Source organism: Tamandua tetradactyla, chromosome 2 (genome assembly GCF_023851605.1).
Source record: "Tamandua tetradactyla isolate mTamTet1 chromosome 2, mTamTet1.pri, whole genome shotgun sequence".
Classification (NCBI taxonomy): Eukaryota; Metazoa; Chordata; class Mammalia; order Pilosa; family Myrmecophagidae; genus Tamandua; species Tamandua tetradactyla.
In genome coordinates, this window is record NC_135328.1 from 175,798,126 (window position 1) to 175,927,948 (window position 129,823).

General features: G+C 40.6%; 1 protein-coding gene and 1 pseudogene across 1 annotated transcript; both read right to left on the minus strand.

Moving 5' to 3' along the window:
* Positions 1 to 27,911: 27,911 nt before the first annotated feature.
* On the minus strand, positions 27,912 to 78,043 carry CYP4X1 (cytochrome P450 family 4 subfamily X member 1). Its single transcript, XM_077149754.1, has 12 exons — positions 77,792 to 78,043; positions 50,182 to 50,323; positions 49,258 to 49,302; positions 46,583 to 46,710; positions 43,785 to 43,912; positions 43,544 to 43,698; positions 41,064 to 41,170; positions 40,345 to 40,535; positions 33,583 to 33,716; positions 30,927 to 30,991; positions 29,372 to 29,454; positions 27,912 to 28,825 (listed from the first exon to the last, which is right to left on the minus strand). Exons 1-12 carry the CDS (start codon positions 77,966 to 77,968, stop codon positions 28,657 to 28,659), a joined length of 1,524 nt encoding a protein of 507 aa, XP_077005869.1. The 5' UTR covers positions 77,969 to 78,043; the 3' UTR covers positions 27,912 to 28,656.
* Positions 37,537 to 38,388, minus strand: LOC143654474 (high mobility group protein B2 pseudogene; annotated as a pseudogene).
* Positions 78,044 to 129,823: the final 51,780 nt, after the last annotated feature.

Here is a 129,823-nt window from a genome sequence, read left to right on the forward strand (position 1 = left end):
GTGCCCTTTGGATGATTGTTTGGTATGCGAACATATAACATATATCAATAAAATTGCATTAAAAAAAGTGAAGCTCTGATATATGATACCACATGGGAGAACCTTAAAGACTCAGTTTGAGTGTAATAAATCAATGAAAAGAAAGAAACATACATTTCCAATTCTATGAAGTAGTTTGGATATACAACAGAAAGTAGAGCACAGTTACCGGGGGTCAGGGGAAGGAAGAAAGGGAGAAAGTTGTAGGGTTTATATTTGGGGTGATAAGGAAGTTCTGGCAATGGATAGTGGTGATTGTACCACAACATTGTGAATGGAATTAATTCCACTGAATGATATGCTTGGGAGTGGTTTATATTGTATATGTGTTTCCACATTTTTTTTTAAAAAAGAGACAATGACAATCAAATGCAATACACAGTTCCAGGACTGGATTTAATAATGGAGGGGAAAGGCTCAAAAGGGCATTTTTGGAGGGTATGGAAATATTGAATATAGACTGTGAGCCTTACAGCAATGTTAAATTTCTTAAACTTGATAACTGTACTTAAGGTGGTTCATAAGTGAAGATCCTTGTTCTTAAGACATGCACATGGAAGTATTATATTTTCAAGGAGCATGATGTATATAGCTTATTCTTAAGTGTTTAGAAAATATATAAACAGACAGATGGTTGATGGATAGATAGATAGATAGGTGCAACGAATGCTCACTCCAGAACTTCAGTGACAAGACAAGGATGACCTCCTTAGCTACCTCTACTCCACATTTTACAAGAGATTCTAGATTGTGCATTAAGGCTAGGAAAGAAATGAAAGAGATCCATATTGGAAAGAAGAAGTAAAATGTCTTTACTTACAGAAAATATGGTCATTTACGTAGAAAATCTACTGAAAAGCTACTGGCGTTGATAATTAAATTTAGCAAATTTTCAAGATTAAAGATCAATGTAAAAATCAACCACAGTTCTATATATCAGAAATTGACATTTTAAAAATAGTACCATTTATAAAAGCATCAAAATATATTGAATATTTTGGGATAAGTCTGACAAAGAAATGCAAGGCGTGCACTGAAAACTGCAAGATATTACTAAGAGGAATTTAAAAGACTTAAATAAATGGGGAGATCTATCATGTTCATTAGTCATAAGTCTCAAGATTGTTAAGATAGCAGTTCTTTCCCAATTAAACTATTGAGTAATTATAGTTCCCTATGATCAGCTGACTGAGGAATAGAAAATGGGGGCCTGTTTTACAGGTGGTTTTCATGATATGTAAGTTCCACCAAAAAATGAACAGCAACACCACGGTCCCTGAAGGACAGTGGTGAAGAAAAGTCCACTTAGAAGGCAACATTTAAAAAAAAAATTTTTATTAATTAAAGAAAGAAACACAAACATTCCCAACACATACACTCAGCAATTCACAATATCATCACATAGTTGCATATTCATCATCATGATCATTTCCCACAACATTTGCAGCAATTCAGAAAAAGAAATAAAAAGACAACAGAAAAATAAAACAAAAACAGAAAAACAAATTTTTTACATACCATACCCTTTACCCCTCCCTTTCATCGATCACTAGCGTTTCAAACTAAATTTATTTTAACATTTGTTCCCCCTATTATTTATTTTTATTCCATATGTTCCTCTCATCTGTTGACAAGGTAGATAAAAGGAGCATCAGACACAAGGTTTTCACAATCACACAGTCACATTGTGAAAGCTATATCATCATACAATCATCATCTAGAAACATGGCTACCGAAACACAACTCTACATTTTCAGGCAGTTCCCTCCAGCCTCTCCATTACATCTTGGATAACAAGGTGATATCTACTTAATGCATAAGAGTAACCTCCAGGATAACCTCTCGACTCTGTTTGGAATCTCTCAGCCATGGACACTTTGTCTCATTTCACTCTTCCCCCTTTTGGTTGAGAAGGTTTTCTCAATCCCTTGATGCTGAGTCTCAGCTCATTCTAGAGTTTTTCTCAATCCCTTGATGCTGAATCTCAGCTCATTCTGGGATTTCTGTCCCACATTGCCAGGAAGATCCACACCCCTGGGAGTCATGTCCCACGTAGATAGGGGGAGGGTGGTGAGTTTGCTTGCTGTGTTGGCTGGAGAGAGAGGCCACATCTGAGCAACAAAAGGGGTTCTCTTGGGGGGTGACTGTTAGGCCTAATTTTAAGTAGGCTTTACCTATTCCCTGTGGGGTTAAGTTTCATATGAACAGTCCCCAAGACTGGGGGCTCAGCCTATAGCTCTGGTTGCCCACAATGCTTGTGAGAATATCAAGAATTCAACTTGGGGAAGTTGAGTTTTCCCCCGTTCTCACCATTCCCTGAAGGGGACTTTGCAAATACTTTTCCACTCACTGATCAAATCAGTCTGGGATTCATCAGGGTATCACCTGGACAAACCAACAAAATCTCATGTCCTATACAAAGTTCCATGTACTTAAGGTGTTCAACCAACTATCTACATAAGTTATATTAGGAGATGCACTAGTCAAAGTATAAATTTGTACCAAATAAACATTTTTTGCTTTAGTCTCAAACATAAGTTGAAATTTTAAAATATTAATTACCATCTATTTTCAGCACAGTGCAGTAATAACATTCTTTTGTTCTTCCTCATGTAAAAACATTTTTTTAATTTGTACATTTAGTCACTATCATTATATGCTCTAGGCATTCCTAGATTATACCATCTCAATCTTTATCGTCTATCTTTCTTGGTGATTTCATTTATGCCCCAGCCCTCCTCCCTCTATCATTCTCATATGCAGCTTCATTCAGTGTTTTAACATAATTGTATTACAGTTAGGTAATATTGTGCTGTCCATTTCTGAGTTTTTATATTAAATCCTGTTGCACAATCTGTATCCCTTCAGCTCCAATTACCCAATATCTTACCCTATTTCTATCTCCTGATGGTCTGTGTTACCAAGGAAATATTCCAAATTTATTCACTAATGTCAGTTCATATCAGTGAGACCACACAGTATTTGTCCTTTTGTTTCTGGCTAATCACACTCAGCATAATGTCCTTAAGATCCATTCATGTTGTTACATACTTCATAACTTTATTCTGTCTTACAGCTGCATAATATTCCATCTTATGTAAATGCCACAGTTTGTTTAGCCAACCGTCTGTTGATGGACATTTTGGCTGCTTCCATCTCTTGGTAATTGTAAATAATTCTGCTATAAACATTGGTGTGTAAATGTCCATTTGTGTCCTTGCCCTCATGTCCTTTGAGTAGAGACAGCATATAGATGGTGTCATGGTTAGGGACAGGTGTCAACTTGGCCAAGTTGTGGTACCTGTTCATCTGATTGGGCAAGCGCTGGCCTGTCTGTTGCAATGATGACATTTCATAGGATTAGGTCATGATCACGTCAGCTACATCCACAGCTGATTCCATTTGTAATCAGCCAAAGGGGAGTGTCTTCTGCAATTAGTGATGCTAAATGCAATCATGGGAAGCCTTTTAAGGAGGACTCAGAGGAGACAGGTTCCATTCCTGCTTTGGCTGGTGAGCCTCTCTTGTGGAGTTCATCCAGGCCATCCATCGGAGTCATCGGCTTCGCAGCCTGCCCTGTGGATTTTGGACTCTGCATTCCTACGGTCATGTGGACTCTGCATTCCTACGGTCACGTGACACACTTTCATAAATTTTATATTTGCAAGTGTTCCCTGTTGATTCTGTTTCTCTAGAGAACCCTAACTAATACAGGTGGGTCCTGTTTTTTAATCCATTCTGCCAGACTATGTCTTTTGATTGGAGAGTTTAATCCATTAACATTCAGTGTTATTACTGCATGGGTAGTACTTTCTTCTACTATTTTGCCTTCTGGATTTTATATGTCATATCTAATTTTCCTCCTTTTTACCTTTAGTCATAGTCTTCCTTTCTACACTCTCTCCACACCTCTCTCTTCCCTCTTCGTATCTGTCTCTAGTGTTCCCTTTAGTATTTCTTGCAGAGCTGATCTCTTGGTCACAAATCCTTTCAGTGATTTTTTGTCTGAAAATGTTTTAATTTCTCCCTCATTTTTGAAGGACAATTTTTCTGGATATAGAATTCTTGGTTGGCAGTTTTTCTCTTTTAATAGTTTAAATATATCATCCCACTGTCTTCTTGCCTCCATGGTTTCTGCTGAGAGATCTGCGCATAGTCTTATTGGGCTTCCCTTGTATGTGATGGATTGGTTTTCTCTTGCTGCTTTCCAGATTCTCCCTTTCTCTTTGACCTCTTGACCTCTGACATTCTGATTCGTAAGTGTCTTGGAGTATGTCTATTTGGATCTATTATCTTTGGGGTACACTGTACTTCTTGGATCTGTAATTTTAAGTCTTTCATAAGAGTTGGGAAATTTTCAGTGATAATTTCCTCCATTAGTTTTTCCTCCTCCTTTTCCCTTCTCTTCTCCTTCTGGGATACCCACAATACGTATATTCATGCACTTCATATTGTTTTTCAATTCCCTGAGTCCCTGCTCATATTTTTACATTTTTTCCCTATGTTTTCTTTTTCTTGCTGGATTTCAGATGTTCCATCCTCAAGTTCACTAATCCTATGTTCTGTCTCTTGAAATCTACCATTGTAGGTTTCCATTGTTTTTTTTCCATCTCTTCTACCTTGCCTTTCATTCCCATAAGTTCTGTGATTTGTTTTTTCAGACTTTTAATTTCTTCTTTTTGTTCATTCCTTGCCTTCTTTATATCCTCCCTCAATTCATTGATTTGGCTTTTCATGAGGTTTTCCATGTCTGTTAGTACATTCTGAAATAATTGTTTCATCTCCTGTAGCTCATTTGAATTGTTGGTTTGTTCCTTTGACTGGGCCATATCTTCAATTTTCCTAGTGTGATTTGTTATATTTTGCTGGTGTCTAGGCATTTAATTACCTTAATTAGTTTATTCTGGAGATTGCTTTCACTTCTTTTACCTAGGGTTTTCTTGCTGGATGAATTTGTTGTCTATCTGTTGACATTCAGTTCAGCTTTATCTGGACCTCTAACTTAAGTTTTGTTTAACAGAGGAGACTTTTTTGGTTCTTGTTTTCTTGTTTCTTGCCCTGCTTGTATGGTGCCTTCCCCCACCCCCCCACCCTTAGGAGTGTCTACTTTGATATTATAGACCCCAGCTGGATTTTCCAAGACCAAACTGACCTTCTATCAGGAGGAAAGAGTCACCTGTGTCAGTTTTCCCTGAGGGTGAGACCCAGCAAGTTGAAAGAATTTCCTGTGAAGTCTCTGGACTCTGTTTTTCTTATCCTTCCCAGTATGTGGCACTTGTCTGCCTGCAGGTCCCACCAGCATAAGATGATGCGATACCTTTAACTTTGGCAGACTCTCCCTGCTGGAGGCATGGTGGAGACAGAGGAGAGGTTGTAGGCTGGTTTTAATGGCTTCAAATTACTAAGCCCTGGTGTCTGAATTCCTTGAGGGAGGGATTCCACCTGAGTTGGGTTTCACCCTGGGGAGGGCACAGGCTCCAGACAAGCCCCCCAAAGAGCTCACTTCTGCCTATGCCTTGGGCAATTGCAGCCTGAGAAGTCCTGCCACTATATCCAAAGGCAGTCAAGCCTTTGTAGAAACAGCCACAAAACCTTTGTTTCTTTCTTTTTTTCCCCCCGTTTTTCTGTCAGCCCTGCCCCCCTTGGCACCAGGGCAAAAATGAGCTACCTCTGCTTTGACCAGGTTCACTTAAGCTGGGGGCATATTTTCAGTAGTCAGAAGTTGTTAATTAATGCCACAATTGGTGTTTGGTTGGACTCAGCCCCTGCTGCTGTTAAAGTCTCTTTCCTTTACCCCCGGGAAGCAGCCTGTGGGGGAGGGGTGCTGGCCACCGTGGCTTGGGGAACTCACGGAGGAGTTGGTCCAGACTGGGGTATGCTGTGTGTCCGGTCACTAACGTGGCCCCAGGAGCTGTTCTGTACTGTTTCTGGTTATTTAGTAGTTGTTCTGGAGGACGAACTAAAATGCGCCCATTGTTAAGTCGCCATCTTGACCCGGCGAGGGCAAAATTTTGAACAATGCACCTAGTTGTTAATTTTACTTGGAAGAAGAAATGGCCAGAGGTGCATTTGTGTACTGATTCATGGGCTGTGTTAGAGTCCTTGGTGGCCAGGGACTTGGAAAAGAAGATGATTGTAAAATCAGTGACAAAAAGGTCTTGGGAAAGCTTTGTGGGTAAACCTTTCTGAATTGGGAAAAAACATGAAGCTATTTATGTCGCATGTGAATGCTCACCAGAGGGTGACTTAACAGAGGAGGATTTAATAATCAAGTGAATAGGATGGCCCAACCAACCTCTTTCCTTAGCCACTGCTTTTGTTTCCAATGAGCTCATGAACAAAGCAGCATGATGGAAGAGATGAAGGTTATTCATGGGCTCAGTAAAATGGACTTCCACTCACCAAGGCTGACCTGGTCATAGCTACTGCTGAGGGCCCAATCTGCCAGCTGCAGAGACCAGCACTCAGTCCCTGATATAGCACCATTTTCTGAGGAGATAAGCCTGCTACCTGGTGGCAGATTACATTGGACCACCTCCATCATGGAAGGGGTAGTGTTTTATTCTTCCTGTAATAGACACTCACTCTGGATTCCAAGTCCATTTACCTTTCCTGCTTGCAGTGCTTCTTCTAAGACTACCAACTATGGACTTAAAGAAGGCTTAATCACCATCGTAATTATTCTCCACAGCATTGCTTTTGATCAAGGAACTCATTCGTAGCCAAGCTGTGATGGGCCCATGCTTATGGAATTCACTGGTCTTACTACATTCCCCAACACCCTAAAGCAATTGGGTTGATAGATAGGCAGAATGGCCTTTTGAAGACTCAATTACAGTGCCAACTGGGTTGCAATATCTTGCATGTCAGAGGAAATGTTCTCCAGGAAGCTGTATATGCTCTCAATCAGCATCAAATCTATGGTGGTGTTTTCCCCAAAGCCAGGATTCATGGGCCCAGGAATCAAATGTGGAAATGAAAGTGGCACCATTCACTATCTCCTAGAAAAATTTTTGCTTCCTGTTCTCATGACCTCTCTGCTGGTCTAGAAGCCATAGTTTCAAAAGGAAGAGTGCATTCAACAGGAGACACAACAATAATTCCATTGAATTGGAAGTTAAGTCTGCCACCTAAACAATTTGGGTTTATTATGCCTCAGAATTGACAGTTTTTATACAGCCTGGGATGGTTTATTCTGATTATCATGGGGGAAGTAGGACTGCTACCAAACAATGGATGTAAAAAAGAATATTCCTGGAATATAGGAGATCCCTTACGGTATCTCATAGTATGACCATGTCTTTGATTAAACTCAGTGGAAAACTAACAACTCAATCCAGGCAAGACTAAGAATGGCTCAGACTCTTCAGGAATGAAGGTTTGGGTCACCCCACTAGTCAAAGAACCACTGGGATGCTTGCAGAGGTGAAGGGAACATGGAATGGGTAGTGGAAGAAGGTAGTGATAAATATGAGCCACAACCGTGTGACCAGTTACAGAAATGAGGACTGTGATGGTTACGAGAATTTCTTCCTCATTTTGTTATGAATATGTTTGTGTTTGTATATAAATATCTTTGTTTTCTTCTCTATCTTATCCTCTTATCAAATAACATAAGTTGTAATAACTTTATATCACAGTATTTAAATTAATGGACATCTAGAATAAGAGTGAACATTACTAAAGAACTTGCATTTCCTACTGGGGAAAGGGTTAGCATGTTGCTGGTTGTACCCAGGACAGTTGAATTATATTAGGTAAAAGTATGACTATGCTATTATCTTTATTTAGAGGTCAGGTGTGGTTTAAAGTCATGTGTATGGATACCATGTTGACAAAGGTTGAATTGTGATGGTTAATTTCATGTGTCAACTTGGCTAGGTAAAGTTGTCAAGTTGTTTGATCAAACAAACACTGGCCTGATTGTTAGTTACTGTGAGGGTATTGCATAGATGAATTTGAACATCAGTCAGTTGAGTGCATCTATTGCTGATTGCATCTACAATCAACAAAGAAGACTGTCTTTAACAATGAGAGGAGCTTCCTCACTCAATTAGTTAGAAGCCTTAGAGAAAGAAATGAAGATTTCAGCAGTCAGAAAAGAAAAACTTTTATCTCTACTTTAGCCAGCCAACTTCTCCATGAGAATAAATAGTCACCATCATCATATATTTTGACTTGGCTTTTCCTGGGGAATTCGATTTCATCTTCATCTAGTTTCCAACTTGCAGCCTGCCCAATGGAATTTCAACTTGCCAATCCCCACATCCATGTGAGCCAATTCCTATGTACATCTCTTAATATTTACAAATATCTCAATAAATTTAAAAATATTGAAATATATCTTCTCTGGCCACAAAGGAATGAAGCTAGAAGTAAATAACAGGTGAAATGAAAAATTCACAAATATGTGGAAGTTAAACAAAGCACTGTTAAACAACCCAATTAATTAAAGAAGAAATCACAAGGGCAATTAGGAAATATTGAGGTGAGTAAAAACAAAAACACAACATACCAAAAATTATGGGATGCAGCAAAAGTTTAAACATTATGGAATGTAAAATAACATTTAGAAAAAGAAGATCTCAGATCTGAGACCTAACCTCACAACTAGAGGATCTAGAAAACAAAGAGCAGATTAAACCCGAAGTGAGCGGAAGGAAGGAAATAACAAAGATTAGAATAGAGATAAATGAAATAGCAATGAAAAAACAAAGAAGGAATCAAATATCAATATCCAAAATATCAAAGGTTGGTTATTTGAAAAGAGCAATAAAATCAACAAAATTCTAGCTAAACTGACAACGAAGACGAGAGGATACAAATAGTTAAAATGAGAAATGAGAAGGGTGACATTACTCCCAATCCCACAGAAATGAAAAGGGTTACAAGAGGATACTACGAACTCCTGTACACCAACAAATTTAAAAATCTAGATGAACTGGACAAATTCCGAGAAACACATGAACAGCTACACTGACTCAAGAAGAAATAAAATATCTCCTAAGAGACCAATAAGAAGTAAAGATACTGAATCTGTCATCAAAAACCTTCTAACAGGATAGCACAATACTACCTAACTATAATACAATAATATTAGAACACTGAATGAAGCTGAATGTGAGAATGATATAAGGAGGAGGGCTGGGGGCGCAAATGAAATCAGAAGGAAAGATGATAAAGACTGAGATGGTATAATCTGGGAATGCCTAGAGTATATAATGATAGTGGCTAAATGTACAAATTTAAAAATGTTTTTGCATGAGAAGAACAAAAGAATGTCAATACTGCAGGGTGTTGAAAATAGATGGCAATTAATATTTTAAAACTTAAACTTATGTGTGAGACTAAAGCGAAATTGTTTATTTGGTACAAAATTTATATTTTGACCAGTGCATTTCCTAATATAACTTATGTGGACAGTTTAACTGAACACCATAGTAGTTAGAACCTTGAGTAGGGCTGAGACTTTGTAGGTTTGTCCAGAGTGATGCCCTGGTAAATCCCAGAGTGATTTGAACAGTGAATAAAAAAGTATTTGCAAAGTCCCTTTGGGGGAATGGTGAGAAAGGGGGAAATTTCAACTTCCCCAAGTGGAGAATTCTTGATATTCTCACAAGCAGTGGGAGCAACCAAAGCAATAGGCTGAGCCCCCAATTTTGGGGTTTGTTCATATGAAACTTAACCCCACAAAGAATAGGCTAAGCCTACTTAAAATTAGGCCTAAGAGTCACCCCCAAGAGAACCTGTTCTGTTGCTCAGATGCGGCCTCTCTCTCTCAGCCAACTTGACAAGCAAACTCACTGCCCTCCCCCTCTCTACGTGGGACATGACTCCCAGGAGTGTGGACCTTCTTGGCAACGTGGGACAGAAATCCTAGAATAAGCTGGAACTCAGTATCAAGGGATTGAGAAAACCTTCTTGACCAAAAGGGGGAAGAGTGAACAAGACAAAATAAAGTGTCAATGGCTGAGAGATTCCAAACAGAGTCCAGAGGTTATCCTGGAGGTTATTCTTATGCATTAAATAGATATCACCTGTTTAGTTAAGGTGTAATGACGAGGCTGGAGGGAACTGCCTGAAAATGTAGAGCTGTGTTCCAGTAGCCATGTTTCTTGAAGATGATTGCATAATGATATAGCTTTCATTGTGACTGTGATTGTGAAAACCTTGTGTCTGATGTTCCTTTTATGTACCTTATTGACAGACGAGTAAAACGTATGGATTAAAAATAAATAAATAATAGGGGAAACAAATCAATGAAAGGGAAGGGTAAGGGGTATGGTATGTCTGAATTTTTTTCTGTTGTCTTTTTATTTCTTTTTCTGAATTGATGAAATGTTCTAAGAAATGATCATGATAATGAATATGCAACTATGTGAGGATATTGTGAGTTATTGATTATATTATAAGAATGGAATGATCATATGTTAAGAATGTTTGTGTTTGTATGTGGTTATGTTTCATAAAAAAATAAAAAATAAATAAAAAAATCTAAAAACAAGACAAAAACCCTTCCAACAAAGAAAAGCCCAGACCAGATGTCTTCCCTGGTGAATTTTATCAAATATTCCAAGAAGAGTTAACACCCATCCTGCTCAAATGCTTCCAAAAAATTGAAGAGGAGGGAAAGCCTTCTAACTTATTCTATGAGGCCAACATCACCTTCATACCAAAGCCAGATAAAGATACCACAGGAAAATAAAATTATGGACCAATATCCCTCATGAATATAAATGCAAAATTCCTTAAAAAGATACCAGCAAACTGAATCCAAAAGCACGTTAAAAGAAATATACACCATGATCAAGTCAGATTTATCCCAGGTATGCAAGCGTGATTCAAATTAAGAAAATCAATTAATGTAATACACCACATTAATAAAATGAAGGAAAAAAACCCACAGAATCATCTCAATTGATGTAGAAAAGGCATTTAATAAAATCCAGCAATGCTTTTTTTTCCAAAATATTTTTATTGAGAGATCTTCACACATCATGCAGTCTATCCAAAGTATACATTGTGGCTCACAATATCATCACATAGTTGTGTATTCATCACATGACACTTTTTAGTACATTTGTATCATTCCAGAAAAAGAAATAGAAAGAAGAAACCCATACATCCCATTACCCCTCCGTCTTATTGACCATTAGTATTGCAACCTACCCCAATTTATTTCTACCCTTTATCCACCTATTATTTATTTATTTTTTATCCTTATTGTTTTACTCATCTGTCCATACCCTGGATAAAGGGAGTGTCTGTCACAAGGTTTTCACAATCATAGGTCACATTGTAAAAGCTATATCGTTATTCAATCATCTTTAAGAACCAAGGCTATTGGAATACAGTTCAACAGTTGTAGGTACTTTCCTCTAGCCTGTCCAATATACCATAAACTAAAAAGGTGATATCTATATAATGCATAAGAATAACCTCCAGGATAACCTCTTGACTCTGTTTAAAGTCTCTCAGTTACTAAAACCTTATTTTCTCTCATTTCTCTCTTCCCCCTTTTGGTCAAGAAACCTTTCCTAATCCTACAATGCTAGTCCCAGCTCATCCCTGGGAGTTGTGTCCCATGTTGCCAGGGAGATTTACACCCCTCAGAGTCATGTTCCATGTAGGGTGGTGGACGGTGAGTTCACCTGATGAATTGGCTTAGAGATAGAGGACACAAATGAGCAACAAAAGAGGTTCTCTGGAGGTGACTCTTAGGCATAATTATAAGTAGGCTGAGCTTTTCCTTTGCAGGAATAAGTTTCATAGGGGCGAGCCCCAAGATTGAGGGCTTATCCTTTTAATTGGTTGTCCCTGCTGCTTGTGAGAATATCAGGTATTCCCCAGATGGGGAAGCTTAATATTTCCCTTCCTACTTTCTCCCCAGTCCCCCAAGCGTACTGTGCTGGTCTGAAAGGATTTATGTACCCTAGAAAGGCCATGTTTTAATCTTAAGCAGTCTTGTGGGAGCAACAGTTTTTCTAATCCTTATTCAGTACTATAGGTTGGAAACTTGATTAGGCTATCTCCACGGAGATGTGACTCAATCAATTGTGGGTTTTAAGCTTGATTAGATGGAGATGTGTCTCCATCCATTCTAGGTGAATCTTGATTAGTTTACTGGGATCCTATAAAAGAGGAGACATTTTTTGGAGAGAATGCCTTTTGGGAATGATGATAAAGCCACAGAAGAGCCGGGCAGAGTCATGTGGCTGAGAGAACCACAGGGCCCACCAGCCAGCGACCTTTGGAGATGAAGAAGGAAAACGCCTCCCAGGCAGCTTCATGAAGCAGGAAGCCTGGAGAGAAAGCTAGCAGATGATGCCATGTTCACCACGTGCCCTTCCAGCCGAAAGAGAAATCATGAACCTCATTGGCCTTCTTAAACCCAGGTATCTTTCCCTGGATGCCTTAGATTGGACATTTCTATAGACTTGCCTTAATTGGGACATTTCCACAGCCTAGGAACTATAAACTAGCAACTTATTAAACTCCCCGTTTTAAAAGCCATTTCATTTCTGGTATATTGCATTCTGGCAGCTAGCAAACTAGAATGGGGACTATACAAATACTTTTTTATTCTCTGCCCAAATTACTCTGGGTGTATCAGGGCATCACACTAATCTGTACAAACCAATAAGATCGCACTCCCTGGGTGGGCCATGGTGGCTCAGCAGGCAAGAATGTTTGCCTGCCATGCCAGAGGACCTGGGTTCAATTCCTGGAGCCTGCCCATTTTAAAAAAAAAAAAAAAAAAAAAAAAGATCTCACTCCCTAGTCAGTAGTTCATGTAATTATGGTGTTCGAATAAACTGACCATACAAGTTAAATTAGATAATTGCTACCAAAAATATAAAATTTGCACCAAATAAACATCTCTTCCTTTAGTTTCACACAGAATTCAAAGTTTTAAAATATAACCATATTATCCTTTACCCTGTATTCTGATTTACCTTAGTCCTATCCACATCAGCTTCATTCGTATCTCTAGTTGAAGTCTGATCACTTTTTTAACTTTTTAAAACAGTCCCAGCACAGCTTCTTTTTTTTCCACGATCAATGACATTTAAAAAATGTAAGCTTAAACTCCTCAAACAACTTTCAGAGCATGCTTTTTTTTTAAATATTTTTTTTTGTCAAACCGTAACAAATGTACAAACATTCTTGACATACAAACATTCTATACATGGTGTACAATTAATGGCTCACAATATCATCACATAGTTGTGTATTCATCACCATGATCATTTTTTTCATATTCATCATCATGATCATTTCTTAGGACATTTGCATCAATTCGGAAAAAGAAATAAAGACAAAAGAAAAAGAAATAAAACGAAAACAGACAAAAAATTATGCATACCATACTCCTTACCCTGCTCTCTCACTGATCACTAGCATTTTAAACTAAATTTATTTTAACATTTGTTCCCCCATTATTTATTTTTATTCCGTATGTTCTACACATCTGTTGACAAGGTAGATAAAAGGAGCATCAGATACAAGGTTTTCACAATCACACAGTTACATTGTGAAAGCTCTATCATTATACAATCATCTTCAAGAAACATGGCTACTGGAACACAGCTCTACATTTTCAGGCAGTTCCCTTCAGCCTTTCCATCACATCTTGACTAACAAGGTGATATCTACTTAATGCGTAAGAATAACCTCCAGGATAACCTCTCGACTCTGGAATCTCTCAGCCACTGACACTTTGTCTCATTTCTCTCTTCTGCCTTTTGCTCGAGAAGGTTTTCTCAATCCCTTGATGCTGAGTCTCAGCTCATTATAGGTTTTTTCTCAATCCCTTGATGCCGAGTCTCAGCTCATTATAGGGTTTTTCTCAATCCCTTGATGCTGAGTCTCAGCTCATTCTAGGAATTCTGTCCCACGTTGCCAGGAAGGTCCACACCCCTAGGAGTCATGTCCCACGTAGACAGGGGGAGGGTGATGAGTTTGCTTATTGTGTTGCCTGGAGAGAGAGGCCACATCTGAGCAACAAAAGAGGCTCTCTTGGGGGTGACTCTTAGGCCTAATTTTAAGTAGGCTTGACCTATCCTTTGTGGGGTTACGTGTCATATGAACAAACCCCACGACTGGGGGCTCAGCCATTAGCTTTGGTTGTTCACACTGCTTGTGAGAATATCAAGAATTCAACTTGGGGAAGTTGAATTTTCCCCCATTCTCACCATTCCCCGAAGGGGACTTTGTAAATACTTTTTTATTCACTGATTAAATCACTCTGGGATTTATTGGGGCATCACTCTGGACAAACCAACAAAATCTCCTGTCCTACTCAAGGTTCCATGTACTTATGGTGTTCAACTAAGCTATTACATAAGTTATATTAGGAAATGCACTAGTCAAAATATAAATCTTGTACCAAATAAGCATTTTTGCTTTACTCTCACACATAAGTTGAAATTTTAAAATATTAATTACCATCTATTTTCAGCACTCTGCAGTAATGGCATTCCTTTGTTCTTCCTCATGCAAAAACATTTTTAAAATTTGTACGTTTAGTCACTATCATTATACACTCTAGGCATTCCTAGATTATACCATCTCAATCTTTATCATCTATCTTTCTTTCTGATTTCCCAGCAATGCTTCTTGATAAAAACCCTTAGAAAACCAGGAATAGAAGGAAACTTCCTCAACATGATAAAAGATGTTGTACTAGCTAGGATTCTCTAGACAAACAGAATCAGCAGGAAATGTCTGTAGATATAAAATTTATAAAAGTTCCCATGTAACCATGGGAATGTAGAGTCCAAAATCCTTAGGGCAGGCTGTGAAACTTATGACTCTGATGAAGCGTCTGGACAAACTGCACAGGGGAGGCTCACCGGCCAAAGCATGAAGAGAAAACGGTCTCTTCTGAATTCTCTTTAAAAACCTTCCAGTGATCAGATTAAATGTCACTCATTGTGGAAGACACTCCCCTTGGCTGATTACAAATGCAATCAGCTGACAAGATCCTAATTTAATTCTATGAAATAGCAACAGACAAGCCCGCACTTGCCCAACCAGACAAATGGGCACCACCACCTGGCCAAGGTGACACATAAACCTGACCATGACAGGTGTATATGAAAAGCTCAAAATTAACACCATATTCAATGGTGAAAGACAGGTCAGGAAGAAGACAAGGATGCTCATTGTTTCCACTGTCTTTCAACATTTTACTGGAAGTTCTAGGCAGAGCAATTAGGTAAGAAAAAAAAAGAAAGGCATCCACAGTGGTAAAGAAGTAAAAACTTTCCTATTGAAAAATGACATCATCCTTTATGTAGAAAATCCTTACAAATCCACAACAAAGCTATTAGAGCTAATTAAATAAATTTAGCAAAGGTGGGGTACAAAATCAACATGCAAAAATCAGTGGTGTCTTCGATTCCTGGTGCCTGCCCATGCAAAAAATAAATCAGTAGTGTCTGTACACTTGCAATGAACAATCTGAAGAGGAAATCAAGAAAACAATTCTATTTACAATTAAAAGGATCAAATACCCAGGAATAAATTTAAGCCAGGATGAAAAGGACTTATAAACTAAGAAACATTGCTGAAAGAAATCAAGGACCTAAATAAGTGGGAGGACATTCCATGCTCAGGATCAGAAGATTAAATATTAAGATGTCAACTCTATCTGAAGTGATTTATAGATCGAATGCAACTGCAATCAAAATTCTAACAGCCTTATTTGCAGAAATGGAAAAAGCAATCATCAAATTCATATGGAAGGGTATGGGGCCCAGCATAGGCAAAGCCTTCTTAAAAAAGAAAGATGATATTTGAGGACTCATTATTACAAAATTATGGTAATCAAGACAGCATGTTACTGGCACAAGGACAGACATAGACCAATGGACTCTTGAGAGTTCAGAAATAATTTCTTCCATCTATGGTCAATTGATTTCTGACAAGGGCGCCAATTCCATATGCAAAAAATGAAGCTGGACTCATACCATAATACAAAAATTATCTCAAAATGGATTAGAGACCTAAATATAAGAATCCAAATGATAAAATTCCTAGAAGAAAATGCAGAGAAGAATGTTCAGGACCTTGTGTTAGGTAATGGTTTCTTAGACTCTACACCAAAAGCATGATCAACAACAACAACAAAATAGCTAATTGGGGGGTCATTAAATTTAAAAACATTTGTGCATCAAAGGACTTCATCATGAAATTAAAAAGACAACCTATGCAATGGGAAAACATTTGGAAACTACGTATCCAATAAGAGCTTAACATCCAAAATATATACAGAAATCCTACAATTCAACAACGAAAAGCCAACCCAATTAAAAATGGGCAAAAGACTTGAACAAATATTTCTCCAGTGAAGATATGCAAATGGCCAATAAGCACATGAAAAGGTGATCAACATCATTAGCCATTAGGGAAATGCAAACCCAAACAACCATGAGATATTTCACAATTGCCAGAATGGTTACTATTAAAATATGGAAAATGAAAAGTGTTGGAGAGGATGTGGAGAAATAGTCACATTTGTTCATTCTTGGTGGGAATGTAAAGTGGTGCAGCTGCTGTGGAAGACAGTTTGGCAGTTCCTCAGAAAGTATATAATGCCATAAAACCCAATAAACCCACTTCTAGGTATGTACCCCAAAGAATTGAAAGCAGGGACTTGAACAGATATTTGCACACTGATGTTCATAGCAGTATTATTCATAATTGCTAAAAGATGGAAGCAATCGAACTGTCAACAGATGAATGGATAAACAAAATGTGGTATACACACATAATGGAATATTATTCAGCCATAAAAAGGAGTGAAGTTCTGATATATGTGACAACATGGACGAACTTTGGAGACAGTATTTTGAGTTAAATAAGTTAGATATAGAGTCAGAAATCATAGACAGATTACTGGGGGGGTGGGGGTGGGAATGGGGAATTAATGGTTAATTGGTGTGATGTTTCTATTGGGGTGATGGAAAATTGTGGTAATAAATGGTGGTGATAGTAGCATATTGTGGATGTAATTAATGCCACTGTATTACATATTTGAACCTGGTTAAAAGGGGGAAATTTTAGATTATAAATAAGTTACTAGAACAAACATTAAAAAACAAAAAACTATAGGACTGTACAACACAAACAGCAACCCATAATGGAAACTGTAGATAGTATAATTATAATATTCTTTTATCAAATTTTTACAAAGCACACTAATGCAAAATGTTAATAATAGTGAAAATATGTGTGAGGTGGTATATTGAAACCCTATTATCTGCATGGTTTTTCTGTAAACTTTCAACTTCTCTAATAAAAATAAAATTTAAAAATTCTCTTGAAGTCAGTCACATGGGGGAGCTTGTTTGAAGTAAGATGGAAAGTGAGTGGAAAAGAACAGGATCAAGATTACAGACAATTCTTTAAAGAGTTTATCTGTGAAAGGGTGAAGGAGGCAGGAAGGCAGCTGGAAGTGAATGAGGGCTAAAATCAAACTTGTTTTTAATGTGAAAGACTTGAGGGTGTTTAAATGCCAGTGAGAAAGTTCCAATTTTGAAGCAGAAGAGAGATGTTCAAGCTCTGAAAAGAACTCAAGAAGCAGGTTTCTAGGGGGCGCAGAGATCAGGAGCTAAAGTACCTCTGAAGCCTAATTTGCTGAAACCAGGCTCTACCAAACTGCAGGCTGCAGGGTAGGAGGACTCAAAATGAGATTAGGGGCCCCAGATCACGAGGCGCATAAGGCTTGCTGAGATTCAAGCTACCTGGACCAGACATTATGACAAACTAAGGGCTTATGGAAGCGAGGGAGAGTCTAGTTAGCATACATTGCAATACGGATATTTTGACACTCAGACCAGCCTGCTTCCTCTGTTTCATCTCCTAACCGTTCACCCCCACCTCCATTGTTAAATGTGGATGAAAAAAAAATTCTTCCTACCAATTGTTGGTCTTCTCATCCCACCCAGTTGGAGAAGGTAATAGAGCCTGGGCCCCCAGAGGAGCTCCCTATGTTGCTAAACCCTTAAGGAAGGAAGGGTTACAGAGAGAAGAGGGCTATTTCTTGGTTGTGGCCACACACTGGGTTCTATCAAAGGGTAGTGACGTAGACAGTAGTCAAGATTTAGAGAAGAGAAATGGAGGTTCAGATGCCAGTGTTATATGGTGGTAAAGACTCCTAAGATGCCCTCCTAGAGATCTGGAGGACTCTTTTCTCCCCCATTTCTCCCGTATTAACGTATTGCCTTGTTGTTCTCCTGGAAGGGATCTTACATTCTTAATCTCCACTCTCTTCTACACCAAATAATGGTAAGCATTGCTGACTCACCCATGGACTTCTTTGTTTCCAGAGAGCCAGATCTGATCTAAGGCAGAGAAATCAGGCAGCTCCAGGCCTGGCTTCCTGCCTCCAAGCCCACCTACTCAATTAATTGTAATTTCATCTGTGCATCGTTTCATCTAGCTGGATGCTGAGCTTTTCACAAAACCAGTAATGAATCTCTTTTTCTAAATCCCTCGTGGTGCCTAGAATAACGGTAGCTCTTTTTAAATGCTTGTTCATCTAACAACCTGATTGGATTGCTAGCATCATCAAACGACAATGGCTCCTGTCACATGCCTTCCCATCCTGTGGTTTGACTATTCAAGCATTTCTGGGATTTCATGAGCTAATACCCTCTCTTTTTATGCTTAAAGGTTTTTATTGGTTTTTTTTTTTTTTTTTTTTGCTTATAACTGAAATTGTTGCATTAAAACAAAATCATTAGAGTTGCATTTTTAAAACATTGCTGTATAGATATTGCTTCTATGCCACTTTGGATTTTCTTAGTCTGACCAGTCTCCAGGGTTTTTGTCAACTTTTCCAACTTCAGCCATCACTGTGGTGATCAACTCTGTGGACCAACTCCACCTGGGCAGAATTCCACAGTGCCTTCCCTCATGCCCGCACTATCTCAGTATCAGATCTGATCAACTCCTGGTTGATGCTGGGATATGAGGCACTGTGAGACCGGCTCAGGGGCCACACACGTCCAACCAGGAAGTACAGGCAAATTAATACACCATGGGGCAAACATTTAACCAATCAGAACTGAGGGTAAATAAATTCATCTCCCCTCCTTCCCTGAACAGACAGCCCTGAGAAGCAGTCATCTATAAGTTCTTTACAAAGATGGTCCCAATTGCCCTTGACACCAAGAAATGACCAGATCAGTCATGCACTCTTGAACTGGTTTTTCCTTGTTTTCTTTCTCAGTTCCTTTTTCCTTTATTCCTGCCACCTCTGATTATGCTCTCTAATAAAATAGTAGCACATTTGCCTTGCCTCAGGTTCTGCTTTCTGGGGGAACTAGGTGACAAAGAGTTCAAGGTTAAATCAGCTGAAGCTCATTGTGCTTCCAAGGAGTTCTGGGTAGGGATGCCGGGGGTGGGGGAGGCAGGGGTGCGGTCAATCCTTGGACAGCCGGAGAAACTACACGCATCACACATGTATTCCTCTGTTCGAAATACCCTGTGTGGTTTCTGCTTTCCTGACTGGACCTTAAGTGTTTCCATTTCATTCTTTTTTTTTTTTTTTTTTTTATTTATTTATTTATTTTTATTTTTTAAATACCAAAAAACACCAAGCAAATGCAAACATTCCTATTTTGATCATTCCATTCTACATGTATAATCAGTAATTCACAATATCATCACATAGTTGCAACCATTTCATTCTTGTAAGATAAATGAGCATCTGATGAAACCCCTCTGTATATGTCCTATAGAGAAGAGAAAATTCATCTTCTTTTTATAAAGAAAAATATGTAAAATAACATGTTTCGAACAACAAGCAGTCTCTCCCTAATTCCTTTCTCCGCTCCCCAGCACTGCACTTCTAAAATGGGATCTTTACTCATTAAACATTCATTTCCCATTTACTAACATACTCTTCACAATGACTTTCTTTTCCTATTGAGAGATTTTTAACAGAAAAATAGTTCTATAACATTATACTAGACATAAAATATATGCTAATCACAAGGCTCAAAAGTTGTAAATAAACTTTTAGAGATACGAAAAATAAAGAAAAATAGAAAAAAGATTGCATCAGAGCAAAGCCTCTGGCAAAGGACACCAGATTATCCCCATAAATGGAGAAAAACGGCATGGCTGACAACTTTTTCTACTAAACAGGTGGACAGGTAAGTTTTTCCTTGTCCCAAAGGAGGGAGGAGTAGGTGAGGCAGGAATAAAAATGTTGTTTTCAAGAAGAAAAGTACACAAGCAACCACAAATACCAAAATAAAGCCAAAAGGAAAAGCTTCAGACTTCCTCAAGGAAAGGGAACTTAAATGAGTGCCCCTCTATAACGGCATATCCTAAGCCTTTACTCACGTCTCTCATTTTTTCTTCAAAACAATCTTCGAAACAAGGACAGAGTGTATCCTTTTGAGGTCTGAGGTGAGAGAGGATCGGGGTGTGCTGGTTTGCAGCTGTTGTGCACCCCAGAAAAGTCATGTTCTTCTAATCCTAGTCAAGTCTTGTGGGAGCAGGTCCATTGTGGGCGGGGTCCTTTGATGAGGGTGTTTCCATGGAGATGTGGCCCCGCCCACTCAAGGTGTGTCTTGATTAGTTTACTGGCGTCCTTAAAAGAGCCAACACAGAGAGCAGAGAGACGAAAGGAGAAGCTCGATGAACAAAGGAGAAGCACAGAAGCTTAGAAGTAGAAACAGGAACTGAGAGAGCCATTGAGCCCAGAGGCCAGGAGAGAAGGACAGCAGAGGTCAGCACGGGCCATCCCAGCTGACAGAGGTGTCCTAGAAGTCGGCATTTCCTCCGAGGAGGCATCCTCTTGTTGCTGCCTTAATTTGGACATTTTCATGGACTTAGAATTATAACTTGTAGCTTAATAAATCCCCTTTATAAAAGCCAACCCCCCCCCCCCCAAAAAAAACACAGAAAACTCAAAACAATCTTATGAAGAAAGCACTGTTATGTTCAATTTAACAAGAAAAAATTGAGGTCCATGGAGGAATTAACCAAAGGTTGTTCAGCTACTAGAAGATGGAGCCAGGATTTGAAATCAAATGTGACTCTGACTGCAAAGGCCAAATTCTCTCAAATGGAGACGGGAAGGGTTGTTAGGTAATTATGATACTTCTTTTCCTCGCCTTATGCCCTCATGGAAGAAGAGAAACACGGCTTGATGAGGCTGGAGGAAACTTGGGAAGGAAATCGAAGAAGAAAATTCATCAGGAATCTGTGGATCTGGAAGGGGATGGAACTAAGAAGTGAAAAGGAATATAGAGAAATGTCTTTGTGGTGTCATAGTTGGAAAGGGACTGCTTCTTGTGAGATCAAAATGCTTATCAGGCCTTTGGCAAACCCTTGACTCTGTTCATGATCTCATCTCACTACGTTTGCCTGAATCCTCAGTTGGGATGAGCAGTTCAGCAAAACAACTTGTCCTACCTTTTCTGCCCTGGAACAAGCGTGAGTCACTGCTTCCTTCTGACACATAGCTTAGTCAATGGGTCACTTCTGAAGTTACAAATATAGTTCCTGGTATAAGCAGGCACTGTTTATTGCCTATTCAACAGTCCTTGCTCTCCTCTACCTTGTAGAAAGTCCCAGATCTGCTCAGCATCCAAACTTTACCCATTTAACGTGAGTAAATTTAGATTAAACAGATCTAAATCACTAAACCAGTGATTGGTTTAGGAAGTTGTTTAGGATTATTACCTAATCCTGTCCCATGAAATATGAAAGACTGTCTGCTGTGAATCTCTTATAAAAGACTTTTGATTGTATATAAAAAGAGATTCCCAGGTATAGAGAACCCCTCCTCTGTTACTGAATGATGTTCTATATGCATGTGAGACCTGGAAATGCATCTGCAATCTTGCATGACAAATGAAACTGACACATTGAGGACAGGCAGAGTGGAAAGAAGAAAAGGATCTGGGATAACACCACTGAGCTGCTGAATTAGCAAACCCTGGAATGGCCCCTCCTTGGGACATTTTATTGAGGGAAATAAATAGTCCGCATTGTTTCATAAGACAGTTTAATGGAGAACTTTTTCTGTTTAGCACAAAGGCATGTATTAGCTTGGGTGAAGGCTAACTGTTATAACAGAGACCAAAAACACAGAGCTTGAAAAGGCATGTTTAATTCTCCCTGGATGGCCCAGGCTGGTGGGGAAGATTTGCTCCACGATGGTGTACAGGAATCCAGCTTCCTTACGTCTTTATCTACCGTTCTTTAAAACATTATTCTCCTCTGCATGCCAAAGCTGAGGTGCTGCCATGCCTGCTTTCCAGCCTTTGGGGAGGGGGAAAGGCGATTCAGGGCAAGGAGCTTGGTTTTTTCCTTTTTTTTTTTTTTCTCATCATAGTTGTGTATTCATCACCATGATCATTTTTAGAACATTTGCATCGCTCCAGAAAAAGAAATAAAAAGAAAAAAGAAAAAACCCGTACATCCCATACCCCTTACCCCTCCTGCTCATTGACCACTAGTATTTCAATCTACCTAATGTTTTTTAACCTCTTATCCCCCCCTATTAATTATTTATTTTTTATCCTTTATTTTTTACTCATCTGTCAATATCCCAGATAAAGGGAGCATGAGATGCAGAGTTTTTACAATCACACGGTCACATTGTAAAAGCTATATAGTGATACAATCGTCTTTAAGAATCAAGGCTATTGCAATACAATTCAACAATTTCAGGTACTTCCCTCCAGCCACTCTAATACACCATAAACTAAAAAGGGATATCTATATAATGCATAAGAATAACCTCCAGGATAACCTCTCAACACTATTTGAAATCTCTCAGCCACTGAAATTTATTTTGTCACAATTCTCTAGTCTCCCTTTTGGTCAAGAAGAATAATTTTGGTTTTAAATTCAATATAAAGGTTTCACATATACATTTTTATCATATCCCATTGGCCCCAACTGAGTCACATGGCCACACCTAATAGCAAAAGCATCTGAGGAATGCAGTCTTACTGGGATAGGGGTGAGAGTTTGTATTGCAGTTATCCTGCCTCTGCTCCATCATTGTATTTGGGTAGGGGACACAGATAACTTGTCTTTCAGCTTACAGACCCCTGGAACACAAGGGGCCATGTTCAGTCTTGATGAAGAGAAATGTGCATCCCTCAGAGATTTGGAGCATAAAGCTGGATAGGAATTTCCATTGTCTTCTTTTGGGAGGAGGTGAATGTGTTCAAAATTTGGGAAGACGTATACCCAGATATTTGGTGGCCAAAGGGATAGACTGGTGCAGGGAAAGGCAATATTTGTGGTTCTCCTTACTATAATGTAAGGTGTTATTATCCAGCCAGAAACCATTTTCCAAATTTAGCTCTCATCCTCCTGACTTGTCCTTAGCAATAGAATGTGTTTGGAAGTGATCACAAGGAGATTAAGCAGTAGATTTGCTTTCTCCACCCTCTCTTTGTCTGTTTGCTGAATGGAAGAGCACAAGATGAAAACGAGCCTGGCTCTTGAAATCTCCATACACAAGTCTGTCAGCTAAATAGGAACCCCTTTATTGAACTGTTATGTGAGTGAAACAAACTTCTTTTATTGTGTTGTGTTAAGCTACTGTGATTTGGAGATTTCTTTTGATTATAACAGCTAGCATAAACTATAACATATGACTTCTTAATGTACTTTTTTATTGTCTGTGGCCTGTCTAGAATATAACCTCCATGAGGTTAGAGTCTTGTCAATTCACTAGGCTATATTCTTTTTTTTTTTTCTTTTTTTTTTAATTTTTATTTTTTTTATTAACGGAAAGAAAAAAAAAGAAATTAACACAACATTTAGAAATCATACCGTTTTACATATGCACTCAGTAATTCTTAACATCATCACATAGATGCATGATCATTGTTTCTTAGTACATTTGCATCGGTTTAGAGGAACTAACAACACAACAGAAAAAGATATAAAATGTTTATAAAGAAAAGAAATAAAAGTAGTAATAATAGTAAAAAACAACAACAACAAACAAACCAACAAGCAAACAAAAACAAAAAAAACCCTATAGCTCAGATGCAGCTTCATTCAGTGTTTTAATATGATTACTTTACAATTAGGTATTATTGTGCTGTCCATTTTTGAGTTTTTGTATCTAGTCCTGTTGCACAGTCTGTATCCCTTCAGCTTCAATTACCCATTGTCTTACCCTGTTTCTAACTCCTGCTGAACTCTGTTACCAATGACATATTTCAAGTTTATTCTCGAATGTCCGTTCACATCAGTGGGACCATACAGTATTTGTCCTTTAGTTTTTGGCTGGATTCACTCAGCATAATATTCTCTAGGTCCATCCATGTTATTACATGGTTCATAAGTTTATCTTGTCTTAAAGCTGCATAATATTCCATCGTATGTATATACCACAGTTTGTTTAGCCACGCTTCTGTTGATGGAGATTTTGGCTGTTTCCATCTCTTTGCAATTGTAAATAACGCTGCTATAAACATTGGTGTGCAAATGTCTGTTTGTGTCTTTGCCCTTAAGTCCTTTGAGTAGATACCCAGCAATGGTATTTCTGGGTCGTATGGCAATTCTATATTCAGCTTTTTGAGGAACCGCCAAACTGCCTTCCACAGTGGTTGCACCCTTTGACATTCCCACCAACAGTGGATAAGTGTGCCTCTTTCTCCGCATCCTCTCCAGCACTTGCCATTTTCTGTTTTGTTGATAATGACCATTCTGGTGGGTGTGAGATGATATCTCATTGTGGTTTTGATTTGCATTTCTCTAATGGCCAGGGACATTGAGCATCTCTTCATGTGCCTCTTGGCCATCCGTATTTCTTCTTCTGGTAGGTGTCTGTTCAAGTCTTTTTCCCATTTTGTAATTGGGTTGGCTGTCTTTTTGTTGTTGAGTTGAACAATCTCTTTATAAATTCTGGATACTAGGCTATATTCTTGAGTCAAGGTATCTTTATCTGGATGCTTTAGTTTGGACATTTTTATGTCCTTATAATGATAAACTTGTAACTTTAAAAATTCCCTTTTAAAAAGTCATTCCATCTCTGATATGTTGCATCCTGGCAGCACTAACAAACCAAAACAGAATTTAGTAACAGAGAAGTGGGGTACTGCTGTTTGCAAATGCTAAACATATTGGAACAGCTTTTTAAGTGAATAAGGGGAAGATTCTGGAAAAGTTGTGAGATTCCTGATAGAGAAGGCCTAGAATGCTTTGAAAAGACTGTCGGTAGAAATGTGAACTCTAAAGATACCTTTGATGAGGCTTTAGACAGGAATAATGCATGTATTATTGTGAACTGGTAGAAAGGTGACCCTTGTTTTAAAGTAGGCCAAAACCTTGGCAAAATTATGTACTGCTGGTGCATAGAAGTTAGAATTTAAGGGCAACAACCTGGGATACTTAGCTGAGGAAACTTCTAAATGAAATGTTGAAAATGCAGCCTGGCTTCATTTTACTTATAGTAAAATGCAAAAGGAAAGAAAGAAGTTGAGAAGTGAACTCTTGGGTACAAAGAAAACAGGAATTAATGGTCTGGAACATTCTGGGCTTCTAGCAAGTATGACCCCCCCAGTGGATAGGGCCCCACATGAAGATTTAACCAAACATGGAAGCAGTCAGCCATTCCAGGACAAGCAAGGTTTGGAGATGGAGTTACCCAGAAAGGATTTATGGGAAGTCCTATTTTCTGATGGTTTGATCCCTGTGTGCTACATGGAGAATCAACAATATTTTTCTTGTGAGAACTGTATGTACAGAACCGCTGCTCAAGTCTGAATAAAAGGGACAGAAAGGTGACAGACTGAAGGAAAAATGACTTCAAAGGCAGAACTATGGAAGCTAAGGTCTGAAGACAAGAAATCTGGGGCCAGGAGAACAGAAAGGAGAGCGGACCATTCATGTGGAAAGGGTGAATTTGCCCAGAAGGCAGAGAGCTGGTCTTCCACTTTGTGGCCGAGCAAGAATTTTACCACCTCAGGTCTTAGAGAGGGTGGGGAAAATTCCTTGGGGACTGAGGGGATCCTGAAGATTACCTCATTATTCTGAGGGGGTTGAGTGTGTGCCCCAGAGATGGCAGAGAGCCTTGGTGCTGCCCTAATGCTTGGAGAGGGTGGAGTCAGGAAAAAGGTGGAACACCCCAATGTTGCAACCCTCACCCCAGTGTTTGTAGAAAGCAGGGCCACTTCATAGGCCCTTTGAAAGGGTGGGACTATTGCTTTCTAATGCCCCAAGGATAAGCGACTCCCAGACTTTGAAATCTAATGGAATTTGCCCTGCAGATTTTAGGAACTGTTTGGGTCCAATGACCCCTGTTTTCCTTTCAATTTTTCCCTAGGAAATGAAAATATGTATCCTATAACTGCCCCTCCTTTGTATATTGGCAGCAGATAACTTCTGAGTTTCACAAGTCAACAGTGTGCCCGTCTGAATCTGTGGTGGACCCCAGAAAAGCCATGCCCTTTAATCCTCACTCAGTTTTGCTGGGTGGGAGCATTTTGTATGTTTCCATGAAGATGTGACCCACCCAATTGTGGGTGGTAACTTTTGATTAGATCATTTCCATGGAGGTGTGTCTCCACCCACTGAAGGTGGAGTTGCTTACTGGAATCCTTTAAAAGAGGAAACATTTTGCAGAGAGTCCCTTTTTTGGTAGAGCCACGAGAAAGCCAGCAGACGCCGCCATGTTCTCCCTGTGCCCTTCCAGCTGAGAGAGAAACGTTGAACGTCGTTGGCCTTCTTAAACCAAGGTATCTTTCCCTGGATGCCTTCAATTGGACATTTCTATAGACTTGTTTTAATCGGGAAATTTTCTCGGCCTTAGAACTGTAAACTAGCAGCTTATTAAATTCCCCTTGTTAAAAGCCATTCCATTTCTGGTATGTTGCATTCCGGCAGCTAGCAAACTAGAACAAGCAGCCAAAGGACAATTTTTTAATCTTAGAACAGATTATGCCTGTAACTGACTTTGATGAGGTTTTGTACTGTTTTTGACTTGGTATGGTATTTGTCAAATATCATCTTTCATGTCTCTATTTCTATGTCACCTTCTTAAAAAGTATTTTCTAGACAACCAAATCCAAAATAAGTTCCCCTTGGCTTCTATCTGGCTCAGCACACTCATTTCCCTCATGGCCCCTAGTACAATTTGTAATCTCTTTGTCATTCATCTTCCCCTTTGGAGTATAAACTCCATGAAGGCAAGAGCTTGTCTATTAATCTACTGAATCCCTAATGCTTATCATGGTATCTGACATGTGGTCGGCAGTTAAATATCAAATGAATGATGAATAGGAAGTCATTAAGGGCTTTCTCTTCAGGCCCTACAAGAGTTGTCAGCACCACAAAAATATGTAGAATATTATTTATAATATTCCAAATGAAGGGCTTTCTATCCAAGACTCACAAACCAGAAGCCATAAAGGAAAGTTTATATATCTTACTTAATGAAAATTATTTCTTTTTGGTAAAAGATATCATAAATACAATTTAGAAAAAAATAAAAGAATGGGGAAAATTGAAATCAAAGGATTGTTATCCCTAATATATAAAGCACTCATATGGGACTATATAACAGAAGAGTGAACTCTAAGGTAAACCATGGATTATAATTAATAGGACAATTATAAAGATGTGCGTTCATCAATTAAAACAAATGTACCACATGAGTGGAAGGTGTTAATAATAGGGTGGTATACAGGAATCCTGTATTTTATGCATGATTTTTTTGTAAACCCACAACTTCTCTAATAAAAAAACTTTACAACAATATTGTTCCAAAGTCTTGTAATTAAAAAAGAACTTATATGAACCAATAAGAAAAATATAAAGAACCCCATAGAAATATAAACATAGTTGATGTACAGACAAATCACAGAGAACAAAAACAAAGATAAACACAAATGGCCAATAAACAAGTTTAAAAACTATACAAGGTTGAAATATCCATTTATAGGGGAACAATTAAATTAATTGTAGTACATCCACATTACAAAATACCTTGAAGCCATGATAAAGAATGAGGGTGATTTTTTTTTAAAAAATCAAGAAAAAAGCAAGAACAATGCAGATATGATCCATGTCTAAGAATACATACATATATATGTATATATGAAAAGTCTAGAAGAATGCACAGCTAACTATTGTGTCTTTAAGAAAGAAAGACAATGGGATTGGTCAAGGCTATGGGTGCAGGCTATTTTAAGTGGGAATTTTACTTTTTATTCATGCTTCTTCTAGTGTTGGAAATTTTTTTACGGTGAGCAGACATTCACATATTGTGTAATTCTGAAAACTATCTTTAAACTATTCACATATTATTTGTGTAAGTTCGTAAGCTATTTTTTAAGAACAACAGAAAACACATGGAGGTCACCCAGCAAAGTGCTTGGTATGTAGCATTAACAGTAGCCAGAACCAAACAGAAAAGATCTGAGATTTAGAGACAGATCTAGTAGACTCTGAGAGGTTTTGTTTGGATTCTTTGCAGCTCTCCAGAGAGCCTCCATCCCACCCACACCTGACTTTCCCACCACACTTTGTTTGGTTCCTCTCAACCATAGGCTGGACCATAGGCTGTAATTTAACTTGAAAAACAAAATGTATTTCATAATTATACCCTGACATCTGTCATTAGGAGAGTTTCTTCAGGCACAAGTGAACCCCATTCTTGGATCTGAGGACAATCTGAGATGATAAGATGGGAGGCCGGGTGGGGTCTGGGGTCACACTGAAGTGGAGAAGAATCAAGGACACCGCTACCTTTAACTCAGTCGTGGCAAACTGCTGCCCGATGCAGTTCCTGCAAACACCAAGAGAAGGCGATATTTGAAGAAATGGTGTTTCTTCTCACTCTTTAAGTGCAACCACCTTTGAAGCTCCAGATACTGGAACAATGAATCTGATGTACATGGTAAATCAAAATGTTCACACTAAATGCCATAGAACAGTTTGGACATTAGACTTACATCATTCCCTGTAAGAATGTGAGCTGGGAGGCTCCAATGTTATGCAATGTGGAAGTTGGAGGTACTCACACAGTTGTTCCTCCTGTATGAGGGATGAATTGTGCTGAGCCTACGAACAACAGCTTATACTGTGGGATAGCTACTTGAGGCATGGTGACAGAGGATACGACAGAGCATGGTGCTATCCTTCGTGGAACTGACTGGCCCTCTTGGACTCACACAGGCACCAAGACGTACCTCTTGGCCAGGCGATATGCAGATAAGCTGGAGCTCCAGGTCACAACTTACAGAGCTCAGCTGGGGTGGGGAAGGACTAAAAGGAGTGAGCTGCTCCCAGCAAACATTTTTATGTATTTTCAACATGACCAAATTGTCCTCACCTTGGTCCAGCTGAGAATGGTAAGAAGGTATGAGAATGTCTCCGATCAGAGTTCTCCTGAGAAAACCTCAAGGGGTCAAAGACCTGAAAAGAGAGGACAGCATCCACCACCATCCCACAAATACCATGAACACATATCCTAAGCTACAATTCTGCACTGTTCAATGGGAATATAATGCAAACCATATGAGTCATTCAATATTTTGGTAGCCACATTTCAAAAAGTAAAAACAAAGTTGAAATTAGTTGTAAAAATATCATATATTTAACCCAATATATGTAAAATATTATCATTCTGACATATAATCAATATAAATAATTATTAATGAAATATTTTACATTATTTTCGTTCTACATCTTCAAAATCCAGCGTGTGTTTTACTCTTACATATATCTCAACCCCAACTAGCCACTCTAAAAGTGCTCGATAGCCACATGTGGCTAATGGCTGCCCTATTGGTCAGCACCACTCTAGACCTGCAGATCTCATCTGGCTCTCCTACTTAATGAGGTTACTACTTAGACTACATAACGGGAAAGCAGAGATATTATAGCCAGAGGCATTATTTTCACTTCCTTGGTAAAAAAGGATCCACTTAGAAGACAAACCAGTATGATTGTGTGGTCAGTCATTCCTGAGACACACAGCCTGGCCTCCCATTCCATAGAACAGACCTAAAACCCCAACATCTTATGTGAAAGGATGCACTGGAACACGCTTGAGTGTTTAGACTGTCAGGGACATTGAATTAAGGAAGTTCAGGTATGGTGCACATCTTGTTATTGCCTTTCCAGGTCCTCCCTCCTCTTTCCACTCTGCTTTGTGCCCCAGAAAGCTGACCCACATGGAATCCTGTTGTGTTTGGCTAATAAAAGGCACTGGCAGGACACCTGGAGTGCGGGAGGAGAGAGAATTCTGGGTATTTATTTCCCAGGCTTCTCTCTGCCCGGTGCCTCAGGTTGGGTGCATGTTCTATTGAAGGCCACAGCTCCTATGTGACGGCCTTCTCCCTGCAGTCATCTGTCTCTGGGGTCTCTAACCCTTCCTTCCACGTTCCACCAGGTCTAGAAGCGGGATACGCTGCTGGCTCCACTTTGCTTTTCGTAAATTCCGCCCATACATTCGCAAATAGTTCCTTCATTAAATGCTCCATAAATAGCTCAACTTGGTCATGTCATCTATTTCCTGCCAGAATTCTGATTGATGCATTCAACTTGAATTGCCCAAATTACTATATTGACAATCTATAGTCTTTCAGATATTCTAGGCAAGTTCTCAGTAGAGCTTGATAAAGGAATGATTGAAGTAGAGAGTGTGGCAATTTAGAGAAGATAATGTAGCATTATGCCAATCTGGTCATTCAAAACAAAGATAAAGCAGGAATAGGGAACATTTCTTCTTAATGGAAAAGTTTTACAGTTTGGGTTTTTATGTTTATTTTTGATTGCTTTGTGTCCTTTGCTTTAACTCACAGTCACTGGCATGCTTAGCTACCAAAAAGTGAATTGCACAGCATTATAGTTCTTTAAATTATTTACACATAAGACAGTTATACCTTTGGGTTTTCCCAGATGGCAGGGTTGTGGTGAAGACCCCAAATACTGAGAACCACAGTCATTCCTGAGAAAGGAGAGAAGTAAAAGACATTGCAGAAGAAAAAGTAAGTTGTGGGCTACTGTTATACCACTCTTCAGCAAGACTTTTCTTCTTCCTTTTTTTTAAATTAAAAAAATTTTTTTTAACATAACAACATACAAACATGAGCATTCTTACCATATGATCATTCCATTCTTGGTATATAATCAATAACTCACAATATCATCACATAATTGTATATTCATCACCATGATTATTTCTTAGAACATTTGCATCAATTCAGAAAAATAAATAAAAAGGAAAAAACTCATACATACCGTACCCCTTACCCCTTCCTCTCATTGACTGCTAGTATTTCCATCTACCCAATATATTTTAGCCTTTGTTTCCCCTATTTTTTTTCTTTACCCCTTACTACTCCCTTTCATTGATCACTAGCATTTCAATCTACTAAATTTATTTTAACATTTGTTCCACCTATTATTTATTTACTTTTAATCCATATGTTTTACTCATCTATTGATAAGGTAGATAAAAGAAGCATGAGACACAAGGTTTTCACAATCACACAGTCACACTGTGAAAGCTATATCATTATACAATCATTTTCAAGAAACATGGCTACTGGAACACAGCTCTACATTTTCAGGCACTTGCCTCCAGTCTCTCCAATATACCTTAACTAAAAAGGTGATATCTAAATAATGTGTAAAAATAACCTCCAGGATAACTTCTCAACTCTGTTTGAAATCTCTCAGCCATTGACACTTTATTTTGTCTCATTTCTCTCTTCTGCCTTTTGGTTGAGAAGGTTTTCTCAATCCCTTGATACTGAGTCCCAGCTCATTCTAGGATTTCTGTCCCACACTGCCAGGGAGGTTTACACCCCTGGGAGTCATGTCCCACGTAGAGAGGGGGAGGGCGGTGAGTTTGCTTGTTGTGTTGGCTGAGAGAGAGAGGCCACATGAGCCATATCTGAGCAACAAAAAAGGTTCTCTGGGAACGACTCTTAGGCCTAATTTTAGGCTTAGCCTATCGTTTGCAGGGATAAGTTTCATATGAACAAACCCCAAGATTGAGGGCTTGGCCTATTGCCTTGGTTGACCCCACTGCCTGTGAGAATATCAGGAATTCTCCACATGGGGAAGTTAAATATTCCCCCTTTCTCACCGTTCCCCCGAGGGGACTTTGCAAATACTTTTTTATTCACTGTTCAAATCATTCTGGGATTTATCGGGGCATCAGTCTGGACAAACCTACAACAACTCATGCCTTATTCAATGTTCCATGTACTTATTGTGTTCAATTAAACTGTGCATATGAGGACTTCTCTTCTTGAAGGAAGAGATTTATTTCTTGGCAGAGTTCTGTGTGACGTCGTAGCTGATGTCAGCAGTAAGGGGCCCATGAGAAGATGAGGCTTGGACTGGCACCTGAGTTACCAAATCAGTGATTTATTCCACTTATGATTCTGTTTTAAGGAGCTATTGGTATCATGCCAAAGTGATAATCTATGGTTATGTTTCTCGCTACCTCTGGAAATTATTTAAATATCCGTGAATGGACTAGAAAGTCCCCTCCAGGGACAGCTTGGGTACATAAGAAGAGAATTGTAATTACAGCACACAGACCCAGTAAAAATTTCTGTTGGTGCTGCTGATAGATGGAAGGTGGGGAAAGCTGGCAAACATCTGTGTGATTTGGGAGATAAAAAGACAAAAGAGAGAATCTGAGGATTACTTGGTTACCAAAAGTAATTCTGGTAACTGAATCCTGGATCTGCCCCAAAAAGTCACAGTACGTGAAAGAGGCGAAGTGCTTGCTATAAGCAATCCTGTTGGCTTGTGTCCAAGAGTAAAATATAATAGAACACAGAAGGAGACAAATTAGAGGGCCCCTCGCGTGGCCTCTCTGCCTCCCTCAAGCCCTGCCCAGAGACTTGTGGGGTTCTGGGAGGAGAACTGGTCTCCCGTCACAGACCTCCACGTGAGTTCCAGTTCTCTTCGTGCCAGTTAACCTCATCTGCATGTTGAAGCTTCCTCAGCGGGTTGTTGGCTACATCAAAAGTGTGAGAAACTGTTTTCCACATTGTAAAGCATTGTGTAAGCATCTATTAAGATCATGCTCCAAGGAAACAAAATGAGGCAATGTGTGTGTGAAGGCACCATGTAAAATGATTAAGGGCTGCCCACGTTTAAGGGTGATATCACAATGACAAGGAGCCCAAAGACCCCATTCCCCCCTTGGTCTCCCAAAAAAAAATAGTGGTGCTTTTCTCCCATGAAGTCTCACCTGAGGCTCAAACTCAGCCAGACAGAGATGATCTTTGAAACAATGTCCTGCAATAGAAGAAGCCCCGGCTGGGGTTTCGGAGCCAGGGGTTCTGTGTCTACCTTTGCTACAACTGGCTGTGTCTCTATGGGAAAGTGCCCGAAACCCACATCTGATCGAGTCACTTACCCACTGAGCTCTTAATGGGTGCCCAGCTCTAAGCCCCATGTCCCCAGCATTATCCTTTGACTTCTCCAAGAGCTAAGACACCTGACGAGCTTTGTCACACTGAGCCCTGGGTTCCCACAATCTCTAGGCATGGGTGAGAGAAAGAATGTGAAGACCTGCAGGCAAGGAGCGTCCATCTGGGAAGGTAATTGGCTTGCTGAGCTCCCTGGAAATGGAGGGGATTGGAGGGATCATCCGTAGCGCCTCATTTATGCACATCGTGGTGTACGATATCTCAGCCAGGTGGTCCCTGCGAGGACAGGGGAGGGAGGAAGAGAAATCAGAGGCCGTATCAAAGTTTGAAAATAATTGATTTTTTTCTTATTTGACATTTGTTCCTGGCAAATATCACCATCCGGTTAAAGCTATTTTGTTAACGGGCTGACATAGCGGAATGTTGAATGAGACTCTTCATGCCTCAGGATGAGCTGAGGTCCAAAAGGTAGAGGAACCAAACAGCCCCACATATCTTCATTGTAAAGTGAGACACTAACCTACCAGTAAAGCGCTTGTGAGTGCGGTTTCTGAAAACCAGGTTTCAATCCTCAGCTCATCATATAATATATAAGGATATATAAGGAATGGCTGAGGATTGAAAAGAGGAGGCTTAAGAGTTTTGAGGAGGAAAATTCCTTTAAGAAGGATTTTCGGAATGCTGGAGTTCCTTGGAGAATGGAAGTGGGTGCTTCCCCATCTTTAACAAAGTGGAGGGCTTCAGGAGGAACGCTCAGATGATCTGACATGTTTTACCTTGAGTTCAGGGAGCTCAGGGACTAATATGAGAGGCTGTGGCCTAGAACAGAGAGAGAAGCAGTTCTACAGATGGGAAGAGTAACTATTCTCCAGGACAAAGTAAGGAACTAGCAAGAGGGAGCACTCCAGAGCCAGACTGGAAAGGACTCTGCCTAACGGGATGAGGAACAAAGTTGCTAAGAGAGGGGAGTCAAAAGTGGCCAGCCCAAGGAAGTATCATCCCGAAATCACCATTGGAAACTTCCAGCCAGGGAATTTCCAAGAAAACCATAGAAGCCCTCCTTGAGAGAAAAGGTAAGCATTAAACATCGACTAAGCCAGGAGAGTAAGATCACAATAGTACCAGCCCCTTTCTCCCTAATCCCCCTCTCCCTCCTGGGACTATTTCTTTCTTCTTTTTTTTTTTTTTCAGATGCTTTAAAATAATTTATTATGAATATTTTTAAGCATGCAGAAGTCAAGATAACAGTATAATAAATCCTCATAAACTCATCACATAGATCATTGTTAATAATTCATAACATTTTGTTGTATGTTTCATTTAATTTTTTCCTAGCCAAAGTATTGTAAATAAAATTACTGAATGAAATTTCACTGTGAAATACCTCAATAGGCATCTCTAAAGCATGAGGACATTTTCTTACAAAACCACAATTCACGAATACACTATGAATATTTAAAAGAATTCCTTTATATCATCTAGTACTCCATATATATTAAAATTTACCCACTTGCCCCTGCTGGAGACTTTCCCCAACTTATTTGCTCAAATCAGGATCTGATTTTTGTAGACAAATAGACACTGGAGGGACTATTTCTAGAAGGGTCAGAAACAGTAGAAACTGGTAGGGGAGAGCTGGTCAGTAAGAAGAAGCCAGTGACAGCCCCCGGCCCACGGCTGGCTTCCAGACCCAAAGAACTATGCAGCTGGGATAGAAGGAGATGCTCTAAGTGGATAAGAATGTGAAGTTTTTAGTATTACACTGGACCAGGCAGTTTAATTGCTAAAATGATACTGTTCTTGTGATTTAAACGGATGGGAATTCTATGAGACCCACTCAAGTTGTCATTCCAGAGATGAAAAGACCTTGTTCCACAAAGCAAATGTGAAATGTCAGTGGGAGAATAAAGTTGCTTTTTATATGCACCTAGCTAGTCAGGTTGGTTCAGTAAAATGACTGTATATATTTAGTCTTCCCATTTGCTTTATCGTATTTTTATTTGCTTTTCTGATTACTTCTTTAGAATGCAGGCTTTGGCCATTTGGTAATGTGAATTTTAAATTTCAGACTCTTTCCTCTTCAAGCCAAGACTAAAAAGAGTAATTCTGCTTAGTGTGGCATTTTGCATAATTAAGAAAAACAGTATTGTCTACCTCAATCCTGGTACAGAAAGAAGAGAGGAAGTCTAAACCAATGCAGATATGGGCTGATAAGGAATCAAATGGAAAAGTTGAATAACGTTCCAGCTTTTCCAGAAATTGCTTATTTGCAGTGAGGTTTTATTATCTGTCAAGAAAAATTACAGATTCTCAGACTGGCATGTGCAAATTTCTTTAAATGTTACTATAAGACCATATTATAAAGTAAAGGTATATTTCATTTTCTATACTATTATTGCCACTTCTCTTGTTAAAATAAACGATAGCTAATAGATCTCCTGTTCTTTGTCTTTCTCACCTGGCAAAAATGTATTGTTTTCACACTTAGGGCAAATAAGAATGAGAAAGGTCAATATGTATATATATACATAATATAATACACATAATTTAATATACATAATTTTATTACAATTAAAAAAACAACAAAATGTAACATCCTAAAAACCCCCAAATTTACTACTGATACTAATTCCTAGGAGTTTGCTGTGCTACCATTCAAACCCAAGAAATTAAAGAAACCATTAAATAGAAACATTCAACCTCAGAAGCTTTAAAATCTAACTCTATAGTATCCCCTCAAAAAGCTACTATATAGCTTTTTTTTTTAGTGGCTTAAAACAACATTTTATTTTCTTTTTCACACTTCCGTTGACTAACTAGGCTCAACTGGGTTATTATTTATTTATTTATTTATTTATTTATTTATGTATTTTTTAATTTTCAAAAATTTTTAAAAATACCAAAAAAACCCACCAAACAAATGCAAACATTCCTGTTTTGATCATTCCGTTCTACATATATAATCATCAGTTGGGTTTTTAGATAGCGTCATGTAATTTCTATCAGATAATGGCTGGGCCTGAAATCCTCTGAAGGCTGAACTGGACTCAATGTCCAAGGGGCTCTTCATTCAGTTCTGGTGCTTTAGTACTTCTCGGCGTCTCTTCTGTTCATTGATATCTCACTCTATAGGGTTTTTTATTTTCCCATGAATTTATTTTTTATTACTTCTAAAATCTATCTTCATAATTTGGTGGGCAAATTTACACACAAAAAAGAAAAATGAACAGCTTAGCTACACAACATTTACAGCTTTTATTAACAGGTGATAGCTATTATGCTAAAATCCAGCCATCTACATACACCCAAATATCCTATCTAAAAGAAAATGAGAATAGAATATATTTTATTTTAAATGGGACACAGAGGCACAGCGCCAAGAATTAAAGTGCAACTTAAAGTTTTAATTTCACAGTCTGAATATAAAAAAAGCAGTAATTCCTAAAATCATGAAAATGTGATAAAACAACCACACAGAAAAAGGACATGTAAGTTATTTCATTCTTTTAAAATTTTATACAGTGAAAACTGATGTATTTATAACTTCAATCTTCAGATGGCATATTTCATAAGATAATTATTCATTAAAAACAGTACAAAATGTTTACAAAGAACGTTAAACTTAAATTTCACAGTTGTGTATAAAACAGTACATGAAAGAATGACCTAAATAAGGAAATAAGAGTCTCTTCCAAAAAAAAAGAGAGTAAATTATGAATATGAAATACACCACCATACTAAAACCCTCACAGCTCTCTACAGGCAAATGAATTAAGATAACTTAAATCTTTCTGGAGAAAAGTATTTAGCATTAGAAATTTAAAGTGTAAACTTTATATACTAATTCAAAAAGGAATATATTTAAACCTTTCATTGCCACCCAGTCACCCTCTGTTTTGTGGAAAATGACAAAGGGAAGGAACCTTTTTATATATATATAAAACCTCCATTTAAAAGTATTTTCTCTACAAAGAATCTTATCAGCTATACAAAAACCTGTACAGTTTTTATACTGAAGCGAATATTGAGCTGCACTTGAATTCACATTCTTAGCAAAATGACGGCCTGACCACACATGCACACCCCACATACTTCATTACAGGGTAGCCGCTTGTTCTTCTTCATCCTCTTCCTCATCATCTTCATCTTCTTTCTCCTCTGCCTCTGCATCTTCTAGTTCATTCTTCTTCTTCGAGCCTGTTGGCCTGCCACAGGCCCTTCTTTCTGGCGTCCCTCTTGCCCGTGGCACAGTATGCAGCGATATGCTTCTCCTATCTCTCCTTCAGCTTCGTTGCTGTCTGTTCGTATGGCTGTTAATCTTTGGCTGACTGTTCAGACCACAGTTATTCAACTTTTCCATTTGATTCCTTATCAGCCCCTACCTGCATTGGTTTAGACTTCCTCTCTTCTTTCTGCACCAGGATTGAGGTAGACAATATTGTTTTTCACCCAATTGTTTTTTGTAGTATCCCAAATGGATAGGCCTAGGTGTTCACTTTCGATCTCTGGACGATATTCAGAGAAAAGCAGGAAGAAGGCTGATGGTGGCCTTTTAGGGGCATTGGGATCTTTTTTTCCTGGACATGGGCAGGCACCGGGAATCGAACCCAGGTCTCTGGCATGGCAGGTGAGAATTCTGCCATTGCGCCACCATTGCCCGTCCGGGATCTTTTTTTTTTCTTTCTTTCCTTTTTTATCACCTTTGGGAGGAACATAATTTTTCATCTCCCTGTCATAACGAGCTTTGTCACTTTGAGCCATATCTTCAAACTTGGACTTTTCCTTTGCAGACATCTGTCTTCCATTTCTCAGAACACTTCTTGGAGAACTCAGCAAAGTTGACAGAAGAGCCTGGGTGCTTCTTTTTGTGTTCCTTCCAGTACATCTGCACAAAGAAGGCATATGAAGACATTTTGTCTCTCGGCTTTCTGGAGTCTCCTTTACCCATCGTGATTGGCTAATGCCTGGTGTGAACCACAGAACTTTGCCCAGAAAGGTCAATATTGAATTGTACAATCAAGGTTAAAATGTCTAATTAATGTTGGGGGGTGGTATACAGTATTTCCTGGTTCTATGAATGAATAAAAAATTATTACTCAATACTGCATTTTCTGCTATATAGATTAATCCTTTAATTTTTATTAGGAAATGACAATTTTTCCTTATAAAAAGTGAGACTTCTACTACACCTTTAGAAATTAAAAATTGCCTTTTAAAATGTTCTGATTGAGCTGACCTTTGCATATGAAATAACATGCTTTTTACCTGGCCGTGGGTCTGGGTTGCCCGAAGCATTTCTATCTTTCTGTCCCTTTGACTAGCAAGGCAAAGATAAGTAAAATATCTAGTTAGAGTGAGGGGTATGGTTTATATCAGGGACATGTTTTTTCTTTGCAAACAGTGGATCTAATGGGCAAATCCATAACCTTGGTTTCATTACCAGCAAGTTTTGCTCAAAGTCTAGCAAAATGGAGTTGAAATTTCCAACTGGCTAGCTCCTACTCACTGTATAAGAGGCAGCTTAAGTGTCAGATCCTCCAGGGAGTCTTCTTGAGCCGCCTAATGCCAGATTAGGTGCCTGTCTTCTATGTCCCTGGGTGGCCAGCACTTATCTCTATCATTGCCTTTGCCATGTTGTACTGCATTTAACTCTGAGTTCTCCGAGGGCAGGACCCACACCACATCATGTTCATTTTTCAGTATCTCAAGACTTCAGATGTCCTCAGTACATATTTGTTGGGCTATAGTGTGTACCATTTAGTATTGTATTCAAAGTCCAAAGCCAATTCTGAGAAATGCATTTGATAACAAGGGAATAGGACAGAATGTCCACAATGAGGCTTAAATGATGCAGCTGCTCACTTAAGTTTTTCAGAAAAGAAGCCCCACTCAGGCCACCCACCATTCAAGCTCTAACACAAGCCTAGGGATCAAACTCCCATTTCCTGTGCACCAGAGCCTGGAGTGCAAGAAAGAAATGGGGCATTTTATATACCACTGATCAGAAAAACAATGAAATAGATCACTTAGGCATAGATGAACTTCTTCAGCAAAAGATAGAGGGATAATTTGAGGCCTTCTTGAAAAAGATCGGAAAGGTAACTTGCCTCTCCTGCTCCCACACACATATCTTGAGGCTCTGTGCTCACCAAGGTACCAGGGAAAAGAAAAAAGCAAAATCCCAAGAGGTATAACTATGACAAAATGTTTAGGGATTGAGCTGGTTTGAAATGATGCACGTACCCTAGAAAAGCCATGCTTTAATCCTAATCCCATTTTGTAAAGGCAGCCATTTCTTCTAATCTCTCTTCAGTATTGCATGTTTGAAACTGTAATTAGATCATCTCCCTGGAGATGTAACCCAATCAAGAGTGGTTGTTAAACTGGATTAGGGGAGATGTGTCTCCACTTGTTTGGGTGGGTCTTGATTGGTTTACAGGAGTTCTATAAAAGAGCAAACATTTTGAAGAATGAGAGATTTCTGAGAGAGCAGAGAATGACTTAAACACGAGAAGCAGACAGTCCACCAGCCAGCAACCTTTGGAGATGAAGAAGGAAAATGCCTCCTGGGGAGCTTCACAAAAGGAAGCCAGGAGAGAAAGCTAGCAGATGATGCCGTGTTCACCATGTGCCTTTCCAGATGAGAGAGAAACCCTGACCCTAGTTCGCCATGTGCCTTCTCACTTGAGAGACCCTGAAATTCATCGGCCTTCTTGAACCAAGGTATTTTTCCCCAGATGGCTTAGATTGGACATTTCTATAGACTTGTTTTAATTGGGATATTTTCTCGGTCTTAGAACTGTAAACTAGCAATTTATTAAATCCCCCCCCTTTAAAAGCCATTCCATTTCTTGTATATTGCATTCTGGCAGCTAGCAAACTAGAACAGGGATGTAGATCTTACCAGGTGATTGAAGATCCGTTCCCCAGGATGCTCCTGATTTCCTCCCGGCATCTCTGCTGATGCTCAGGGTACAGAGCCAAGCAGTAGAGGAGCCAGGAGATGGCCCTTGCTGTGGTTTCATGTCCCGCCAACATGAATGTATTTATCTCAGTCCACAGGTCCGTATCTGAGAAGATGTCTCCATTTTCTGCCTAAAAAAGTATAGTAGAGATATATTTATTCAATGTCAGTTCACACATACCTGGAACCCCAATAAAAATAATGGTTTTAGGGAAAAATTTGCTTCAAATAAGAGTTTCAATTTTAATTCAGCTCACAACTATAACCAGGGCATAAAGAAAACCAAGGTTAGATAAGAAAATCAAGCCTTGCAAGAGTTCCCCTTCCGTCTCCCAGATTTATCAACATATTCCAGTGCTTCCTCCTCATCATTTGACCAGCTTATCCTGTAACCTATTTTCCTGAACTACCATGCACTATTATGATAATCCTAAATCTTGTCAAATCAGTAAAAAATTTAGTTCCAACCGACTCTTTCTAGTATTAGAATTGCAGAATTCTCTTTCTGTCAAAATCACATGGAGCCAACTCATCAATCCAAAGTACCATTAAATTTAGTCAATTAATTTTGCTTGTGTCTCTCCATCCCACCCCTACTTATTCACCCTCCACATAATGAACCATCTATTTGAATGGGCTCAGAAATTTGGAAGATTTACCTGGGCAGAAAGGAAAATATCCAGAAAATCCTGATAGTTCCTCTGCTGAGTGTTATCCTGCTTCCTCTCATCCTTGAGGGATTTCTTTCTGTCCTGGATTATCTTTTCTAGAATGGAATAATAGTTCCCAATTACCAAAATGACAGCAAAGTCAATCAAAGTCAAATAACTTTATACAGCAAGTGAGAGCCCATGAATAGCTCCAAAAATATTGCCTGATTTCCTGAGATGAGAGTATGTACACTATATTTGAATTTATTTACTTTTTACAGACATTTATTTTCCAATCCAATGGGCAAACTTTGATCAAAACTCTGAAGATATACACAGTAGACCAAAAACATAGTCTACTATGGGAGGTAGTGTAATTAAAATGATTTGAAATTTAGATGTAAGTGATCAATCACTCTTTTCTTCCCCAGTCTAAATATTATATTTTCATGGAAAAGTTATCAAATGAAATGGGGCGAAATGGAAGGCAGGTAGAGAAATTCTAACATATGTATAATTGAAAGGCCTGAGAGGAAAATAAAACAAAAATATGGAACAGAACTACCATTTAAAAACATAATCTAAGAAAATTTTATGGAAATAAGAGAAAACTTAAGTCCTTGTGTTGAATGGGTGCACTTTATGTCTGAAAAATGGAAACAGAATGATCAACTCTAATGCACATTCTGGTAAAACTATTAGACATGAAAGACAAAAGAAAAAAAAAAAAGACATCCTCAGAGACTCCAGGCAAAAAGATCAACTATCATTTCACAACTGCTAGAATGGCTATGTTAAAAAATTAGAAAATAAGTGTTAGAAAGGTTATGGAGAAATAGGCATACTGCTCACACTTGCTGGGAGTGTAAAATGTTGCAGCTGCCACAGAAGGCAGTTTGCTGGTCCCTCGAAAGTTAAATATAGAATTACCATATGACCCAACATTCCCGCTTCTAGGTATACACCCAAAAGAATTGAAAACAGGGACTTGAACAGATATTTTCACAACAATGGTCATAGTGGCAATATTCACAATTGCCAAAAGATGGAAGCAACGTAACAGATGCATGGATAAACACAACGTGGTATACACATACACAATGGAATATTATTCAGGCATAAAAAGAAGTAGAGTTCTGATACATGTGACAACATGAATGAACCTTCAAGACATCATGTTGAATGAAATAAGTCAGACTCAAAAGGACAAATATTGCATGACTTCAGTGATATGAAATAATGAGAATAAGTAAATTCATAGAATAAAACACTGAAATGTACAATGCCAGGTGACCTCATGGGAGTCGGAAAGGGGAGTTGGTACTTTATTGGTATGGGATTTCTTTTATGTGGTGTTGGAAAAGTTTTGGTGATAGATGGTGGTGTTGGTGGCACAACATTGTGAATATAGTGACAGCACTTAATTATATATTTGAATGTGGTTAAAAAGCGAGATTTTAGGTTTTTATATGGTAGAAGAAAAATGTAAAAGAAACACAGAACCATAGAACTGCACAACACAGTGAATCCTGGTGTAAATTATGGACTACAGTTAATAGTACAATTATAATAATATTCTTTCATCAACTGTAACAAAGTTACCACCCTAATGCAGTGTCAGTATCATTGTTCAATCATCATCAAGAAACATGGCTACTGGAACACAGCTCTACATTTTCAGGCAATTCCCTCCAGCCTCTCCACTACATCTTGAACAACAAGGTGATATCTACTTAATGTGTAAGAATAACCTCCAGGATAACCTCTGGACTCTGTTTGGAATCTCTCAGCCATTGACCCTTTGTCACATTTTACTCTTCCCCCTTTTGGTCAAGAAGGTTCTCTCAGTCTCTTGATGTTAAATCTCAGCTCATTCTAGGGTTTTTCTCAGTCCTTTGATGCTGAGTTTCAGCTCATTCCAGGATCTCTGTCCCGCGTTGCCAGGAAGGTCCAGACCTCTGGGAGTCATGTCCCACGCAGAGAGGGGGAGGGTGGTGAGACTGCTCGTCATATTGGCTGGAGAGAGAGGCCACATCTGAACAACAAAAGAGGCTCTCTTGGGGGTGACTCTTAGGCCTAAATTTTAAGTAGACTTGACCTATCCTTTGTGGGGTTAAGTTTCATGTGAACAAACCCCAAGACTGGGGGCTCAGCCTATAGCTTTGGTTGTCCACACTGCTTGTGAGAATATCAAGAATTCAACTTGGGGAAGTTGAATTTCTCCCCTCTCTCACCATTCCCTGAAGGGGGCTTGCAAATACTTTTCCAGTCACTGATCAAATCACTCTGGGATTCATTGGGGGATCACTCTGGACAAACCAACAAAATCTCATGTGCTACCTGAGATTCCAAGTACTTATGACATTCAATCAAACTATCTACATGAGTTATATTAGGAAATGCTCTAGTCAAAATCTAAATTTTGTAACAAACATTTTTTGCTTTAGTATGACGGCATATTGACTCAAGCAAACCAAACCAAGAAATACCTATATACTGATGCAGCACTTGGCTTAACTCCTGGGAACGGTGGCCTGCAGGGCTGAGATTGAAAATCAGGTCATAGTGAGACCAGAAACTGTACAAGCGGTGGGACATGATTTTTCTGAGTTCCAATGTTGCTTTTACGTAAGGGTCATTCTTGCTGGAAGAGAAAGTTGGGCAATACGTTAATAAATGACTTAGCTGATGGTGAACATAACACATCTTTTGTGCCCTCCTGTCACTGACCTGTTTATCTGGCAGTTGGTCTCCTTGCTGAAAGCACATTTCATGAGTGCGTCCAGGGTCATCAAGCTGATGTGCTCAAAGACGTCCACAGTTGTGTCCTGAGTGACGCACAGCTTCTCCCACTTCTCCTGGAATAGGGAGTCAAGTTTGGCATCATCACCCTCATCAGATTGCCTTTATTTGAAAGCTCCTCCCTGCTGCTCGGTCTTTTGATTTAAGGGAGACAACCTGACTTAGCAAGGTCACATAAGTAAATAAACCAGGTGCTTACACCGGGTGAGAAAAAGGAAGAAAAGTATCTAGCTGAATGGGAAAGAGCATGGAGGAAACTGCATATCTGGCAAATGGCTGAGTTAAGGATCAGTGATGTTTCAGTTATTATCAGAACTCTACTTTCAAACATACCAGAGTTCCATTAAAACAAATAATCTCTGATTCAAGACCCATCATACAAGGAGTTTCCCCAGGGCTTCCTCTCTCTTTAAGCCCCAAATTTCCAAAAACCCTGTTACTATTCTCCACAACTGTAATCACACTTAAAATAGCTTGGAACTTAAAAAAATAACATCTTTGGATTCAGGAGTGGGGAACAGAGAGCAGCTGTAAATAGCTGCAGCGTAGGGGAGCGGACTCCCAGCCAATCTCTTGACTGGGTTCACTTTATCTCTCACAAAAAATGACCAACTCACTGCCTGAAATATTTTGCCTAATTTTGTTAAAGTCCCACAATGTTGCCAGCTGAAAATGCATTCTTCGTATAAAAATGCCAATTTAAATATTTAAGTTCAGTTCAACCTACGGTTGTTGAACATGTATAAGCACTAAGCTAAGTGCTAAGGATTTGGAGACCACAATAAAAGGCAAAGGGATTTTTAAAAAAATTTTTATTTAATTTTATTTTTTTAAATACCAAAAAACACCAAACAAATGCAAACATTCCTACTTTGATCATTCCGTTCTACATATATAATCAGTAATTTACAATATTATCACATAGTTGCATATTCATCATCATGATCATTTCTGAGAACATTTGCATCAATTCAGAAAAAGAAATAAAAGGACAACAGAAAAAGAAATCAAATGAAAACAGAAAAAAAATTTATACATACCATACCCCTTACCCCTCGCTTTCATTGATCACTAGCATTTCAAACTAAATTTATTTTAACATTTGTTCCCCCTATTATTTATTTTTATTCCATATGTTCTACTCGTCTGTTGACAAGGTAGATAAAAGGAGCATCAGACACAGGTTTACACAATCACACAGTCACATTGTGAAAGCCACATCATTATACAATTATTATCAAGAAACATGGCTACTGGAACACAGCTCTACATTTTCAGGCAGTTCCCTCCAGCCTCTCCATTACATCTTGGTTAACAAGGTGATACCTATTTAATGTGTAAGAATAACCTCCAGGATAACCTCTCCACTCTGTTTGGAATCTCTCAGCCATTGACACTTTCTCTCATTTCACTCTTCCCCCTTCTGGTCGAGAAGGGCAAAGGGATTTTTAAAAAACTTTTATTTAAGTGCCAATTGTTTAGTCAGATAAGTTTCATCCTGAACAATATAGTTTTACTGAATAAAAAGGGTGAGTTTAGAAGTGAGAACAAGGGCAAGGCTTCAAAGCTTGAGGCACTTTGGAACAACACATCAGTGAGAGGAGACTGGTAAATGTGGGGCTGAGAAATAAAAAAAGGCAGAAATGGGATAAAGAAATGGAGATAAAAGCCAAGTACAGTCACTGTATTTGAAATTATTTTGAAATTGTGCTTAAAGCCAAATAGTATCAGAATCAGAAGGGATGTTCTCTTCCCCTCTAACCTGTATCTCATGGCCGCAGGGTATCACCATCACCCCCAGTAGATGTCAGATTAAATCTGCGTCAGTGAATTTGGCTGAGAATCCAACCAATAAGTTAGTAAAAGTGATTTCCTCTGACCAAAGAGGTGAGTCTGCAGATAAGGGTGGAGGGAAACTTCAGCTCTGTATATGATGTTTGAAATATTTATCATGAACCTGTATTAATGACTCATTTGTCTGATTTTTAAATAAATGCATTTCAAAAATGAAAACTGATGTACAAGTGGAGTTTGGGAATAGAACTCATTTCTAAATGAGGGACTGCCTATAGAAAATTTTCCTCCATAATGTGCTCCTGTCCTTTTGCAGGACACATCCTACTGACTGCCCGCCACCTACAGGAGAAAACTTGCACCTGCAATTTTAGTTCAGCCTGGTATCATCTGCTAGGTTCTTTATGGCCATTGGGCAAGTCCTTTCCAACCCTGGAACCCTTCTTCATGCTAATTTTCTCTGCTTAGAATTTCCTCTTCCTTGTTATCCATATATTCAAGTCCAGCTCATATTTCATGGTGAATCTGATCTTCTTGCAATATCTGAAGCTGCCACGGCTGCTCCTGGCTTCCTCACTTTTAATTTACAAGACTTACTATTTGAATCTCACCACTTGGTACTTGGTTTACTGTTTTAGGACCTCAAAATATATCTAAGACGGAAGAATTTTTAACAGAAATTTTATTGATTTTGCTTATGGGAAAAAAGGAGCTCCAAAAGCAAAAGAAAATGATCTTCATCATCTTTATTTCCCCCCAAACATGCAAAGGCTTGCATACATACCTGCTATTCAAGAGGTACTTGTACATTGATTAATTTCTAGAAAGCCTTGTTTTTTTATTTATACTACCCGCAAGATAAAATCCTAATACATTCACTTTTGGAACATGCTACAATTCATCAGAACTCTCCTCCTCCACCCTCCACTTACCAGCATTGTGTTGGTAGAACGCACCATCAGCTCTGAATATGGTTTCAAGATGTTCAAGTGGAATCCGGGGGTTAGGAGGCAGCGGTGCTGGAACCACTTCGGCCCATCTAGACTGAACAGCCCTTTGCCTGGAGAAATAAAAGGTACTAAGCCTTATGCCACTTTATTAGATGAGATAAAGAAGAGGTGAAAAACAGACAGCCTGGAGGGACCGTGATGCATAGGTCATTGTGAAATGTCGAAGCAGTGATGACACATTAGGACCAAGGTGGGGTTTGAGCTTTACATCTGGGCATGGATGCATTTAACAGCATCAGAAAGGTTCAAAGTTTTGAAGCCTGATAAGATGTGAGAGCTAATTCTTAAATCACCAATTACTACCCATGTATAAATCAAGTAAGTTACTTAAGCTTCCAGAAGCTTGGTTATCTGAATTATAAAATGTGATAATAAATACCTACAAGGTGTTGAATAAATGAGGGTAGACAAATCACGTAAGGCAGCCAGCCTGCCCATAGCTCACAGCAGAAACACAACAAATATTCATTTCCTCTCCACCCCAAAGTGAGCTATAAACTATACTGTGAACACAAAATTTCCAAAGAATTAGTAAGAGTGTCCACTCTGTCACCAGATACTGGCCCCCCGCCCCGCCCCGGTCAGTGCTTCTTGCCTGTGAATGCTACAAAGTGGAAATCCTTTTAAGGCTAATGCTCCACAACCTTCTATTGCCAGAGAGTTCATTAAGGATTTGGCTTTAAAAGAACTTTTAAGGCTTATTAATATATAATTGTCATTGTTCATTGAGTGCCTACAGCCTGCCAGGCTTGTAATGCATTGCCCGTGCTGGCACAATGCCAGCCACTACATTGGGAACTGAGAATGTGTTTCTCATTTAATGCTCACAATAGCCCAGAGATGTGACCTTTATTCTCATTTTTAAAGATGAGGAAATTGAGAGTTGGAAAGATTAAGTGATTTCTCCAAGATCACACTCAATTATTCAGTGGGGGGCAGGAATCATATCAAATTGACTCTGAATCCAAACCTACCTCCTTTCATTTAATTCCTTCCTTGTCCAACATAAATACCAATTATGTGACTGTGGTAGTTAGATTCAGTTGTCATTTGGCCAGGTGAAGGCACCTAGTTCTGTTGCTGTGGACGTGAGCCAATGGTATGTGAACTTCATCTGTTGCTGATTACATCTGCAGTTGGCTAGGAGGTGTGTGTGCCTGCTGCAATGAATGATGTTTGACTTAATTGGCTAGTGCTTAAATGAGAGAGCACAAGATAGCACAGCCCAAGCAGCTCAGCATTCCTCATCTCAGCACTTGCAGCTCAACCCAGGCCTTTGGAGATGCACAAAGGAATCACCCTGGGGGAAGTTGTTGGAACCCAGAGGCCTGGAGAGAAGGCCAGCAGAGATTACCCGAGCCTTCCCACGTAAGAAAGAACCTCAGATGAAAGTTAGCTGCCTTTCCTCTTAAAAACTAACAAAATAAATCCCCTTTTATTAAAAGCCAATCCGTCTCTGGTGTGTTGCATTCCGGCAGCTAGTAAACTAGAACAGTGACTAAAGGACTTGATTTATCTGCTCAGGGAATATTGTCAAACTGTCCTTTAGAGCAAAACTGTACTAATTTTGCTTATGGAAAAAAAAATGAAACTCTAAAAAGAAGGGAAAAATCTAGGAAAAGGAAACAAGAGGGAAGGAAGTATAGAATAAAGAATAGGAATGGTGAAGCTGCAGTTTTAAAGAGAGAGAAGGGACAGATTCACACACGTGCCACTTGGAGAATGGGACTTTGGGGAGTGAAATGGACAGAGGCAGTTTCTAGGAGGTTGTGTTGTGCTGACCTCACAGTCTCCTTTGGCCTTCCCCCTAGAATACTTTCAGTATAGATCTACCTTACTCTTTTTTTTTAAATTAATTTCTATGTTAAAAATAATGCATATGGGGCTGTGCAACAGTGGCTCAGTGGCAAGAATTCTCGCCTGCTGAGCTGGAGATCTGGGTTCAATTTCTGGAGCTTGCCCATGCCAAAAAAAGTATGTGCATTTGCTATAGACTAATGGGGAAATTCAAAAAAAGGAAAAAGTAAAAAGATTGGCCACAATACAATCACCACTAATAGTGTTTTGGTGTATATCTTCAAAACTATTTTTAATGCACATATCTATCTAATTGTTCAACCATCTATTTAATCTGTATTGTCTTTTTTTCTTTTTTTTTTGGCATGGGCAGGCACTGGGAATCGAACCCGGGTCACTGGCATGGCAGGCAAGAGCTCTGCCACTGAGCCACTGTTGCCCGCCCTGTATTGTCTTTTGAAAATAAATTTTCAATTACATTGAACAGACTTTAGAATCTCATTTTGACACAAAGCATCTCATGAACATCTCCCCAGGACATTAACCCTTCTTTTATAGCATGCTTTTTAAAGGGCTGGATGCAAATTTTTCCATTGTATGGCTCTAACAAAATGTATGTAACCAGTTCTTTCCTATTAGGCAATTAGGTTATTGATTATTTTCTAGTGTACCATACTCTTAGAGCTTTTTGAATTCAGGTTGGAGTTTCTTTGGAGTGCTCTACTGTGTGGAAAGGGGACTTTGGGCGAGAGCAGTGTCCCACTTTTTTGGGGTTGCACCTCTCATCCGCACATACATACCAATACATGGAATCAAGAACTTATGCAGGCACTGGGACTTGGGATCTGCAGGGTCAAGCAGAGGAAACAAAAGACAGCATTAGAGGGAAATTACCGAAGTCAGTGAGGGTTTTCTGCGTTTGTCTGCACCAACTACAAATGGTGAGGAAAAGGGAGCCCAACACTAACTCTGTAGTCCTCGAAAGTCCCAGGGAAAATCATAATTCTTGGTTCAGGGACCAGAGAACAGCAATCCCCATATGGCAGACAGGTAAACAAACACAGATTCTTCCCTTGTTTTCATTTCCTCCAACCGAAACAGAAATTGCCAGAGGATTTCAAAGTTTCCAGAACAGGAGTTGGAACATATCAAAGCCTAAATTCTTTTTGGAAATCAGATTAACTATTAGACCAGTGGCCGGGAGGCACCAGTTGGTGAAGTATAAATGCTTCCTCACAATCTGTGAATCTAAAACTGGAGAGGTTTTATAGCTCCTGTTCTTTGAGAGGCATGAGATAAATCAGAGCTGGGAGACAGGGATACATGGAGAATTTCAGGAACAGGTCACTTTCTCTTATTAGGCTTACATATGGAACCATCAGATCTGATTTTCCCCTAAAGATTTATGTTCGAGAAAGGGAATGGGGGTGGATGTGTTGCTGACACTGAGGCACAAAACCAAGAGAGGCAAAGGAAGCCTCTTTCCTGGTGCTTTTGAAGAGCTCATGGGAATCCTGAACTAGACAAAGGATTATGGAGGATATAGGAATCCCATTCAATATTGTTGGGAAACCACCCCATAATTTCTCTAGGGTCTCTTAAAGGTCCAGTACCAATCTGAGTTTCAGGAACCACTTACATCCTTTAGAATCCTGCCTGTGCATTTTGTGCATACCATTTCTAGGAGGATTAGCTAGTTCCTTGAGATCTGCCCCTCTTCTTACCTGTTCTGCTCAGGAACGTCTTTGCATAGTCTGGATCATAGATATAGAAAAATGCCTGAAAGGGCCCGACCCAGCGAGGGAAGGCACAAGGATATTTTTTTACAAGCTCCTCAAGCTTCTCCATTTCATTTTCCTGAAAAACCTTCGATGGAAAAAGGAAAGTAAGTTAGAGAAGTCAGCCAGTCTGGAAATACACCCCTTCTTACAGATACAAAATGCGCTTATAGCCTGCATAGGAACTGGCTCCTTTTCTGGAAGTAGGTGATTATGACTTGTTTGGGACTTCTAAGCTTGGCATATAATTTTTCAAGCTAGGCTAATGTGTATGTATTGTCGATATAAATATATTTTGCACCCTAAGGCCAAGTAACTTTAGAATGATATATTCGGTGAGTTATTTCCCAAACAGAGAAGGTGAAGTGAGCTGAGTTATTCCCACCCCAAGACTTAACTGCCAATATCACACATGTAGGTTAGGAGTGGGATCTGGAAGCTGAAAAATATTCTTCTTCCTACGTAGAAACCTAACTGGTTAGTGACGAAACCTGACCTCATCATCCAGCTTATTGTTCCTCTTATTTTTCCTCTCTGTAAGTATTGGTCAATGGTTCTTTCATATGACTAAATAACACATGCTTCTCTCTAAAAACCTGTCAACTCCATCTACAAAGAAAATTCACTATTTCTTCTCCCCTACAGCAGTAGAAGGAAAATTTACACAGGTGTGTGAAGCCCAGATGCAAAGCTCTCCCTTCCAACATTTACAAATCAGAGTGCAAATTCAACCATCAGAGGAGTCTTTGCTTTTATAAGCAGTTTACTAATGACTCATTTAAATAGCTCTTCTAAATCACTGAAAATAAGATTCATTGGCATCTACCTCTTGTGTAAAGTGTGGGGACTTTACGTGTGTGTGCGTTTATCTACATAGATAATCATGATTGTGGGTTCTGACCATAAAGAAACCTTGAGGTTGGTAAGTTTTTCCTCATATAACCAATAATGTGACATTTGCTATGTGATTGATTATTTTGTCCTCTGGAGAAGCGGAACCCTTTGGCTCCCTGGTTTCCCTGTTATAAGCTAGCAATCCTAACCTATGAATTGTTCTCCAGATAGTCTAGAGCCCGGGAAATGTTGAGACTCTTGAAATCTAATTCCTGAAATGCTCCAGACTCTTTTTGCTGAGGCTCCCACAATCAAGCCAGTGGCCAGGGCCCATTGACTATCTAGAGCAATGGATCCTCCAAACTTGAATATTTATTAATTCACAAACAAAAACAAACCAATGTTTATCAAGTACTGATTACATATACCAGGTAATAGAGGGACAGAAACATGTAAGGGAGGGAAGGTCTTCGCCCTGTGTGACAGGCAGCCTGGGATGAGGACTTCTTTTTTTAGGTAAAAACTCTTTTTTTTTTTTTTTGCATGGGCAGGCACCGGGAATATCGGCATGGCAGGCAAGAATTCTGCCCCTGAGCCACCGTTGCACCGAGGTAAAAACTTTTTATGGCTATTCCTGGCCACATGAAAGCATTTGATTATACTCTTTGTAACTCCTAACTAGGAACATACATAAGGACAAAAAAAACTGTTCTGAATCCTGTAGTATATTTAAGGGAATTTATACTTCTTCAGTTTGAAGAAAAGTCATTGTCAAAACTAGGTATTCTACAGACCAAGGAAACAGGTTACTTGCTTGGAAAATGCTGGGGGCCCACAGAAATTCTCAGACAGTTTGGTTGTATGTACCTAGAAAAATATGTTCTTAAACTTAATCCATTTCTGTGGGTGTGGACCCACAGGTAGGACTTACTGATGAGGTTTCTTTAATTAAGGTGTGGCCCACTACAATTAGTATGGGTCTTAATCTTATTACAGGAGTCCTTTATAAACAGAATGAAATTCCGACAGACAGTGATGTGAATGAACCTGTGGGACATTTGGTGAGGCAAAAAAAGCCAGAAATAAAAGAGCAAATATTGCATGATTTCATTTAGAAAATACTTACATGAAAACCGGGGCCTAGATTGTAAGCTCTTACAGCAGTCACATTTAGTCCGGAGTGGTAATTATTATTTCTGGATTTTGAGAGGCTGTTCTATATATGTATTTAGAGATAAGAATGAAGGCGATCAGGTCAGGATTAAGGTAATTTCAGAATACAGGGGCAAGGAAGACATTGTCTATATTTTAGAACTTCACCTACTTTTTGAGACAAAAGGAAGAAACATTTACTTTGTCCAGAACCTAAATTTTCTGTAGCACATAATCTAATGCAACCTGTCTGGATAGATCATGTAAACAACCAAACACAGGATCCCAGAATAAGAATGAGAGCCTTTAATCCGGTATAGTTTAATGTAATGCCTGGATACATCCCAGAGTATATTAAGCAGATAATGAAAAAGTATTGGCAAAGTCCTTTGAGGGATGGGAGAAAAAATATGGAACTATTGAACTTTACCACCAGGGAAATCCTGGAAACTGTGTCAAACATTAGGGACACCCAAATCAATAGGCCAAGCCCTTGATCTGAGGCTTGCTCTTGTGAAGCTTACATACATAGCAGAGAAGCTTAGCCTATCTATAGGTATGCCTAAGAGTTACTTCTGGAGGACCTCTTTGTCGCTCAGATGTGGCCTCATTCTCTCTAAGCCCAACTCTGCAAGTGAAACCATTGCCCTCTGTACTACGTAGGACATGACATCCAGGGGTGAAAGTCTCCCTGGCAATGTGAGAGATGACCCCCAGGGATGAGCCTGGCCCTGGCACCATGGGATCGAAATGGCATCCTGGCCAGAAGGGGTAAAGAAGTGTAAGAAGTAAGGAATCAGTGGCTGAGAGAGTTCAGATAGAGTCAAGAGGCTACTCTGGAGGTCACTCTTATGCAAGCTTCAGTTAGACATTGCTACCTATCATAACTTTCCAAGCCCAACCAAAACCATTCCTGCCAATCCTAAAGAATACCTGGGGCATTATATACGATTCTACAAAGGTTCCATGCACTAGGGTAACTTTCCAGAAACTTACAACCTCCAGATGGGTCCCTGAACCAGATAAGTCCTTCAAAATGCAGAGGGCCAGCCCTTCTAGAACATCAACTCGTTCATCCCCTATCCCATATTATCAAAAGCCCCTCCCAACATGAAAAAGTTAGAATGAGCATAGCCCAAATACCCTTAAAGAGTAGGAAATAAATCAAAGGTGATGGTGGATTATACAGAAAGGGCAGGGTTTAACAAATGAGTATGATTGTGGAATCATTATATCGATATTTCTTTTAGTCTGCAGCACTCTAGAGGAGTTAGAAGTAAAAACTTAAAATTGTGGAATTGTAACCCATACCAAACTCTGAAATCTGTTCTACAATTAATTGTTGCGATGTACTTTGAAATTTATTGCTTTTTTGTATATACGTTATTTATCACAAAAAAGAAAAAAGAGAAGAAGGAGTATAATAGAAAAGATAGGATTTAACAAATGAGTATAACTTCTGAATCATTATATTGATATTTCTTTTGGTCTCCAGTGTCTTGGAGTAACTAGAAGAAAAAGTGAAAAAATCGTGGAACTGTAACCCATATCAACCTTTAAAATCTGTTCTATAACTACTTGTTAAAATGTACTTGCTTTTTTATACATCTGTTATATTTCACAATAAAAAACATTAAAGGAAAAAAAAAAAAAGAAATTCAGACAGAGAGAAAGCCCTGGGAAGCAAGAAGCTGAAATTCAATGGAACCCAGAAGAGAAGAGAGAGGCCAAGAGAGTCTGCCATCTGTGTGGCCATGTGACAGAGGCACCCAAGGGCCAAGGAAAATAACTTTCAATCTAGAATAATATACTCAGAACAAATAATCTGCATAAGTGGGACGAAAGAAAAATGGTTTAGGAAAATAAAAACAGAGCAAATCTATCACTAATGCTTAAATAAATACACAAGGGACTTCTTCAGGCAGAAATAAATGATCTCAGGTGGAATGCAAGTAGGAATGAAATGTAATTGAAAAGTTAAACAGGTAGGTATACATAAACAAATGTTCAGTATGCCAAACAATACTAATAATGTCTTGTGAGGTAAAATATACGTGGGATTGAAATGCATGAAAATAACGACACTAGAGACATGAGGGAGTCAGTGCAGTGAAAGTATTCTAAGGCCCTAGCATTAACAGGCAAAGAGTAAAAATGATCATTTATTTTAGTGTATAATAATTCAGGGACCTGTGTTGTAAACTATAGGGTAACCACCAAAAGGATAGTTTTTAAAAAATGTTTATCTAAAAAGCTAACGGAAAGGTGAATGGAGTAATTTAAAAACTGTGGATAATCCAGTAGAAGGCATGAAAAAGAAAAACATAAATATAAACAGATGGATCAAATAGTAATGTGGCAGCTATAAACCCAAATATATCAGTAATTATATATATATATATATGTACACACAATATATATATATATGCTAATTATTTTAAGTAAAAGACAGAAGTTGTCAGACTAGACTAAAAAAAAATCCAGAATTATGTACTATTAAAACAAGACACACTTTACATACAACAATTCCATGGAAAAAATTTAAATATCACAAAAAGAAAGGTGGTATAGTTACACTAACATAACATTAAGTATACTTTAAGCCAAGAAGTCTTACTAAATATAAAAAGGAACATTATATAAATACAAGGGTTAATCTGGGAATATATAATAATTCAAAATCTGTATGTACACAATAATACAACTTGAGAATTGATAAAGCCAGAAATGGACATGAGAATTTAAAAATGAAATAAAGACATTCACAACAAGAGTGGGAGGGAGTTGGTAAAGGCAAGACTGGAACAAGCTGAAAAGTTAGGTGAAGGGAGAAACCTTCTATGGGTTCTCACCCACTCAGCAAGGCCCAGCCCTAAAGGTTCTTGGCTGGGTCCTACCCACAGGAGTGCCCCTTGGCTAGGTCTCTCTCCTGCTACTGTTCGTAGGATGAATTAAAGCAAATACACCCCAGTCTTTTCTAACCTGAGGTCTCAGCACCCTTCTGTGCTTCTCAAACCCACCCCAGTGCCTAATTGCAACAGGAATGGGTGGGAGCATGGAGAGGGGTGCAGGGAAGAGGGAGGCATGGAAAGGAGCTGAGCCAGAAGCACACTTAACAATTCCTTCAGGTCTGCCTTGTTTTCCTTAGAAACCTTGAAAATTTTATATGCTCTATAGACTAGTATATAATGAGATAATTATGAAACAGAGCACATTAGCATTCTCCAAAGAACCAGAAGCAACAAGACATGTGTGTGTATGTAAATATTAAGATATTTATTATAGGAATTAGCTTGGGTGACCATGAGACTTGGTAAGTCCAAATTCTGTAGGGTAGGCTTCAAATTGGGAGCTAGATGGTGACATTGAATTCACCAGGAGAAGCCATAGGTTTGGAAATCCAATGAAGGTCATGATAAATTCCAGGAGAAGCTGGCTGACTGAAGTAGAAATAGAAATTCTTGCTGACTGCTGAAATCCTGAGGTCTCCCTTTAAGACCTCCAACTGATCTGATGTGGTGGTTTCTCTGAAGGCACTCCTCTTTGGAATTGTGGATATAATCAGCCACAGATGCAATCGACTGACTAATGATTTAAAATACATGAAATACCCTTACAGTAACAAACAGGCCAGTACTAGTAACAGATGCACATCATAACCTAGTCAAAGTTGTCACATAATATTAACCATCACTGTCCACCCCTTGTCAACCTGACATCTATACCCAGCTCCTTAAATCACACAATCTCTAAATAAAGACAATAACATTGTCATACTTTCACCTAGCATAATTCAACTTTCCTGCATAGAACCATATGCATAGAAAATAATGCAGGCCCTGGTGATAGTCACTCTTATCTTTGATCTCCTGTAACTTGAATACTACAATATAAAGTTAATACAATTTATGTGATATAATATGGGGATAAGATAGGGAAGAAAACAAAGACATTTGCTTTATGTATATATACAAACATATTCATAGCAAAACGAAGAAGAAAAACTCATAACCATTATAGCTTTTAGTTCTGCAACTGATCATAAGGTTGTGGTTCAAATTTATAACTACCTATTCCATATTCTCTTTACCCTTTACAAGCACCTCAGCTGGTCGTGATTCTTTGGGGGTGTTTAGGGTGACCCAAACTTTCATTCCTGAAGGGTCTGAGCTATTAGTAGTACTGCCTGGATTGGGTTGTTGCACTTTTCCATTGACTTTAATCACAGGGCATAGTAGTTCTAAGAAATGCCTTAAGGGATTGCCTGTATTTCAGGAATTTTTTTTTTTTTTACACATCTCCATTATGTATGTAGTAGCAGTCATATTTCCCTTTGATAATCAAGATCAATCAACCCAGCCAATACAGTAATTCTCTTCTTTGGCTGTTGATTCAGTGGCATGAGGATCCCACAGTGGCCAGCTGGCAGTCTTAACTTCCAGTTCAGTGGAATCACTGTTATGTGTCCTGGTGCAAGCACTCCTCCTTTAGGAACTAAGACCTCCAGACAAGCAGAACATAAGGTCATGGGGACACAAAGCAAATTTTTTTATAATGAATCACTAGGGGTAATAGTGAGTGATGTTACTCCCATTTCAACCCCTTGATTCCAGGACCTGTGAATTACAGCAATGAGAGAAATAGCATTATAGTTTAGCAGCTAATTTAGAGCATGCACAGCCTCCTGGGGACTACTGCCCTACCCCTGTAAGTTACTGCCACCTATGATTGAGAAGTTCTGTTGTCAGTTTGGTCAAGTGGTGATGCCTAGTTTTCTGGTCAGGCAAGCACTGGCCTGACCATTGCTACAAGAATATCTGGCTGGTTGATAAACCTGAGGTTGGTGTATTAAATCATCCGTCAGTTGACTGCATCTGTGGCTGACACATCTGCGATCAACTATGGTGTGTCTACCACAATGAGATAATCCAATTAGTCGAAGACTTTAGGAGGAAGAGAGACTCTTTCACTGCTTCTTCAGCCAGAGAGACTTTCCTGTGGAGCTCATCTAGATCTTTCATCAAAGCTGCCAGCTTCACAGCCTGCCCTGTGGATTTTGGACTCTTCCATTCCCATGGTTGCGTGAGACATCTTTATTAATCTCATATTTACAGATATGTCCTGCTGATTCTGTTTCTCTGTTTCTCCAGTTCTCTAGAGAACTCTGACTAATACAGCTTAGTATTAGGTACTAGGAGTGGGTCTTGAGAAACAGAATCTTAAAAATGGATTTTTACAATTGGTTGTCTACTCTTATTAGATTCGGAGGCACCAATGATTCTGTTTCCAATAATCAAGATGGCAGGGACAGCCCATGAGTAGAGTTGGCAAGAGAGACACTCAAAATACCACATTAGATTCTGCTAATTGTATGCTTATATGAGGCAAGGCTCTGGGTGATACTGTTTGTGACACCTTTATGGAGTTTTGTGGAATTAAAAGTTATAATGATGTTGGCTGGTTATTGTTAGATACACTGGATACAGTGATGAGAGAAAGGGATGAGTTGAAAGCTTCAAATTTGTAACTTAAGCACTGTATGAACAATGTAAAAGATTCCATGTTTGCCCTGGAATAAAATCTTATTTCCTCTGGTCACAGACTTGAGATCTCTGAAAACCAGACAGAGAGCCTCATTGTGTGAGTAGCAGATTTACAATGTAAACTAAAATCTCAACCTTGCAGGGAGGATGTCTGCTGCTAAAGTAAGGGCTTTGATTGGAAAAGAATGGGATCCTGAAACGTGGGATGGAGATATATGGCTTGATAATGATGGCAATGGGGAGACGGACTCCTTGAAATCTGCTGAGACTTTGTTAGATAGACCTGTAATGGACTGCCCTGAGGAAAAAACTTCCTGACCACCGGCTTGCCTGGAGGAAACAGTTTCCCAGCCTCTGGTCTGCCCAGAAGAGTTTGCCATTCAACCTCTACCTAATGAGATTAACCCTTGGGTGCCTGCTAACCCGTAACCACCTCCTCTAGGGAAACAGCTTTCACTCCTCTGTCTGGAGCGACTAATCTCATTTCACCAGGTGAAACTGCAATGGAATTCCTTGAGGTAACTGGCTTGAAACACACTTCTATTTCTTTTCATGACCTAGACCCACCACCCCTCTTTTCTTCAAGATGTATAACTAGACTAAAGTCCCAACAGGCTCCAAAAGGTGAGGAACAAAGTGTGACCCATGAGGAGGTATGCTATATTCCAAAAACAAACAAATAAAACTGCATGAGTTTTCCAATCTATTTAGATAGAAATCAGGGGAATATGTGTGGGAATGGATATTAAGAGTGTGGGATAATATTGGAAGGAATATAAAGTTGGATCAAGCTGAACTAATTGATATGAGCCCACTAAAAAGATTACGCATTCAATGTTGTAGCTTGAGGGGTTAGAAAGGGCATTAACAGTTTGTTTGGATGGGTGGCTGAAACATAGATCAAAAGGTACCTGGCATTACCTGAGGTCGAAATGCCATAACTGCCTTGGTATAATGTACATGACGGGATCCAACGGCTAAGAGAGATTGGAATGTCAGAGTGGATTTATCATGGAAAGCCTGCTCATACACCTCAGGAATATCCAGAGGCCCAAATGCCCAAATGCCCATGGCCCCCACTCCTACCACATTACCTTCTCTTTCCCAGACTAGGCCTCTTGGGGAGTTCCTTACAGTCAGTTAACTGAGGAAGAGAAAACTTGGGCCTGGTTTACAGATGGTTCTACACAGTATACAGGGACCACCCAGAAATGGACAACTGCAGTACTACAATCCCTTTCTGGGATGTCCTTAAAGGACAGTGGTAAGAGGGAATCCTCCCAGTGGGCGGAACTTTAAGTAGTGCACCTGTTTGTTAATTTTGCCTGGAAGTAGAACTGGCCAGAGGTGTGTTTGCATACTTACACATGGACTGTTGCTAATGATTTGACCAGATGATTAAGGATCTGGAAGGAGCACGATTGGAAAATTGGGGACAAAGAGGTCTGGAGAAGAGGTATGTGGATAGACCTTTCTGAGTGGGCAAAGAACATGAAAATATTTGTGTTCCATTTGAAGGCTCACCAGAGGCTGACTTAAGAAGAGGAAGGTGTATAAGTTAGGGTTCTCTAGAGAAACAGAATCAACAGGAAATATTCATAAATATAAAATTTATAAAAGTATCTCTCATAACCGTGGGAACATAGAGTCCAAAATCAGTAGGGCAGGCTGTGAAGCTGACAATTCTGATGGAGGGTCTGAATGAACTCCACAGGAGAGGTTCACCAGCTGAAGCAGGAAGAGAACCTGTGTCTTCTGAATCCTCCTTAAAAGGCTTCCAGTGATTAGATTAAGCATAACTCATTAAAGAAGACACCCCCCTTAGCTGATTACAAATGGAATCAGCTGTGGATGCAGTTGACGTGATCATGATTTAATTCTATGAAATGTCCTCATAGCAAAAGACAGGCTGGCACTTGCCCAACCAGACAAACAGGTACCACCACCTGGTCAAGGTGACACATGAACCTGACCATGACAATCCACCCCTTGTCAACTTGGCAACTATACTCCTCACCTTAAACCACACCTAATTTCTAAACAGAAAACAATAAAAAACACATTTTTTTCTTTCACCTAGCAATACTCAACAGTCCTGCATATAACTGGAAACACACTAAATCTCTCCAGAATAGGATGCAAGTCCTCGAGTAACATTCATTCTTAAACTTGATATCTTACAACTTAAATAGTATAACATGAACAAAACGGCATTACAGTCCTTGTTTCTGTAACTGATCACATGGCTGTAGTTTATATTTATCATTACCTTCTTCCACTACCCATTCCATGTTCCCTTTACCCTCAGCAAGCATTTCAGCTGGCTGTGGTTCTTTGCCTAGTGGGGTGACCCAAACCTTCATTCCTGAAGTTTTAGAGCCATTGGTAGCTCTGCCTGAATTGGGTTGTTGCAGTTTTCCATTGATTTTAATCACAGGGCATGGTAGTACTAAAAGACGCCCTAGGGGATCTCCTATATTCCAGGAAAACTCTTCTTTACCTCCATTGGGTAGTTGCAGTCCTATTTTCCCCTGATAGTCAGGGTCAGTCACCCCAGCCAGTAATGTAATCCTTTTCCAGGCTTGTTGATCCAGAGGCATGAGAAGCCTAAAGCGACTGAAGGTGGCAGTCTTAGATTCTAGTCCAATGGAATCGTTGTTTCTCCTGGTGCAAGCACTCCTCCGTTTGGAACTAAAACCTGCAGACCAGCAGAGCTAAGGGTCACAGGGGCAGGAAGCAAAAAATTTCCTAGTGGATCACCAGGGGTAATAGTGAGTGGTGTCACTCCCATTTCTACCTCTTGGCTCCTGAACCCATGGATCCTGTCTATGGGAGAAAAAGCACCATACAGTGGACTCTGTACAGAGCATTCACAGTTTCCTGGAGAACATTACCCCAGCCCTTCAAGGTATTGCCACCTAGTTGACACCATAATTGAGTTTTCAAAAGGCCGTTCCCCTGTTCTATCAATCCAGCTGCTTCTGGATGATGGGGAACATGGTAAGACCAGAGAATTCCGTGAGCATGTGCCCATTCCTCCACTTCATTTGTTGTGAAGTGGGTTCCCTGATCAGAAGCAATGCTGTGTGGAATACCATGATGACAGATAAGGCATTCTGTAAGCCCACGGATGGTAGTTTTGGCATCAAACAGAAGCACTGCATGCAGGGAAAGCAAACCCATATCCAGAGTATGTGTCTATTCCAGTTAGAACAAATCACTGCCCTTTCCATGAAGAGAGTGGTCCAATGTAATCAACCTGCCACCATGTAGCCAGCTGGTCATCTTGGGGAATGGTGCCATATCAGGGGCTGTGTGTGCCCATTGGGCAATAACAGCAGTTGCTTGGGAAAGAGGTTGACTGGTATCCACAGAACGGGTCATCTTATCCACTTGATTATTAAAACTTTCCTCTGCTACAGTCACCCTCTGATGTGTATTCACATGGGAACAAATATCTTCATGTTTTCAGTCCACTCAGAAAGGTCTATCCACATACTTCTTCCCCAGACCTCTTTCTCACCAATTTTCCATTATGCTCTTTCCAAGTCCTTGACCATCCAGCCAAACCATTAGCAACAGCCCATGAGTCAGTATATAAATGCACCCCTGGCCAGTTCTCCTTCCAAATAAAATGAACAATCAGGTGTACTGCTCGAAGTTCTGCCCACTGGGAGGATTTTTCCTTAACAGTGTCCTTCAAGACACCCCAGAAATGGGTTGTAGAGCTGCATCTGTTCACTTTTGGGTAGTACCTGCATATCCCATCTGTAAACCAGGTCCAAGATTCTCTTCCTCAGTCAATTCACTGTAAGGAACTCCCCAAGAGGCCATAGGTCTGGTTTGGGAAAGAGAAGGTAATGTGGCAGGAGTGCAGACCTTGGGCATTTGAGCCACTTCCTCATGTAACTTACTTGTGCCTTCAGGACCTGCTCTGGCCCTATCTCGTATATACCATTTCCATTTTATGATGAAGTGCTGCTGTGCACACCCAAATTTATGGCTTGGTGGGTCAAAGACAACACCCAGCTCACGATAGACAACTCAGGTCTCATGGTAACTTGGTGGCCCAACGTTAAGCATTTGGTCTCTACTAAGGCTCAGTAGCAGGTTAAAAGCTGTTTCTCAAAAGGAGAGTAGTTATCTGCAGCAGATGATAAGGCTTTGCTCTAAAATCCTAAGGGTCTGTGTTCTGATTCTCCTATAGGGGCCTGCTAAAGGCTCCAAGTATCTCTATTTGCCACTAACACTTCCAGTACTATTGGATCTGCTAGATCATACGGCCCAACTGGCAGAGCAGCTTATACAGCAGCTTGGACCTGTCTCAGGGCCTCCTCTTGTTCAGGTCCCCACTCAAAATTAGCAGCTTTTCTGGTCACTCGATAAATGGGCCAGAGTAGCACACCCAAATCAGGAATATGTTGTCACCAAAATCCAAAGAAACCAACTAGGCATTGTGCCTCTTTTTTGGTTGTAGGAGGCGCCAGATGCAGCAACTTATCCTTCACCTTAGAAGGGATATCTCGACATGCCCCACATGACTGGACACCTAGAAATTTCACTGAGGTGGAAGGTCCCTGTATTTTTGTTGGATTTATTTCCCATCCTCTGACATGCAAATGCCTTACCAGTAAGTCTAGAGTAGTTGCTACTTCTTGCTCACTAGGTCCAATCAGCATGATATCATTAATATAATGAACCAGTGTGATGTCCTGTGGGAGGGAGAAACAATCAAGGTCCCCGTGGACAAGATTATGACATAGGGCTGGAAAGTTGATATACCCCTGAGGCAGGATAGTGAGAGTATATTGCTGACCTTGCCAGCTGAAAGCAAACTGTTTCTGGTGGTCCTTACTAACAGCTATTGAGAAAAAAGCATTTGCCAGATCAATAGCTGTATACCAGGTACCAGGGGATGTACTGATTTGCTCAAGCAATGATACCATCTGGAACAGCTGCTGCAATTGGAGTTAAACTCTGGTTGAGCTTACAATAATCCATGACCCATCTGTTTTCTGCACAGGCCAATGAGGAGTATGAATGGGGATGCGGTGGGTATTATCCCCCTTGCATCCTTCAAGTCCTTAAGGGTGGCAGTAATCTCTGCAATCCCTCCAGGAATCTGGTATTGCTTCTGATTTACTATTTTGCTAGGTACGGTCAGTTCTAGTGGCTTCCACTGGGCCTTTCCCACCACAATAGCCCTCACTGCATGAGTTAGAGAGCCAATATGGGGATTCTGTCAGTTGTTCAGAATGTCTATTCCAATTACGCATTCTGAAATTGGGGAAATAACTACAGAATAGGTCCTGGGCCCCACTGGACCCACTGTAAGATGGACCTGAGATAAACTCCATCAATCACCTGGCCTCTATAAGCCCCCACTCTGACTGGTGGACCAGAGTGATGTTTTGGGTCCCCTGGAATTAATGTCACTTCTGAACCAGTATCTAATAACCTCCCAAATATCTGATCATTTCCTTTTTCCCAATGCACAGTTACCCTGGTAAAAGGCCGTCGATCTCCTTGGGGAAGGCTTGGAGGAACATTAACAGTATAGATTTGTGGCAGTTTAACAGGGTTTTCTCCAAAGGGACCTGGCCTCTCCTTCATTCAAGGGGCTCTGGGTCTGTAAACTGTCTCAGGTCTGGAAATTGATTAAGGGACCATGACTCTGTGTTTTTGTAATTCAAGTTAGACTTCTGTTCACTTAACTTAGAACTCTTGTTTATACAGCTCAAATAAGAATTTAGTAGACTGCCCATTTATTGTATTTCTAGGTGTGCTGGTTTGAAAGGAAGTATGCCCCCTAAGAAAAGCCATGTTTTGATACAAATCCCATTTCTTAAAGGTAGAATATTCCCTATTCAATACTGTATATTTGAAACTGTAACGAGATCATCTCCCTAGGTGATGTGATTTAGTCAAGAATGGTTGTTTAACTGGATTAGGGGATGACATGTCTCCACCCATTTGAATGGGTCTTGATTGGTTTATTGGAGTCCTATAAAAGAGGAAACATTTTGGAGATTCAGAGAGACTCAGAGAGAGCAGAAAATGCTGCAGCACCACGAAGCAGAGAGTCCACCAGCCAGCGACCTTTGGAGATGAAGAAGGAAAACGCCTCCCGGGGAGCTTCATGAAACAGGATGCCAGGAGACAAAGCTAGCAGATGACACTGTATTCGCCATGTGCCCTTCCAGCCGAGAGAGAAGCCCTGGCTGTGTTCACCATGTGCCGTCTCACTTGAGAGAGAGACCCTGAACTTCATCGGCCTTCTTGAACCAAGGTATCTTTCCTTAGATGCCTTTGATTGGACATTTCTTTAGACTTATTTTAACTGGGACATTTTCTCAGGCTTAGAACTGTAATCTAGCAACTCATTAAATTCCCCTTTTAAAAGCCATTCCGTTTCTGGTATATTGCATTCTAGCAGCTAGCAAACTAGAACACTAGGTAACCCATGATTTACTAGTCAATGCCACATATCTCTGAGTCAGATTATTTTGACTCCTGCTATGAGTTTGCTGTCTATTATAATAGTCATGTCCACCCTGTCTAGGCGATTAAGTGCTGCCACCTGGCTTCTGCCAACACGGGATCTGGTTAGCCCCATTGTGTTTAAGGATTCCAGCTCGGTGACAGCAGTTCCCACAGTAATATCTGACCTACAGAGAAGTGCAACTATAGAGTTCTTCAGGGATGATGGTGCTAGTCTCACAAATTTATTTCTCACTGTTCTGGTAAAAGACGTATCCTCTGAACATTTCCTGGGTGTAAGAGCAGGCTTTGCATGATAAATTCACTCTAACATTCCAATCTCTCTAAGCCTCTGGATCCCCTCATCTACATTATACCAGGGCAGTTCTGGCATTTCAACCTCAGGTAATGTTGGCCACCTTTTGATCCATGTTTCAACCAACCATCCAAACAAACTGTTAATACCTTTTCTAACCCCTCAAGCTATAACATTGAAGGCAGAATCTCTGCTTAGTGGGCCCATATCAATAAATTCAGCCTGATCCAGCCTTATATTCCTCCCACCCTTATCCCACACCCTTAAAATCCATTACCACACATATTCCCGATTTCTGTCTATATAAATTGGAAAACTCACACAGTTCTTTTGGAGTATAACGTACCTCCTCATGTGTGATACTTTGTACCTCACCTTTAGGGGCCTGTTGGGACTTTAGTCTAGTTATAGGTCTGGAGGAAATGAGGGATGATGGGGGTACATCATGAAAAGAATTAGAAGTATCTTCCAAGCCATTTGCTTCAGGGCATTCATTTGCAGTTTCATCTGGTGAAACAATATTAATCACTCTAGGGCCAATCCCTTCAGGAGGAGGTTGGGTGGCCAACTCCTCAAGGCAGACTGGAGGTGGGGCGGCTATGTCCTCAGGGCAGACTATTACAGGGTTATCTAGAGAAGACTCAGCATGATCTAGGTTTTCAACCTCACCCCCGATATCATTATCAATCCATATGTCTCCATCCCATTTTTCAGGGTCCCACTCCTTTCCAATCAATGCCCTCAATTTAACGGCAGACACCATGCAAGACTGAGATTTTAGTTTATGTTGTAAAGTTGCTACTCTAACAAGAAGATTCTGAGTCTGATTTTCAGACATCTCAAGTCTACAGGTACAGGAAATGAGATTTTCCTTCAGGACACTCACAGAAACGTCTACATCTGTCAGAAGGTGCTTAAGCTTCTTGTTTGAAGCCCTAAGTACATCCCTTTCACTCATTAATTTATACAGTGTATCCAACAATAACCAGTCAACATCTCTATACTTACTATTTCCACAAAACTCCATAAAGATGTAAAAGGCTTTATCCCCCAGAGCCTGGCTTCGTACAAGTGAAGCATTAGAAGAATTAAATGGTGACATTTTGAGTATCTCTTTTTCCAACTCACTCCATGGATTGGCAATGTCATTCTGAACATGGGAATCAGAGTCCTTAGTGCCTTGAGTCCAGTCAGTTTAGAAAACCATTCATAAAATCCCTTTATAAGATTCTGTTTCTTAAGAACCACTCCTGGTACCAAGTTGCATTAGTTAGGGTTCTCTAGAGAAATGGAACCAACAGGAAATATTCATAAATATAAAATTTATAAAAGTGTCTCATGTAACCATGGGCATACAAAGTCCAAAATCTGTAGGGCAGGCTGTGAAGCTGACAATTCTGATGGAGGGTCTGAAAGAACTCCACAGTTGAGGCTCACCTACTGAAGCAGGAAGAGAGCCTATGTCTTCTGAATCCTCCTTAAAAGGCTCCCAGTGATTAGATTAAGCATCACTCAATAAAGAAGACACTTCCCTTGGCTGATTACAAATGGAATCAGCTGTGGATGTAGCCGACGTGATCATGATTTAATTCTATGAAATGTCCTCATAGCAAAAGGCAGGCTGGCACTTGCCCAACCAGACAAACAGGTACCACCACTTGGCCAAGGTGACACACGAACCTGACTAGGACAGAAAATTTCAATAATCAGGTGGATTAGATGGCCCATCCTGCAGATACAAGTCATCCTCTTTCCTCAGCCACTCCTGTCGTTGCCCAATGGGCTCATGAACAAAGTGGCTATGGTGATAGGGATGGAGGTTATGCATGGGCTCAGGAACATGGACTTCCACTCACCAATGCTGACTTGGCTACAGCCACTGCTGAGTGCCCATTCTGCCAGCAGCCAAGACCAATATTCAGTCCCTGATATGGCACCACTTCCTTAGGTGATCAGCCTGCTATCTGGTGGCAGGTTGATTACATTGGACCACTTCCACCATGAAAGGGGCTGCAATTTGCTCTAACTGGAATAGACACCAACTCTGGATATGGGTTTGCCTTCCCTGCATGCAGTGCTTCAGCAAAAACTACCATCCATGGACTCATAGAATGCCTTATCCACCTTCATGGTATTCCACATGCATTCCTTCTGCTCAAGGAATCCATTTCACAGCAAATGAAATACAGGAATGGGCACATGCTTATGGAATTCTCGGGTCTTACCATGTTCCCCATCATCCAGAGGCTTCCGGTTGATAGAAAGGTGGAATGGCCTTTTGAAGACCTAACTATGGTGCTAGCTAGGTGGCAATACCTTGTGGGCTGGAGCAATATTCTCCAGGAGGTTGTGTATGCTCTTAATCAGTGTCTACTGTTATGGCGCTGTTTCCTCCATACCAGGATTCATGGGTCCAGGAATCAAGGAGCATGTGCTGGTTTGAAAGGAAGTATGCCCCCTAGAAAAGCCATGTTTTAATCAAAATTCCATTTCATAAAGGTAGAATAATCCCTATTCAATACTGTATGTTTGAAACGGTAATCAGATCATCTCCCTGCATGATGTGATTTAGTCAAGAGTGGTTGTTAAACCGGATTAGGTGACAACATGTCTCCACCCATTTGGATGGGTCTTGATTGGTTTACTGGAGTTCTACAAAAGAGGAAACATTTTGGAGAATGAGGAGATTCAGAGAGAGCAGAGTAGAATGACATAGCCACAAGAAGCTGAAGTCCACCAGCCAGCAACCTTTGGAGATGAAGAAGGAAAATGCCTCCTGGGGAGCTTCATGAAATCGGAAGCCAGGAGAAGAAGCTAGCAGATGACGCCATGTCCACCATGTGCCCTTCCACATGAGAGAGGAACCCTGACCGTGTTCACCATGTGCCTTCTCACTTGAGAGAGAAACCTTGAACTTCATCGGCCTTCTTGAACCAGGTATCTTTCCCTGGATGCCTTTGACTGGACATATCTATAGACTTGTTTTAATTGGGACATTTTCTCGGCCTTAGAACTGTAAACTAGCAACTCATTAAATTCCCCCTTTTTAAAAGCCATTCCGTTTCTGGTTTATTGCATTCCAGTAGCTAGCAAACTAGAACAGAGTGGAAATGGGAGTGGCACATTCATTATCACCCCTAGTGATCCACTAGGAAAATTTTTGCTTCCTGTCCGTGAAACCTTAAGCTCTATTGGTCTACAGGTCTTAGTTCCAAAGAAGGAGTGCTTCTGTCAGGGGACACAACTATGATTACATTGAACTGGAAGATAAGACTGCCACCTGGACATTTTGGGCTTATCATGCCACTGAATCAACAGGCACAAAGGGGATTATTGTTCTGTCTGGGGTGATTCATACAGACTACCAAGGGGAATTAGGATTGCAAATACCCAATGAAGTTAAAGAAGAGCTCTCCTGGAATACAAGAGATCCTCTCTAGGGTCTCTTAATACTACTATGCCTTGTGATTAAAGTCAATGGAAAACTGCAACAATCCAATCCAGGCAGGACCACCAATGGCCTCAAAACTTCAGGAATGAATGTTTGGGTCACTCCACCTGGCAAAGAACCATGGTCAGTTGAAGTGCTTGCTGAGGGTAAAGGGAAAAATTGAATGGGTAGTAGAAGGTAGTGATAAATCTGAACTATGACCACATGACGAATTACAGAAACAAGGACTGTGATTGTATGCATATTTCCTTCCTGTTTTGTTATGAGTATGTTTGCATCTGTACATAAGAAAATACCTTGTTTCCCCTTATCATATAAGTTATATTGATCATATCATAGTATTTAAGTCATAAGATATGAAATTTAACAGTGACTGTTACCTAAGGACTTGCACCCTATTCTGGAGAGATATCGTGCATTTCTGGTTATACACAAGGCAGTTGAATATTGTTAGGCAAAGCACATGTCTGTTATTGTGTTCTATTTGGAAATTAAGCATGTTTCAAGATGATGTGTATAGCTTCCAAGTTGACAAAGGGTGGACTGTGATGTTTAGGTTCTGGTGTCAACTTGGCCGAGTGATTATGCCAAGTTGTCAGGTCAGGCAAGCACTGTCCTGACCATTGCTGCAAGGTTAGTTCATGGCTGGCTGATAAATCAAAAGGCTGGTGTATTAAATCATCAGTCAGCTGACTGCATCTGTGATCAACTAAGGCACGTCTCTCACTAATGAGATAATCCAATCAATTGAAGACATTTTAGGAAGATGAGAGACTTTTTCACTGCTTCTTCAGTTAGCTAGCCTCTCCTGTGGAGTTTGTTCAGACCCTTCATTGGAGTTGCCAGCTTTATAGCCTACCCTGTAGATTTTGGACTGTTCCACTCCCAGAGTTGCATGAGATATCTTTATAAATCTCATATTTACAGATATCTCCTGTTGGTTCTGTTTGTATAGAGAATCCTGACTATTATACCACCCACTGGTGCTGTAATTCAGTCTTCAAAAGGTCATTCCATTTTTCTATCAATCCACATGCTTCAGAAAAATGGGGAAAATGAATTTCATGAGTATATGTCTATGCTATTCCGGCACTTCATTTTCTATGAAGTAGGTTCCCTGCTCAGAAGCAATGCTGTATGGAATACATGATGGTAGATGAGCCATTCCATAAATCCACAGATGGTAGTTTTGGCAAAAGCATTGTAAATAAGGAAGGAAAATCCATATCCAGAGTACATATATATATATATTCCAGTAAGAATAAAATACTGTCCCTTTCATAATGGATGTAGTCTAATATAAGCAACCTGCCACCAAGTAGCAGGCTGATCAGCTTGGGGAATGATGCCATATTGGGGACTGAGTGTTGGTCATTGCTGCTGGTAGATTGGGCATTCAGCAATGGCTCTAGTCAGGTCAGCCTTGGTGAGTGGAAGCCCATGTTGCTGAGCCCATGCATAATCTCCATCCTTACTACCACAGTCACTTTTTTCATGAGCTTATTGGGCAATGACAAGAATAGCAGGAGAAAGGCTGACTGATATCCACAGAATGGTCATCCTATCCACCTGCTTATTAAAACACTCTTCTGCTGAGGTTGCCCTCTTATGAGCATTTGCAATGGGATCCAAATATTTTCACATTTTATGTGAACACAGAAAGATCTATTCACAAACTTCTCCTACAGACCTCTTTGTCATCAATTTTCTAATCAAATTCTTTCCAAGTCCCTGACCACCCAGCTAACTCACTAGCATCAGCTCACGAATGTTCCAGAATTGGACTGTAGTGCTGCAGCTGTTCAATTTTGGTGGTACCTTTATATCATGCAGATCTGTTTGTAAACCAGGCCTGAGCTTTCCTTTCCATGGTTAACTGAATTTAGGAATCCCCTTGTGTCGGTTTAAAGCTATTATGTACCCCAGAAAAGCTGTGTCCTTTAATCCTCATTCAGTATTGCTGGGTGGGATCTTTCTGGTAGTTTCCATGGAGATGTGATCCACTCAACTGTAGGTGATAACTTTTGATTAGATGGTTTCCATGGAGACACATCTTAACCCATTCAGGGTTGGGTTACTTAGTGGAACCTTTTAAGAGGGAACCATTTTGGAAGAAGTTTTAGTACCAACAGAACTATTAGAGCCCACATAGCCAGAGACCTTTGGAGATGCATAAAAGAAAATGCCCCTGGGGAAGCCATTGAAGAAGCCTGGAGAGAAAGTTAGCAGACGTTGCCATATGCCTTTCCAGCTGAGTGAGAAACACTGGATATATGAGCCTTTTTGAACCAAGGTATCTTTCCATGAATGCCTTAGTTTGGATATTTTTATAGCCTTGCCTTAATTTGGACATTTTCATGGCTTTAGAACTGTGAACTTGCAACTTAATAAGTTCCCCTTTAAAAAGCCATTCCATTTCTGGTATATTGCATTCCAGCAGCTTTTATAAACTAAAACAACAACTCCCCTCCCCCCACTTCCACCCCAGAGGCCACAGCTGCAGGCTGGGACAAGAGTATGTGGCAAGAGTATGGATCATGGACATTCAGACCATTTCCTAGTGTAACTTACTTGTGCCCCTAGAGCCTGCTTAAGTCCAATCTTGTGTGTATCACTTCCAGTAGAAGATGGAGTGCTGCTGCACATGCCCAACTTCATGTCTTGGTGGATCATGATGGGATACTCAGGTCTCATGGTAACTTAGTGGCCTATGGCAAATGCTTGGTTTCTTCTAAGGCTTACTAACGGGCTAAAAGCTGTTTGTCAAAAGGAAAGTACTTATCTGCAAAGGACAGCAGGGCTTTGCTTCAAAAGCCTTAGGTTCTGTTATGTGATTCTCCTATAGGGGCCAGGCAATGGCTCCAAACAGCATTTCTCTTTGCCACTAATATTTCCAGCACCACTGGATCTTCAAATCACATGATACAAGTCGCAGAGTAGCTTTCATGGCAAAGCCTGGACCTATTGCAGAGCTTTCTCTTGTTATGGTCCACACTCAAAACCAGCAGCTTTTGTATCACTCAGTAAATGGGCTAGACTAGCACTCCCAGATGAAGATTATGCTTCCTCTCAAATCCAAAGAGGTGAAATAGGCACTGTTCTAGTTTGCTTGCTGCCAGAATGCAATACACCAAAAATGGAATGGTTTTTTTTTTAAAGAGGAATTCAATAAGTTACAAGTTTCCAGTTCCAAGGCCATGGAAATGTCCAAATTAAAGTAGGTCTATAATGTCCAAATTAAGGTACCAACAGGAGATTACCTTCACTCAAGAAAGGCTGATGAAGTTCAGGGTTTCTCTCTCAATTGGAAAGGCACATGGCAAACATGGTGACGTCTAGCTAGCTGTCTCTCCAGGCTTCTTGCTTCATGAAGCTCCCCCAGGGGTGTTTTTCTTCTTCATCCCCAAAGGTCTCTGGGTGTGTGGGCTCTCAGCCTCGTGGCTCCGCTGTTGTTCTCCTGTGTCTCTCCAGCTTTTTACAAAATGCTTCCTTTTAAAGGATTCCAATAAACGAATCAAGTTGTCAACCTATAGTAGTGAATAGGGATTAAAAGAAACATTGCTCCCACAGGATTGGATCAGGATTAAAACATGGCTTTTCTAGGGTGCATGATCCTTTCAAACCAGCACAGGTACTGTGCCTCTTTTATGGTTGTAGGACAGGCCAGATGCAACAGTTTATCCTTCATCTTAGAAGGGACATCTCAATACTACCCATTAGAAATTTCACTGAAATGGAAAGACCCTGAATTTTTTTGTTGGATTTATCTCCTACCTACTGACATGCCAATGCCTTAACAATAATTCTAGAGTAATTGCTACTTTTTGTTCACTAGGTCCAATCAGCATAATGTCATCAACAAAATGGAACAGCATGATGTCTTGTGGAAGGGAAAGGAAATCAAGGTCCCTGAAGACTAGATAATATCATAGTGCCTAACCATAGGCCAACCACAGGCTTGAGAGTTAATATACCCCTGAGGTAGGAGAAGGTGTATTGCTGGCCTTGCCAGTTGAAAGCAAACTGTTACTCATAGGCTTTATTAAAGGTATTGAGAATTAAGGGTAGTTCAGAGCCAGTGTCCAGTAATCCCCCAAATGTCTGATTATTTCCCTTTCTCCAATGCACAGCCACCCTGGAAAATGGCCATACATCCTTTTGAGGAAGGTTGGAGGAAGATTAACAGGATATATTTTTTGGCAGAGTCCTTCCCCAAGGGGACCTGACTCTCCCTCCATTCAGGGAGTTCTGAGTCTGTAAACTGTCTCAAGTCTGCGAATTGACTAGGGCCCATGACTCTGCTTCTATGATTCAAGTTAGACATTTGTTCACTTGCTCTAGAACTCTTCTGCTTGTGCAGGTCAAGTTAGAATTTAGTAGACTGCTCATCTATTTTATTTCAACATACCCCAAGATCAACTAACTAATGCCACAGGTTTCTATGAGTCAGACTATTCTTATTACTGCTGTGACTCTGCTGTCCCTTACAGCAGCCACACATACTTCACCTTTGACAGTGCCACTGTTTGGTTCCTGCCATCCTGGGATCTGATCATCTCCATTGTATTTAAGGATTCAAGTTCAATGTAACAGTTCTCACAGCAATATGTGACCGTCAGAGAAGAGTGACTATAGAGCATCTCAGGTTAGATGGAGCTATTCTCATAAACACATTCCTCACAGTAGTTGTGAAAGATGTGTCTTCTGGATATTCCTGGGGTGGGTGAATATGTCTTCTCTGATAAATCCAATGATAACGTTCCAATCTTTCTAAGCCTTTGGATCTCCTCATCTACATATATGAGGATAATCCTGGTATTTCAACTTCATTTAGTGTAGGCCACCTTTTGTTCCATGAGTCAGCCAAACTGAACAAACTATCAGTCTTTTCTACCCTCTCAAGCTACAACATTGAATACAGAATCAATGTATTGTTTGATTCAATACAACATTGAATACAGAATCAATGAATACAGATCCACTGCATAGTGGGTTCATATCAATAAATTCAGCCTGATCCAACTTTATGTTCCTTCCACCACTATTCCACACCCTTAAAATCCATTTCCACACATTCTCCCCTGGTTTCTGTCTGTATAAATTAGAAAAATCAAGCAATTCTTTTGGAGTGTAGTGCATCTCCTCATGAGTCACACCTTATACCTCACCTTTCAGGATCTGTTAAGATTTCAGTCTAGTTATAGGACTAGAAGAAAAGAGGCATTTGGGAGTGGGACATTAGAGGAATTATGGTGTCTTGAAAGTCAAATACTTTGGGCATTCTATTACAGTTTCCTCTCATGGAAACCTCTTCAGAGAGAGGTGTGAAGACTACTTCCTCAGGGATGTAGTTACAGGCTTATCAGGCACAGCACAACAAATCTCTTCACAAGAAGGTGAGATGTAAATTTCCCAGAACTGATGAATATGAGTTTCCAGATTGAAACGCTTGTTCACAAGTGTCAAGCACAATAAATAAAAAAGAGCAACACCTAGGCATATCATAAATAAATTTTAGAACACCAGAAGCAAGTTGAAGAAGACCTTAAAGCTGTAGAGAGAGGGAGAGAAAAAAGGTGACATAACAAGGATTAAGAATCAGAAAGGTATGGGAATTTTCAAAAGCCATCCTGAAAGCTAGAGGACAAAGGAAAAAGTCTTCAAAACTCTGAGAGGAAACAATTCCCAAAGTGGAATTCTATATCCAAACCATCATTAAGATTGAAAGCAGAATACAGACATTTCTATCCATTCGAAAGATTAAAGAAACAAAACAATTCCCCCCCCCCCAAAAAAAAAAAACACCAAACTTTACAGTTGTTTTAGTTTATAAGCTACTGGAATGCAATATACCAGAAACGGAATGGCTTTTAAAAAGGGAATTTATTAAGTTGCAAGTTTACAGTTCTAAGGCCATGAAAATGTCCAAATTAAGGCACACAGAGAAAGGTACCTTAACTCCAAAGAAAGGGCGGATGAAGTTCGGGATTTTTCTCTCAGCTGGGAGGTCTGCCAGTTTTCTCTCCTCATTTCATAAGGTTTTCACAGGGGCATTTTCCTTCTGCATCTCCAAAAGTCTCTGGCTGTGTGGGCTATGCTGGCTCTCAGCTTTTTCCAAAATGGTTCCCTCTTAAAAGGCTCTATTAAGCAACCTCACCATGAATGGGTGGAGACACATCTCCATGGAAACCATCTAATCAAAAATTACCACCTGTTCTAGTTTGCTAGCTGCCAGAATGCAATATACCAGAAACGGAGCAGCTTTTAAAAAGGGGAATTTAATAAGCTGCTAGTTTACAGTTCTAAGGCTAAGAAAATGTTCCAATTAAAACAAGTCTATAGAGATGTCCAAGCTAAGGCATCCGGGGAAAGACACCTTGATTCAAGAAGGCCGATAAAGTTCAGGGTTTCTCTCTCAAGTAGAAAGGCACACAGCGAACATGGTCAGGGTTTCCCTCTCGGCTGGAGGGGCACATGGCGAACACGGCATCATCTGCTACCTTCCTCTCCAGCTCCCCGGGAGGCATTTTCCTTCTTCATCTCCAAAACTCACTGGCTGGTGGACTCTCTGCTTTGTGGTGCTGTGGCATTCTCTGTTCTCTCCGAATCTCCAGCTTTCTCCAAAATGTTTCCTCTTTTATAGGATTTCAGTAAACTAATCAAGACCCACTTGAATGGGGACAACCACTCTTGATTGAGTCACATCTCCAGGGAGATGATCTAATTACAGATTCAAACATACAGTACCGAATAGGGATTAGAAGAAACGACTGGGTTTATAAAATGGGTTTAGAATTAAAACATGGCTTTTCTAGTGTACATACATTCTTTCAAACCGGCATACCACCCAAAATTGTGGAGGTGTCACATCTCCATGGAAACAATAAAAAAAGATACCAACCGGTAATACTGAAGAGGATTAAAGAGCATGGCTTTTCTGGGGTACACAACAGTTTCAAACCAACACAACATTCCTTCACTCATTCTCAGGAAGTTATCCATAAAAATTAAATAAATCAAGAAAAAAGAAGCCTGGTATCCTGGAGACAGGAGCTAAAACATAGTACAACCTAAATGGGATATGCTAGAACGACCTCTGTGTACCAGTCCAAGAGAATAACCAGTCCAGATTGGAACAGAAGGAGAGGTTTGTGGGAGAAATGTCTTCAGGAAAACATACACATTGATAGATTATTTGTTGTGTCTGAATATTTGGAAACATTGAGATGTAGTGGAAAAAATTGTGATAGATATTGAAAAACTAAACAGATGGGAAAAAGAGAAGTTAATACACCATGCGAGACAAAAAGCTCTGTGAGCAAAGGAACACTCACAGGAAGAGACCCCTTCGATCAGCAGTAAATAATAGTCAAAATAATATAAATCCCAATTTTCTATTTAACCCCCAAATTCAACTTATATTGGGACATATATTGGGCAGGGGAAGGTGAGATATAAGTGATAGATTCTCATAAAGAAGTTAATAGATGGAAGTCTGAAATTATTAAATTAAGAAATGCAATGTAAAAATATGATTTTACAAATATGGATTTAAATACCAGGAGAAACAGACAAAAATCGAAAGTGGTTGCTTCAGGGAAGAAATACTCAGAATGTTACTGGACAAAGGCAGTGGATTCTTTTGACTGATGCGCTCAAATGCCAATTCCTCAGTCACAAGGGTTTCAAAGAGAGAAACAGTTTATTACTAGGGCATGGCAGGAGATCAGATGGCTCAAAATCTGTCTTTCTGAACTGCAGTAATTCTGATAGTTTTAGAGAATTAAAAGATGAATAGATTTTAGGAGTTTAGAATAATGAGCACATGGCCCCAGGTTAATACAGAGGTGATCTAATTATTGAGCATGCGCAGACTGATTACATGCTGAGTCACGGAACCTGGGTAAGAGAATGGGCGGCCTTAATACGATGAGGGACATGATGTTCAGTATTATGAGGTACAGGGGACTTGTAGGTTTAAGTCTAAGCTCCTGCTCATGTCCAGCAGGTCCATTTTGGTTAGATCCAGTCCCAGTTATCAAGATTCCTTTGGACTTGGGGTGGGTTCGCTCTGGGCTGACCCAAGATCCTTTATTAATAAACAGTAGGGGCTGTCGTTAGTGATCACAAGCCTCTGAAATTGAAAAACTGGACAAATGGGTACAAATGAAGGTCAGTCACAAGGCTTGTACAATCACAGGGGCACAAGATAAAGTCTACACAATCATTATCAGAGATCAAGGCGGCTAGATTGCAATTTAGAGATTTCAGGTGTTTTCCTCTGTCTACTTCAATATACCAAAAAAGCAAAAAGGAATATCTATGTAATGATTCAGTAATCAAAATCATCCCTTAAATCCTAATATCTCGGTTACAGGAAGTGGGGAGAGGGAATACTGAGAGAGAGCCAAAGGATTGCAGTTTTTTTTGCTATAAGCCCTTTAGTACCATTTGATAAACTAAAGTCAATTTTTAAAAATGTATATGTGTTATATGTTATATTATACAATTAAAAGTTTTAAGAAAAAGTATATGTGTTAATAGTCTTTTTATTTTATATGGGAATTTTACCTGACGCAAACAGGATCAGGGTAAATCACAAGGTTTAACATGAGAAAAATAATGCCTTGTACTTTTTCTTTGAGAACACCTAAATCAGGCCCCCACAGTCTGCCCCAACCGTCCACCACCACAGGCCTCAAGTGCCTGCCACAACATCTCTTCCCCCCACTCCCAAACAGAGGCTTGAAGTTCTTTGGACAGGACATGCGATTTCTCACGCCCATTCCATGGCTCACGCTTTTGCCCGGCTGGGAACACCCTCTACCTCACCCTTCCTTTAAGGTTCTGTCCAGCCCTTCACAGATTTTCTCTCCTACCCTAAGCAGAGATGCACATCTTCCTTCAAGATTCCTTTGCCCCTAGGCCTCTTTCAAAGCACTCTTTACCCGGTATTTTCACCTCTTTGTGTCCTTACTAAGTCTATATGCACTTGGGCCCGGTGAGGGCAGAGGCCTGTCTTCTGGTTGTAATCTGCACCATTGAGAGCTGGTGAATGAATGAAAAAATCAATCACCAGTGGGGATGGATTTAGAAAACAGGGGAAGCCAAAAGGTAACAGTCTCACTCCACTTTACAAATTTACAAATCGATTGATCAATATTTCTTTTTTTTTTTTTTAAACATGGGCAGGCACCAGGAATCGAACCCGGGTCCTCTGGCACGGCAGGCAAGCATTCTTGCCTGCTGAGCCACTATGGCCCACCCGATCAATATTTCTTGAGTGGTTGGCTAGGGCTTGACACAAATCTTAGGAAATGAAAGCCTATCTTCTTTTGTTAGACTGGACAAAGAGTGGCAACTACGCTAACCTCATTTTGCATGTTTTCTGCAATTAATAACTATTATTTAGGTAACATACTTTTAAAATAACACTTGTGAAAGCCTTTTTAAAATGCAGTACATAAATGCAAGCAATCCGGGACCAATTGGCCACAGAACTGAGTGACATCTCACTTTGGATATGTTGGCCCTTTAAATAGCCTCCTCCCAGCCCCCAAAGCTTCCTTTCGGGTGGCTACCCTAGGGTGCTTCCCTTTCCCACAGGGGCTGCGGGGGAAGCAAGATTCTACAGTTAAGAAAAGATGCCAAGAGCAAAGTGCGGGGCAGGAAAGGGCTGTGCAGGACTGAGGATTCGGAGGAAGGGAAGTGAGCTGCTGCCTCTGTGCCTGGCGGTTTTTCCCTGCAGCATCCTCCTCCCCGCCGCTCCCTTCCATCTACCTTCTGGTGCCCGAAGAGCCAGTGGGTGGGGGGCGCCGGGAAGCGGAGCAGGTCTCGCAGCAGCCGCTGCCTCCGCAGGTAGAGCTGGATGGCCTGCAGCATCACCAGGGCCAGGCAGAACACGAACGCCAGGTAGAAGGGCCGCGCCCAGCGCGTCTCAAACCAGGAGGACTCCATCGCTCTGCGCCGCGCTGAACCTTGTCGGTTTCGGTGGTTCGGGGAGAGTGCGCTTTCTCCGTTCGGCGCTGCCGGGACCGCCCAGGCCGCAGCGTCTCGGTGCGCTCGGGGAAAGCTCCTCGCATCCGGGGGAAGGATGCGGAGCGGTGGGAGGGGCAGCTGCAGCCTGGGGAGGGGAAGCAGGCGAGCGGTTGGGGTTTCTACCCTCCTGATCATTAACTGCAAGCCTTTATTTAGGCCAGGACTTCTTACACCTGGAGTGTCATATTTAAGGCGGAGCAGTTTTTAATTTCCGAGGATCTAAATGCAGATTTTTAAATAGTGCCACGGCTGAGGTCATTGCTGTTATTGTTGTTTTCTTTTTCCTTTGTCAAAAATAAACAGCAGATTGCTATCTAAGAATATCTTCCTTTTCCCCTCTGGAAGTCTACCAAAACCCATGGGGATTTCGGGGGTGGAGTGGGACTGGGCAGGGAACAACAGCTGTCCCCCACTTTCCAGCCTTGTTTATAGGCCTTGACCACAATTCACTATTTATTCATTTATTTGTGCTGAGACAAGCTTATGCTAGGGGTTGAATTTACAGGCCTGAACAGCAGACCCAATCTCTGTGACAACTTCCTATTCCCCTCCCTATCAATTGTCCCCTCTCCAGGCTCTGGAACCAGGTTTTATTCAGCAGACAACTGGTTAAGAGTCCAGAAGTGGTGACTTTATCTGGACCGAGTACTGCCCCCCTCCTATGTTCTGTTCGGTCACACAAACCCACAAAGTGTTTCACATCACTTCTTGCCACCCTCCACACCTCAACTGGAAGTTATTTGATGATGTCTCGAAATCTTCTTGTTTACAGTCTCTTCTGGGTAGCATATGGTATTTTAGTTTCTCAGATTCGTTCTCCCCCCACCTCCTCTCCCCCCCCACCCCCCGCCCTGCTCCTCCCCATTTGGTGATGGGTGTATGTGGGTCACGTGGTAATGGGGGGTGTGGGGGGGGGAGACCGCAGATCCACGCTGTACCCCAGGATCCTGGCTAGTCTCACTTTTGTGATATGTTGTTGGTCTGGCCCCTGGGCCCTTGTGTGGATGAATATCCCGATATCTGGCATGGGTTACAGTTCCAAGACTTCTGGTTAGTTCTCTCTCAGGATAAGGGCCTGGAGGCTCTCTAGCCAGCCCAGTCTCATCCAGGCTCTAGCTGGTGGTGTGAATCCCTCTGAGACCTGAGCAGTCCTTCTTGTAAGCCCCCTGGGCTCCAGGGTCAGTTTGCCCCCATCTAGCACCATCAATTGCATTCCATGTCCTTGGGTAACAAAGGAACTTCGCAACTTTTCCCCTTATTCTCCAAAGCCTAAGAGAGGCTCAGAGTGCTAGCTCAGACCTACTCTCTGCTTCACTGCCATCTTCACTCTGGTTCCTTCCCCAAAAAACAAGGCAAAATCCCCTCTGCCCTCTACTTTCCCTTCAATTGATCCAAACCGCAACCCACAGGATTTTCACCTACTGGGGAATAGTCTGAACACATATACCTGGCACCTGGCTTCCTTGCCTCTGCCACTTCTTGCCGTAGTCTACCAGGTTGGAAGAGGTAAGCGTTTCTCCTGTGGTAGAAAATTTCCTTAAATTGTCATGTGTTCTTTCCACTCAATTGAGAGTGAAGATTTATGATTATGCCCACTGGACATGTTAATGGGAGATAATGTAATTTAGAAAATTATTTATTCTAGTCAAAGACTGTTTCAATGCTTGCTGCAGCTCAGAAATCCTATTTTGGACGTCAAAAGTAGAACAGTGACTCATTCCTGCTCTCGCCATTCCTGAACAAATGTCTGCTGAATTGCATTTCCTTGGCTGATTCCAGGGGCTGGGGTACACTGAAAATGCCCCAACAGCTTATACAGTAGTGCCTCCAAATGGAAACTAGGTGGTGAGGCCTCCAGATGTCCTGCTCCTCTCCAAATGCTCACCAATGACCCATTCCATGTCAGACAGCAAAAACAAGAAGTGAGGGGCATCTGAGAGCTGTCTCAATACTGCACAAAGCCAGAGAAAATAATGCATTTGTCTACAAATAAGATAGTGCAGAGTAACTAATTTTTTTGCTTTCAACTGGAATTATGACTCAATATGACAATGCTAGTTATCTCAAAAAGATCAAAGGAAATAAAATTCATATTTTAATCCATTAAAATGCAGAGATGAATGATTACTTAATAATAAATGTAATTTGATAGATAAAATATTTCAGAACACGGAACTATGGGGATAAAAATCTAGAGGATTGAAGGTCCACCCAGTGTGGGATCGTAGAGATCCACTGCTCTCCGCTCTGCTTGCTCACTCAGTTAGTCAACTTGTGCTCGGTACCAGACCCTGTGCTGGGTACACCTGGGAACTCACAGTGTATTGGGGGAAACAAGAAAACAAAAAGGTATTACTAAGTTAGCCACATAGAAAGTGGTGCTGATATCAATACCAGGCAAATGGAAGAGTCATGAGCTTTGCCCAGGTGGGGGGCTGCAGGTGGGAAGGGAATGTGGGAAAGGTTTCATAGCCGAGGTAATGTTTTCATCTTTTCATTCATTTGCTGGAGCAGATACTTACTGAGCATTGACCATGAGCCAGTCACTGGGCTGAGCCCTGGAGACGCAGAGTTAAGCAAGACAGAAATGGGCTCTGCTTCACATAGTGGAGCGACATCTTATGAGATCAGCTGGTGTTCCCTTGGTGAGAAAGGTGGGAAAGGGCACTCCAGAGTTAAGAAAATTGTACAAGCAAACAGAATGAGACACGGAGGAGCCAGCTGAAACAGGCAGAGCTTCAAGTCTCAAAGAGCAATGTGAGTGCTCATCTAGGGCAAAAGTGAGATCCCAAGGAGCTTAGCAGGACCAGGTGGGTTCAGATTTTAGGATATAGGAATGCATTGAAGGGATCTATTCTAGTTTGTTAGCTGCCAGAATGCAATATCCCAGAAACAGAATGGCGTTTAAAAAGGGGAATTTAATAAGATGCTAGTTTGCAGTTCTAAGGCCAAGAAAATGTCCCAATTAAAACAAGTCTATAGAAATGTAGAATCAAAGGCATCCATCCAGGGAAAGATACCTTGGTTCAAGAAGGCCAATGAAGTTCAGGGTTTCTCTCTCAAGTGAGAAAGCACATAGCAAACAGTCAGGGTTCCTCTCTCGTCTGGAAGGGCACATGGCGAGCATGGTGTCATCTGCTAACTTCTTCTCCTGGCTTCCTGTTTCATGAAGCTCCCTGGGAGGCGTTTTCCTTCTTCATCTCCAAAGGTTAGTGGGTTCTCTGCTTCTCGTGGCTATGTCGTTCTTCTCTGCTCTCTTTTACTCTCCAAAATGTTTCCCTTTTCTAGGACTCCAGAAACTTATCAAGACCCACCCAAATGGGTGGAGACATGTCGTCACCTAATCCAGTTTGGAGATGATCTGATTACAGCTTCAAACATACAGTATTGAATAGGGATTATCCTGCCTTTAAGAAATGGGATTTAGATTAAAACATGGCTTTTCTAGGGCCACATACATCCTTTCAAACTGGCACAGGATCTAAGATGGTAAGTGACACGATAAATATTGATCACTTCTGACAGCTATTTGGAAGGAAATGATAATGGCAGCTAAATGTTTTTTTGTGCCAAGTACTGTTCTAAAATGATTTACATGTAGTATTAATTTCATCTTCATAATAAACCTTTGAAATAGTTATTATCATTATACCCATTTTACATACATGGAAACTGAGGCACAGAGACATTATGCAAGTTGTTCAAGGATATCAAATTGTAAAACATGAGATCAGGATTTGAATTAAATTAGTGTAACTCTAAGTCCTGCGATCTTAACATTTATGAGAGCAAACTGTGTGTGTGTGTGTGTGTGTGTGTGTGTGTGTGGCAAAGGTAAGTGTGTGCATTGCTGGAACTAGGGAGACCAGTTCTGATATTATTGCAGTGTTCAGATAAGATATGATATAAGCCAGGATTAGGAGAATACTGTGGAACAGGGAGGCAGAATGGGTGGGAGGGATATCGGGATGTGTTTTTGACGGGAGTTAGTAACTCACCAGACCTGGGCACAGTGGGAAACACATCTAGACTGATCCCTATATTCCTAGTCACTGAAATAGGAAAAGCAAGAAGAAGCCTTCTCTCCCATCCTCCCTGCCCCTGCGTGTGTCTTCTGCTCTTTCTAAACCCGTTCTGAGAACTTACTCCCTACATGAATACTTCTTAAACCCCCCAGCCTGCGGGAGTCTATCCTATGGACAATTAAAGCATTCATTTTTATAACTTTCATCTGGCACTTCACTCATTCATGTTTTCATTTATTTATTTATTCATTCCACAAGCAGGAATCCTATGCAACCTCATTCTGTGTCTTTTTTTTTTTTTTTAACTTCCCCACAAGGATGTTTTATTACAGAATCTCAATACAATCACCAAATTCAGGTGGGAAAAAAACAACAACATTGATACAATACTGTTATCCAGCATACAGGTCATTGTCAAATTTTGCTAATTGTCCCATAGTACCTTCTTAAAAAATATATCTTTTTTTGACAAATCTTCACACACATGTAGTCCATATATGGTGCACAATCAGTGGCTCACAATATCATCACATAGTTGTGCATTCATCACCATGGTCATTTTTAGAATATTTGCATCACTCCAGAAAAAGAAAAAAGAAAAAAACTCATACATCTCATATCCCTTTCCCCTCCTTCTCTTTGACCACTAGTATTTCAATCCTCCCAATTTATTTTACTCCTTATCCTGTCCATTATTTATTTATTTTTATCCATTTTTTTTACTCATTTTTCCGTACTCTGGATAAAAGGAACATTTATTAATCTTTTTGCATATTCAATTTATCTTCCTCATTAGGCTTTTCTTATGGAGGTAAAATTGACATAATATAAAATTAATTATTTTAAAGGGAACAGTTCAGAGAAATTATGATTTAACAAATGACTGTGACTATTGACTCATTATATAAATATTTCTTTTTTAGGTTCTAGTGTTTTAGAATAGCTAGAAGGAAATACCTGAAGTTGTTGAATTGTAATCCAGTAGCCCTGATCTTTGATAATGAGTATATAACCATATAGCATTAAAAAAGTTAGTTGCCCACGCAAAAAAGTCAGTTTGTATGGATCTACTTGTGGATGTTTTGTTCTGTTCCACTGATCTAGCTATCTATCTCTGATAATACTACACTGTCTTAGTTAACTTACTTCTATCGAAGTCTCAAAATTGTGCAGAGTACAATACTAGTAGTCAATAAGAGGGAGAGGTAAGAGGTAAGAGTTATGGGATGTTTGGGTCTTCTTTTTTCTTTTTGTTTATTTCTCTGGAGTAATGTGAATGTTTTAAAAATGATCATGGTGATGAATATGAATACACAACTATACAATGATATTGTGAGCCATTGATTATATACTTTGAGTAGATTGTATGGTATGTGAAGATATCTCAATAAAACTACATTTAAAAAATAATAAAGTGGACAGTTCAGTGGCACTTAAACCCATCACCTCTATCTAGTTCCAAAACATTTTAATTACCTAAAAGGAAACCCTGTGCCCGGGAAGTAGTTGCTCCTGATTTTCCCCTACTCAGAGCCCTTGGCAATCACCAATCTGCATTCTGCCTCTATGGATTTACCTATTCTGGGTATTTTATGTAAATGGAATCATACAGTATGTGACCCTTTATTAGGTTTAAAACTCCATAGTGGTCCAAACACTTTTTCATCTCTTGGATTCCTTTGGAGCCCAGTTGTGGGCTGGGCACATAGTAGATGCTTTACAAATGATTATTAATTTGCTTGAACTAGAGAAACATATTGGAGAGAAAGCTCTTTAGGGTGAAGAATACAGAACAATAACCTACAAAGCAAGTAGGCAAAAGAAATGTAGACATCCCAGATCAAGAAGCTTGCCTGCTAAGAAGATAAACATAAGGTGGGGAGTGGGGGAGTCAAAAGGGGTAGTGAGGAAGATGGGGGAGAAAGAATAAAGTCAGATGTCAACTGTAGGATGTGATTCAGCAAGATGGTGGCATTGGCAGCTCCAAACTCTCTTCCTTTTATAGAAACACTGAAAACAAGCAGAAATGTCAGAATCAATTTTATTAAAACTCTGGAAAACAGGCAAGGTTTACAGCAAACAAGTGAGTAGTGAATCAAGAAAAAGCAACTTAAAAATGGTAGGAAAAGTTTATAGAGTTTTTATTTGCTTTTGCACGGTCTTGTGTTCCCAGCTTGGCAGTCTGGGACATGGGTCCCAGTTTCCAGAAGGAAATTAATATTTGTAAATTATTGTGTATGTCTATTCCAAACTGTCCAGACTAACCCTGAAGGACTGGTGCAAGGCATTCATCTTGGATTCACCAATCATGGAACTCATTCAGCGTGGAAAAGCTGCAGGCATTGTTTGAAAACACAAGTGGGCTACCCAATCATCTTGCAGCAGTGAAGGGCAAAAAGTACAATTGAAACAGACAATAGAATGCCTAAATCCTGGGAGGGAAATCTGAGAATTTCTTTGGAAAATTAGGGTATTTGAAGGCACCCTTGTAGATAGAGGAATTTAGAAAGCCATCTGTGTTTCCTAGGGTAAGACACATGCTCAGATAAGACCTAAGAAAACCCTAAGATTTCACATAAGCCACTCTCTAGGCTCAGTGCAAACCTGGCTAAGGATTGAAGCTGAGTCCCAGTACTGAGCCAATTTGCAAAGACTGGAAGAGGTGTTTTATTCATTTGTGGTTTTGTTTTGTTTTTAGTTCTTGATATTCAAGGAAATCTCTGTCAAAACACTAACTGAACCCAAGATAAAGGGACGGAGACTTTAGTGACTATTGTAAGGTTTTTTAATGGTAACCAACCGAGAAATCAGAGAAACTGAGTCCGAGTTTAAAATTTGATTGTCCCGGGACGAGGTTCCCGGGTCCGGGTGCTCAGGACACGGGCCAGGGATGTCAAGCTCCCCTAGGAGCAGTGGGGTTAGATATAGGCTATCTAGTGGAAGGTGCTGACGATGCCTATGAGGCTTCCTGTGATAGGTCAGGAGTTTTGCACGCTTTAGGGCTGAGTGCATAGCTGTGGGCTGTGTGCAGGGAGGGTCCTTTGTTTGTCAGGTCAGGTGCTGATTGGCTGAGAGTTTAAACAGCTGTATGCCCAGACGTTTCCAGTTTTAGCTCAGGTGGGGGCCTTCCAGCCAGGGGCTGCCTTACATTCCAGCCTTTTTGATATAATAGGGTATCGTAGTCTTTCTGGCTACTTCCTGCTGAGCAGGGGCGTTGTTGGGTAGGGGGTTTTAGCTGGCTGGTGCTTTGACTGGAAGTGGGGCATAGGGGTGTAGCAGCATTTGATTGACCGTCACTCGAGAGAGTTCCTTGAGATGTTCTTGTGGGAACCTTAAAATAAATGGAGCAAGCATTAGCAGTAGACAAATAACTAGAAATGGGGTGAGTGTTGGGGTTAGCCACGTCAGGACAGGGGAGTTCCACCAGGAGGATGATTGGAAAACAGCCTGCTTTTCTTTAAAGTCTTTTTCAGTTTCGTTAGGATGTTGAGGTTTTCTTCTACCAAGCCACTTTTGTTGATGTAGTAGCAGCATTGATCCTGCAGGATTAAGCAAGTGCCACCTTTTTTGTCTGTTAAAAGGTCAAGTGCTCTTTGGTTTTGTAGGGTTACCTGCACCAAGGAGGTGATTTGCCTTTGAAGGGAGGCAAGGAATGCAGTTGAAGCATCGATGGCTGCACTTAGTTTATCTTCAAGCTCCGCCATGGCCGTCAAGCTGTGGCCTAATGTGCCCCCTCCTACGCCTGCAGCAGCGCCTACAGAAGCAAGAGACAGTCCTATAAGTACGGGTAGAAAAACCGCTCATCTGCTACGAGGATCTGGGAGGAGAGACAATAGTTCAGCTTCCCCATAGAGGTTTAGCTGAGGGGCTAGAGTTGCTGGGATGCAGGGTAGGGGAGAGGAGGAGTTCATGGTTTTTGTAAGGGAGCCATTGCACCAGAAGAAGTGTGTTTCTGCATGGAGTGTGCCTTTCACTATGATGGTTGTATTACATGTGAAGTTTGACTGTGCTGCAGCATAACAAATGTTGAGGCTAGTAGAGTGGCTTTTGAACAGAGGGACTTGGAAGGAGTGAAACTGCTGGTCGTGCCCACTCTGCGTGCTGGTATTAAGGGCTTCTGGTAATGGGGCAGCTGCCAAGAGAGGCTTATTAAGGGAGGTGCAAATGAAGCAGGTGGAAGCATTAAAAATGTGAGTGGTGTTGAGCGTGCTTGTAATTAAATGCAAAAAATTTCTCCAGGTGAAGGGGTTTCAGGGATTTGCAGTTTGCAAGATTTGTTGGACTTGGGTTTCACCTTGCTGGATTATGTCCTTAATTTCCAGCAGAGTGTCTACTGACTCGGCGGTTATAGGGCAATAGCTTCAGGCTATGAGCCATTTTCCCTGTGGGTGGGACCACATGTACCTTTTATAGACTGCTGCCGCTTTGCCCTTTTCCCATCTGGTATCCCATGGATCTGCTATTTTTAATTCCAGGGATTGGTTTGGGTGGCCGGTTAGTGAGTCATCTGGGTTTGACACCAGGTAGTATCCGTTATCTCCCTTTGGCATGGTTATACTGCAGGAATAGTAAGGACACCCCCCGTATGTATCTGGCCACCAGTGGCAATAGTCAAGTTTTTGCTTGTAATGAAAGCACAGCATCGGTCCAGATTCCATTCCCGGATCGAGGCGACTTTTTCCCTCAGTAATGAGGATGAGGATAGGCTTTTGACACCCTTCTACTGGGCAAGTGGCCTGGGCAATGATCTGACAGTGTTTTGTGGATCCTTCTACCCAGATTTCTTTTATGGTGAATTTCCAGGCATATACCTGCGTGTCAGGTTGGTGGGGCTTAGGGGTGATGAAGAGGAGAAGGGTGAGGAGAAGGATTGTGTGGGGGCCCATGATGCATGTGAGGCGAATTCAGGTGGGGGATAGTGCGGTGGCTTTCCACTGGTCTGGTGAGGTTGGTGGGCAAAGTTTAAGACGAGACACATGGAGACATGAGCTATGTCCCAAGAGTTTTGCTGCTGTAGGGGTAGTTAGTAGGACTATATACAGGCCTGATCACCTAGGTTGTAATGATTGTGGCTTTAATTCACGGAGTAGGATGCTGTCACCTGGCCATAGGGTATTGCTGGGCAGGTGTGTAGAATTACCTGTTATAACTGGTAGGGCCCGGTCCGCATGCTCCCGGAGCAGTTCCCTTAGTAGGGAGAGATAAGGTAGGTATGTTGCTAGGGGAGGTGGGTTGGTAGGAAGGTTGAGGAGAAGAAATGGCCTACTGTACAGGAGTTCAAATGGGCTGAGGCCTGTGGGCTCTTGTGGAGCAGCACAAATGTGGAGTAGTGCCAAGGGAAGAAGTTCGGGCCAGGAAAGCTTTACCTCAACTGCTAGCTTGGTTAGGCGGGTTTTGATGATTCCATGTGCCCGCTCTACCTTTCCCGACGATTGTGGATGGTATGGGATGTGGAGCCTCCAACAGAATTCCCAGCAACCGCATTACGTGCTGAACGATGGAAGAGATGAAGGCCGGTCCGTTGTCGGATTGGATGGTGTTGGGTAGGCCGAACCGCGGAATGATTTCTTGGAGTGAAAGGGAGGCAGCTGTTTCTGCAGTCTCCTTAGCAGTGGGGAAGGCTTCGATCCAACCTGAGAAGGTATCCACAAAGGTTAAGAGGTAGCAGAATTTTTTGTGAGTGGGCGTGTGAGTGAAGTCTAGTTTCCAGTCCTGTCCAGGGAGATGGCCTCGTAGCTGGTGGGTCGGTAGTCCTGATCGAAGGGCACCTTGGGATGTAGTTTTAGAGCAGGTAAGACAGGTTTGGTGTGCCCTTTTAATAGCCTGTAGTAGTAAAAGGGGGAGGGAAAAAGGGGATAGAGAAAGCAGTGGAGTGCCTTTGGCCCAAATGTGCAGGGACTAATGGATTTCGGTAATGAGAGGCAGCAGCTGGAGCTGGGGGATAGCAATTTTTCCCTGGAGGAGGATCCACCCTTCCTGTGATATAGTGCCTCCTTTTTTTAACAGGTGTTCTTTTTCAGACTTAGTGTATTGCAGTTGTGTTTTTGGTTTTTAGAAAGAGTATGGTAGAGGGTTGGGAGATTGTGGCAGTAAGAGATCTGGCTGTTGCGTCAGCTTTAGCATTGCCTTTTGATACTGAGGAGGTTCGTGCCTGATGTCCTCGGCGATGAATAATTGCAGCTGCTGCTGGGAGTTGCAGCACTTTGAGCAAGTCTGAGATTTGGCTAGCATTTATTATGGGAGATTCCTTTGTGGTGAGAAAGCCTCATTCTCTCCAGATAGCTGAATGACAGTGTGCAATGAGGAAAGCATATTTTAAGTCTGTGTAAATATTTACCTTTTTCCTTTTTGAGAGGGTAAGGGCACGGGTGAGTGAGGTTAGTTCTGCTTTCTGTGAGGTATATCCTACGGGAAGTTTTTTGGCTTCTATTACTGAGGAGTCCGTAACAATGGCTTAGGCGGCTATGCATTGTCCCTTGGCTGTGATGTTAGCACTGCCGTCTATATATAAGGTAAGTTCTGGATGGGACAGAGGCTGATCTGAAATCTGTGTGTATGGTTTGGCCAGGCTGTCTAACACCTCTCTACAGGAGTGAGTAGGAGAAGAGGAGATAGGCAGGTCCAGGAATAGGGTAGCTGGGTTAAATCATGGTGAGGTTAAAAGGCTGGTAACAGGGTGTTCTATAAAGAGGAGGTGGAATATTTGGATGCGTGAAGGTCCCAGGTGTTCTAAGGACTTATGTGTAAGGAGATCAGCTAGCCGGTGGGGGGAGAAAACAGAGATGGATTGGCCAAGGGTGAGTTTAAGTGTCTCTTTGGTAAGGTCTGTGGCCGCCGCAAATGTGCGCAGACATGGTTGCCACCCCCTGACCATGGCGTCTAGTTGCTTGGACAAGTAAGCTACAGGTTGATGTTTTGGTCCTAGGGGCTGTGCTAGGACTCCAATAGCTATACCCTGTCTTTCGTTTGTAAAGAGGTGAAAGGGGCATTGAGGGTTCGGTAGAGACAGCAGTGGAGCCGCCGTTAATGCCACAACTAGGGAGCTAAATGCCTTCAGGACAATGGTTGGGTGAGAGAGTGACCCGATTGGCGTCTCCTTCGCTGTAGCATAAAAGGGCTTGGCTAGGAGCACAAAGTTGGGGACCCATTGATGAAAGAGTCTTACAAATCTGAGAAAGGAAAGGATTTCATTAGCCCTGGTGGGTGGTTGCAAAGCCATAATGGCTTTGCGGCGGTTGACAGTGATTTGCTTGGTGGTAGGGGTTATTGTAGGCCCTAGGTAGGAGACCAAGGCCTGGCTTATTTGGGCTTTGGTGGGAGAGACCCGATACCCTTTTTTGCCTAAAAAGTTTAAGAGGGTAGCCATCTGTTGCTGAGAGTGGGATAGGGAGGGGCTACAAAGGAGGAGGTCATCTACATACTGCAAGAGAGTGCTTGGTTGAAGTTGGCAGCTGAGCAAATCCAATACAAGAGCCTGCCTGAAAATATGGGAGCTGTCTCAGAATCCCTGGGGGAGAACTGTACAAGTGAGTTGCCGGGACAGGTTGGTGTGAGGATCTGTCCAGGTCAATGCAAATAGAAAAAATGAGTCCAGGTGTAACGGAATGGTGAAGAAGGCATCCTTGAGGTCTAGGACTGTAAAGTGAGTAGTTTGGGGAGGGATTTGTGACAGTAGGGTGTAGGGTGATGAGGGACTACAGCCTCATTAATGAGGCGGAGGTCTTGGACCAGATGGTAGTCCCCATTAGGTTTTTTTACTGGCAAAATGGGGGTGTTACACGGAGAGCTGAATGGAATAAAAAGCTTGTGCTCTAACAGACAGTCAATGATAGGTTTCAGTCCTAATCGGTGGATTTTGGAGATTGAGAACTGGGGCCGTGATGGAAAACGGGAAGGTTGTTTGAGTTTAACAATAACCGGAGCATGATGCGTGGCCACTATAGGTTTTGACGTGTCCCAGACTTCAGGGTTAACAATGTCCCATGAGAGTGGCAGAGATAGACCTTTTTCTCGGATGAGGGCTGCTAAGAAGAGTCCTCCTCCCAAGGAAGGAGGGGAGAGCCGAATTGGACCGAGGCTCCCAATTTTTGGAGAATGTCCTGTCCTAGTAGCAGAATTGGGCATGAGGGTAAAATGAGGAAGGAATGAGAAAAGGGGGTTTGGTCGAGGCTGCATGACAGTGGCGGCGTTTGCTGCGGTTGGCAGGATTTGCCATCAATACCAACCACCGAGACCTGGGAGGGGTTGCTAAAACTGGAATGAGAAGGCAAAACTGAATAGGTAGCCCCCGTGTCCACCAAAAAGGAAATGGGCTTACCTGCCACCTGTAGCGTTACCCTGGGCTCGGCGAGGGTGATAGGGGTCACTGAATCTGGGCTGCATCAGTCATCCATCAGGCTGAGGAGTTCCAGCGCCCGTGCCTCGTCTCATTGGCCAGCTGGCGCTCCGCATTGAGGTGCCAAGGGCGAGCTAGTTTGCTGGTTTGGGCAGTTGCTGTGCCAGTGCCCATGCCACTTACATTCTGGGCATGGCTTGGTGGGTGGCCTGGGGTGCAGACACTGGTGGGACCAGTGCCCCTCCTTGCCGCACTTGAAGCATGCTCCCGGTGGAGTGCCTCTAACCACTTTTGGTGGACCCCTTTTTCCTGGTTGCTGAAGCTTTGCCAGCCTCAGGGCTGCCACTAGGGCCTGAGCTTGCAGATTTACCTTTTGGTGGAGATGGGCCTGCCAGTTGGCTTTTGCCATGTCCTCCTGGCTATTAAGGATTTGAAAGGCCATGGTCACCAGGTCATGGATGGGGGTTTGAGGGCCAGCCTCAGCCTTTTTTGGTTTCTTTTTAATGTCAGGGGCAGACTGAGATATAAAGTGGGTGGCCAGGACCGTGGCTCCGGCTGGGGATTTGGGGTCTAGCTTAGCGTGCTGAATCAGAGCTTCAGTAAGACAATTTAGAAAAACTGTGGGGTTTTCTGAAGCTTCTTGGGTAACTTCCTGGAGTTTATCATAATTAACAACTTTTTGGGCTGCCTTTTCTAATCCTGATAATATACATTCAACCATTTGGTCCCAGCACTTACGGCCGGCCCCTCCCACCTGATAATCCCAATTAAGTTCTTCCATGGGAACTGCGGTTTCACCGACTGGCATGTTAGGATTGGTCAAGTGCAATTGATCCGCGTGTGCATGGGAGGCAGCTACGATACAATTGCGCTCATCAGGGGTGAGAATAGAGGACAGGATTACATAAACATCATGCCAGGTAAGGTCATAAGCCTGGGTTAGATGATGGAACTCTTTGATATAAGCTGTAGGATTTGTGGAGTAGGACCCCAGGCATTTTTCGATAGCAGCCAGATCAGAGAGAGAGAAAGGAATGTGAACGCAGACCACACTCTTGGTACCTGCAACTTCACAAAGGGGACAAAGGAGTGAAGAAGATGGTGCCGGAGGGTCATGTGATAGAGGACAAAGGCGCATAGAAGATGGCACCAGGGCAGACAGAGGGTCATGTGATAGAGGACAAAGGCACGTAGAAGGTGGTGCCAGGGAAGACAGAGGGTCATGTGATGGAGGATGAAGGAGTGTAGAAGATGGCACCAGGGCAGACAGAGGGTCATGTGATGGAGGACGAAGGAGTGTAGAAGATGGCGCCGGGGCAGAAGATGGTGCTGAAGGGTCATGTGACCGGGTGTGCGAGCTGACTGATGAGGCGAGAGGTTCCGGGGCATAGGGAGGGGGAGGGGGGTCAGTATGAGGGATTGGCAGAGAGGCGAGCTCTTCCGGTTCATTGGAGAAAATGGAAGCCAAAGATGAGGGAGGAGTAAGGGAAGGAGGGAGTGAGGGTTTCTTTGCCACAAGGAGGACTTGGGTGGTATTGAAGGTAACGCATAACTCAGGCCGGGATCTTAGATGCCAGAAAGCCTGGACATATAGGATCTCCAACCATTTGCTGGTGTGTTGGCAGAAAGTGTCTAGATCAGAGAGGACCTTGAAATCTAAGGTACCTTTGGGTGGCCAGGCTGACCCATTTGGGAAAGGGTATTGGGGCCAGGCTATAGTAGACAGGAAGATAAGCTTTTTCGTTTTTATGGATATGCCCAATTTAGCCACATTGCGGATTAAACATCTGAGCGGGGTTTTTGGGTCCATGCGAGACTCCTGGTTGCCTGTAATTTAGATGAAGTCCAGATATAGTCAGACGAAGTTGTGGCATCCCGAGACGTGGCCGGACTATTGGAATGGGGTCCCCCTGGAGGACTGTCAGGGAGGAGTGAGGGTGGGGACGTCTCTACACCCCACATCCCTGGAAATGACAGGAAACCAAGAGGCCCTCCAGGTGTCCCTGGAGGATGACTCGGTCAGAGAGGGGATCCTGACACAGCCGCGATTACAGACAGGTCCCTCTGGCAGGAACAAGACCGAGGTATGGGCAAGGGATGACTCACTGACTCGGAAGGCACAGGTCAGTAAAAATCCACTCGGAGAACAGGCCAGCCAATGGGTGGTGGAGGGGTCCCAGGTCCATCTGGTAAGGAGGAGTCAGTTTCCCCGGGAGGGGCCGTGGAACTCCTCCCGGGTTTCGGCACCAAAATGTCGGTTTCTTAATGGTAACCGACCAAGAAATTAGAGAAACTGAGTCCGAGTTTAAAATTTTATTGTCCTGGGGTGAGGTTCCAGGGTCCGGGTGCTCAGGATGTGGGCCGGGGAAGTCACACTCCCCTAGGAGCGGCGGGGTTAGATATAGGCTATCTAGTGGGAGGTGCTGACAATGCCTATGAGGCTTCCTGTGATAGGTCAGGAGTTTTGTGCACTTTAGGGCTGGGTGCATAACTGTGGGCCATGTGCAGGGAGGGTCCTTTGTTTGTCGGGGCAGGTGCTGATTGGCTGAGAGTTTAAACAGCTGTATGCCCGGATGTTCACCGTTTTAGCTCGGGTGGGGGCCGTCCAGCCGGGAGCTGCTGGGCCAGGCCTTACAACTATAAATGGCAAGGAATACCGTCTTACAAAAAAAAAAAAAAAAAAAGTGGGGTCAAGATGGTGGCTTAACAACATGAGTGTTTTAGTTCATCCTCTAGAACAACTACTAAATAACCAGAAACAGTACAGAACAGCTCCTGGGGCCATGTCAGTGACCAGACACACAGCATACCCCACTCTGGACCAGCTGGACCAGCTGCGAGCCCCCCAGAACCGTGAGTTCCCAAAGCTGCAGCGGCCAGTGCCCCTCCCCCACAGGCCACTTCCTAGAGGGGAAAGGAAAGGACTTTACCAGCCGCAGGGACTGGGCACAATCAAATGCCAATTGTGGAACTAATTAACAAATTCTGACTACTAAAAATAGGCCCCCAGCTTAGGTGAACCTGATCAAAGAGGAGGTTGCTCATTTTTGTCCTGGCGCCAAGGGGGCAGGACTGACAGAAAAAGGGGGAAAAAAAAAAGAAGGAAACAGAGGTTTTTGTGGCTGTGTATCTACAAAGGTTTGACTGCTTCTGGATACAGTGGCAGGACTTTTCAGGCTGCAACTGCCTCAGGCATAAGCAGAAGTGAGCTCTTTTAGGGGCTTGTCTGGAGCCTGTGCCTTCCCCAGGGGAGGGGTGAAGCCCAACTCAGGTGGAATCCCTCCATCAAGGAATTCAGATCCCAGGGCTTGGTAATTTCAAGCCATTAAAACCAGCCTACAACCTCTCCTCTGTCTCCACCATGTCCCCAGCAGGGAGAGTTTGCCAAAGTTAAAGGTACCGCATCATCTTATGCTGGTGGGACCTGTAGTAAGACAAGCGCCACATACTGGGCAGGATAAGAAAAACAGAGTGCAGAGACTTCACAGGAAAGTCTTTCAACCTGCTGCGTCTCACCCTCAGGGAAAACCAACACAGGTGACTCTTTCCTCCTGATAGAAGGTCAGTTTGGTCTTGGAAAATCTGGCTGGGGTATATAATATCTAAGTAGACCCTCCTAAGTGTGTGTGGGGGGAAGGCACCACACAAGCAGGGCAAGAAACAAGAAAACAAGAACTGAAAAATTCTCCTCTGTTAAACAAAACTTAAGCTAAAGGTCCAGATAAAGCTGAATGGAATGTCAAAGAACAGATAGACAACAAATTCATCCAGCAAGGAAACCCTAGATAAAAGAAGTGAAAGCAATCTCCAGAATAAACTAATTAAGGTAATTAAATGCCTAGATGCCAGCAAAAAATAACAAATCACGCTAGGAAAATTGAAGATATGGCCCAGTCAAAGGAACAAACCAACAATCCAAATGACATACAGGAGCTGAAACAATTAATTCAGAATGTACAAACAGACATGGAAAACCTCATCAAAAACCAAATCAATGAATTGAGGGAGGATATAAAGAAGGCAAGGAAAGAACAAAAAGAAGAAACTGAAAGTCTGAAAAAAACAAATCACAGAACTTATGGGAATGAAAGACACAGTAGAAGAGATGAAAAAAAAACAATGGAAACCTATAATGGTAGATTTAAAGAGACAGAACATAGGATTTCAAAACTGGAGGACAGAACATCTGAAATCTGACAAGAAACAGAAACTATAGGAAAAAATGGACAAATATGAGCAGGGACTCGGGGAATTGAAAGACAATATGAAGCGCACGAATATATGTGTTGTGGGTATCCCAGAAGGAGAAGAGAAGGGAAAAGGAGGAGAAAAACTAGTGAGGAAATTATCACTGAAAATTTCCCAACTCTTATGGAAGACTTAAAATTACAGATCCAAGAAGTGAAGCGTACCCCAAAGAGAATAGATCCAAACAGACGTACTCCAAGACATTTAATAATCAGAATGTCAGAGGTCAAAGAGAAAGAGAGGATCTTGAAAGCAGCAAGAGAAAAGCAATCCATCACATACAAGGGAAGCCCAATAAGACTATGCGCAGATCTCTCAGCAGAAACCATGGAGGCGAGAAGACAGTGGGATAATATATTTAAATTATTAAAAGAGAAAAACTGCCAACCAATAATTCTATATCCAGCAAAATTGTCCTTCAAAAATGATGGAGAAATTAAAACATTTTCAGACAAAAAATCACTGAGAGAATTTGTGACCAAGAGACCAGCTCTGCAAGAAATACTAAAGGGAACACTAGAGACAGATACGAAGACAGAAGAGAGAGGTGTGGAGAAGAATGTAGAAAGAAAGACTATGAGTAAAGGTAAAAAGAAGGAAAATTAGATATGACATATAAAATCCAGAAGGCAAAATAGTAGAAGAAAGTACTACCCATGCAGTAATAACACTGAATGTTAGTGGATTAAACTCTCCAATCAAAAGACATAGTCTGGCAGAATGGATTAAAAAACAGGACCCATCTATATGTTGTCTCTACTCAAAGGACACGAGGCCAAGGACACAAATGGACATTTACACACCAATGTTTATAGCAGCATTATTAACAATTACCAAGAGATGGAAACAGCCAAAATGTCCATCAGCAGAGAGTTGACTAAACAAACTGTGACATTTACATAAGATGGAATATTATGCAGCTGTAAGACAGAATAAACTTTTGAAGTATGTAACAACATGAATGGACCTTAAGGACATTATGCTGAGTGTGATTAGCCAGAAACAAAAGGACAAATACTGTATGGTCTCACTGATATGAACTGACATTAGTGGATAAACCTGGAATATTTCCTTGGTAACAGAGACCATCAGGAGATAGAAATAAGGTGAGATATTGGGTAATTGGAGCTGAAGGGATACAGATTGTGCAACAGGACTTAATATAAAAACTCAGAAATGGACAGCACAATACTACCTAACTGTAATGTAATTACGTTAAAACACTGAATGAAGCTGCATGTGAGAATGATAGAGGGAGGAGGGCTGGGGACATAAATGAAATCAGAAAGAAAGATAGATGATAAAGATCGAGATGGTATAATCTAGGAATGCCTAGAGTGTATAATAATAGTGAAATGTACAATGTACAAATTTTAAAAATGTTTTTGCATGAGGAAGAACAAAGGAATGTCATTATTGCAGGGTGCTGAAAATAGATGATTAATACTTTAAAATGCCACCTTATGTGTGAGACTAAAGCAAAAAATGTTTATTTGTTACAAAATTTAGATTTTGACTAGTGCATTTCCTAATATAACTCATGTAAATAGTTTGATTGAATGTCATAAGTACTTGGAATCTCAGGTAGGACATGAGATTTTGTTGGTTTGTCCAGAGTGATGCCCCGATGAATCCCAGAGTGATTTGATCAGTGACTGGAAAAGTATTTGCAAGCCCCCTTTGGGGAATGGTGAGAGTAGGGAGAAATTCAACTTCCCCAAGTTGAATTCTTGATATTCTCACAAGCAGTGTGGACAACCAAAGCTATAGGCTGAGCCCCCAGTCTTGGGGTTTGTTCATATGAAATTTAACCCCACAAAGGATAGGTCAAGTCTACTTAAAATTTAGGCCTAAGAGTCACCCCCAAGAGAGCCTCTTTTGTTGCTCAGATGTGGCCTCTCTCTCCAGCCAACACAACGAGCAGTCTCACCACCCTCCCCCTCTCTGCATGGGACATGACTCCCAGGGATGTGGACCTTCCTGACAATGTGGGACAGAGATCCTGGAATGAGCTGATACTCAGCATCAAGGGACTGAGAAAAACCCTAGAATGAGCTGAGAATTAACATCAAGAGACTGAGAGAACCTTCTCGACCAAAGGGGGAAGAGTGAAATGACACTACGTGTCAATGGCTGAGAGATTCCAAACAGAGTCGAGAGGTTATCCTGGAGGTTATTCTTACGCATTAAGTAGATATCACCTTGTTGTTCAAGATGTAGTGGAGAGGCTGGAGGGAACTGCCTGAAAATGTAGAGCTGTGTTCCAGTAGCCATGTTTCTTGATGATGATTGAACAATGATACAGCTTTCACAATGAGACTCTGCGAATGTGAAAACCTTGTGTCTGATGCTCCTTTTAGCTACTATATCAACAGAAGAGTAGAACATATGGAATAAAAATAAATAATAGGGGTAACAAATGTTAAAATAAATTTAGTTTGAAATGCTAGTGGTAAATGAAAGCGAGGGGTAAGGGGTATGGTATGTATAATCTTTTTTTCTCTGTTATCGTTTTATTTCTTTTTCTGTTGTCTTTTTATTTCTTTTTCTAAATCGATGCAAATGTTCTAAGAAATGATGAATATGCAACTATGTGATGATATTAAGAATTACTGATTGTATATGTAGAATGGAATATCTTAATGTTTTTGTTTTTTTTAATTAATAAAAAAAGTTTTAAAAAAGTTTAGAAAAATCACTAAAGAAATGAACCACTACAGCTTCAACAATCAAAAATAAATAACTAAATAACCAGCAATCTGGGGGGAGGGACATGGGGCCACAACGGTCTATTTTGTCACAGACACAGGTAAGGAAGGGACCAATACTCCATCTTTGTTTGGAAGTAAGGGAGATCTGTTGGGATCCACAATATAGTCTCAGTGGCTGAGAAGGACAGTGTGTTCCTTGAAATGAAATCTTGTGGAAGGCAAGGTTCAGGCTGGGCATCTAGGCTCCGCACAAAGGATTTAGGGGGTTTTAAGGGAGGGAATTATTTTGTCTCAATTTGTCACTGGTTCTGGCATAGTGCTGTGAGGAAGAGTGGATGAAAATGATGGCTGTTAGCTAAAAAGAAATATGACCTTGGCAACCTCCAAGGTGGTGCATTTGGGTGGAGGCTTGGGCAGGGTCAGACTGGATGCCGCAGCAGCTCTCACAGGCGCCTGTCTCGCGGAGCAGGAACAGTGTGCCACAGTGCCACCTTGTGGCAGTGAGAAGAATAACAGTGGCCAGGTTAGAATCTGCTATCTGCTTGGATTTGGAAGCTGTACTTGACTGCCTTCGTGGGGCCAAGTAAGCCTCTAGTGGTGAGGGTCTATGGGGCGAAAGACCTCGAGAGTGACCTAGTTGAAATTTCCTACCTACTGTCATTCATGGTGTGAAATGAACCCCTGGTCTTCTACTCTATAATCCTCTATTGGCTGTGAACTTACTACTGAAGTGGATTTGGGGATTTTCAGAGTCAATCAAATAGGGGAGGAGATGAGTTAAGATGGATTATGCAGCTGCTGTGCAATCTAAGAGCCATCTGAGGGGAGAGATCCTTCCCCAAAGATAGCCTGTGGGCCTCAAGGGTGATGCTTGTATTTGAGGAGGACAGGCTGCCAGGACAGGCTGCTAGGTTGCCAGGCCACTTCCTCTGCAGATGGCTCATGCTCAGGCTGAGGTGCTAAACTAGCGCTGTAAGTTTGTTTTCCCTAGATGTACTTTAAAAATTGTTATGTGCCCCAGAAAAGCCATGTTTTCTTTCCTAATCCAATTTTGTGGGGGCAAACTTTTTATTAGGGTGGAAACTTTGATTGGATAATTTCCATGGAGCTGTGACACCCAGCTGTGGGTGTGACATTTTAATTAGATTACATCCATGGAGATGTGGCACACATCTGGGTGTGGCCTTTTGATTAGACGGAGATATGACTCTGCCCATTCAGGGTGGGTCCTGATTAGTTTACTGGAGTCCTTTAAAAGAAGAGACATTTTGGAGAGAGCCCATAGCCCACAGAATGGCAGATATTTGGAGATTCTTAGAGTGCCAGCAGAGAGAGCAAATGCCTAGATGCAGATGTTTGGAGATGCAGAACCCAGCAGACATTGCCATATGCCTTCCCATGAGATGCTAAGCAAGCCAGAGCACAGAGTTGTGTACAAGAGGAGGTAAGTGAAGGCCCAAGGACACTTAGAGAGGAAACCACTGGCATCAGAAGCTAGAAGCAAGAGAACAGGGAACAAGAACCAGCAGATACCAGCCATGTGCCTTCGTATGTAACAGACAGCGGCCTTTCTTGAGTCAAGGTGTCTTTATCTGGATGTCTTCGTTTGGACAGTTTTATGGCCTTAGAACTATAAACTTGAAACTTCATAAATTTCCCTTTTAAAAGTCATTCCATTTCTGGTTTTTGCACTGTAGCAATATTTAGCAAACTAATACAGCACCTATAATGGAAGACTTTACCAAATCCATGCGGATAGGGTGATGACAGGGGTGATTGGCCCCAGCACCAATTAGAGCTCTCCATCTTCTTGACCTGGCATTCCAAGACTGCAATCTCAACACACAGCCTCTGTCTATTCACTTGCAAATATTACCTGAACACTTCAGTCACAGGCATGTAGAAATGGAGTTTGTAGTTGAGAAGGAGAGAGGATGTATCACAGAAGAAGAAAATTGGTTTATTTTCTGAGGACAGTCTAGGGCTCATTGGCTCAAATAAGTTCCTCCCTAAAGCAGAACTTCCCTACAGGCTTGCCTGTATGCTGGGTTACAAATGGGTCAAAATTGTCTGTTTGGCTGTCTGGGTGGGTGGAACTCCTAGGTTGGTCACCTCTGGCATAAGCAGCCTTTCTGTTTGTTCTTAAGGGCTTACTCTGCCGAAGAATTTGAGTAAAGGACAGTTCCTAAATGCCAAGCAGAGAGAGGACTCTAACTCAGCTGTTGCTCTTGTTCTTGCTGCCACAAGGGGCCACTGTTAGAAACTGGATCTGCTTAGAGTGTCAGACTCTGAATGTGCTCCAATCTCAACCTCTGCCAAGCCTCACAATGGCCCAAGGCCAGCACCATCCATTTTGGCTAACCCCTTCCTTCTCCTCATACTGGGGGGCAGGGATATGGAACAGACATGGTCCCTGCCCTGAAAATACTTTAGGGTGATTGATCCATGGACAGAAACACAAAATTATCATTTGATAAGCTCTGTAGGAAATGGGTAAATAAAGAGCAATGACAGAGCCAGGAAGTGCTACTTGCCCCAGGTTTTGCCAAGCACAGAAAGGTTAGGGATAGGGAGGGCGTATTAGAAGGAGGGAACAGCAAGGGCAAAGGCAGAGGGTATTTTTAGGGAAAAGCAGAGGGTGCTAAAGAGGGTGATAAGTTCAGTGTGGGTGAGGAATAGATGAGGATAAAGAGTAGATAGTGGGACATGAGGCTGGAAGTAAGAGCAGGGTGTAACTTATAATGGGCCTTGCATGCCATAGTGAGAGAGCTAGAGTACTTTTACAGGCGGTACCCATTCAAATCCCATAATGGTTTTGAAGGAAGGCATTGAAATGATCCCACACGCCATTGGGTCTGTGGCAGTCTAATGACAGGGAGACTAGTTAGAAGGTCTGAGCTGCAACCATGACAGCAGCATAAGAGGAGGGATTTGAAACATGCTTTGAAGATAAAGTCAGCAATTTGTCCTGCAGGACATAAAGAGGAAGGATTTGTCAACACTAGAAATTTAGCGATAACCCTAAGGGGCCAAATATCTTTAACTCCATACCTGAGTAGGGAAGTCAAGGCTTCCTGAGACCTCCAGAATAAGGGGGAATTGACTTCATGAGCATCTACCCTGAGTCTCAAAATATGGCTCACAGACTAAGAAAGGGCCTTTAGAAAGGGGGGTGGGTGGGGAGGAGACAGAGTGTCTATTCCACTCCAGGATCTGTGGAATTTGGCTGTATTCTCATCATTAAGCCCCAACTTTCTTCACTGAGTCCTCACCCATACCTTGACCAAAACTTCTTCATCTGGGTCTAACTAGAGCATCTCTTACACATCCTTGGCTGGGTTTCTCTGATTTCAAATAACTTATCCCCTACACTGGGTGCTTCATTTTGCTCTGATTCCTCACCTCAGACCATCGAGACTGGGTGGTCAGTCTGACCTCAAATTCTTTCCTTCCCAACAGGCCCCTGCCAAAGCTACTCGCAAAAACCCTACAACTGGTTCCAAGAATATTCTCTCTAGAAAGACTGATATAGATCTGAGACATTTTGCAACAGCTGCTAAGAGCCCAAGCTGGAACCAGGGGGGCCAGGGTTTCATCTCACTTTTGAATTTAGCTTACCCTGGGATCTCTGATTCAGCTTCCTTATTTGTAAGATGAGGCTTATGTTGCTCTACTTTTCAGAGTTGTGGGAGGACCAAGTGAGGGAATATTTATGAAAGTAGCATTTCAGAGGATCTGGCCTACACAGAGAGAACTATGGAAATGGTTAATAAAGCATAATACTCTTAGGGGCAAGATGCATGGCTTCCAGAGAGACTATTGCTCAATCTGGAAAAGTAAAAGAAATTAAGAAAAAACAGGAGAAGATATTCTGGACCTAGAGCTTAGTGAAGGGTTTTTAGACTTGACACCCAAAGCACAATCCATAAAAGAAAAAATAAATAAATTGGAATTCATCAAAATAAAAAAAAAATCATATGCTCTATGAAAGACCAAGTTAAGACAGTAAGAACAAAAACTACAAACTGGGAAAATATTACAAACCATGTATCTGACAAAGGACTTGTAATTAGAATATGTAAATGACTCTTGAAACTCAACAGTAAAAAAAATCCAATTAGAAAATGAGCAGAAGACCTGAAGAGACATTTTACCCAAGATGATATATGAATAGCAAATAAGCATATGAAAACATACTGAACTTCACTAGCCCTAAGGGAAATGCAAACTAAGACCACAATGAAATATAATTGCACCCTATTAAAAGAGATAAAATAAGGTGGGCCACGGTGGCTCACCAGGCAGAGTCTGGCCTGCCATGCCATAGACCCGGGTTCATTTCCCAGTGCCTGCCCATGCAAAAATAAATAAATAAATAAGAATTAGTGACAATACCAAATGCTGGTGAGGACATAGATAAACTGAATCTCTCATATATTGCTGGTGAGAATGTACAAGCCACCCATTGGGCAGCCTCTCTAAAAACGATACATTCACTTGCCATGCAACCCAGCAATTGCCCTCTTGAGCATTTATCTCGGAGAAATAAAAACTTATGTCGCATAAATACCTGTAAATGAATGTCTGTAGTAGCTATATTTGCAATAACCAAAAACTCCAATAGTTTCTTCAACAGGTGAATGGTTAAACTGTCAAACATCTTGTCATAGTTTACTACTCAGCGATAAAAAGGAACCAACTATGGATAGACGCGACAACTTGGATGGATCTCAATGGCATTATGCAGAGTGAAAAAGCCAATTTCAAAAAGGTCACAAAACGTAACATTCTCAAAATGACAATTCGTAGAGATTGAAAACAAATTAATGATTGCCAGGGGTTAGGGTTGGAGATGGGGAAGAATGGTGGCCATGACTAAAAAGAGGGCGCATGAGAGAGATCTTTGTGGTGCTGGAATAATTCTGTATCTTGATTGCTGTGGTGGGTACGAAAATCTGCACACGTGATAAAATGCCCTAGAACTTTACACACACATTGTCCCAATGCCAATTTCCTGTTTTTGATATTGTGCTATAGTTAGGTAAGATTTAATCATTGGAGGGCCCTGGGTGAAGGGTACAAAGGACCTGTCTGTACTCTTTTTGCATTTCCTGTGAATCTATAACTATTTCAAGATAAATTTTTTTAAAAATTGAGACTGGATAATCAGAAGACTGAGGGCTGTTGTCCCAGTTCTAAAATAAATCATGAGTCTTTGCCTAGTGTCTGGCATGAGCCAGTTTTCAGATTCAGAACCTATTAACTGAAATAGAGGCTGTGTCCCTAGGAGGAAGAAAAGAAGATGTATGGAGTTTAAGGCAACGTAATGGCAAGTATGTACCATAATGATTTCCCAATCTTTTCCCAAAGGCATCTGTAGCCATTTACTTGGGTGACTAAACATTGGTGAAAAAAATACCAAACATTTCTAGGGCTTTTGAACACCAGGTATTTGTTGACATTGATACCCAAGGACCCAAAGCATCATCATGGCCCCCTATTAGAATTAGGGGCAGTGAAAGAAGGCATGGACCATATCTGGATCACAGTGGATTCACCAGGTTCTGGACTCACCGGGTGGTTAGTTCCCTGACTCCAGATGTACAGTTGATATAGACATCATCGGAAGTTGGCAGAATCTCCACATTCATTCCTTGGATAAGAACTGTCATGGAGGGAAAGTTCAAGTGGAAGCCTCTGAAACAAATCTTTCCCTCCCCTGCCATAGTCAAAATAGTAAATGTTAAAATACTGTATTCTGACGAGAATGGCAGAAATTAATGTCACCCTTAGAGATCCAATGGATACAGCTTGATGATTCCATTATATCCCTGATTAATTCATAAATGTAGTCCCTACAAAAGTCAAATAGATCCTGGAGGATGACAGAGAACCACCGCCACCAATTGCAGCTGCTGTACCAAATGAAGTGTCTTTGCTAGAACATGGTACATGGCACGAGGATGTTGATGTGATCAATGCATGTTTCTTCCTATCCTCATTAAGGACAACAGAAACTGCTGTCATGTGGGACTGGCAAGAGTAAATACAATGTTGTCTCGGTCCTATATTATCTCTCTTGCTTTGTGCCTCCTGCCCAGGGTTCAATCAGGGAAGCTGAAGAACTAGTTGTTCTAGGATAAGGTGTTTAGTGCAGGGATTAGAACTCATACAGTTGTAGGAGGAGCTGGGAAGTGGAAGTCCAGGAAGGAGTTGGAGGATCAGAGAAGGAGTCACCAGCCAGTCAATCTAGGAGGCCAAGCACATCCAGCTTCCAAATGAGATTTCAAGGAGGCAGTTTGTAGGGAGCTCTGGGAAGCTGGGCTTCTATGGAGCTGTGGCTCTGTGGGTATGCCACCCAGCCATGTGGTAGTGGGCTTGAGTCCACTGTTGGTCAGCAGGGTCAGCAGTCATAAAGAAGATCTGGATGTGGAGTGGAGGATGCTGAGGATCGGCTGTAGCCTGCTTGTATCTCTACAACTTGTCTGTCAGCACATCTAACCATGACAACCTTTACAGAGTAGTGACTGCTATTTCACTTCAGGCTTTCACATCTCACAAAAATGCCTCCTTTGGTCCACTCTCACCCAGAACATTGCAAGGAAGGACTTCTTGGAAATATAGTTCCAGCCTAACCAAGTTCACAACCAACCATATATCCTCTGTCATAATATAATTTAAAGGAATCTGGACGATCTGGACATTCAGTAGAACATCACATTGGCCCACTATATGGATGGTATCATATTAATGAATCTGGAAGGCCTTTGTAAGAACATGTAATCCAGATGGTGGGAGAAAAATTCTATGAAGATTCAGGGGCCCAGCACAGCAGTGAATGTTTTAGGGATCCAGATGTCTAGAGCATGTCAGGGCAGCCCTGTCCAAAGTATAAGGCAAATTATTACATCTCACGCCTCCCACCAGGATTCTTAGCACAACGCTGGATAGGACTTGTTTGGTTTTGGAGACAACATAATCCACACTTGAGAATACTGCTCCAGCCCATGTACTAGAGGACACAAAAGGCTGCCAGCTCATGGTAGAGCCCAGAGTAGGAAAGGGTTCTTTAGAAGGACCAAGCTGATGTGCAAGCAGCCTTGCTGCTCGGGCCATAGGACCCATCAGATCTTATTAGACATGTATTTGGAAAAAGAGCAGTGTGAAGTGTATGACAAGCCCAAATAGGAGAAAATCAAGGAAGATCCCTAGGGTTCTGGACCAAGAACATGTCACTGCAGCAGGAGAACTATACATTATTTGCCAAACAGCTCCTGACATATTACCAGACCCTGGTAGGCATAGCACCTAAACTGGGGATACTAAGTGACAAGGTCACAACTGTCTATTTTTTTAAAATTTTTATTGATAAAACAATGTACAAGCACATGCATTCTTAACATACAAACATTCCATACATGGTGAACAATCAATGGCTCCTAATATCATTACATAGTTGTATATTCATCACCATGATCATTTTTTAAGAACATTTGCATCACTCCAGAAAAAAAAAAGAAAAGAGAAAAAATTCACACATACCATGCCCCTTACCTCTCCCTCTCATTGACCACTAGTATTTCCATCTACCCAATATATAAATATTTAAAATTTTAACATTTGTTACCCCTATTATTTATTTATTTTTAATCCATATGTTTTACTCATCTGTCCATACCATAGACAAAAAAAGCAACAGACACAAGGCTTTCACAATCACACAGTCACATTGTGAAAGCTATATCATTATACAATCATCTTCAAGAAACATGGTGTATTAGTTAGGGTTCTCTAGAGAAACAGAATCAACAGGGAACACTTGCAAATATAAAGTTTATGAAAGTGTCTCATGTGACCGTAGGAACACAGAGTCCAAAATCCACAGGGCAGGCTGCGAAGCCGATGACTCTGATGGATGGCCTGGATGAACTCCACAGGAGAGGCTCACCAGCCAAAGCAGGAATGCAACCTGTCTCCTCTGAGTCCTCCTTAAAAGGTTTCCCATGATTACATTTAGCATCACTAATTGCAGAAGACACTCCCCTTTGGCTAATTACAAATGGAATCAGCTGTGGATGTAGCTGACGCAATCATGACCTAATCCTATGAAATGTCCTCATTGCAACAGACAGGCCAGTGCTTGCCCAATCAGATAAACAGGTACCACAACTTGGCCAAGTTGACACCTGTCCCTAACTATGACACATGGCTACTGGAACACAGCTGTACAGTTTCAGGCACTTCTCTCTAGCCTAATACACATTAAACTAAAAAGGTGATATCTATATAATGTGTAAGAATAATCTCCAGGATAACCTCTTGACTCTGTTTCAAATCTCTCAGCCACTGACACTTTACTTTGTCTCATTTCTGTCTTCTCCCTTTCGGTCAAGAAGATTTTCTCAATCCCTTAATACTGAGTCCCAGCTCATCCTAGGATTCTGTCCCACATTGCCAGAGAAGTTTACACCCCTGGGAGTCATGTCCTATGTAGTGAGGGTGAGGGCAGTGAGTTTGCTTGCCATATTGGCTGAGAGAGAGAGATAGGCCACATCTGAGCAACAAAAGAGGTTCTCTGGGAGTGACTCTTAGGCCTAATTTTAAGTAGGCTTAGTCTATCCTTTGTGGGAATAAGTTTCATATGAATAAATCCCAAGATTGAGGCCTCGGCCTATTGATTTGGTTGTCCCCACTGCTTGTGAAAATATCAGAAATTCTCCAAATTGACTTGGTTGTCCCCACTGCTCGTGAAAATATCAGAAATTCTCCAAAATAGGGAAATTGAACATTTCCTCCTTTCTCCCCAGCACTTCAAGGGGTCTTTGAAAATACTTTATTCACTGCCCAATTTATTCTGGAATATATTGGGGCATCACCTGAACTTGGACAAACCAGCAATATCTCATGCCCTAGTCAAGATTCCATGTACTTAGGATGTTCAACTAAACTGACCATACAAGTTAAATTAGATAATGTGCCACCCAATATATAAACTTTGCACCAAATAAACATCTCTCCTTTGGTCTCACACAGAGGTTGAAGTTTTAAAATATGGACAATATCATCCTTTACCCTGTATTCTGATCTCCCTTAGTCCTATCCAGATCAGTTTCATTCATATCTCTCCTGGAAGCCTGATACTTTTTTCAGTTTTTAAAATAATTCCTGTGCAGGATAGTGCTGACTTTCATAGCTTCAGTGCTTTAACTCTGAGTCTCAGGTGTCACATAAATACCCTAAGTTTCTGGAAATGACCAGGTTATATACCAGCACTTCAGTATCTCAGAATTTAGAAATAACAGTTACAACTCCTGAATACGTGTGATTGCTGTAAGAGCTTACAATCTAGGACTCTTTGTAATAGGCCCCAGTCTGATAACCCATGCTCTTGACTTAATTCACTGAGTTTTTATATTCTAGTTAGTCCATATGAGTGAGGCATGATAATATTCTTCTTTTTGACATTTCATTTAGCATGCAGTCATTAAGGTTCATTCACTTAGTTGCATGCCTCACAACTTCATAACTTCTTGCTGCCTTTCAGTAGTCTGTTGTATGTATACACCATAGTTCCCCCTTCTATTACTCAATCATTGTGCTCTTAGGCCACCTCCATCCATTGTGAATCATGAACACTAACACCAGTGTGAACATGTTCATTGACATTCCTATACTCAGTTTCTTCAGATATATACTGAGCAACGGGGTTTCAGGATCCTATCATATGGCAACCCCACCCCTAGCCTCCTGTAGAATCACCACACTGCCCTCCAAGGGGCTGCACGCCTCAGTTTCTGTACTGACAGTGAATACGTACATCTTTTTCTCTGCATTTTCTCTAGCAATTGTTTCTGTTCATTTTTAGACAGTTTTATTCACACATCATACAATCCAACCTAAATAAACAGACGTGCCTTAGCCATTAGAAATTTCCTTTTCTTCCACAAAGAATCCATACCTCTTCCCCATATCCCCCCACCTGTTGACATTTAGTTTGATATATTGCCTTTGCTACATTCACTGGAAGCACATAACAATGCTACTGTTGACTATAGACCCTAACTTACATTGATAATACTTTTTCCTGTATACCTTCCATTTTCAACACCTTGCAATGTTAACACTGATTTCTTCTCCCTCAGGCAAAAACGTTTTTATGTTTGTACATATAATCATCATTGTCCACTCTAGGCATTCCTAAGTTATACTATCTCAGTCTTTATCCTCTATCTTTCCTTCTGGTTTCATATGTGCCCCCAGGCCTTCTCCCTCAATCATACATTCAGCTTCATTCAGTGAACTTATATTATTGTGCTACAACCAGATAGTATTGTGCTACTCATTTCTGAATTTTTACTATCAGTCCTGTTGCACAATCTTCAGCACCAAATGCCCAATCTCTACCCTATTTCTATCTCCTGATAACCTGTGTTCTTAACTTTAACTCTTAAAGTTTATTCATTAATGTTAATTCATATTAGTGAGATGGTACCAGATTTGTCCTTTTGTTTCTGGCTAATTTCACTAAGAATAATGTCCTCAAGGTTCATCCATGTTACATGCTTCATGAATTTATTCTGTCTTACAGCTGCATAATATTCCATCATATGTATATACCACAGCTTGTTTAGCCACTCATCTGTTGATGGGCATTTGGGCTGTTTCCATCTCTTGGCAATTGTAAATAATGCTGCTATAAACATCAATGTGCATATGTCTGTTTGCGTCTTTGCTTTCAGTTCCTCTGAACATATACCTTGTAATGGGATTGCTGGATCATAAGGCAATTCTATACTTAGCCTCCTGAGGAAACACCAAACTACCTTCCAGAATGGTTGTACCATTTCAAATTCCCACCAACAGTGGATAAGTGTGCCTGTTTCTCCACATTCTCTCCAGCACTTCTCATGTTCATTTTTTTTATAATGGCCATTCTAGTGGGAGTCAGATGATATCTCATTGTGGTTTTGATTTGCATTTCCCTAATAGCCAATGAAGTTGAACATCTTTTCATGTGCCTTTTAGCCATTTGAATTTCCTTTTCTGAAAAGTGTCTTTCCATTTCTTTTGCCCATTTTGTAATTAAGTTGTTGGTCTTTTTGTTGTTGAGTTGAAGAATCTCTTTATATATTCTGGATACAAGACCCTTATCTGATATGTGGTTTCCAAATATTGTCTCCCATTGCATAGGCTGCCTTTTTACTTTCCTGATAAAGTTCTCTGATGTACAAAAGTGTTTAATTTTGAGAAAATCCCATTTATTGGTTTCTTTTTTCAATGCTTGTGCTTTGGGTGTAAGGTCTAGGGAACCACCTTCTATTACAAGACTTATAAGATATTTCCCTATATTTTCTTCTAAAAATTTTATGGTCTTAGCTCTAATGTTTAGGTCTTTGGTCCATTTTGAGTTAATCTTTGTATAGGATGTGAGATAAAGATCCTCTTTCTTTCTTTTGCATATGGATATTCAGTTCTTCAAACATCATTTATTGAAGAGTCTGCTCTGTCCCAGGTGGGTTGGCTTGACTGTCTTATCAAAGATCAATTGTCCATAGATGAGAGGGTCTATATCTGAATACTCAGTTCAATTCCATTGACCAGTATATCTATTTTAATGCCAGTACCATGCTGTTTTGACCAGTGTAGCTTCATAATACACCTTAAAGTCAGGTAGCCTGAAACCTTCCACTTCATTTTTCTTCCTTGAGATATTTTTTAGCTATTTGGTACACATTATCCTTCCAAATAAATTTGGTTATTGGTTTTTCTATTTCTGCAAAGTAAGTTGTTGGAATTTTAATTGCTATTGCATTGAATCTATAAATCAATTTGGGTAGAATTGACATCTTAACTATATTTAGTCTTCCAATCCATGAACATGGTATGCCCTTCCATTTATTTAGGTTTTCCATGATTTCTTTTGGCAATTTTTTGTAGTTTTCTGTGTAGAGGTCTTTTGTATCCTGTCATGGTCAGCTTCACCTGTCAACTTGATCAAATGGTGGTACCTGCTTGTCTGCTTGGGCAAGTGCTGTCCTGTCTGTTGCAATGAGAACATTTCACAGAATTAGATCATGATCATGTTGGCTGCATCCACAGCTGGTTCCACTTGTAATCAGTCAAGGGGAGTATGTTCTGCAATGAGTGATGCTCAGTCTAATCACTGGAAGCCTTTTAAGGAGAATTCAGAAGAGACAGTCTCTCTTCCTGTTTTGGCTGGTGAGCCTCTCCTGCGGAGTTCATCCAGACCCTCCATTGGAATCATTGGCTTCACAGCCTGCCCTGCAGATTTTGGACTCTGTGTTCCCATGGTCACGTGAGACATTTTTATAAATTTTTATATATGCGAGTGTTCACTGTTGATTCTGTTTACCTGGAGAACCCTAGCTAATACATCTTGGTACCAGGAGTGGTTCTTAAGATACAGAATCTTAAAAATTGGTTTATATGAATGGCTTTCTACTCTGACTGGACTCAAGGGCACTAAGGACTCTGATTCCCATAATTAGAATGACACTCCCAATCCGTGGAGTGAGTTGGCAAAAGAGATAGTCAAAATATCACCATTCGATTCTCCTAATGCTTCACTTGTATGAAGCCAGGCTCTGGGGGATAATGTTTTTGACACCTTTACAGAGTTTTGTGGAAATGAGAGGTATGGAGATGTTGGATGGTTGTTGTTAGATATACTGGCTACATTAAGGAGTGAAAGGGATGGGCTTAAGGCTTCAAATGAGAAGCTTAAGTGCCATCTGACAGATGTACACATTTCTATGAGTATCCTGAAGGAAAATCTTATTTCCTGTAGTTGTAGACTTGAGATCTCTGAATATCAGACTCAGAATCTTATTGTTAGAGTAGCAACTTTACAACATGAACTGAAATCTTGATGTTACATGGTGTCTGCTGTTAAAGTGAGGGCATTGATTGGAAAGGAGTGGGACCCTGAAAAATGGGATGGAGACATGTGGATTGATAATGATGTCGGGGTGAGGTTGATAACCTGGGTCATGCTGAGTCTTCTCTAGATAGCCCTGTAATAGTCTGCCCTGAGGACATAGCTGCCCCACCTCCAGCCTGCCTTGAGGAGTTGGCCACCCTCCTGAAAGGATTAGCCCTAGAGTGAATCGTGTTTCACCAGATGAAACTGCAAATGAAGGCCCTGAAGCAAATGTCTTGGCAGAATTCAGGGAAATATGTATGGCAATGGATTTTAAGGGTGTGGGATAATGGTGGGAGGAATGTAAGGCTGGATCAGGCTGAATTTATTGATATGGGCCCACTAGGCAGAGATTCTGCATTCAGTGTTATAGCCCGAGGGGTAAGGAAATGTATTAACAGTTTGTTTGGCTGGTTGGTTGAAACATGGATCAAAAGGTGACTGACATTACCTGAGGTTGCATCTTTTACCAGAACAGTGAGAAATAAATTTGTGAGACTAGCACCATCATCCCTGAAGAGCTCTGTAGTTGCACTTCTCTGTAGGTCAGATATTACTGTGGGAACTGCTGTCACCGAGCTGGAATCCTTAAACGCATTGGGGATTATGGGATCCCAAGTTGGCAGAAGCCAGGTGGCAGCACTTAATCGCCAAAGACAGGGTAGACGTGGCTATGATAACACACAGCAAACTCAAAGCAGGAGTCAAATTATATGACCTGCACAGATTTGTGGCATTGGCTAGTAAATCATGGGGTACCTAGAAATACAATAGATGGGCAGTCTACTAAATTCTTGTTCAAACTGTATAAACAAAAGAGTTCTAGGTCAAGTGAACAGAAGTCTAACCTGAATTACAAAAACACAGAGTCACAGCCCCTTAATCGATTTCCAGACTTGAGACAGTTTACAGACCCTGAGCCCTTTGAATCAAGGGGAGGCCAGGTCCCTATGGGGGAGAAACCTGTTACACTGCCACAAATCTATACTGTTAATTTTTCTCCAACCATCCCCAAGGAGACCAATGGCCTTTTACCAGGGTAACTGTGCATTGGGGAAAAGGAAGTGATCGCATATTTTGGGGATTATTAGACACTGGTTCAGAAGGGACATTAATTCCATAGGACCCAAAACATCACTCTGGTCCACCAGTCAGAGTGAGAGCTTTTGGCAGCCAGATGATCAATGGAGTTTTAGCTCAGGTCTGTCTCACAGTGGGTCCAGTGGGCCCCCAGATCCATTCTGTAGTTATTTCCCTAGTTCCAGGATGTATAATTGGTATAGACATACAGAGCAACTGGAAGAATCCCCACATTGGCTCTCCAACTCATGCAGTGAGGGTTATTATGGTGGGAAAGGCCAAGTGGAAGCCACTAGAACTGACCCTACCGAGCAAAATAGTAAATCAGAAGCAATATAGGATTCCTGGACGGATTGTAGAGATTACTGCCACTCTTAAGAACTTGAAGGATGCAGGAGTGGTGATTCCCACCACATCCCCATTCAAATCTCCTAATTGGCCTGTGCAGAAAACAGATGGGTCTTGGAGGATGACAGTGGATTATTGTAAACTCAGCCAGGTGGTAACTTCAATCACAGCCTCTGTTCCAGATGTGATATCATTGCTTGAGCAAATCAATACATCCCCTGCTACATGGTATGCAGCTATTGATCTGGCAAATGCTTTTTTCTCAATAGCTGTTAGTAAGGACCACCAGAAACAGTTTGCTTTCAGCTGGCAAGGTCAGCAATATACTTTCACTGTCTTACCTCAAGGGTATATCAAGTCTCCAACCCTATGTCATAATCTTGTCCACAGGGAACTTGATCATTTCTCCCTTCCAGAAGACATCACACTGGTCCATTATATTGTAGATATCATGCTGATTGGACCTAGTGAGCAAGAAGTAGCAACTACTCTAGACTAACTGGTAAGGCATTTGTGTGTCAGAGAATGGGAGATAAATCCAACAAAAATACAGGGGCCTTCCACCTCAGTGAAATTTCTAGGTGTCCAGTGGTGTGGGGCATGTCAAGATATCCCTTCTAAGGTGAAGGATAAGTTGCTGCATCTGGCCCCTCCTACGACCAAAGAAGAGGCACAATGCCTAGTTGGTTCCTTTGGATTTTGGCGAGAACATATTCCTCATTTGGGTGTGCTACTTCAGCCCATTTATCGAGTGACAAGAAAGGCTGCTAATTTTGAGTAGGGATCTGAACAAGAGGAGGCTCTGCGACAGGTCCAGGCTGCTGTCCAAGTAGCTCTGCTACTGGGCCATATGGTCCAGCAGATCCAATAGTGCTGAAAGTGTTAGGGGCAAATAGAGATGCTGTCTGGAGCCTTTGGCAGGCCCCTATAGGAGAATCAAAACACAGAACTTTAGGATTTTTGGAGCAAAGCCTTACCATCTGCTGCAGATATACTCTCCTTTTGAGAAACAGCTTTTGGCCTGCTATTGGGCCTTAGTAGAGACTGAACGCTTAACCATGGGCCACCAAGTTACCTTGAGACCTGAGTTGCCTATCATGAGCTGGGTGTTGTCTGACCCACGAAGCCATAAAGTTGGGTGTGCGCAGCAGCACTCTATTATAAAATGGAAATAATATTATGAGATAGGGCCAGAGCAGGTCCTATAGACACAAGTAAGTTACATTAAGAAGTGGCCCAATTGCCCATGGTCTCCACTCCTGCCACATTACCTTCTCTTTCCCAGACCAGACCTATGGCCTCTTGGGGAGCTCCTTACAGTGAATTGACTGAGGAAGAGAAAACTTGGACCTGTTTTACAGATGGTTCTGCACGATATACAGGTACAACCTGAAAGTGGACAGCTGCAGCACTACAACCCCTTTCTGGGGTGTCCTTGAAGGACAGTGGTGAGGGGAAATCCTCCTAGTTTGCAGAACTTCAAGCAGTGCACCTGGTTGTTCATTTTGCTTGGAAGGAGAACTGGCCAGAGGTGCATTTGTATACTGACTCATGGGCTGTTGCTAATAGTTTGGCTGGATGGTCAGGGACTTGGAAAGACCATAATGGAAAATTGGTGACAAAGAGGTCTGGGGAAGAAGTATGGATAAATCTTTCTGAGTGGGCTAAAAACATGAATATATTTGTGCCCCATGTGAGTGTACACCAGAGAGTAACTTCAGAAGAGGAAGGTTTTAATAATCAACTGGATGAGATGACCCTTTCTGTGGATACAGTCAGCCTCTTTTCCCAGCAACTCGTCATTGCCCAATGGGCTCATGAACAAAGTGGTCATGGTGGTAGGGATGGTGGTTATGCATGGGCTCAGATACATGGATTTCCACTCACCAAGGCTGACCTAGCTACAGCCACTGCTGAGTGCCCAATCTGCCAGCAGCAGAGACCCACACTCAGCCCCAATATGGCACCATTCCCCGAGGTGACCAGTCAGCTACATGGTGGTAGGTTGATTACATTGGACCACTCCCTTCATGGAAGGGGCAGATATTTGTTCTAACTGGAATAATACATACTCTGGATATGGGTTTTCTTTCCCTGCATGCAATGCTTCTGCCAAAACTACCATCCATTATAGAATGCCTTATCCATCATCATGGTATTCCACACAGCATTGCTTCTGATCAAGGAACACATTTCACAGCAAATGAAGTGTGGAAATAGGCACATGATCATGGAATTCTCTCGTCTTACCATGTCCCCCATCATCCAGAAGCAGCTGGATTGATAGAACGGTGGAATGGCCTTTTGAAAACTCAATTACAGTGCCAATTAGGTGGCAATACCTTGAAAAGCTGGGGTAATGTTCTCCAGGAAGCTGTGTATGCTCTGAATCAGTGTCTGCTGCATGATGCTGTTTCTCCCATAGTCAGGAGCCATGGGTCCAGGAACCAAGGTGTGGAAATGGAAGTGGCACCACTCAGTATTACCTCTAGTGATCCACTAGGACAATTTTTGCTTCCTGTCCCTGAGACCCTGAGCTCTGCTGGTCTACAGGTTTTAGTTCCAAAAGGGGGAGTGCCTCCATGAGGAGAAACAACAATGATTCCACTGAACTGGAATCTAAGACTGCCACCTGGTCACTTTGGGCTACTCATACCCCTGGATCAAGAAGCCAAGAAGGATCAAAAGTTTCTAATGATGAATATGCAACTAAGTGATGATATTGTGAATTACTGATTATCTATGTTAATTTTTATTTCATTTGCTAATTCTTTAAATTAATAAATAAATAAATAAATAAAAAGCCAAGAAGGGGATTACATTATGGTCTGGGATGATTAACCCTGACTATCAGGGGGAAATAGGACTGCAATCACACAATGGATGTAAAGAAGAGCTTTCTTGAAATGTAGGAGATCCCCTAGGGCATCTTTTAGTACTACCATGCCCTGTGATTAAAATCAATGGAAAACTGCAACAACCCAATCCAGGCAGGACTACCAATGACTCTGAAACTTCAGGAATGAAGGTTTGGGTCACCCCATTTAGCAAAGAACTATGGTCAGCTGAAGTGCTTGCTGAGGGTAAAGGAAACATGGAATGGGTAGTGGAAGAAGATAGTGATAAATATAAACTTCCACCATGTGATCAGTCACAGAAACGAGGACTGTAATGCTGTTTTGTTCATGTTCACTATTAAAGTTATAAGATATCAAGTTTAAGAATGAATATTACCCAAGGATTTGCACCCTGTTCTGGAGAGATTTAGTGTGTTTCCAGTTATATGCAGGACAGTTGAGTATTGCTAGGTGAAAGAAAAAAATGTGTGTTTTATTGTTTTTTATTTAGAAATTAGGTGTGGTTTAAGGTGGTGTGTATAGCTGCCATGTTGAAAAGGGGTGGATTGTCATGGTTAGGGTCATGTGTCAACTTGGCCAAGTGGTGATACCTGTTTGTCTGGTTGGGCATGTGCTGTCCTGTCTGTTGCTATGAGGACATTTCATAAAATTAAATCATGATCATGTCAACTGCATCCACAGCTGATTCCATTTGTAACCAGCCAAAAGGGAGAGTCTTCTGCAATGAATGATGCTCAATCTAATCACTGGAAGCCTTTTAAGAAGGATTCAGAAGAGACAGGTTCTATTCCTGCTTCAGCTGCCAAGACTCTCCTGTGAAGTTCATCCAGACCCTCCATTGGAATCGTCGGCTTCACAACCTGCCCTGCGGATTTTGGACTCTGCGTTCCCATGGTCACGTGAGACACTTTTATAAATTTAATATTTGCAAGTGTTCCCTGTGATTCTGTTCTCTAGAGAACCCTAACTAATAGAAGGTCCATCAATTTTTTTGATTTTCTCAAAGAGTCAACTTCTGGTTTTGTTGTTTCTCTTGATTGCTTTCATATTCTCAGTTTCATTTATTTGTGCTCTAATCTTTGTTATTTCTTTCCTTTTGCTTGTTTTGGGGTTAGTTTACTCTTCTTTCTCTAGTTCTTCCAAGTGAATAGTAATTCCTTGATTTTTGCTCTTTTTTCTTTTTTTTTTTAGATAGGCATTTAAGGGAATAAGTTTTCCTCAGTACTGTCTTTCCTGCATCCATAAATTCTGTGTTTAATATGTAATATTAAATATGTTGTGCTTTTGTTTTCATTTGCTGTGAGATATTTCCTCATTTCTCTTGTAATTTCTTCCTTGACCCACTGATTGTTTAATACTGTGTTGTTTAGCCTCCAAATGTTTTTTAATTTTCTGACCTTCTGCCGGTTATTGATTTCTAACTTCATTCCATTATGATACAAGAAAATGTTTTGGAAAATTTCAATCTTTTTAAATTTATTGAGACTTGCTTTGTGACCCAGCATATGGTTTATCCTTGAAAATGATCCATGAGCACTTGAGAAAAATGTGTATCCTGGTGTTCTGGGGTGTAATGTTCTGTAAATATTTGTTAAGTCTAGTTTGGTTATGGTATTATTCAAAATCTCTGCTTCCTTATTGATCCTTTGTCTGGATGTACTATCCATTGATGAGAGTGGTGAGTTGAAATCTCCAATTCTTATTGTAGAGATATCTACTTCTCCCTTCAGTGTTGTCAGTGTTCGCCTCATGTATTTTGGAGTGCTCTGGCTGAGTGCATAAATATTTATGATTGTTATTGTCTTCTTGTTGAGTTGTTCCCTTTATAAATATATGGTGTTCTTCTTTGTCTTTTAATTGTTTTACATTTGAAGTCTAATTTGTTGGATATTAGTATAGCCACTCCTACTCTTTTCTGATTGTTGTTTGCATGAAATGTCTTCCTCCAATCTTTCACTTTTAACCTATTATTGTCCTTGGGTATAAAGTGAGTCTCCTGTAGACAGCATATGGATGGGTCATGTTTTTAAATCCATTCTCCCCATCTATGTCTTTTGATTGAAGTGTTTAATCTGTTAACATTTAATGTTATTACTGTAAAGGCAGTACTTTCTTCTACCATTTTATATTTTTGTATTTTATATGTCACATATAATTTTTTTCTCTTTTTACCTTACTGATAGTGTTCATTTCTACACTCCTCTCCAGACCTCTCTTTCCTGCCTTTTCCTATCTGCCTGTAGTGCTCCCTTTAGTATTTCTTGCAGAACCAATCTTTTAGTCATAAATTCTCTCAGTGATTGACTGAAAATATTTTAATCTCTCCCTCATTTCTGAAGGACAGCTTTGCTGGGCATAGAATTCTTGGTTGGCAGTTTTCTCTTTTAGAATCTTAAATATATCATAGTTTCACCTCCATAGTTTCTTCTTTTTTAAAATTTTTTTTTACCACCTCCATAGTTTATGCTGAGAAATCCACACATAGTCTTAATGAGCTTCGCTTGTATGTGATGGATTGCTTTTTTCTTGCTGCTTTCAAAATTCTCTCTTTGTCTTTGACATTTGACAATGTGATTAGTAAGTATCTTGGAGTATGTCTATTTGAATCTATTCTGTTTGGGTATGTAATTTTTGGATCTGTAATTTTATGTTTTTCATAAGAGATGGGAAATTTTCAGTGATTATTTCCTCCATTAGTCATTCTCCTACTTTCCCCCCTCTTTCCTTCTGGGACACCCAGAGCACATATATTTCCGTGCTTCATGTTGTCATTCAATTCCCTTAGGCCCTGCTCATATTTTTCCATACTTTTCTCTATATTTTCTTTTGACATTGGATATCAGTTATCTGGTTCTCAAATCCTTTCTTCTACATCTTCAAATTTATTGTTGTAGGTTTCCATTTTTAAAAAATCTATTGTGCTTTTCATTCCTATACATTCTGATATTTCTTTTTCCTAAATTTTGAGTTCCTCTGTTTTCCCAATGTCTTCTTTATATCCTCCCTCAATTTGTTGATTTGATTTTTGATGAGATTTTGTATGCTTGTTTGAACATCCTGAATTGTTGTTTCAACTCCTATATTTCATTTGAAATGTTGGTGTTCCTTTGACTAGGCAATATATTCAATTTTCCTACTATGACTTGTTATTTTTTGCTGCATTTAGGATTTGATTTCCTTAATTAGTTTATTCTGACATAATTTTCACTCTTTTACCTAGATTTCTTGCTGGATGGCCTTGTTCTCTATCTGTTCTTTGACATTCAGTTCAACTTATTCTAGACCTCTAGCATAGATTCTGTTTAACTGATCAAAAATTTTCAGTCCTTGTTTTTCTTTTTCCTGCTCTGCCTATATGGAGCCTAATTTATGAGGCGGCTTCCTCAGATGTTATAGACCCAGTCATATTTCCCCAGGCTGAGCAGGCCCATGTCTCAGGAGGAAAGAGTAGCCAGCATTAGTTTTCCTTGAGGGTGAGACCCAGAAGGTTGTCAGACTTTCCTATGAAGCTTCTAGACTCTGTGTTTTTCCTATCCTGCCCGGCATGTAGTGCTTGTCTGCTTGTGCCTTCCACCAGCTTAAAGTTATGTGGTGCCTTTATTTTCAGCAGACTCTCCCTGTTAGGGTCATGTTTGAGACAGACATTAGGTAGTAGGATGGCTTTAATTGCTTCTATTTTCCAGCCCTGGGAGCCTGAATTCCTTGAAGGAGGGATCCCATTTGAGCTGGGTCCTGCCCCCCTTTTCTTTGGGAGCATACATCCTTTAGGAAATTAACCACTTTCACCTGTTTAGTTACTTTGTCTCTCAAACAAAGTAACTTGCCTCGGGGTATTTCTGGAGCCTGAGAGTGCTTCCAGTTCTATCTAATGGCTGTTAAGAAGTTTTAAAAAAAAAGCAAAAAAAGCCTTTTCAGAGCTGGACACTATGTCCCCTCCTTGGGCTTGGGGGACTCACACTTCCACCTGGTCCAGACCAATGTATGCTGTGTTGGGTCACTATTGTCCACCCAGACGTTGTTTTGTACCATTCCTGTCTATTTACTAGCTGCTCTGGAGTATGAACTAAATTTCACACCTCACTATACTGCCATCTTCCCTTATTATATTTTATTCTACTTATTCATATTTATATATTTACTCACTAGACTATGAGCTCAATAAATACTTGTGGAGTGAATGAATGAATGAGTAATCCTTTGAGGGATTCATGGAAGGGTTTTTTATCCCTCCTAACAAAAGAAGAAACCAAGGCTCTGAGAATTTAGATTGCTGACTTCATACATGATGAATCAGGACTTGGGACTAGGGCTACTGAGTTCACTTCCAGAGCTCTGCTCACCAACCCAGTTACTTCAGGTCAGAACTGAAGAAAAGACTGAGCCAAGTCCCAGGGAACATTTCAGAAACAGCTGGCGTAGGCAAGTTTGGAGTCAAACAGAAATGAATCAAAATCCTAACTCAAGCCATCAACAGTTGTAATCTCTCCATAACATGTTAATCCTCAGGCTCTCAGTCATTATCTTTAAAATAATGGTAATGATAAGCATTTGATGCTGAAGGAATACAGAATATTCAACAAAATTGATTGTATAGATCCAAAAATGGAAAGCAATGCTATCTGATGGCAGTACAATATTGTAAGTACACTGAACAAAGATGAGAGTGAGTATGTTTGGAAAAAGAAGGCTAGGGGCATGTATGACACCAGAAGAAAAGGTAGAAAATAAAGATTGGGATGGATAACTTTGCAAAACCTAGAGTGGTCAATGATGGTGAGTGAATGTACAAATAAAAGAACACTTTTACATGAAGGAGAACAAATGAATGTCAACATTGCAAGGTGTTGAAATGGTATGTTATATGGAAAAAATACAATCAATGTATCCAGTGGTGATATTTTGTGTATCTCTTTCATGAACTCATGCCATAAACTATCTTGATCATTGTAAATAGAGTCCTTAGTGCCTTTGAATCCATTCAGATTTGAGAACCAATACCAAAAAACTCAGAACCAACTCAGAAATTTTGTCTTTATGATTCTGTTTCTCAAGAACCACTCCCAGAACTGTTTAAAAAATTGAAAAAGTGATCAGACATTGAGCAGAGATATGAATGAAGCTGATCTGGATAGGACTAAGGATTATCAGAAGACTGAGTAAAGGATATCATCCATATTTTAAAACTTCAACTTCTGTGTGAGACTGTGCTGGTTTGAAATGATGTCTGTACCCTAGAAAAATCATGCTTTAATCCTAATCCCATTTTGTAAAGGCAGCCTTTCTTCCGATCCTTATTCAGCATGGTACGTTTGAAACTGTATTAGATCATCTCCCTGGAGATGTAATTTAATCAAGAGTGGTTGTTAAACTGGATTAGATGGAGGTGTATCTCCACCCATTTGGGTGGGTCTTGATTAGTTTCTGAAGTCCTATAAAAGAGGAAACATTTTGGAGAATGAAAGATTCTGAGAGAGCAGAGAACAACACAGCTACAAGAAGAGTCCACCAGCCAGCGACCTTTGGAGATGAAGAAGGAACATGCCTCCTGGGGAGCTTCATGAAACAGGAAGCCAGGAGAGAAGGTGACACCATGTTCACCACATGCCCTTCCAGCTGAGAGAGAAGCCCTGATTGTGTTTACCATGTGCCTTCTCACTTGAGAGAGAAACCCTGAACTTCATCGGCCTTCTTGAATCAAGGTATCTTTCCCTGGATGCCTTTGATTGGACATTTCTATAGGCTTCTTGTCATTGAGACATTTTCTTGGCCTAAGAACTATAAACCAGCAACTCATTAAATTTCCCTTTTTAAAAGCCATTCCATTTCTGGTATATTGCATTCTGGCAGCTAGCAAACTAGAACAGAGGCTAAAGAGGAGAGATGTTTATTTGGTACAAAATTTATATTTTGGGTAGTGCATTTCCTAATTTAACTTGTATGGTCAGTTTAATTGAACACCATAAATGCATAGAATCTTGAATAGGGCATGAGATTTTGTTGGTTTTTCCAGGTTAGTGTGATGCCCCAATAAATCCCAGAGTGATTTGAACAGTGAATAAAGAAGTATTCGCAAAGTCCCCTTGGGGGAATGGGGAGAAAGGAGGAAATATTCAGCTTCCCCATTTGAAGGGTTTCTGATATTCTTACAAGCAATGGGGAACCCAAATCAATAGGCTGATCCCTCAATCTTAGGGTTTGCCCCTATGAAACTTACAAAGGATAGGCTAAACCTACTTAAAATTTTGCGTAAGAGTCACCCCCAGAGAATCTTTTTTGTTGTTCAGATGTCACCTCTCTCTCTCTCTCTCTCTCTCTCTCTCTCTCTCTCTCTCTCTTTCAGCCAATATGGCAAGTGAACTCACTGCCCCACCTACATGGGACATGACTCCCAGGGGTGTAAATCTCCCTGGCAAAGTGGGACAGAAGTCCCGGGATGAGCCAGCACCTGGCATCAAGGGATTGAGAAAAACTTCTTGACCAAAAGGGGGAAGAGAGAAATGAGACAAAATAAAATTTCATTGGTTGAGAGATTTCAGAGTTAAGAGGTTATCCTGGAGGTTACTCTTACACATTATATAGATGTCCCGTTTTTATTTGTGGTGTATTGGAAACTGTAGAGCTGTGTTCCAGTAGCCTTGTTTCTTGAAGATGATTGTAGAATGATATAGCTTTTACAATGTGACTGTGTGATTGTGGAAAAAAAAAAAAAAAGAACCACTCCCGGTACCAAAATCTGTATTAGTCAGGGTTCTCTAAAAAAGCAGAACTGACAGGAGATGTATACATGTGTGTAGTGTGTGTACGTGTGTGTGTGTATTAAATAAATACTATGAGATTTTTTATATGAATTGGCTCATGTGACTGAGAGGATGGACAAATCCAAATTCCACAAAGCAGCCAGGGAAATCTTATGAAGGTTGATGAACTCCCTAGGAAAAGCTGGCTGGCTGAAATAGAGAAGGAAATTCTTCCTTCTGATAGCTGAAATCATCACTTTTCCCTTTAAAACCTTCAACTGATTGGCTGAGACTTCTCTCATTGTTGAAGGAAATCTCAATTGATTGTAAATATAATCAATCATAGACACAACTTATTGATGACTTAAGTCTGACACGCAGTAACAGTCAGTGCTTGCTTGACCTATTTCTGGATACCACAATTTAACCACATTTATTCATGAACTTAACCATCACAACAGCTTTAACGCAAAGTAAGGTTAAAAAAATTGTTTTTTTCTCAGCCTCAAATTAACTAAAGTTAATAATAGTAACTATTGCCATTAACCAACCATATCTAGCATTTTTACATTTCTGAACACATTTATTCTTCAAAGCTATCCTATTTTTCTGCTCTGGATCTATTATTCATAATTTAAATAAATGATGAGCAATATATTTGAAAACTAGGTTTATTTAAAACTTTGCCTTTTACTAGAGTAGTATAGCAGTAATATAACCAAATACTACCAACATACCCCTTAAATGTACTAAAACACTATTAGACCTAAAAATCATCCACCAAACTTTATTACAATCCTCTACCCAATTCCACCACTTACAAATAAACCCAAACCATCAAAAATAGGAGGTGGCTTTGAAGAAAAGCCTACAAAACCAATAATAAAAATAGTTCTTAACAAAAACACAATATATGTCATAGTACTTACATGAAATTTAATAATGACTATGATATGAAAATCCACAGTTGTCTTTCAGTTATAAGAAACTTTAATAGCTAAAATTGGAAAATTTCACCTATTAAGTAAAGTAATTAACCATCCATTTATTAATTTAGTCACTCCATAAAATATTTTATGATGATAAAATTTTGGCTCTTAGGACTTTGATTAGTTCTATACATGCTGATATAAATCAGACATAATTATTGTTTCCTCATCTGTTACATCTACTGAGATGTTTATTGGCTGAATTATCCAATAGTTTTAAGCCAGTGGAGCATCCATATTCATTATCTGACTTTTATTCATGTAGGCCAAAGATTGTACTATGGTTCATATACAGACTTAGAAACTTGAAACATTGGAATTACTTTACAATTCATGGTAATAGCAACACATTCATACGCTATGCTCTTTCAAAAGGACAAGTGTCCCTTTGAGGAGCTACAGTATTTACAAATAGATGATCAGCTATTCCATATATTGGAACTAATTTAGTTGAATGTATTTGAGGGGGGTTCTCAGTAGACAAAGCTACCCTCACACAACTTTTTGCTTTTCATTTTGTTTTACCATTCATGAATCCAGCCCTAGTTATTATTCACCTATTATTTTTACATGAAACTGGGTAAAACCCATCAGGACCATCATCTGACACAGTTACAATTCCGTTTCACCCCTACTAAACAATAAAAGATATCCTAGGATTATTTTTCTCAGCTCTATTTCTACTAGTGCTAGTTTTATGTTCTTTCAGTGTATTAGGAGTCCCAGACAATTATATCTCAGCAAAGTCTCTGAATATACCCCTACATACTAAACCAGAATAACATGTTCTATTTGCCTATGCAATTTTATAATCTATTATTTAAAAGCTAGAAGTCTTCTTTTTTCTATTTTAATCTTATCAATTGTTCCATTATTACATTTATCAAAACATTAGAGCTTAATGTTCTCTCAGTCAATATTTATTCTGAATTTTAGTAGAACTACTGATGATGATATGAATTGAAGGCTGAGCATCCTTTTATTATCACTGGTTAATTAGCTTCAATTCTATATTTTCCCCTATCTTTGTATTCATACTCCTTACAAGCCTAAATGAAAATATTCTTCTAAAATGAAGAGTCCTTGTGATATAATTATTCCTTCAGCCTTGTAAACCAAAATGGAAAAACTTTCTCTCCAGGATAATCAGAGAAGAAGCTTTTGGTGCCACCATCACTTTCTAAAGCTAAAACTCTATTTAAAATAATTCCTGAATTTTCATTTTTCTACATAAATACATTCAACTTCATACATTTTGTACTATTTGTACATACAATATTGTACTATTTCAATATTGACATAGTACAATACTGTACTATGTCAGTATTGAAGTAATAATAACAATAATTCATAAACAATCATGCATTCAGTGATTTTCCACATTATGTATGTACTAGTACTGCATATGCTTAACCACACATAGTACTTCTCTAGAATACATTAATATAACTATGTACAAGATACTATTAACATTACAAAAAACATTAGTTTTAATCATGCATGATATTACTGTCCATATGGATAATCTTTATCAATGGTATTCTTAATTTTACATGAGACATACAATCCTTAATCATGATTAGTACATTCTATTTTTTAGGTCTTCACTAACATTCGTATTTCCTCCATTATTTTTACTTAATTATCAAGTTTTGAGAAACTAGTGACCCACTTAGGTAATGCCTCTCTTCTCACTTCAGGTCCATTAATCATGGGATGGGCTCTAGAATGAAATTATATCTGGCATTTCTCCAGGGTCGTCTCACCTAGTTTCATCCACTCATTTCCTTTTAGGAAGAATCTTGATGGACTAATAACTAGTCAGTCGAAGATCACACATACCTGTGGTACCATGCACTGGTATTTTAAAATTTTACATATATTGTGACTCAACTATGGCTGTCTATCAGTCAGGTTCTCCAGAGAAAGAAAATCTATAGGATATATCTATATCAACAGGATATATATATCTACATATACAGTATGTGCCCTTCGATAGTACATATGTTAACAGTACACACACATGTAGGGACAGAGAGCAAGAGAGAGATTTTAAGAGATTAGCCAGCAAATCTGAAATTTATAGGAGAGGCTGGTAGGCTGGAAATTCAGAGTGATGTTGTAATACTGAGGCAGAAAGTTTTCTTTTCCAGGAAACCTCAGGTTTTTTTGCTCTAAAACCTTCAACTTATGAGGCCCACCACATTATCGAGGGTCATCTCCTTTACTCAAAGTCAAAGAGTTGTAAATGCTAACCACATCTACAAAATACCTTTACAAGGACTGTTCTAGTTTGCTAGCTGCCGGAATGCAACACACCAGAGATGGATTGGCTTTTAATAAAAGGGGATTTATTTTGTTGGTTCTTCAGAGGAAAGGCAGCTAACTTTCCACTGAGGTTCTTTCTTACGTGGAAGGCACAAGATGGTCTCTGCTGGCCTTCTCTCCAGGCCCCTGGGTTCCAACAACTTTCCCTGGGGTGACTTCTTTCTGCATCTCCAAAGGCCTGGGCTGAGCTGCAAGTGCTGAGATAAGGAATGCCGAGCTGCTTAGCTGTGCTACATTGCTATCTCTCATTTAAGCACCAGCCAATTAAGTCAAACGTCACTCATTGCAGCAGACACACCTTCTAGCCGACTGCAGATGTAATTAGCAACAGATGAGGTTCACGTACCGTTGGCTTATGTCCGCAGCAACAAGACTAGGTATGCTCACCTGGCCAAGTTGACAACTGAATCTCACTAACACAAGGACATATAAGCTAGTATTTGACCAAACCCACCTGGATACCTGGATGGCCTTGCACAGTTGACATAAAAATCAACATCAAAGCTATCAAAGATTGTCACACAATCAAGAAATATGTAGCTGAGCTTAAATCGAATATTATCTGCAACATCCTAAGTAATGTATTAATCAGTCAATTCTTGCGGAACATAAGAATTTCTACTTATAAAATTTAACTCCACACATACACATACATGCATGCATGCACACATATATGCAAAAATACACACATATACGCATATTCATACTTACTCATAGACACATTTATAAATAATAGTTATATTTTTATGAATTTATCATGACATTAAGTTAATGATGCAAACCCCATCCCTCCCTAGATTGTTGTTGGTTTTTTTTACTTTTTTCTTGTCATGACATATATACAACATAAAATTTTACATTTGAATTGTTTTTAATGTAGAATTCAGTGGTATTAATTACATTCATAATACTGGCCTACCATCACCACCATCCGTTTTTCTAAAACTTTCTCATCACCCCAAATAGAACATTTTTAACTTGTCAAACCTCAAAAGCCAAGGTAATATTTATAAATTATTTATAGCAAGGCTTTAAACAGAAATTTTATTTTTAAAAAATTCTTAGCTCCTAAAAAAAGTTTTAGTTCCAATATCACCCCATTAAGCAATTTTTTTTCCATTAGGCAAATTTTAAAACACCAAAATTTAAAAAAAATTTAGGCTTGATAGGCTAGAAAGTTTCCCATTTTCAATAATTTATTTTTGCCTTCCACCATAGTAACATAGCACTTAAAAACATAGAATTTTCCTCATGAGGAATTTTTCAAGATTTAGTTTTTAACTAATATAGCTTAATAATAAACAAGCCACTGAAAATGCCTAAATGAGTTCATGGTAGTTCTGACTCAGTTCTGGACTTTTGGTTAATTTTTAGTAAAATTGCACGTGCAAGTATCTGTATCCCAGTGAGAATGCCCTCTAGATCATAAAGATCAAAAGCAGTGGCATTAAGCACACACTATCAAAGTAATTCAGAAAGTTGTGCTCAACCACACTCCCATGGGAAATAGCAGGGATAAAAATCAAGCAATCAATGAAAGTTTGACTAATTTATACTAAGCACTATCTTAAGGGTTAATAAATTTCATGCCAACCATTGTAGCCACATGGTTAACCCAAATTCAGAAATTTGTAAAGTATGTTTAGGAAAACCGATAACTAAAGTTAAATTTTAGTTAAGCCATAAAAAGCTGCAACTTAACTAAAAATAGCCATGAAAGTCACTTTAATATTTCTGAATATACTATAGCTAAGACTCAAACTGGAATTAGATATTCCACTATGCTTAGCCCTAAACCTGAATAATTTATAAAGAATATTGTTCGTTGTGCTTAAATTCCTTCAGGTAATACTGTTCTATAATTAATAAGCCCTAGTAAAACTTAATAGCACTTGCTAATTTGGCCTATATGCTACCATCTTCAACAAACTATAAAAAGCCTTTCAGTAAGTATAATTATTTCCATAAAAACAATAGGAAAAGGTGTACCCTCTGTAGTGAAAAGAAATGGGCTACAATTTCTATTTTAAAGAGTATTTAAATGAAAGTCTTTATGACATTAAAGACCAAAGGAAGATTTTGTAATATATTAAGAAGAAGGAGCTTAATTGAATTAGTCCATGAAGCCAGCATACCTCCTATCACCCTCCTCAAATATTTTATTAAATAAAAATGTTAATTATCAATTATTAGAGGAGATAAAATATAACAAGGTAAGCATACTGGAAAGTGTGCTTGGATAAATCAAAGTGTAGCTTAACTTAAAGCACCCTAGTTACACCCAGGAGACTTCACCAATTTCAACTAAGCTAACCCAAATGTATTAAAAATTAAATCAAAATATTCATTTACAAATGAAAGTAAAGGAGATAGAAATCATACTAGGTGCTATAGAAAAACATACTGTAAAGGGAAGATGAAAGAATACTTTAGAAAAAAAGCAAAGATTTAACCTTTTACCTTGTATGTAACAAATTAACTAAAACATTTTAACACAGTGTACTTTAGTTGAACATCCCCAAAACTGGGTTTACTTACAAACAGTTTTAGAACAACTCATCTATGTGGCAATATAGAGAGAAAATTTATAAATCGAGCTGAAAAGCCAGTTGAACCTGGGTGATAGCTGGTTATTCAGAACAGAAGTTTATTTCAACCTTACATTCATCTTGAAAAATAGCTAGACTTAATGATTATTTAAAAATTATTGCAAAGCCTTACAGCGCTTTTGAAGCAAGAAGCAACTTTTCCTTAGAAAGTAAATGTTTACTGCTGCATAGTTGGAAAAGCAGCTATTCATGACGGGAGCATTCAAGTGCAGTGATCCTGTTGATTGCTGTAACTGTTTACACACAACCCCCCTTCCCCACTAACTTTTCACCAGCTTTATGGTCACTCTCCAGCACACCCGCCCCCCAGGGACACTGACCCTTTGCCTTACTTAGCTTGGGACCTGCTTTTTACCCACACCACTAAGAGTACTAGTGAAGGACCTTTGCAGTCAGAGAGTTCTGTGCTTGAATTCCGATTGTGACACTTTCATTCCCTCACTGAGTGCTCAGTTTCTTATTTATAATTGATCTCATAATGTCTGATAATAGCTAACATTTATTGAGCACTAACTATGTTCTAGTTACTTGGCAAAGAATTTTACATATTTCTCACAACAACTCTACAAAATAGATTAAAAAATTTTTTGCAGCCTTATTGAGTTATCCTTGATTCACAATAAATTTTACATACTTGAAATGTACAATATGATGTTTTGACATAGGTGTACTTCCATCACCACAACCAAGATAATGGACTTATCTGTCACCCCCAAAAGATTCCTTGGTGAGGTGGCAATTTGAAGAGTGGGGGGAACAGGGTTTCAGGCAGAAGGACAGACAAATGCAAAGGCCCTGAGGCAGGAGTAAGGTTGGTGATCCTAGGAGCAGAGAGGTGTCCAGGGAGAATGTGATGGGAGATGAAGTCCTAGGTAGGTAGGAGCCCCCTGCCACCTAAGGCCTTGTCGGCCTAAGAGGCTCAGGTTTTAATCCAAGAGCTTCCTTGACACCCTCATTGAGCAGTCACACTGTACCTGGCCCCCAGAACTCCCTAACCCTGTTCTCGGCAGAGGTTCTTCTGAGAAACCAACCCATATGGGGCTGAAGTGATTTACATTGTAACTGGGGCCCTCAATACCTTGTCCCAAAGAAGTAACTAATGGAATTTACCACCAATAGTGGCTGGGGGAAAGTTGGTACCTAGAGCCTTGATCAACCTTTCTTTGGATCTCTGTGTTCTCAGACTTCATTGAGGTCAGTATGCTGGTTTCTTAATAATTCTGCATTGTAAATTATAATTTGAGGATAGGGGTGACTTTGGCCCCCTCAAATCTTCCAGGGCTCTGTCCATGGGCATGGCTAGTGCTTCATAACCCCCACTCCTGCCTGATTGCCAAAGACCTGACCACACCTGGGAGAAGGAGGGTCTGTAACAGGAAAAACAATTATCAACCCACTTAGAACAAATCCCTTTACAACAGACAGTTCTGGGAAGCAGAAAGCAGGTTCTGAAATAGCCAAGGAGTGGGGCTAAAAAAATATTTAAAAATAGATTTTTTTAAAATCTGCGTATTATATGGAAGAAAACTAGCAGCTTGTCCAGGGTCACCTTTTTGGTAAAGTGGTGGAGCTGGTATTCTGCTTCTCTTCAACATTGGACAGACAGATTAGCATGTGTCTTGGGAACGGCCTATTTGGATTTATTCTATTCGAAGTTCATTGAGCTTCTTTCACTTGCATATTTATGTCTCATATAAAGGTTGGGAAGTTTTCCCCCATTATATCCTCATCTAGTCTTCCTAACTCTTTACTCTTCTCTTCTCCTTCTGGGACACCAATGATTCCTGTATTTGTGTACTTTGTTTTGTCCATCATTTCCCTAAGATCTAATTCAAAATTTTCCATCTTTTTTGCCATTTGCTGTTTTGAGTGTTCAAAATCAGTTATACTGTCCTCTAATTCACTTACTCCTTCTGTCTCTTCAAATCTGCTGTTGTGCGTCTCTGGTAGGTCTTTTTATTTGGTCTATAGCATCCTTTATCTCTGTGATATCTGTTATTTTTCTATTTATTCTTTCAAACTCCTCTTTATGCTCTTCTACCTATGAAGAGGTCTTCTATCTATGTCTTCTTGATCTCCTTTATGTCATTAGCCATCCCACTGATTTTTACTAGAGTTATATGAGCATCTTTGATTAGTTGTTCCAATATCTATTCTCCTCTCGTGTTTTAATTTGGACGTTAGGCTGGGCTATATCTGTCTGTAGCATGGTATGTTTAGTGATTTTCTGCTGTCTTCGTAGCATGTAAATGTCTTGACTGTAAATAGCTTTACTTTGGAAGTGGATTCCTTTCAGTAGTCTAAAGCCTTGTGTGTGCGGGATGGATGTGGAGCAGGATGCAGGGTGTGGGGTCAGGCACAACAGTGGGGTGATGCGCTGTAGCACAGGTTTAGGCACAGGTTGGAGATGTTACGCTGGTGCGTGTGAGTGGGGCACCCAGTGTCAGGGCAGGTGTGGTTGTGCAGGTGCATGGGTCTGGAGGGTGGGACTCTAACGTGTGCTGGTCTAGGGCAAGTGGCCCTCTGTGCGCATGCATAGAGCTCAGGGCAGTGGGTCCGCATTGCA

Bases quoted from the DNA above. Each gene is read 5' to 3' on its own strand.
- CYP4X1 (XM_077149754.1), bottom strand. From the start codon at position 77,968: ATGGAGTCCTCCTGGTTTGAGACGCGCTGGGCGCGGCCCTTCTACCTG. The intron at 50,324-77,791 runs GTAGATGGAAGG...TTTCCATCGAAG, and splicing joins GGCTCTTCGGGCACCAGAAG to GTTTTTCAGGAAAATGAAAT. The intron at 46,711-49,257 runs GTATGTATGTGC...TTATTTCTCCAG, and splicing joins GTTCTTGATTCCATGTATTG to GCAAAGGGCTGTTCAGTCTA.